Genomic DNA, 144,179 nt, shown 5'->3' with positions numbered 1-144,179 from the left:
AACTAGGTTGCTTGGTGGTGGGACCGAGTAGACGGCCGGGTATCGCTCTGACGAACTTCCTTCCTGCGATAAAGGAATGGGTGGATTGCCCCCATGTTCGTCGGAGTCTGTGTTGATGAAAAGAATCTGGATGGTGTCATCCTTATCCTCTTCAGTGACTGTATCATTCGAAGATAAATCCTGTGAAGGCAAGACCGGGTCAACTGCCGCCTCGACCTTTTGACTTTCGTTGGGTATGGATTTAGCTGGTTCATCTTCAATGACCGGCGCTTCAGCTGACCACTTGAGCGAGCCAGCTGGATTTTCAACTAACGAAGGACTCGGCAAGAGTTTTTTATATCCAGGAGGAAGTCGTAACGGTGAAACCGGACAATCATCCAAAACTCTTTTCGCTTCGTCTAAGAAGGGACAACGGTGGATGGCATGGTTGCCTTCGCACAGTCTACAGGGAGATCTAGCTCTCCCTTTTTGTCCTGGGACTTCACTTTCGCTAGTTGACGGTGTGCTTTCAACATGGCTATCAGAGGTTGACGCCACTGAATTGTGCAAACAGGGAGACCAGTCCCTTAGTATCCAAGGGATGCAGGGACAATCTCTGTGAAAGTGGTCTCCCTTGCATATGACACATGGCGAATTAGGCCTAGTCAGTGCTGTGTGTGGATTTTTGTTAGACGACACTCGTTTGCCCCCAGTCACTTTTGGCTCCTTCTTCTTCTTCTCTTTCTTCTTCTTTTCCTTCTTCTCCTTAGGAACTTGGTTTTTAGTTTTACCAGTTCTGTCAAGCGAAGAGGAAGGGAGAGAGGAAGAATTAGAGGAAGTAGAAGGCTGGTGGGTAACTCTGGATTGGTCTAATTGCTGATTCGACTGTTCAGGAATAGTGGTGTTCTGAACGACATTGGTTGAGAAGAGCTGACGCAAGCCTGGAGCTTGCCATACCCAGGATCATTAAACATCTGTTGTTTTATCTTCAAACTCAAATCCTTAATACTTGGCAACTCACACTTTGCCATTATCATGTGGAAACTATTTTCATTTTATGTTTTAACATCAGGACCCAACAATCGTTACACAAAGAAAACTTATCATCATTCAAACCACATCAAACATTCAATGCTTCTATAAGCAATCTTAATACTTCTCATTCACATATGGCTTGATTCAAGAATGCGCCCTTGCATTTCTACAAAACCAGAATTCAAATGCCAAATAACAAAATATTGTCATTCATATGGCAAATCGATCTATGCTCACGTAATTTACTTATTTTCCCTATGGCAATCTGGTCCATACAACCTGCATTCATTTATCCCAATTTAACCTCGATTCTTTGTAGCGGCTTATACAAAAGTTCAACCATTCAACTACAAAGTCAAATGTTTACAAACACCATTTTAAAATCAGACTTCATCATCAAATGCGCCTTTAGGTTTATCACCAATTCTTTATGACTAATCATTCAAAAGCAAACAACTCAATAACTCTCGTTATAGATTGTGCCTTACTTTATATTCAATCAGGAAATCATATATCTCTTCCACTCATTATAACTTATGCAACTCTAACATATCTTACCCGTTCTGGACCGCCTTTAGATTCTGGACTGTGTCTTTTTGAAAACACGAGTTTTCTCTTCGGCAACAGCTTCTATCTACCTTACAACTTCATGCATCACATCAACAATACGATTGCAAGCATCTTGAGGTGCTATCAACCTTCTCTGGTGTAGCTACAGTTCTCATTTGCGCTATAGAAATGCAGTCAGATATCTGTTTCATCAAAAGCAGTTATAAAGTCAAACCTGTTTACGCGCCTGTTTGACCTGTCGACTACCTCTTATCAGCGTCGAATTACGTGAGTCGGCCAAAGTTTCTCCAGATGCTCAAAACATATATTTGCCACTATGGACCACTTCCTCGTGGTCAGACGCTGTGCACATGCAGAATCGCAATTTCACCACTGATTTCGGATGAAAGGCACCAGGATTCAGCATTGTACTTGTCGCATCATCCCAAATAAAGAATAACAATAGTATTTGACCGCTCCTCGCTGCAACTAACTGTACTAATAGAAGCCACTACAGTTTATATTTCAAATTAAAATAACCAACGTTCCAGGCATTCATTCAATTCATCGATTAACATAAAGACTTCAACAACATGAATTCAGAACCGATTACTGTTGCTCCTGCGTCCAGATTAAAAAAAACCGTTCCATTGCTTCTCCATTGCGCTGTTACGCAACCTAAACAACGTGTGAGAGCATCATTCACAAATAATGCCACAGCAGAGATTTAATCGATCTTGATAACCATAGATTTATCCACAGCAACCATTTATTACGCCTTTCATTCAGCGCCCTTCAATTGCTGTCGAACCCAATTTATTCAATCTCTAAACCAGATACGATTCAACACATTTGCTTCTCTCAGCGTTCTATCACAATAACTGCAGTTCCAATGTGTTATCAACCATTCATTTAAATATTGCTTATGGGACATTGATATATCATCAAAGAGCCAGGTATAAAATCAAGCATCGATACACCCAACTATATAACAGTTTGCCATTCCAATATGGTTATATAAAAGCGTTCACCACAACACACGAACCATCATCCTTATAGATCATTCAACGCTTTTGGTTTATAAACACAACTCATACAAGTGCGCCTCACTAAAACCATTTCAGAAATCAACACGCAATTTCTAAAAACCACACTTATCATATTAATAAACACATACTTACAAACTTCCTTCGTGGCCAGATATTCAACATTTGGCCCTTACAATTGCTGAAGGCTTACAGCCTTGCTGATCAAGCCTGTTCTCAATCAACCTCTCTCACAATCTCTAATGTCTTTTCCCTCAAAAAGCCCTCCTATTTATACAATTTAAAAAAATCATTTAATTAAATGCTCAATCCCTTCAATTCCTCAACAAACCCCTAAATCTCTCAACATCCCTAAAGGATAGATCTTTATCCCTAAAATCCTTCAACTAATTAAATTTCCTCATATCCTTTTATTAATAAAAAGATATTTACATAAATCCTCACCTTCTCCTATCTAATTCAAATTAATTAATAAAATATTAAAAATCATCACACCCCATATTTACAAATTAATATTATCACACCCCATATTTACAAATGGAGAAAAAGGTCTTGATGCTCCTGCATCAGACTCCCCATGTAAGAAAATTCATGACCACCTGGTCATAAGTCTGGATATCTCCTCCTGGATCCCAAATTTTATTTTGTAATCCTTCCGTGCTTGTTGATTGCTTCACTGTTGTTGTCATCTGCTGTTGTCTTCCAGGTTTCCATATTTTGTGTTGTAGTGCTCCACCTGCTCTGCTCTTGCAATCCTTCACTGTCATTCTCTTGTTGTCGTTCCTTTTCTTTCTTTCGGCTGTCTTTCTCTGGGATGTTTTTACCATTAACCTCCTTATCAACTCAATTTCTCTGTCCAGTATGTCCTCTGTCTGCTGATTGTTTCCATCCCTTGATTGCTGAGCTCTCATTCTTGCTTGCTCTTCACTTGTTTTGATCACCTTTCCTGCTGCTGCTACTATAAATGTCGCCTCACATGTTGCTCTAGCTGTCAATATGAATGTTGCGGCCTCCCAAACTTCCTTTCCCTCTGCAACATTCCTTTGCTCGTCACCTGCAATTTCATCTTGATTATCATTTATGACAACTGCTTTGTCATCCTTCATCAGCAATCTATCCTGGACATTCATCCTCTGTTCTTCCAATTTCCTCCTTTGAAAGTCCATTTCTCTATATAACTCAATGATTTTACTTGGAGTGGACTTTGGAAATTTTACACGATCTTCCATTTCCTCACATGGTCTTTCTTCTGCTAAATCTTCCTTAACATCCTTCAGTAGATGTTCTTCCAAACCTGCAATCATACACAAATCGTTAGTTTTAAAATTACAAGACCTTACGGTCTTATTTGATGCTTCAGTCATCAAGTCTTCGGGCTGCTTCGAATCATTCATATGATTCAACTCCTCTAGCTCTTCATCACTTTCAAAAAGTAATGGTCCATTCTCTGGGTAACATAACGAAACTTCAACATCTTCTTCAGCATCTTCATTTTGCTGTAGCTCAACTCTTTCGAGCTTCTCTATCCTCTGCCTGGCATCTATAACCTGTTCAAGTTCCCTTAGTTCCTTTATCAACTGCAAATTCACCTGATGATTCCACTTCTCTTGTAGTCTCTGCCATCTCAACTTCTTTCTCATGACATAACCATGCTTCTGGTTTTCCTCATTTCTTTGCAACATCTCCATTAACACCTCAAGCTGAACTGCTATCTCAGCCTTCTCCCTCTCATATTCCTCTTTGCTTAACTTTCTCTGTATGCCAATGGCCTTGGCATCCTTCTCCTTTTGTCCTCTGCTGTGGTTGATTTCAGAACCTCTATTATGACTCTCACTAGTCATCTTCCTTTCCATCTCTATGAGTCCCTCACTCACTTTACTATGAGTTGCACTAAAGCCTCTTCAGCAGTAAGTCCTGTCCTGCCGCCACTTACCTCACCAAGCTCTTCTCACTCAGTCTTTTGGCAAGCAATTGGTTCTATCTCTGGAACCTCCTTTGAGCACTTCTCTTTGCTCTTCCTGGCTTCAACTCATATGTATGTTCACAACTGTCTTCCTTATCCAATCTCTATTGGATTTCCTCAAGGTTCTGCCACCTCTATGTTTTCACATAGAAACTTTCACTAGCTTCCTTTATCTATTAGCAATTCTAATCACGTTGCCTTTTGGGAGTTGCAATATTATTTAAATGCAAAGACTACAATACTCTATTCTTCAAAAACATATCATCTTACCGCCAAGATCTCGTCTGATCTTGTCCTTCCATTTGCCTGCACTTCATTTACCTTCAAAATCTCACCACTTCTGCAAATTTGTTCCAGCAAATTTTTATGCTTCCTCTGCAAAATTTAAAATCTGATTCTCTCTTCCAATCTTCTGGCAACTTCAGCTGCCAGCAACAATTCCCTCTTTGCTAAGTTTCTTCTTTGCTGCACCCATCAATTCTCATTCCATTTCTTATCAGTAAAATTCAAATCAAAATTAACCAAACACAATACCTGCATGATCTTTCATTCCTTCAGATGTATTCTGGTTGCTTGACTTTCAATTAGAATCTGATCTTCTTTACCTGCATTCTGTTTACTTGCAATTGTATATGCTGCATATCAGATTTAAAATCTGATCATTCATCACACATTCAGAAATATATTCCAGTTCAACAAACCTTCTGACTTCAAACAAACATTCCTCATTTCAACAGAGCCAAGCTCTGATACCAAAAATTGACGCAAGCCTGGAGCTTGCCATACCCAGGATCATTAAACATCTGCTGTTTTATCTTCAAACTCAAATCCTTAATACTTGGCAACTCACACTTTGCCATTATCATGTGGAAACTATTTTCATTTTATGTTTTAACATCAGGACCCAACAATCGTTACACAAAGAAAACTTATCATCATTCAAACCACATCAAACATTCAATGCTTCTATAAGCAATCTTAATACTTCTCATTCACATATGGCTTGATTCAAGAATGCGCCCTTGCATTTCTACAAACCCAGAATTCAAATGCCAAATAACAAAATATGGTCATTCATATGGCAAATCGATCTATGCTCACGTAATTTACTTATTTTCCCTATGGCAATCTGGTCCATACAACCTGCATTCATTTATCCCAATTTAACCTCGATTCTTTGTAGCGGCTTTATACAAAAGTTCAACCATTCAACTACAAAGTCAAATGTTTACAAACACCATTTTAAAATCGGACTTCATCATCAAATGCGCCTTTAGGTTTATCACCAATTCTTTATGACTAATCATTCAAAAGCAAACAACTCAATAACTCTCGTTATAGATTGTGCCTTACTTTATATTCAATCAGGCAATCATATATCTCTTCCACTCATTATAACTTATGCAACTCTAACATATCTTACCCGTTCTGGACCGCCTTTAGATTCTGGACTGTGTCTTTTTGAAAACACGAGTTTTCTCTTCGGCAACAGCTTCTATCTTCCTTACAACTTCATGCATCACATCAACAATACGATTGCAAGCATCTTGAGGTGCTATCAACCTTCTCTGGTGTAGCTACAGTTCTCATTTGCGCTATAGCAATGCAGTCAGATATCTGTTTCATCAAAAGCAGTTATAAAGTCAAACCTATTTACGCGCCTGTTTGACCTGTCGACTACCTCTTATCAGCGTCGAATTACGTGAGTCGGCCAAAGTTTCTCCAGATGCTCAAAACATATATTTTCCACTATGGACCACTTCCTCGTGGTCAGATGCTGTGCACATGCAGAATCACAATTTCACCACTGATTTTGGATGAAAGGCACCAGGATTCAGCGCTGTACTTGTCGCATCATCCCAAATAAAGAATAACAATAGTATTTGACCGCTCCTCGCTGCAATTAACTGTACTAATAGAAGCCACTACAGTTTATATTTCAAATTAAAATAACCAACGTTCCAGGCATTCATTCAATTCATCGATTAACATAAAGACTTCAACAACATGAATTCAGAACCGATTATTGTTGCTCCTGCGTCCAGATTAAAAAAAACCGTTCCATTGCTTCTCCATTACACTGTTACGCAACCTAAACAACGTGTGAGAGCATCATTCACAAATAATGCCACAACAGAGATTTAATCGATCTTAATAACCATAGATTTATCCACAGCAACCATTTATTACGCCTTTCATTCAGCGCCCTTCAATTGCTGTCGAACCCAATTTATTCAATCTTTAACCCAGATAGGATTCAACGCATTTGCTTCTCTCGGCGTTCTATCACAATAACTGCAGTTCCAATGTGTTATCAACCATTCATTTAAATATTTCTTATGGGACATTGATATATCATCAAAGAGCCAGGTATAAAATCAAGCATCGATACAACCAACTATATAACAGTTTGCCATTCCAATATGGTTATATAAAAGCGTTCACCACAACACACGAACCATCATCCTTATAGATCATTCAACGCTTTTGGTTTATAAACACAACTCATACAAGTGCGCCTCACTAAAACCATTTCAGAAATCAACACGCAATTTCTAAAAACCACACTTATCATATCAATAAACACATACTTACAAACTTCCTTCGTGGCCAAATATTCAACATTTGGTGCTTACAATTGCTGAAGGCTTACAACCTTTCTGATCAAGCCTATTCTCAATCAACCTCTCTCACAATCTCTAATGTCTTTTCCCTCAAAAAGCCCTCCTATTTATACAATTTAAAAAAAATCATTTAATTAAATGCTCAATCCCTTCAATTCCTCAACAAACCCCTAAATCTCTCAACATCCCTAAAGGATAGATCTTTATACCTAAAATCCTTCAACTAATTAAATTTCCTCATATCCTTTTATTAATAAAAAGATATTTACATAAATCCTCACCTTCTCCTATCTAATTCAAATTAATTAATAAAATATTAAAAATCATCACACCCCATATTTACAAATTAATATTATCACACCCCATATTTACAAATGGAGAAAAAGGTCTTGATGCTCCTGCATCAAGAGCCAGACTGGAAAGCCAATTGTCAGTCCTGGAAGCGACAATGTGGCCTTATGGGGCGCACCAACATCTCCCCAAGAGGAGAAGGGACTAGGATTTCCACCAAGGGGAATTCCTTGGTTGGTGGGCTCCATTTTCTCAACCTAAAGATCAATGCAGGAAAAAGGGTATGAATTTTCTGTTTAAAATAAATTTTAACGACGCTTGGACACAACTTGCTTTTTCAATTTTAAAGAGTCGAGAAAAAGCAAAAGATGACTCTAGTCTCCTTCAATGTTTTAATGAGCCCGAAGTGACAAATGCTCGGATGGACTTTTTCCGTTATAGAGTCTGAAAAAGGTCAAAAGGAACTGCTCTGGAGTTCTAGGTAGAGGGTGTGCCAAACTTTTCGCAAAACCGCAGAATACTTTTTAAGGTACGGGCGGTCAATCTTCCCGAATGCTGTGTTCAGTGCATTGCGATCAGTAGGGCGGCCGACACGGCTTCTTATGGATAAAGGTTTTATGCCTATAGGGGTCTCCCAATATATACTCGACGGCACGTGGGAGCACAATTCGTACTGGCGCTTATCGTCTCTCAGGAGGAATCACCCAACCATCAGCGAGATCGACAGTCACCAGGTTTTACGACGCCGGAACACGTCTCTAGCCTAGACCTCTATGTTGTGCGTTAAGTTACAAAGCGTTGTTAAGTTCATTCAATTTATTTTAGGTTGATCTTTCTTAGAAGTTTGCCTTTTTGGATCACCACGAGATGTATGATACAATTCCTAAATGCAGTCTAAAGATGATAAGCAAGCTTTTATATCTTTTCAACAATGAAAATCCTAGCTACAAGGGGAAAAGAAAGACACCATCTTTTCTCAAAGAGCATAGAGCACACTGTAAATGCACTTTTCCTAAATCAACATACAAACTGCCAAAATGCAAATGCACATATGCATGTATTTGTTTTCACTTTCTTAATATTGATGCCTAAAAAGAAAGCTGTTGTACAAATTTGAATTCGATTTCAAGTGAAAAACACAAACAAGTTTCCTTTTCGAAATCAAAAAGATGATTATGACACTTTATGATTTACTTGTTTCGACACTAGAAATACATAAATTCAAACCAAAAGACAAAAGTAAAAGCATAATCAACTGTGAACAGCAAACAAACTCACTCCTAAGATCAAAACGACACTTACGACAGGTCTAGATCTAAGGGCGACAGTATGACTAGTTTACTTTTGTGATGGGAAACTGCAAATGATGTAACAAATACACAAAGAACAAATACAGTTTCTTTATACAACTGAGGCGGAATTGAGGCAAAGAAAATGGGTTTCAGATAGGTACACACACTGATAACAGTCTGCAAAAAACATAGATAAAACTAAGCAAAAGGAAGCAGGGAACCACAGCTGCACAAGGCAAAGGCTGATCAGCGCACCCCCAGCACAGAGAAACTGAACTTCAGGGCAGGTAGCCTTCATGGGACCTGCATTGAAATGCAGAACCTCTTCACAAAGTCTGCGCTGAAGCAAAAACGAGAGTTGTTTCTGGGTTCTGGGTCACGGTTTGCAGTTTAATCTATAGTTTTCGGCCGGATAAAAGCTATCAATTAGGTACAATTAGAGGGATGATTTAAAGGAGGACTAAGATCTATCACAAAGGGCTGTTAGAACACTTGTGGATCAGCTGTTTAGATCATAAACAGGCCCAGCAAATGGACTAGAGTAGCAGATCTCTACTTTGCATTTGAAAATGGCAAATGCAGTTCGATTCGGCACTCCTGAGTTTATGAGAAGAACAACAATAGAAACACAAATAAACTAACAAGATACGATCCCCAGTGGAGTCGCCAATTTTTTGTTGGGAAAAGTATCCAATTCGGAATGCCCCTATCCCACTCTAAGGTGTGATAGTGCCTTAGCAACAAACAAGGAAAACTATCTTCGTATTCTTCTTTATGAAATGTAAATGGAGAAGAAGGATGTAACTAACGGCTGTCTTCCGCTAGTTTGTTGATCCAATCGCTCTCTCCTTTTTTCGCTTCCCGCTGCTTGCTCCTTCACTGGTCTATCTTACACCAAGTTCCTGCAAGATCACAAGAGAGGAAAACTACACAAAAGACATAGATTTACATTCATAACTAGTTTAGGATCAGATATAAACTAAATATGCAAATATAACAAAGCATCATTGATATACAAGCACATAGGAGAAACTCAAATAGTTTTATTGATATGATAAGAAAGTCCAAGAGGAGATACAACCAAGTGAGTCCCGATCCAACATCTACCTCCCAGCAAAGGAATCCCTTCCTCTCCTCCAACAAAGCATAAATCACCCAATGTACTAATCTCAATCTCAAACCAAAAGCAATTCTCTGCAAAGTACAAAATTCCAGCCCCCTGGACCTCTGGGTGAGAGATCCATATATAGATGTAAGCAGAGAGGATGAGTCAGCTTATGTTTTGACTTGTGGCTTCTCTCTGTCAGTTCTTGCTTCCACTTGGAGGTTGAGAGCCTCTTACTCATCACTAGTCGAATTCATTGAGGCAAGTGTCATTGAGGAAGATTCTAGAAGCTTCCAGTGTCTGTACACCTTGCAGAATGACATTGCCATTTGGCATTTCTCGCTCAGCGCACCTTGGTAGTGCTTTTAGGTGCGTTGCAACACACCTAGCTAGTTTACTGGGGTGCATTGCAACGCAGGCAGCTAGAAGAGCTTCTGAATTGATCCTGAATTGACTGTTTCTGAGTGGTTTTTGGTGGAGAACTTCTGGGAGAAGCTGTCATTGGTTGACCTTGTTCCTTTAGGGGCAGGAACAACTCTTTTAGGGACTTTGGATCCCTTGGATTATGGACATTTCATGCTCAATGTTGTAAGGCACAAAAATGTCTATAACAATAAGCATCAGTTGTTTCTAGCCAAGGCCTTCCCAGTATTAAGGTATGTCCATCTAGCCGATTGTTTAGTCAATTCAGTTTCCCAAATTGCTTGCATGAATTATCAACCGAAGCTTGTAAGCTGATGAAGTGTAGTGCACTATATGTGCTTAGTTAACCCTCTTACTTCGTTGTTTTGTGTTTTTTTTTTTTTTTTGCGGGGGGGGGGGGGGGGGGGGGGTTCCGTTTTGATTCCTAATGATGTACAATCTAAACTATAGGGACTGAGCCTAAATTTCCTAATGGTGTACAAAGAGCTTGAAATTAATCAAAACCTAAGTTAAAAGAAGAAAAGAAATGGAGCATCTATCTCATTTTTTCATTGTTCCTAAGTCAAGAATTAAAAGGTGAAGTTGTAAGGCAAGTTGAAATAATTACAAAGAGTGAAACTAACTGAAGTACCTTTAGTTTGCCCAAGCCTTCAATTTTGAAAGATAGCTTTATTGAGATGGAATACAAGCAACTTTCTGTACTTCATTATCTAATGAACTAAATAAAACATACAGGAAGTAATTAATTGATTTCAATTCCTTGTGTAAAATGAATGTTTACCATTTAGTTTAGGATGGATATCAGCTTGAAATGGTGGTCAAAACATTTATTCACATAGTGCATTGGTAATCTGAACTAGGAAATAAATAACCAAAAGAAAAAAATGAAACAATGGGTAAACTAGTCAACAATGTATCCTCTTTTTCTTTCAACCATACCCTGTTAAAACAAAACAAGTTTCATTTATGAAATAGATAGAAGAAACAGGACTGCATCATTGAATTATAACATTATGCTACTGAACAGAATTAAAAGAAACCAAACTACAGGCAATCAACCTAATCTTACAAATACTACTAAAAGTAAATAATAAAGTGAAACTGAACATTAAACAATTAAAAAGGAAACAAAACCTCCTTCAGTGTAGGGGCCCTTTGCAACTGATTGAGTGAGCTGCTAACTAGCTGAAGATACCCTTTCAAATAATCACTTGGTAAAAACACAGCTTCATATCATTTACAGGAAAAGTTCAAAATTACAGAGATGAAATTCTGAGCTTAATACATCTAAAAATTCAAACCCTTCTTAGTTCTGTACAACAGGTATTTAAAGAAAAACATTCATAACTATCTTTTGAGAGAATCTAGCTACAGGTAGTCTCCACGTATTACAACAGATCTGCGTAAATGGTTGATCAGCTATAGGTGACTTTAATTCAAGCAAGATGGTTGCATGAAACCATTAACACTGATGGCTAATATGAGTTAATGTTGCAACAAAACTTTTGGATTGATTAATTAGCCACAAAGAGTGGACATAGAGTCCTATTTCTCCCAAGTTTCTCCGTTTGACTTTATCTTTGGCTATGGTCTTGAGTCGGTTTTTTCCTTGATATGGGTTAGGTGACTAGGATAGGATCCATGTCGAGATAATTCCAAATATGCCCATGTAGCCAGTTTCCTCGTTTGACACCTGGAACCTGCCGAACCACGGAAGTAGCTACGGAATAGATGGTTAGTTGCAGAATAGGCTACGTTATGTGGCTAGTTTGCAAAAACTTATTCAAAATAGAAAAAACATAAAATCATAACATGTTAATCATTTAATTTCCCTTTTAAGACAAAATCTATCATATACCATTGATGAGGATATGTATGCTTAAGGAAAAGCAAGGGAAAGAAGTGAGAAGAGTTGTCAAGGTGAGGATAATTCTAAGGTTCAACATCGATTTCTAGGGTTAATAATCAAAAAATCTGCCAGATATTCCCAAGGGTCCACAGAAACCATCACATATTGTAATGTTCCTTCTGTCTTAATGACTGAACGGTAGGAAAGTTCTAGCAAGGTAGTGGTTGGTTCTACGGCTGTGATGCCAAGCAGTTCGCAAGTTTCTATTGTAAGAATGTTAATGGCTGCCCCTAAGTCAACTAAAACATTGGGAAAAGAGCAGCCATTTATTTGGACTGTGATAATAGGAATTCCCCAGGTCTTTGTATTTTACAGGTGGCTCTTTGCCTAGTAATAAATCAGACAAAGTTCCGACTACATGGATAGTTGGTATTATTTTTGTTTTCGTCACAGACTTCTTTGCACACAACTCTTTAATGGTTTTAGCATATATCGGAATATCTTGAATGGCCTAGAGGAGGGGTATTTTTAAACAAATATTTTTGAGTTCAGCTAGAAGATCAAAGTCAAGATACTCAATTGGTCGAGGTATTATCAATCTTTCTGGGAACGAGGGAGAAGTCATTATTATTTGTTCAGGATCTTTCTACCTAACTGTATCTTCTTCCTGTCTTATTTCCTGGTTATCTACAGTCGAAGGCTTATCCATATATGTTTCTTTAATTTATGGTTGCAAATTTTTCTCCTCATCTGGAGCAATTACGTGTCCAGATCTTAACTTAGGTTCATTACATTCTCTCGACTCAACTTCAGGTTCTAAACTCTCAATGATTTGTACTAACTGGATCGGTTTGTTGTTAGGATTTGGATTTGGTTGAGCTGGAAGTTATGACCATATATTAGGTTGAGGATTTTGCTGCAATGTGTAAGGTGCTGGTAAGGTTGGTTGAGACGTAGGAACTGTTCCCCTAGGCTGGTTTGTGGATCATTGCCAATTTGGTTTCTAGTTCTGATTTTGTGAGGTCGAAGGGGACGATTGAGAGGAATAGGGGTGTTCTGCCAAAATGGTGGAGGGTAAGAGGAATTTGGCCAATTATTGTTTGGATTTGATTGGTTGGGCCATGGTGGCATAGAAAATGATTGAGATGGCCAATTAGAGAAAGGTGGTTGGTTCTGCCATGCTTCCCCTAAATATTGCTGAGAATTAAATTACGAAGAAGGGAAGAACAAAGATGGTTCTGTAGGCATACCTGTCGGACGTGCTTGCCATTGACAACGTTGGTTCAGCAGATATATTGGTTACACTTCCTCTTCTACTTCCTTGAAAACTGCTTTTAATCTAGGAAGCGATGGAGAACTTTCCATAACATGATCCTTAGTGAAAATGGTGCATGTTTGTATCATATCTAATGGACATTCAATATGATTGTGTTTCTTTCTGCAATTTGGAAAAAATAGCCCAATTTTGTTCTTCTTCAGCCTACTTTTTTTGGCTTGCATGATATCCAGTTGTGTCATCAGGGTCCCTAAGGTATCAGTCTTAAAATGTTCTAGCAGATTATTGATTTCAACTCATGTAATTCTTCCTTCTAAGGCTTTGTTGTCTTTGGTGATTGCATCATGCCCAGTTGGTTTCAGCCTTGTACTACCTCTGGAACACCTTATGCACAATTGTATAATATTGTCATAACCCTCTTGATAAATATCACCCTTCCCCATTAAATTTATTGTTTCTACCCATTGGTCTTTCATACCTTTGATCATCATAGCTTTAAGAAATTCAAGAGGAAAATTTGCATAAGGAGATATTTGCAGATTACAGTGAAAATGTTCTACATGTTCTTCAAGAGTCTCGTTAGTCTTAGCTACCATTTGAAAGATTTCATCCTTCAGTTCTCTAGTTCGGCAATAATCTTGGTATTTTTTTAGAAAGGTTGTTTTCATTTGGTCCCAGTCATTAATGGTACTCCACCAAGCCCCATAAACCAACGCATTACTGCTCCCCTCAGAGTAGAGGGGAACAGTTTCAGCTTCTAGGGGTTGGTAGTGTAGTCATATCCCCTACATAAAACATCAAGTTTGAAAAGGAATGCATCAGGATCCTCTGAAGTTAGCCCATGAAAGGTAGGAATATTTTGTAGGGGAATAGATTTCATGGGAGCATTGACAGCTGTATCAACAATAGGATATTTTAATGTAGAGGTCTAAAGCTGTCGCGGATTATTGGCCATTTGGTCAAAAATATGCCAATATTCTTTATGGATATCCAGAATCGGAGATTTGTACCTAGGGGGGTTAGAAGATACTTTTAGAATGATTTTAATAGCACTACCTTGGTCCAGAATATTGTGTGTCCTCTATTCAACCACTATTTCAGGAGATTTGGGTTCTGATGATTTAATCTTTTCAGCACTACCTGTTTCTCCTACTCCTTCATGGAGATTGCAAGAATTGCATTCTTGTAAAGGGCTAGACTGTAAATTTTTAGTGTTCTGAAAACTCTGTTTAGACCCTTTAGTCTTGCTGTGAATCTCAGCATCAGCTGCATATGGTGATCCTGCGGCCTGAAGGGTTACAGTAGGATTTCTTGTGGAAATGATTTGGGGTCCTACTAATGACTGAGACTCAGCTTTTCTTATGATTTCGTCAACGAAGGTTGATCATCCAAGGGTCGCCGATCCCTTATATTTTTCATATTTGGGTAGGGGAATTATATCTTTTTCTACTCTTTTCTTCTTAGTCATTCATACAAAAATACAAACATTCATTTCTATTATAATTCCTACGCAATTTTGTTGAAAAACGGGCAAGTGAGAAAGAAATTTACTTACTCCTACGCAAGTTCTTACCTTCCGTTTTTAATACCCAATTCTTTCACAACAAATGAACATCAAACTTTTATTTCTAATTCAATTCCTACACAATTGTGCTGAAAAAGCAGGCAAGGCTGCAAGCACTTTACTTACTCGTACGCAGGTTCTTACCTTCCATTTTTAATACCCAATTCTTTCACAGTAGACAATATCAAACATACATCACCTTCTGTGAAATAACAACACTCTCCCCGGCAATGGCGCCAAAATTTTGGACGCATAGAAGGTGTCTTTTAAAACCCCTGAATGCCTCACATTAATTTTCAACTTGGTTAAGTCTTTTTGTTCCAAGAGTGTACACAATATGTGCAAGTGATGGAAATTGTTGTATCTACTAAGAGTAATGCTTTAAGACAACTTATTGATTTCAATACAAGAGTAAACTGATCAAATCATAAACTACCAAGCTTGCATTTTCCAAGAAATTAATCTATTCAAGCACCAAAACTCAATCTTAATCAGAAAGCTCTACTTGCAATTACAAATCATAAGCACATCAACTGACTGCACTATAGTGATAACAGATCCCTTTCAGCTGAAATAGAAACTTTCGTATAACAGTAATACGCCTGATCTAACCAATAATAATCTGACTCTCAATGAACAGGAAATAACTCTTAAATAATTAAATCAATCTTTGACATAAATAAATGAAGCCAATCAATCAAAAATAATAATTAACATGTAGAATACACAAACTCAACACCAATGATTTATATATAAAACAGATCAATCATAAAACTATAAAACAAAGTAATTAAACTTGCAGTAAAAAGGTAAAAGTATATTATAGGGAACAACAATGAAATCCACCAATGACCGAGCCCAAGCCGGCAGTGATCACTGCCTAGTTACCCAGAATATATCGATCAAAAGGAAACACGAATTATATGTTATTCATTAAATCAGAATGTCATTACAGAATAACACTCTGTCTCTTACAATTATAGCTAAAGTAAATATGCAACAGTTAAAGTTCTAAAGTTTAAATTTGTTTTCTTCTATTCGTTTTTGCCCTCTTATAGCCAAACAAAAAAAGAGATAACTGTGATTCCTCGGGATCAAGAGATCCTGAGGAATTTGCAACCAAAAACTATTATCAGAATAATCCTCCATCCTACGATGATCCTTTTGTTTTACTTCTCAACTGACCGCACAAGATGTGCTCTTTTCTCCTTGTTTAGCCTTTGATGCTCAATAGTTTGAAAAACAATTTGTCCCATTCGCTAATCTCTGCATAAAAAACAATGAAAGTTAGTTTTGACAGCCAAATCATATCAAAAGTAGTTTCGTTCACTTTCTATCGAAATTCTATCAAAACCTTATTATATCATAGCACAAATGCATAAAAAGGAGGAAAAATATAATATAATCAAGGGTAAATTTATCCCTGTTGCATGGACCAACAGGAGCATGCTAACCAAAATCCTAGCAAGGCAAATTAGCCATCAACAAGTACAGTTGCAAAAGAGAAATACAATAAGAAAAATGATAGTGTAACGAAGGAGCAAACAGATAAGAGGGACATCGTTGTCAAAGAGGTAGAAAAAGTCACATCTTTTAATTTAGAAAGTGAAATTTCTAAATTGAAAGTGTCCGTTCTTTTGACTGAGCTTGTTAATAATAGCCATTACAAATACCATGTGTCTAGAATACTGCAAATTGATCCTTTGTCTGACATGATGAATATTGAGGATGACCATCCTGAGCTTATTTTCGGTCCAGCTATAGATGGTTAGCTAGAAGATAGTGAGGTCCCACCCTTTTATTTGAGACGTAGACTGCATGAGTATATTCTTCATAATGCTATGCTTGATTTCGGAGCCTCTCACAATTTTATGCCCAAGGCTATCATGGAAAAGTTGGGCCTAGATATCGCCCAACAGTATCATGATTTGTATTCATTTGACTCTGGTAGAGTTCACTACATTGGTCTCATCAAACATTTAGTGGTTTCCTTAGATCAAATCCCAACCAAGAATGTTTTGATGGACGTGGTAGTAGATGATATACTACCTCGATTTGGTATGTTGTTGTCTAGATCATGGGGAGCCAAACTCAAAGGCACTTTACAACTTGACTTCTCTTATGATACAATCCCTATTTTCAGTCAATTGAGGAAGGTTGTACTGGGAAAAGAAGATGAAATATATTATCACTAATAAAGAGAAGCCCATAAATCATCTGATAAAAGTTGTACATACAAATTTAGAGTCTTTTATTTTGTACAATGATAATGGATTGAATGATGTAGATATTCATCTCATAGAAGTAGATGATGTACTAGAAATTTTTGAGTGTTTTAGAGAAGTTCTTAATCAAGAAAAGGAAAAAGTGGCAATTCCTTCTGAGCAGCCTCCACAAGAGCAAAGAGTTAGTGAAGAACAAAAAAATGAAGCAACCGATGAAGGTAATATTGAACCAATAGTTGAATTCCGACATCTGGAAGAAGAAGATGACCTTTGGCGCATGGAATTCGATGGTGCTTTGGGTAAGGATGGTGCAGGTATTGGAATTTGGATTCGAAGTCCTGTTTTTCAGCCAAGCAAAGTTCCAAGTAATGTTAGAGAGTGTTCCTACAAATTAGCTTTTTATTGCTCTAACAATGAAGCAGAGTATGAGGCATTGATTACAAGTCTCAAGATTTTGAAGAAGCTTAGTGCGAAAAGGAATTTTGTTTATGGTGATTCAGAGTTAGTGATTAGACAAGTCAAAGGAGAATATCAAGTGAAGCATCCGCGGATGAGAACTTATAGGAATACATCCCTGGATATCTTGAATATGTTTCTAGAATACACATTGACAGAAGTGCCGAGAAGTTGAAAAATCATCGCTGATTCACTTGTTACAACAGTGAGAAATCTGAAACTTCTAATGAATTCTAGCAATAAATTTGAAATTCATGTCAAACATAGGCCTATTGTTCCTGATAATTTGAGGTATTGGTAGGTTTTTTGGGATGACAATGAAATTAATTCCTTCTTGCAGAATGAAGGAAAGTTTAAGGATGCTTTCATTGATGATGTTTGTGATCCCGATGAACAAGACATTGAGGCAAATCAGATGGATGTTTTATAGTTGATGTATAATGTTATTCCTAGAGGTCTTATACCTTTAGAGGAGTTTTTTGATCAATATGATGTGGCGAGAAAACCAACCTTGGTTCCTACCGACAAAGGAGTTGAAGATGTAAACATTGGGATAGCGGACAAGCCCAAGCTTGTTAAGTTATCAAAAACATTATCTCCCAAGTCAAAGGCTAAGTATGATAAGTTTCTTTTTGAATTTTCTGATGTTTTTGTGTGGGATTACTTAGATTTGAAAGTGTATGACAAGAACATCATTCAGCACACCATTCCTATCGATCTGAATCAAAAACCCTTTAGACAAAAGTTGAGGAGGATCAACCCAAAGTTGTTGTCATCCATCGAGAAAGAGGTAAATAAATTGTTTAAAGTTGGTATCATTGTTCCAATTAGATTTTCTGATTGGGTTTCAAATTTGGTCTCGCTACAAAAAATTACCAGAGAGATAAGGTTGTGTATTGATTTCTATAACCTAAATAATGTGTCCCTAAAAGATAATTATCCTCTTCCCAAGATGGACCACATTCTACAAAGAGTAGTTGGAGCATCACGGATGTCACTACTAGATGGCTACTCAGATTACAATCAGATCTTGGTGCATGAAAAATACCAAGACAAAACTGCCTTCCCAACACCATGGGGGACTTTTTAGTATGCCAAGATGCCATTTTGGCTGAAGAATGTTGGGGCCACTTTTCATCGGGCCATGGATATAGCTTTCGCTAACGAGAAGGATGTTTTCTTAGTGGTTTACTGATATGACTTGATGGTATTTTCTGGTTCTGATGATGAGCATTTACACCACCTGAGGATTGTTTTTTAGAAATGCAGGGAGTTCGAGATTTCTTTAAATCCAAAGAAGAGTCTTTTCGCCATGGATGAAGGTAAGCTCCTCGGTCATATAATTTCCAAAGATGGTATTGATATTGATCCTTCTAGGGTGGAGGAAATTCAGAAAATAGATTTTCCGTGCAACAAAAAAGAGATCCAAGCCTTCAATGGAAAGATGAACTTCTTACGAAAATTTATACCAAATTTTTCTAAGAATTTGTGTGAGTTAACTAATATGTTGAAGAAGGAAAACACTATGAAATGGACCGAGGATGATATGAGATCTCTCAACTTGGTAAAGATTGCTTTAACCACAGCCCCTGTTTTGGTCAATCCCGATTATACTTGTGATTTTATTATATTTTCATTTGCATCTGGGCATGCTTTGAATGCGGTGTTGATGCAAACTAAGGATCAGTTGGAGCATCCCATTGCATTTTTTAGTCAGGCTATCAGAGATGCTTCTCTTTGCTATAACATCATTGAGAAACAAGCTTTGGCTCTTATAAAGGCATTGAAGGATTTCCGAGTTTACATTCTACATTCTCATACCATAGCATATGTTCCCAACGTGGCTGTCAAAGATGTCCTTGTTGGGCCTCAAAATGGTCCCTATTTTCACTCCATTATTCACCAATATTTTCACATTTTACCTTCATGTCACCTCCATTCACCTCCATATCATTACATTTACCTCATTATTGGGTTCTAACAATACTTTTCCAAAGTTTATTAATTCTTAACATTTCTAAGTGAATTTATGGCTAAAACTTAGAAAATAAAATGCTTAAACTTATACCTAACAATTAGCATGAGTTTGTTGACATGTGTAGGCACAAAGGAAGCTTCCAGGGCATCTTTATGTGGCCTTGAATGATCAAATTCGAATTTGATAAGATAAGCTTCATGGAGAAGATCATGGACCTCATGGAGGAGATCATGGAGGATAGGGTTATGTGTCATCATTGGTTGAGAAATATGTGGGTCAAAGGAGAGAATAGTGGGTCTACATTTATGAGGTTGTTATCATGAGTTTTTGTATAAATAGGAGTACCTCCTCCATTCCAAAGGGGAGGACTCTTAGAGCATTGTATCCAATTGATGATGGAATAGAATAAGGCTTCATTTTTCATATATTTCCATTATGTAGTTTTAGATATAAATTGTGTGAATGTAGGATATGAATTTATGTAGTTTTAGATATAAGTTTTCTTAATGTAGTATATGGAATAATTTGTCTTGTTCTTAAGAGAATTGAGCTCACTCTAAAAGGATGAGAGAAACATTTTATTTCATATTAGATCTTATTTCATTTATTTGTCTAGATGTTTGAGGATTTGTTTGTGATTGATGAATGAGTTTTAAATTAGAATGTAATCAGCATATGAGAGGACAACTAAGGGTCTAAGTTAGGCTCTCTCTCTCTATTTGATTTGCATGATAATTAAAATTCATTCTTTTGCTTTTATGTTTCAAGTATCATATGAGGAGATACCAAGAGTCTAAGTTAGGCTCTCTCTCCAATGATTTATATGGTAATTGAAATTCATTCTTTTGTTTTTATGTTTTAAGTCATTTCATTTCTTATGCCCATGAATGACTCTTAGTTTAGTTTGGATTAGTACATGAGAGGACAATCAAGAGACTAAGTTAGTCTCTCTCTCTACTTGAATCTAAACAATAACTAAGTTCATTCTCTTGTCTTTATTTCAAGTTTTTTTAGTTTTATGTAATTAATGATTTCTCTATGATACTGTAGGGAAGGACAACCAGGACCTCCTTAGTTAGGAGCCTCTTCCCTTGCATATTGTATTGAATCATAAATCAATTAGTTAGACATAGGGTTAGTTGCCTACTCCTGCATATATTGTGCTGGCATCATCACAAGCTTACGAGTTTCCCTAGTCGATAATTTATGCAGCAATTTAAGTCCAATAAATTGCCCAACATTTTGGCGCCGTTGCCGGGGAATGGTGCTAAGGGAGTAGGCATTAGAATTTAATTCAGTATTTATTTTTCTTTAGACAGAATAATTTGTGAACCCTGGTGACAGCAGGATCTTCACAAAGGAGTTTAAGTTTTTTTTATGTTTTAGCGTTTAGCTAGCTTTAAATTTCGTCTTTCAAACAAACCCCCCTGCATAAATAAAAAAACAAAAAAACAAAAAAACAAAAAAAAAAACAAATCAAGTGATTAGTATGCTCTCTTCCTGCGCTTCGTGCGATCAGGAAGATCAGAAAGTCTATTGATTTTGTTCAAATAAATATACTCTTGCTGAAGAACTAATTTGCAAAAAAAAAAAAAAAACAATAACGAATTTTGTGAATGAAAAAAGAAACATCTTTAAATTTTTTTTTTGAAATTTAGTTTTAATTTTAGTTTTTTTTAGATTTTAGATTTTAAAAAAAAAAAAAAAAAAATAGTTTTTAATTTTCGATTTAAAAAAAAAATATATGTCTCATAACACATATATATATGAAGAGAAAAAAAGGTATGAGATGTGGGACTTTTGAATCAACATTTTGTAAAGATTTTATATTTTAAATAGAAGAGCGCGGGCATTTTGAATTATCTTAGCTCCAGTATACGTAACTACTCCAGCCATTTCCATTGAATACCATCTAGCCCCCTTGCGCATCACATAGCCATAAAAGGAATTAAGGATACACTTGTGTGCCAGTTGGAGAGAATCATAAACCACCACCATATCCTGCGCTTCCTGAACCTTTATTGGGTTTCCACTGCCCTTTGCTTCTGCCAACTTGCCTTTCCAGACCTTATTGCGACCTTTATACTCGTATCTTCTGTCACGAAAACTGCGCACAGTGTCAGAATAGAAAGGGTTTTCACGCATGCATATTCCTGCAACTCGTCGTTCAGTGACTGGCTCTTCAAGGACCCGTTTATAAACCTTTTGGCAGTATTTCTTCAAGCGATCTTTAAGTTTTGTTTGCTGCTCTTCCTTAGGGAGATCACGGAAAAAGCGTGGCAGTTGACCTTCTGGAGTGGGAGTTTGCTCTGATTCAATTTGGTTTTTCAAGTGATAGTATTCACTTCTAGTAGCCATGTAGGATTCTCCTCGCCAAACCCATTCAAGTTGTCTAAGGCATGTTTTACCAGGACGACTGAAATCACATGCTGCACAAACATCATCTGTGACTATTGAAGGGGGCTAAAGTCGATTGGTAGGGATAATGTTAGGATACATCGCTGCAACATCTAAATGATATATAAGAGGACACTCATCACGGTTCGGAACATCCCGCAGAGACTCCAACTGTCTCTTGATGTCATTTTTAACTTCCTCGTAGTTAATTACAGAATCCAAATCCATCTTTCCCATCAAAACTTACCATTTAATGTCACAACGTTGGTTCACCGATGCTTCTCCTACACTTTTCAATGCTGGGACACCAAGACCACAGTTGAGTAGCTGCTTCCTTGTTTGTATGAAAGACGATAGCATCGTGGAAAATCAACTTTTCGGTTTTGTCATACCATCGCCACAGCCTTAACTGGATGGCATGGTTATAACTTATAACCCAACTGCTGTGGTATTCATGATGGGAGATTGTGGCAGAAATGATGACTGCAATGACCGTGCAAACAGAAGGTGAAGATGACGGTCAATTTGAAATCGGTATGCAACAACCGGATGATGGGCCTAAAGATTATCCTGATGGGGCTACCACCCTGCGTTGCATGGACACATCAAATCCCGCAAATCCCAGCAAATCTTCTGATTAATCCATTTTGTAACAAGATCCTTTGCTTTGACCCACGATTTTCTGTAACAAATATCCTACATTTAAGATCAAAACAAAATGCAATTAATACAGATATGATATTGTTGTTAACAGATTTTGTGGAATCCTGTACAATGCATTCGGACGAGAACGAATTCAAGGAAGAAGTCGGTGTGGAGAGAATGATGATAAGCGAGGGAGAAGAAGGTGCAAATCTTGAGCTGGAAGGACGCACTGCAGCTTCTGGAACATTTACTGTACTCTCTTATAATGTACTTTCAGATCTATATGCAACCAGTGACATGTACAACTATTGTCCTCCTTGGGCTCTCTCATGGCCTTATCGTCGCCAGAACTTGTTGCGTGAAATTGTTGGTTATCAGGCCGATATTCTTTGCCTTCAAGAGGTTCAGAGCGATCATTTTGAGGAGTTCTTTGCACCTGAATTAGAAAAGCATGGGTACACAGTTGTTTACAAGAAAAAACAACAGAGGTTTATACTGGCACAACCTATGCAATTGATGGTTGTGCAACATTTTTCCGTCGTGATCGTTTTGCACTTGTTAAGAAATATGAGGTTGAATTCAATAAAGTTGCACAGTCTTTGACAGAAGCTGTGGTTCCGTCAGCTCAGAAAAAGGCTGCTCAAGGACAATGTTGCATTGATTGTAGTTTTGGAGGCAAAGGACACTAACCATGGGATCAATGCCCTTGCACCGGGAAAACGTCAACTTCTTTGTGTGGCTAATACACACATAAATGCCAATCCGGATCTCAAGGATGTCAAACTCTGGCAGGTTCATACTCTTCTTAAAGGACTAGAAAAAATTGCTGCCAGTGCAGACATACCTATGTTAGTTTGTGGCGATTTCAACTCAATTCCTGCAAGTGCCCCTCATGCTCTTCTTGCAACGGGAAAAGTTGAACCCTCACATCCGGACTTAACAACAGATCCCCTTGGTATATTACGTCCTGCAAGCAAGCTTTGTCACTAGCTACCTCTGGTTAGTGCCTATTCTTCCTTCGCAAGAATGGTGGGAGTAGCACAAGGTTTAGACCATCAACGAAGAAGAATGGACCCTGCAACAAATGAACCTTTATTCACCAACTGTACCAGAGATTTTCTTGGAACTCTTGACTATATTTTCTATACAGCGGATTCACTTATAGTTTCCAAACTATTCTGACAGAAAAGGAATGTTATTGTTCTTTCGGAACTAAAGCAGCTATTGACCCTGAATTGGAGAGGAGATATGGATCGAGGAGATTGCCCGCCATTTCTGGGCTGAGGAGGAATACATTGCCGCCAATTTTGCTTACGGTTTGTTGTTTTTTTTAATTAGTTTTTTTATTTATTATTTACAACTAAAAAAATTCTAAAAATCCACATAAATAATCAATTAAAAACCATGTTTTTAATTTGTTATTTAAATAAAAATAAAAAAATTGTGTGTCGTTTTTTTGATAGTTGAATAAAAATAAAAAAATTTATTTTGTTTAGTGTTGTTTTTTTTAAATAAAAATAAAATATTTTGTGTAACATTTTGGTAAATAAAAAAAATCAAAAACCACACAAAATAATTTTTGTTTTTATTTAAAAAAAAAAAAAAAAAAAAAAAAATTCCTTATTTTTATTTTTAATTACAAAAAAAAAAAAAAAAACAACTAACTTTATTTTAGGTTTTAACAAATAAAATTTTGTTGATTTTCTTTCAAAAATTTTCAACTTAAATAATAAATTAAAAATTTATGTTTTTAATTTATTATTTAAAGAACAATCTAAAAAATAAATAAAAAAATTTATGTTTTCATTAAAAAAAATATATAAAAAAAATTCCACAAAATTCACACAACATTAAAAATAAAAAAATGGAATACTTGGCAACAAATTACATAAATTGCTTTATCAAACATTGGAGGATTCTAAAGATTTCTGATAGCTTTCAGTTGGCATTTAACTCATCACATCTTTTTGTTGTATGCATTATGATGCACTAATATGCAGAACAAAACAGATATTTCTCATGACAATCTTTTTGCCAAACACATTTCAGAAGTTATCTGACAGGGAGTATTATTTTACATGGTTGTTTTTAAGAATGGATTGAAATTGATATCATGAATTGAGTTACTTTCAACGCTTTGATTTTCTTCGCTCTGTTTTATTTGGTACGGAATTTTTGCGTAAGAATCATGAAGGATATGCGCAATTCTTCTTGAGCACACTTATGTTTTCTTTGTACCAAGTTTTTTTTACAGGTTACAGGATAATCAAGTGATCATAAGGAGATTACATTATGTGCACAATTGGTCTTCCAAAGACTAATTCATGAAAAAATTCTCAAGACAAATCCAACTCCACAACCACTACCTTCCACCTCCCTTTCTGAAAAGATTTTGAATCCCACCAATTGTACATCCATAAAGCATGACATTTCCATATCCATTTTTCACAGCAAGAGTTCGTATTCATCCACCATGCATTTTCCTTACATCCATCCATTTTCTTTGTCATTATCATTCCCCTTCATTTCCACCAATAAAACTCTGCTTGAGTCAAAGTCCTAGAGTCTATGTATCATTGAAAAACACCTAGAGGCTTGCATGCCTTAATGGCAAGTACCTTTGCCAATGAACAATGGGAGTACATTAATATCCCTTGTTCGTCGGATCTTGTAGGTGACTCGACTACAACAAATTTATTCGTACCTACAAAGATGTGTTAGGCATCCTGACTCCCATTGGAATCAATGGTGGGAGCTCTTGTGTTGGCTAGGGGCATTCATTAACGGCCACTAAGTCAACAACTTCTTGCTATGTTCGACATCGACACATTTAATCACATAGTAAGATTTGTGCCATCGAGCATTGAAGACTTGAAGACCCATAATTTGTAGCAGATGAAGCCAATTTCCATTCATTGTATTTCCATTCATTGTATACATTGTATTTCACTTGAGGACAAGTGAATAAATAAGGCTGGGAGGAAAATGTAACTTCTATATTTTGTATACCTTCCAAGCCTTATATGTTTTCAACCATATTCAGCAAGACTCATCAGATTCATCATCCAGCAGCAGATACAACTTTCAGCCATGTTCAACAGACTCCTCAGATCTTTCATCCACAGCTTGAAGAAGTAGATTTAGAGCAGAATTGTGGCAGCTGCACATGCATGATTCATGCATGATTTTTCCAACCAAGTAAAGAAGACCATGAACAAAAGTTCTTGCAGCCACACGTGCACAGCTCTCATCCATTTTGGAAGGGTAAGTTAAGGTATGATATTTTCTAACTTTTAACCATTAAATTCCTTGAAAAGTTAGAATAATAATTTTTGGAAAAACTTCACTTCCTTTTTCCTTGCTTTCCCCATTTCACATAATTTCCCAAATCATCCGTTTAAGGGGAAGGATACATCCACATTCATATATCACATTCATATAACATCCACATTCATATATCACATTCTTAACCCCACTTACCTTCAAGCTATATTCACTATTACATGAGCATACAAATAGCTTTGTCAAAAGTATTTAAAAGTTAATTGGATGCTAACAGAATCATGGTTGTTACACAAGAACCAACCATGGTGCATTCCAACAAAATGCCAACACAAGCATGGTTGTTACACAAGAACCAACCATGATGCATTCCAACAAAAATACTCTGCAATAAAAAGGTCATACATTGAATGCAACAAACAAAATATGGTTGAAACACAAGAACCAACCAAGTTGTAATTCATCAAAAATGCTTTGCAAAAAGTTAAGTAAATGATATCATGCAGAGTTCGAGCCAAAGCTCAAGTACCAAAAAGTAATGTAATAGATTGCATGAGGACATGCAATACCATTTACTGCATGAGGACATGCAATATCTTGAGTTTGGGGGAGATGTTGGGCCTCAAAATGGTCCCTATTTTCACTCCATTATTCACCAATATTTTCACATTTTACCTTCATGTCACCTCCATTCCACCTCCATATCATTACATTTACCTCATTATTGGGTTCTAACAATACTTTTCCAAAGTTTATTAATTCTTAACATTTCTAAGTGAATTTATGGCTAAAACTTAGAAAATAAAATGCTTAAACTTATACCTAACAATTAGCATGAGTTTGTTGACATGTGTAGGCACAAAGGAAGCTTCCAGGGCATCTTTATGTGGCCTTGAATGATCAAATTCGAATTTGATAAGATAAGCTTCATGGAGAAGATCATGGACCTCATGGAGGAGATCATGGAGGATAGGGTTATGTGTCATCATTGGTTGAGAAATATGTGGGTCAAAGGAGAGAATAGTGGGTCTACATTTATGAGGTTGTTATCATGAGTTTTTGTATAAATAGGAGTACCTCCTCCATTCCAAAGGGGAGGACTCTTAGAGCATTGTATCCAATTGATGATGGAATAGAATAAGGCTTCATTTTTCATATATTTCCATTATGTAGTTTTAGATATAAATTGTGTGAATGTAGGATATGAATTTATGTAGTTTTAGATATAAGTTTTCTTAATGTAGTATATGGAATAATTTGTCTTGTTCTTAAGAGAATTGAGCTCACTCTAAAAGGATGAGAGAAACATTTTATTTCATATTAGATCTTATTTCATTTATTTGTCTAGATGTTTGAGGATTTGTTTGTGATTGATGAATGAGTTTTAAATTAGAATGTAATCAGCATATGAGAGGACAACTAAGGGTCTAAGTTAGGCTCTCTCTCTCTATTTGATTTGCATGATAATTAAAATTCATTCTTTTGCTTTTATGTTTCAAGTATCATATGAGGAGATACCAAGAGTCTAAGTTAGGCTCTCTCTCCAATGATTTATATGGTAATTGAAATTCATTCTTTTGTTTTTATGTTTTAAGTCATTTCATTTCTTATGCCCATGAATGACTCTTAGTTTAGTTTGGATTAGTACATGAGAGGACAATCAAGAGACTAAGTTAGTCTCTCTCTCTACTTGAATCTAAACAATAACTAAGTTCATTCTCTTGTCTTTATTTCAAGTTTTTTTAGTTTTATGTAATTAATGATTTCTCTAGGATACTGTAGGGAAGGACAACCAGGACCTCCTTAGTTAGGAGCCTCTTCCCTTGCATATTGTATTGAATCATAAATCAATTAGTTAGACATAGGGTTAGTTGCCTACTCCTGCATATATTGTGCTGGCATCATCACAAGCTTACGAGTTTCCCTAGTCGATAATTTATGCAGCAATTTAAGTCCAATAAATTGCCCAATAGTCCTCATGCAAACTGATATGGAAGGAAGAAGAGGTAAGTGGATAGCAGTGATGCTAGAGTATGATCTTGATATTAAGCCCACGAAACTGATCAAAGGTCAAGGCTTGGAAAAACTTATGGCTGAGTCGAATCTTCATGCTCTAGACATAAATGTTATTGCAACAATGTCAGATGAAGAAGATGATGGCACACTCATTCAGGTATTAGAAATGTTTCTCAACTCACCTTGGTATTCCGATATAGTGTGTGTTCTTCATCATCTTTCTTCTCCTCCTCGAATGTCAAAAAGTAAAGGTAGATCACTAAAACTGAAGTCTGCAAGATTCTGCATTTTGGATAGTGCTCTCTATTGGAAAGATCCAGGAGGGGTTCTTCTTAATTGTTTGGTTGAAAATAAATCTAAGCAGGTAATGAATGATTTTCATAGAGGAGATTGTGGGGGTCCCTAGTTTTGGAAAATAACAACTAATAAAATCTTGAGAGCAGGGTATTATTGGCCATATTTATTTTCAGATTTATATAAAACAGTCATGAGCTACCACAAATGTCAATTTTTTCAGGGAAAAAGGAAGCTTCTTCCTCTTCCTTTTAAGCTAATTGTAGTTAATTCACCTTTCTAGTAGTGGGGGATTGATTTCATAGGGGAAATCCATCCTACATCATCAGCACAGCACAGATGGATTTCGACAGCCACCGATTTCTTCACCAAATGAATCGAAGCCATTCTGACAAGGCAAGTTATGAACACGATAATCATTCAGTTTTTAGAGTCCAATATCTTGTCCTGTTTTGGTTTCCCTCACAAGATTATTACAGATAATGCAATAGTGTTTAACTCGAAGAAAATGGTTGAGTTTTGCAACAAGTATAACATCAGAATGGGTCATTCCATGACATACTATCCACAGGGCAATGGACTAGCTGAGTCTTCAAATAAATCCTTGGTAAACATTATTAAGAAAATGTTGGAGGAAAACAAGAAGAATTGGCATCAAAATCTTGTCAATGCTTTGTGGGCCGACATAGTGAGTAGTAAGAAATCAATAAGTATGTCACCTTTTGAATTGGTTTATGGTACTGATATAGTGTTTCCTACGTCACTTATAGTCCCGGTCATGAGATTATTGCAAGAAGCAGGTAGTGAAGAAGATGATATTCAACGTCAAATCAATCAAATGATTCACCTTCAACAAACAAGGGAAGAGGTTTCTCAAAATACTTTCCAGCTGCAAGAGAAGATAAAGAAAATTTATGACCGCAAGACCAAGGCAGAAAAGTTTCAGCTGGAAGATGTAGTGCTGCGATGGGATGCACGAAATGAAGAAAAAGGGAAACATGGTAAGTTTGACAATATGTGGAAAGGACCTTATAAAATCTCAGCCTATCGAGGACAGAATGCATATTTATTGAAGGAAATGGATGGTCAAGAATGCTCAGGAGGACTGGTGAATGGTAGGCTCCTGAAACACTATTATTTTTTATGCAGCTTGCTGAAGTTGTTTCACTGTCATTGTATATACCAATTTACTTTCCTTCCAAGATTTGAAGTACCGTGTCATTTGAGCTTGGGGCCCGAAGTGAAGGCTACAAAGCTTAAATGCTTTGTGATGTTTTTAGTTGGTTTTTGAGTCAGTATAGAGTCGGTTTTGAGTCAGTGTTCAGTTTGTATCGAGTCCTTTTTCAAACATTTCAAAAATTTGTCATTCTTCCATTTGTTTGACTGTATTGTCCCAATCAACTAGGCACTTCGTCTATGGTGTTCTTGACACCTCCAAGGAGCTTCCATCCCCAATAAGGCCAATGTTAGTGTCATCATATGCATACTTCCATCAAGGGTCAAATCTGCTCTTTGCATTTTCATTGTAGGTGTCTCATACTGAAATTTTTTATCACTCCACTAGGTCATGCCAAAAAGGATCCACTGATGGTTGTCTTCTTCTTCTCAAAAAATATAATTTTCCCTCATCAGGTATATTTGCTGACCCATCGTCATGTTTGAGTTATGGTTTTAGTTATATTATTTTTAGAGTCAAGGCAGTCATGTCTCCATTAGGTCTTAGGGTTCATTTCCAAGGTCAAAAGTTTTGTTTTATTGCAAATAAAGGGCAGCAAAGGTATGAGGAAGACCAATAAACAAAGAATGGTTGGTAGTTAGTCATGGTTACTATACAAAATCCTTATTTCACTAATTTAATTTTCATCTCAAAAAACATATTTTTGAGATGAAGATAGAGTATTTTAGTTTGTTCATATTTTTGATATAATTCAGGTCATTTTATGTAATAATTGTTCCCATACGCTGCCCAAGGCACTTCTCCTTGCTGCAAGAGAAGAATTATTGAAGAATCAGCTCAATCAAAGCATCATCCACCTGAAGAGAGAAAAATAAAGAGAAGCATCAAATAGAGATTTGAAGACAAAGTAAAAAGTTCCAAACAAACATTATAAAGTGGGTTTTTCTAAGGAAAAATTGAACTCATCCTCTATATAAGATTTTAAAAGCATCTTTCAAAATTCATTAGCTCTTTCGCACCCTAAGATCTCCTTGGCAAAGACAAAATTGAGTGAAAATTCGAAAATCAGGAAGGCATTGCGCGTTTCAGTTGGGTGTTGCACATAGAATTTAGGCGCTGCGCGTTTCAGCTGGGTGCCGCGCGTTGAGTTTGAGCGCTGCGCATCGGGCCAAAAACCATCAAAACTATCCTAAAAAGCATCCAAATCACTCCTTTTTCTACATAGAGACTCAAAAAAGTAAGTATACTCCCTAAGTTATCCTCCTAGCACTCATTTCAAGATTTTTGAGTTTGTTCGCTATTAAAATTTTCAAACCCTAGGTTGTCTAAAAACCCTCCCTGCTTATAATTTTCATATTCATTCCCATATATTATTGTCATATCCCTAAATATCATCCCTATTCCCTATTCCATACTGTCAAATACACTTAAGTCCCCAAACAAAATCCATAAACCCCTACTTACAAAATAGTCGCTACTAAAAAATGCCTCCCTTTCTCACTCTCACATCATGCATATCTCATTTCTACATCACACAAACTCCTCTCCCCTTCCCCTATCCCTACTCACCATAACTACCACTTCCTGGTTACCTTCTCTAGGGTTTCTAAAGCTTCAAACTCAAAAAACATGGATAAAGAGGATAAAGATTATGAGTAGGACGAAAACAGTGGTAGTGAAAGCATGGAAGATGAACCTCAACATCATAGAAAACCACGTAAGGGAGGCAGAATTATTAGAGAGAAACCATCAAACATCAAAGAGTTAGAGGTTTCCCCTATGACTGTTTCTTGTTTCAGGTATCTGGGATGTTATGAGTTTTGTGAGCAAGTACAAAGAGTTCAACATCATCTTGAGCTGACCAGGCTTTTTGTAGCAAATCTCCACGATAACAGGGTAACTCTTACCAGGGTGACATTTGTAGTTTCCACCTCCATCATTGTTGATGCTACAAGGATTCCAAATGTGGAGGAAAAATGGTATAAAGCATAACATTTGGATGAGCACTACTATAAGCGATACATCAAATCCAGGTACAGGAATGAAAAGAAGAGGACCTTTCCTTTCAAGTTCCTTAACAAAAAGTATGTCTCTATGATGAGAATCATTGTGAGGTATTTTACATGTCAGGGAAAATTTTCCAGACTATAAACCTATAATATTAGGCTTCTCATGCACTTCACAAGAGTGAAAATGTTGAACATCCTGTACTTCGTATTCAGGAACATTGAGAAGATGGCCTACATTGTACAGAAAAGGTCATACCCTCAATAGATGAATAGTATTTATCACTATTCCTTGATTAATTCTATTGTGCTACATCATCTCAACCTCCTCAACATCTCCTCGGATACATTTGTTTCCAATGACACCTTCAATGGTCCTCAGATTCCTCCAACAGTGCCTTAAGAAGTAGAAAGGCCTTCCAATGCTACTAAAGTAAAGAAAAGTAAGAAGGCTAAAAAGACTAAAGTTGTTGAGAAGACAGAAACCTACAAAACATATTAGAGAGGGGATAGAAGTTTGTTTGCAGTGGATAGGAAAGTGTTTACTCCACCTAATGTGGAAGGGGCTTTTCCTTCCTCATCAGGTCATAGGAAAATGCTTTCTCCACAAACTGTGGAAGGGGCTTTTCCTTCTTCATCAACACAACAGGTACAACAGGTGCAGCATATGCAAATAGTGAAGGAGAAGATGTTGGAGGAAAGCCTCAATGATGAAGAGGAAAGGGAATTTGATTTGATCGAACATGATGAACTAGAACAACCACACATTCATCATGGCATTGAGATAGTCAACTTGGAGGCTTAAGATGAGGCAACAAATGAAAATATAATCATAAAGGAAAAATATGCACAGATCCAAGCACTGATGGACAACCTGGCGAGAGCTAACTATGTCATTTCATACCTTTAGCAAGAGAACAAGTAGCTAAGTGACAAATAGGTCCTCATGGAGCTAGAGCTTCTCAAGGCAAAGAGGCAAGATGACAAAGGAAAATCAGTAATGCAAGAGGAAAAGACCCCAGCCACCTTGACTACAGAATAGAGGCTTGAAAAGGAGATTGAGGAGGATAGAGAAACATGGCTTGACAGGGTCAATTTGCATTTGGAGAAGCTACTAAAAAGGGCCAACATGGAAAATCAAATCATCAAGCATGTGGCTCACCATTACAGGACCCGAAACAAGATTTGTAACATAGGAGTCAAGCAAATGAAGACAAGGCTAAAACAAACCCTCGAAAGAAGAAAGGAGGGTGATAGGCTTAGGTCACTTTTTGAAGCTTCCTTGGCTGATCTAGACACTTGGTGGTGGTGGTCTCCCACAAAGTTTGAGCAATTTTGAGAAATTTTTGAGAATTTTTGCATTTTTGAAGAATTTAGTAGTTTCTGACACAAAATTTTTGGTTCTGCTGCGCTTTTCCTAGGGGCATCCAATGGCCAAAATAAGACCACCATTGGATTCATAATGATGTGAGAATGCTCCCTGTTCATTTTCTAAGCTTTTGGAGAAAAATTGTCAGCCAAAAGGTAAAAAAACACCTAAAAAATCATGTTTTTACCCCTATTTTTACCATGGCGCTGCGCATAGAAGCTATATTGGGAGAATCATATTTTGATGGGTCCAACAACTCCAAATGGGAAAATAAATGCAGATTTGGAAATTAAATAGGACAGGATTTCAAATGAGCTATCATAAGCTCAATTTGGACAACGGGAAGGCCTCTAGATTGGCCCTGCAAAAAGTGTTGCACATAGCCTTCTGGCGATGCGCATAGGAGAATTTTCTGCCAAATTTTCACTTTATTGTTCGATGACTGTAATTTTTGGGTTTTTTCTCATGGATGATGTTTTTACTGATGTAAATGGTGACTATGCATGTAAATAAGATGAATATTATTTACTGGAGGGTAGATTCATTGGATCAAAAGTTCTCTTGAAGTCAAAAGAATCAGTTTCCTCCCTTTTAGAGGCAAATTGTTAGGGTTGCTTAGATTCCAGTTTCTTGTTCAGCTTTTGATGGATTAGTTCATCATATTAGGGATTCAACTCTCTAATCTTAGGATGAGTTGTTTGGGGTATATATGATGTTTTTTCTCATTCATTGTAAGGGTTGGACTCAGTGGGAGGCTTATGCTTTGATTAGATATCATTTTGTATCAGTTACATCAAGAGATTAATGAAAAATTGCTGTTATTTCTTTGGGATCCATGTGGTATGATTCCCAGTTCAGTTTTTCTTTTGTATTCATGTGTTAGAATGTATTGTTGACTCCACTGCATCATTTCGCTGCCTTTATGCGAATGTATACAAGTTTGAGAGGAAGAATCCATATCTTTTATGCTCTGTTTTGGGTAGACATTTCACAGTCTCTGTTTTCTTCAGTTTAGGAAGAATCCATGTGGCTTACATGATATTTTTAGCTCCTCACATGTCTTTTGACCTCATCCATCAAACCCTAAGGTCTTGATCATTGTGCCTACCTTGCCCCATTGAACACCCTGCAGTTTTGACCTAATTTCCTTGCCCTAACTATTTGGCTCTTTCTGATCCAGCAAAACCCTTCAAAAATCAAATCAAAACCTTGTGCTAGTATACCTAGCCTAATATCAGTTTCTTGATCCAATCATCCTGGCTGAGATCCTTACAGAGAAAGCCCTCTCTTGGCCTAGTAGGGCTAGCTACTTGGCTAAGCATGGTTTGTGTTTACCCCAGAATTGCCTTATTTAGCCTGAGGTTCAATCTAGGTGCTAACACATGGGATTGTATAAATAGAGCTAAGCTCTAAGTAGTTAGAGTAGGAGATTATTGAATTATGGAATAAGATATGATGTATGAGAGATATCTCTAAGTAGAAGTCTAATTTTTGGGTCATAGCGTAGGTAGAGGCTTTGCAGTTGAGTGCGCAGAGACCTAGAAGTCTGTAGTTGAGTGTGCGGACCCCTGCAGCAGAGTGCGCAGGGTGGGTCAAGTCTATAGTCATTCAGAATTATCAATAAAGAGAAGTTTTCTACAATTTTTGCATCTTCATTTGCTATTTATGCATCTGTTATATTGTATATAAATTTCACTTATAACAGTTATATGATGCGCAAATGTATGTAATTATGTTGGATACGTGACTGCAAGTAAGAACATTTGTTTACACAAAGCTAACTAAGATCTGATAATAAAACACTTAGCCTACTTAGCAAGATATTGTAGTTCGCTACCATAGCAGCGTGAAAGGACTTCACCCCCTTGTTAGGGCTATGCAGAAGATGATTATACCCTTTCGTGAAGGTACTGAAGGGTGGAGTAGAGGGTTAAGCAACCTGTGAACAACATCACATCCATCTCAAGGGTGCGGAAACTTGGTTCAAGCATACCCCCATACTGCTTCGAGTGAGACTTCAGTCCACGTTCCATGCGTTGATGCCGAAAGGGCCAGTGGTGTAGGGATTTGTTTGGCTAACTAACGCTAGAAATGGGCTAGGCCCCCACAAGCCAAAAAATGGTTCCGTTGCTAGGATTGATGAAGAAGAAGTTCAAGTTGGAGAAGAAGAAGTGAGGATATGCCATCTCCAGCATTAACAACCATGTAGTCAAGGTTGCGACGCAAATACTAGCAGGGAAAGTGATGTGGAAGTGCCACGCGGATGAGGTGCCCGTGCTTGTGATTGCACTAGTGGCCCAATGTGCGGAAGGCATCCAGTTCAATTGGGCAAACTATCTATGCGTCGAGTTCCTTGTGAACTGTCACAAGGCACAGGAGTAGGGAAAAATGTTTCACTATGCGGGGCTCCTATTGTCAGTCGTACCGGTGGCATGGGAGTTACCAAAAGATAGCCAATTCCCTTCGGTCCCACTAGACCTTGCAGAGGCAGTGAAGTACACTTTTCTGTGGGTGACCAAAGATGCACAGCGAATAAAAGAAAGAAAAATATTTTGGGTATTAATGGAGATGAATATCTAGATGGGGATCAATTGCAACCTACGGTTGTCATGCATAGTATATGCCAGTCTATAGAGATTTGCAGAGTTCAAAGCAGATTTCCACCATATATTTATCACGGCATAGAAGGACCCTATAAAGAAATGGAATAACCTCCCATATCTAGTGACAGATGATGTGATCTTTGTAGTCCTCGAGTCTTGGCCTCCGAAGTGGCATGCTCCAGCAGGCTCCGCGATGGAAACAGATAAGTCTACCACATAGCGCAAGAAGGAAGAGACGAAGCTCTGAATGTCACAGCTAGCGAAGAAGCGCAGAAAGGAGGAAGTAGTGGCTAAGGCCCAGGAAGCGTGTGATGCCGCGAAATTGGTGAAGAAGCAGAAAATAATAGGAGAAGAGCGTGAAGGATAGAAGTCACCTTCACCCACCGTTGAGGCAGAAATAGAGATAGAACAAGGTGGCGTGGACTTGTAGATGACATCCACCCAACTAAAGCGTCTGTGACCACAAGAGCAGGCAGTGCCACGAAAGAAAACAAAGGCATCAAAGACATCTTTCGACCCAATCACCCTCACTAAGGGGGATTTGCATGATATCAGACAAACGATGAGGGATGTCACTGCGAAGGCCCTCAAAGAGTTCGAAGAGTAGCAGTAGTTAGGATTGGGGGCTCTCCGGACAGAGTTGCAAGAGTTGCAGGTATGCACTCCACAGGCTGGCACAGTGTCCACTAGCCTCACAATCAGCACTTCAGCTTCTAAGGAGATGTTGTGCACAAGGGTGACTAGCACAATAGTGCTACTAGATGGGGCACTTACTATAGAGATGGAGGCCAACAGGTCCACAGTTAGCAGTTTGAAAGGGGTGCGATTGAACATGGCTATGCTCCCTTGGGAGATGCTCTACATCTTACAGGATGGAGTCACCACGGAACTCAGGGCCCGAGAGAGTCACGCTCTATAGGTGATGAGCGAAAAATGCATTAACATTGAGCAGTTGGGCTTGTAGCGCAATGAGGCAGTGGAGCAGAATAGGTAGATTATGTTGGTAGTAGAGGAAGCCTGCGAGATGGTTCGGGAATTAGACATTAAGGTAGAAGAACAGGTGGAGGCATGCATCTTCAAGTTGGCCACAGGGGTGCATGAGGCTCAAGCAAATATGGCCAGGGTTCAGTTGCAGCTGAACCTGCAAATCACAGAATTGCAATTGAAGGCTCAGCCTTCAACTCCACGGGAATTCAGGAAACAATGTACCACCATTGTTATAGTAGCAACAGCGGTGGTTGACAGTGCAGTGGGACACTGCATGCAGTTGTTTGAACAATCATTTGAGGTCCTAACCATCTAGTAGGAGGACCCGAATGTAGAGCGCCTGGAGACAAAGGCACGCGAGCTACAATAGAGGTATGACAAGGTAAAAGTGGATACACAGACGATTGCCCTTACGAAGAGGCTTGCACGGATGCAGGAGGCAAAGGCGCTCAAGGAACAGGTGGATGTTGCTTAGCATAAAGAAGCAGTCTTAAAAATGTGCCTACAACCATGGATAGACGAGGCTTACAAGATCACAACATCCATTGAAGGGAAGCTCACGAAACTATAGGAAACTCATCATAAGATTCAGAGCAGTAGTTCAGCAGCAGTCACCAAACAACGAGTGGAAGAAATCCAAAAGGCGGCCGCTCAGTGCGTTGTTGACGTTGCGTGATCCAAATAGAGCTGGGAGGTATTTGTACTAAGATCTCCACGCCTGCAGAGTGACTCGAGGGGGAGTCATGATGTTTGTGTTGGGGGCCTGTTGGGTGCGGGATTCCCCAAGGGTAGTTTTGAGGCTTAAATCCTATATTTTGGTCCAATTTTGTAATCCAAATGTAAAGACTCCGCATTTTGTGGTCGTGGAGCGCATAGATGTTAAAGAGTCATAGGGTTTTCTGCCCTTAGTTTGGAAATGTAATGTCGGCTATAGAAGATCTACCCATGGTCTACGGACCATGGGATTGTATAAATAGAGCTAAGCTCTAAGTAGTTAGAGCAAAAGATTATTGAGTTATGGAATAAGATATGATGTATGAGAGACATCTCTGAGTAGAAGTCTAAGTTTTGGGTCATGGTGTAGGTAGAGGCTCTGTAGCTGAGTGCGCAAGGCGGGTCAAGTCTGTAATCTTTCAGAATTATCAATAAAGAGAAGTATCCTACAATTTTTGTGTCTTTATTTCCTATTGATGCATCTGTTATATTGGGTATACATTTCACTTATAATACTCATATGATGCGCGAATGTATGTAATTGTGGTGCATAAGTGACCACAAGTAGGAACATATGTTTACACAAAGCTAACTAAGATCTGATAATAAAACACTTAGCCTAGTTAGGAAGGTATCGCAGTTCACTGCCATAGCAGCGCGAAAGGACTTTAGCCCCTAGTTAGGGCTACGCAGAAGATGATTGTACCCTTTCACAAAGGTACTGAAGGGTGGAGCAGAGGGTTAAGAAACCTGCATGAAGGCAGGTATAACTAGAATAAAATGACATCACATCCATCTCAATGGTGTAGAAACTTGGTTCCAGCATCCCCCCATATTGCTTCGGGTGAGACTTTAGTCCAGTGGTGTATGGATTTGTTTGGCTAACTAATGTTGAACCTAGGTCAGGCCCCCACAAGCCAACAACAAGCCCTGAATATAGCCCATTGATTGGACCTCCTCTGAGTGACGATGAGGAAGCAACATAGGATTCTCTACAGAGCTATATTCAAATCATAAGACAAGCATTCTCGTGAATACCCCATCCACCCACACCACCTCCATCTTCACCTCCACCACATACGCCTTCACCCAGACCACCTCCACCTCTGCCACCATCCAATATGGCGAATTCAGTAAAATTGCATGTATTCAAGGGATCAAGAACTGAGGACCCAAACCAATTTTGGTTCATTAGAAAGGATATATGGGAAGCTTAGGGTATTATAGATGATCAGATGAAGAAAGCAACATTGGTTACCTCTTTGCAGGAATGTGTGCTAATGTGGTACATTAAATACTGCACTAATAATCTGACAGTTGCATTAGCATATATTCAGACCACGCTGAATAAGGAATTTAGGAGGCCCAAACTTGAAGCTCAGTCAATTGTGGGATTCAAGGAGATCATGATGAATCCTGGTGAGAGACATTGGGATTTGGATCAGAGGTTGAAGTGCAAAATCTGTGAAGCCAATATGAATCATAGCAAAATATTGAAACCTAGGAAGAAGCCCTGGAGATTGCAATGAGATTGCACAACACATCGATGCAATATACTAATTATGGGGTCAGCAGATTCATGTGCAGTTGCAGAACCTGTGCCTAGAATTTCAGAGCCTGAAGAAAGATATAACAACTCGGCGAAAGGTGTGCGAAGAAGTTTGGTGCCTGAAGTGCAAAAGTCAAGGGCATGAAAAAGATCATTGTCCAGTCTTCGCAAATTATGTTGTGGAAGGGGGACTAATTCCTCTGAGTCCGGAAGATCTAGCATGGGCCAAGTACAGGTCCCGCACTATGGTGTGCTATCTATCATGTAGCTGGAAAACATGCGAAAACCAATTGGCATTTGCTATAGAAATTTGTACAAACACCGCAAAAACTCTTCTACAACTTCTTGAAATTGATAGGTCATGATGAGAAAAATTGTTGTAGTTATGAGTTGATGATGGATAGAATGCCCGCTTATAGGGTGCAAGTAGAAACCTGGCCTCTGGACCAAGGTGCTAGGGGAGCGCGAGGTGAATATCAGGGGCGCGGACGAGGCCGAGGTGGAGGAGGACCTGGTAGAGGTCGGGAACATGTCATTGGTTATAACTATGGAGGACCGGGACACTACGCATGAGACTGCCCAAATTCGACACTTCTATCATGCCAATATTGTACTCTGTTTGACCATGCGACAAAGGATTTACCTGTACTATTAGCTAAGATACACGAAAAGGGAGCATAGGCTCAGCAACCCACTCAGAACCTGCAGATGATGAGGGCTAAGCCTCGCGAGGAGGATCCTAAGGTAAATGTTGTGCTGCGGAGTGCAATGACGACTGGTGAAGATAAGGGAAAGCAACCTAAAGAAGGTGAGTGGGTCTGTAAAGCACTAGAAAAGGAGATCAGGTTTGATCTAGAACATGCAAGGGAAACATTTATGGAAGCAAATAAAAGCTTTGCAGAGGCCTCTACCTAAATAAGTCAAGATAAGCCAATCAAAGAAATGGACCCTTCCATGCTTACTACTTTCTTAGAGATTTGTATGAAGATGTTGCGTGATAAAAAGGCTATGAAAGTACTACAGGAGCTGATCAATAAGTCCACTAGAAAAGAAAAATCTACTGATGGACTGCACATAGCCATGGAGATTGGTAGGCATAAGGCGAGGATAAGACAAGAGATGAAGCTCACTGCGTAGATAGGAGAATATGAGATGGATCAAGTTATTCTAGATCTCGGGTCATACAGAAATGTCTTGCCTAAATAGATGTGGGAGAAGATGGGGAGACCTGTGCTACAGTGGTCTCCGATTCAATTAAGAATGGGAAATCAACAGAAAATCATCCCCATGGGAAGATTGCAGGGAGTGACAGTTGATATTGAGGGCGTGAGCACATTCGCTGATTTCGAAGTGATATAGATTATGGACAACAATAATCCCTACCCGGCAATCCTTGGGATCGATTGGGCTACTGACATGAGTGGGGTAATCAATTTGAAGAAGCAAAAGATGACATTTGAGAAGAAAGATCTCTGCGTAGTAGTGCCCCTAGACCCTGCAAAAGGACTGTGCAATACTGAACTGGTCTGCGATTATGAAAGTGATGATAATTTGGACCAGATTTATAAGATAACGGTGCAAGCACAAGAGTGTTGAATCCGACAGTGGATGGATGCATTGCCTGGGACTGTTAAAGTTCCTGCACATCAGATTCAGATGCGAAGTTGGAGCACTGGCAGAGTTGATAGCATGAAGTATCTACGCTACACTATAATATGATGACCAAGTCATTACATTGTGTATCATCGGAGGTAAGGAGTATTCCCTATTATGATGGTTTAACTGATGTTGATAAATTTTTGGATGCATTCGAAAGGGATGTGCTAGAAAAGCATCGCTTCCAGGCCTTGGATTGGGCGATGTGCGCTACACATGTGAGATGGTGTGGTATGCACAAAGACAATTTTGACGATTGGCATGTGTATAGAAAGATGATGAGATTGTGGTTTGGTCACCCACGAGTGCTACTAACAAAGAAATATGATAGAAGGAAGGACCCACACGATCACCTGGCCAAATGGACTAAGGTTTATGGAGCATAGCCTCAGCCTGAATGGGTGCATCTGTTTTGTCATACCTTGGATGTAATACTGATGAAATGGGAAGTTTTGAAATAGGGATTCTTGATGACGTCTAGCTTTGAGGATGGGTTTGAACGTATTAACGAAGAATTTCAGGAAGTTAAGGCAACAATCTTCAGAATACCGCAAGATCCCTTGGATTTAGTACAACCGAATTGGACCACCCAACTAAGCCATGCACTGGAGTGTTACAATGTGAGTGTCGAAGAAGAGGACGAGGACCTGAGGAACATTAATATCCCAGAGACTAAAGGTCACCGCGAAGTTGAAGGACCGCAAATTGAAAAACCAGATATCACCACGCCACTAAAAACAAGACAAGCAAACATTGGGATAGAAGCAAAGCTAAAGTTTGCAAATATTGGGGACTACTAGGTTGATGCAATAGTAGATAAGGTCATTGAATTGCTCCGTGAATACTAGGACTTTTTCCCTACAAAGTTCTCAGAGCTAAAGGGGATAATAGGGGACCTGGGAGTTATGAAAATTACGTTGAAACCAGACGCGAAGCCGATCAAGTAGAGGCCTTACCACCTCAATCCGAAGTATAAAGAAAGGGTCCGCTTAGAGTTGGATAAAATGCTTGCAGCGGGTATTATTGAACCAGTAGAAGAGTCTAATTGGGTGAGCCCAATAGTAGTTTAGGAAAATAAACAGAAGGATGAAATAAGGATATGTGTAGATCTCAGAAAGTTGAATGATTCCTGCGCACATGATCCCTTTCCAACTCCGCTCACTGATGAAGTGTTGGATAACGTAGGAGGACAGGAGGCATATTCGTTCAAGGATGCCTACATACATGATCCCTTTCAGACTCTGCTCACTGACGAAGTGATAGATAATATAGGAGGACAGGAGGCATATTCATTCACGGATGGGTTCTCGGGGTACCATTAGATCAAGATCCGTAAGATGACCTTCGCCATGAAGTGGGGTTGATTCTAGTATACCGCAATGCCCTTTGGGTTGAAGAATGCGCTGATGATCTTTTCGTGCGTGGTCATCGCGGCATTTAAGGACTTCATTCATAAGTTTCTAGAGGTAAATTTTGATAATTGTATGGTGTTTGGGCTTGTGAAATGCCATGTAGCCATCCTACTATTGATTCTGGATACATGTTGGAGGTATCAGATCGTGCTTAATTTGAAGAAATTTTTATTCTATTTTCCCTTCGGAATCTTTCTGGGCCATGTGGTGTGCAGAAAAGGATTAATGGTAGAACCAGCTACGATAGCAGTTATAATTAATTTAGAAGCGCCAAGAAGTTTGAAATAGGTATGCGCAACGCAGGGGGATATAGGATACTATGGGAAATTCATTAAGAGTGATGCCCAGATTACCACGTCGATGGAGAAGTGTTAAAGGAAAATATGGTCACCGCGATGATCCTAGTCTTCCTGGACTAGCAAAAGGAATTTCATGTGCATGTGGATGCGCCATGTATTGTGCTCAGGGAAATACTAACACGGGTCATTAAGGGAGAGTTAGATCACCCTATAGTGTTTGCGAGTAGGAAGTTGTCTAAAGCTGAGAAAATTTATTCAACGACAGATCACAAAGTTATGGCTATGGTGTACGCACTCTAGAAGTTCAAACACTACTTGCTAGGTAGACATTTTAAGATGAATACAAACCATTCTACATTGAAGTACTTCGTTAAAAATCCTGTGTTGGGGGGGAAGGTATGCATGTGGCTATTGTTGTTTCAGGAATATGATTTCGAAGTTATTGTGAAGCCAGGATGATTAAATACCAGACCAGATCATATGTCACGCATTGAAGCACGAGAGGAGCCTACTAATCTATAGGAATAACTGCCTGATGCACAACTCTTTGTAGTGCGTGTCACGGATAATCACTTTGTAGATATCATACACTTCTTGATGACGGGGATGCAGACGGAGGGGTATACTAGTCAACAAAAGAAGGAGTTGGTGGTGCACAAGGCAGACTTCTTTGTCATTGTAGGGCACTTATATAAAATGGGGTCGGATGAAATACTGTGACGTTATGTGCATGAGTTTGAATGAAGCAGCATCCTTGTTGAAGCTCATGGAGGAGCTGCGAGAGGACATTATGCAAGAAAAGCAACAACGCAAAATATTTTATGCGTTGGGTTATGGTGGCTAACGCTTCTTAAGGATTCCAAGTCTTATTGTAAGGCATGTGATGCATGTTAGAGGATGGGCAAGCCATCGCAGAGGGATGAGCTACCTCTGAATCCGCAACTATCATTACAACCATTTGAAAAGTGGGTGATTGATTTTGTGGGACAAATTCAGCCTCTAGGAAGGAAGATAGGTGCAAAATACATCATCACCATGACAGAGTATTTGACCAGATTGGTGGAGGTACAGCCTGTGAAGGACTGTACTGGGGAAACAATAGCAAAGTTAATATTTCAGTATGCACTGACTAGGTTTGGTTGCCAAAAGATTTTTATGAGTGATCACGGTACGTATTTCCTTAATGAGACGATCAGTGCGTTGACAAAGGAATTCCAAGTTTATCACCAAAAGAGCACACCATATCACCTGCAGGCTAATGGGATGGTTGAAGATTTCAATAAGATATTGGAGAACCCAGTGAAGAAGGTTTGAAATGCACAAAGCAATAACTATGATGTGCACGTACCCGTGGTGCTATGGGCTTACAGGACGACTTGCAAAAAGCTGACTAGAAAAATGCCTTTTAGGCTAATTTATGGCATAGAAGTTGTGATGCCAATGGAGTACATTGTACCTAGTCTATGCATAGTGGAATTTATAGGAATGGTGGATCACGGAGCTATTGGATGCAGGATCCCCGAAGGGAAGTTTTGAGTCTTAAAGCCCATATTTTGACTAAATCTGATGTAAAGACTCCACATTTTGTGGGTGCGAAGCGTGAAGTTGTAAATGAGTCATAAGGTTGTCTGCCCTCATTTTTTTAATTTAATGTCATCTTTGGAGATCTACGGACCATGGGATTGTATAAATAGAGTGACGCTCTAAGTTGTAAAAGAATCGAAATCAGAGAAGGAAGGATGAAGAATTGAGTCTTATTTAAGTGTAAAGTCAAGTATTTGGGTTGTAGAGTAGGAAAACGCTTTGCATCTGAGTGCAAAGAGGCCTAGTAGTCCACAGCTAAGTGCACAGGGTGAGTCGAGTTTGTAACCATTAGAGAAGTAATACAGATAATTTTCATATCATTTATGTGTATCTTTTTCCTATTTTGTGCATTGAATGTGTTGGGCATAAATTGCATTTTCACTGTTTGTATGGTGTGCGAACTTATATGATTGTGTTGATTAAGAAAATATAAGATAAAGTATCTGTTTATGCAAGGTTAACTAATTGTTATAAGAAGATAAGTAAGATCTGCAGTGTAAAATGGGGAAATAGCACAGATTGCTACAATAGCATCATGAAAGCACCTCAGTCCCTTGTTGGGGCTGTGCGAAGGCGATTATAACATATCATGAAGGCCTATTAGGTTAGGACAGTGTGCGAAGTGACCTGCACGAAGCCATTCATAGTTGGACTAAATTGACCCCTTAGACATCTCCAGGGTGTGGAAACTTGGTTCCAGCATCCCCCCATACTGCTTCGGGTGAGACCTTTGTCCGTGCTCCGCGAGCTATTGCTGAAAGGGCCAGTAGTGTAGGGATTTGTTTAGCTAATTAACTTTGAACCTGGTGTGGAGTACTGAAGAAGGTATGTTTTGTTGATTATTTTGTCATCTTTTCTTTAAAGACTTATAATCCCTTTGTATCATGAACTAGGTAATTAATAAGAAATTATGGAAAAATCTATGAGGATTGTATGTAACGCAAGATAGCTAATAATCGCCATTTTCTTATGCAGAAAAAGGGAAAAACGAAAGATTGTCGTCCCAAGGAAAAAGACAGAGCAGAGTTAACTGTTGTCCCTGTGGCAGGAAACCATATGCAGACATGGAAATCCAAACTGAAGCATATCAGCCAAGGAAAGGAAAAGGAGATATTGAATCAGTGTAAGAAAACAAAGGGATAACTGGAATTAACAGTTTGGTGAATCCCTCAGGATCCTCTAATCCTGAGGGATCGCAATCTTAACTATTTTTGCATCATTGATATCTCCGCCCGGTTGTTATAAAAAGGGGCAGCACTACTAGCCCAAAGAGGGGTTATTGTTACTTTTATGTAATTTCTCGTTGTATTCAAAACTTTGATCATCGAATTTCGTTGAGAATTGATCCACTGTAACTCTGTTTTAATGCTTTAATATAAATTTCTTTGCTGTTCCATCTTTGATCCTGGAATAATTTCAAGCGGTGTGTCCCTGGAGGCTAAAGGCCCAGCCCTGGTGGAACACTTGCTCCTGTACCATTACCTCTAGTTCGTGTGTGGTTTCCATTATCAGCTTTGATCGGTAATCTGGTGTGCTTTTTTATTTTATCACAACTCTGTTATATTTACAATATCGTCTCTATAACAGGAAGGTTGTATTGTTCATTCTGACTTTATAATGTATTGATATTCCTTTAAGTCATTAATGTAACATTACTGTTCTTTACAAAATGTTATCGCTATTCAATTACAAAGTAACCGAGCTGTAATATTCTTAAGTTGGTATTACTGTATTCATCTATGGTTTATCCTTCATTACGATTGATGTTCAATTGACATTGTTGTTCCATTATGAATTGCGATCGTTATCCTTTATAACTGAGATCAATATTTGTGGTATCAGAGTCAGATTACAGTTTCTCTTAATATCTATGTGTGTTGTGTGTGTTATTTATTTCGGTACTATATATTCACAATTAGCTCTAAGAGTTGTTCTATATTCCATTGCTAATTGGTTGTCGTTCCATTTCTATTTGCTGTCCGATTTATTCTTAGAATAAGGATTGTTCTTTGATTCCTGTAGGTTACAATTGCTACCTTCATTTTCTTAGAGTAAGGTTTCACTGTGTATCAAGACTAATTGTAGTTTCATTTCCTAGTTGTTGTTCAATTCCAGTTGCTGTTCCATTTCCTGTTATTTGCATTGCCATCGTATTGAATGATCTAAAGCTGTAGCGAGCATTGACATTTGTTGTCTACTTCCCAGATTGATGATTTGTTCCTTGATTGTTTTCAGTTACATCAGTTTACAGAGGGATGAGTTATTGTTACTATACCCTTGACTGGTAATTTACTTAGTCTTCTGAATACATGATTTAGGCTTAAAAGTGTTTTGATGTAAGTAGATTTTCCTTTAAGCATCCATTTACTCTTGTATTTTCTTGAGCACTATACTACTAGCATTACTCTGACAAATGACCACCTCAAACTGAGTACACTCTTTGAGATAACAAATCGTTCCTAGATTGACAAGATAAAGTGAGGTAATTAGAGCTGAAAAAGATCATTTTTACAGCTCGACATTTTAGCACCGTTGTCGGGGAAGAGTGTAGCCATTTGTTTCTTTTTTAGAGTAGTGTAAGAACTTGTTAGGAAAGAACTAGGTTTCAAAAACGGAAGGTAAGAACCTACGTGTGGAGTATGTAATAGCCCTGCTCCCCTACCCACTTTCTTATAGATTTGTTGCTATTTTGTTTGGGTAGAACCTAGCAGTTGATTTGTATGCATGACTAAGCAGAAAAAGCCAGAAAATAATTCCAAACCTCTACCCAAGCCTGATAAAGCTAAGGGGCCAGTGACCCTTGTCCAATCGACCTTTATAGACGAAATCCTTAAGAAAGTAGAATCTCAACCTTTAGTAGGACCTAGAAAAGTTACTTCTAGACAACCTACTAGTTCCCTTCAGGCCACAGGACCACTATCTGTAGCCTTTGCTGAGGTGCATAGTCAAACTGAAGAGGAAGATTTTCAAGAAATTGAAAATTCTAGCCTAAAATCATTGCAAGAAGGGAACCTTAGCAATCTCTGTGAAGGAAGAGGAGAAACAGGAGAAGCTAAAGAACATAGATCTCCTCTTGGGATAATTCAGCCATTAAGCAGCCTAGATAAGGGAAGTGCTGCAAAAATAATTTATAACGAAGTTGAAGAACTTGAATCCCCCCAGACCTTAGGCACTCTCATCATCCCAGATAAAGGAAGTGTTGTCAAGGCCATTCCCATTAGAGCTATTCCCCCTCGACAACCTAGGAATACCCTCCTAGATATCCCAGAAGGCTATTGGCATATATTTGACCAAATGGCCTAGAACCAGCCAAACAGCCAAACCTCTACACTGCAATACCCCATTGTGGATACTGCAGCTAATGCACCTATGAAAGCAATTCCTCTTCAACACATCCCAAAATTCCATGGCCTTACATCAGAAGATCCAGATGCATTTCTGTTTGAATTCGATGTGCTGTGTAGAGGATATGACTATACCATCGATGCCAAGAAACTGAAATTATTTCCCTCTACATTAAAAGGGGCTGCTTTAAGATGGTTTATGGGATTAGGTGGTGGTGTTATAAATAATTGGGATCAAATGAAAGAGTCTTTTCTAAAAAAATATCAGGACTATTGTAGGTCTCGAGAGTTAAAATAAGAAATATTTTAGATGATAGCTAAACCAAATGAAACATTAGAAGAGTATGTTGAACGTTTCTAGTATAATCTTCAAAGATCTCCTTATGCATCATTACCCTTACCTGATAATGTATTAAAAACAACATTAATTAGGGGAATGAAGGAACAATGGATTGAGACATTAAATATTATGGGGAAAGGAGATATTTATCAGGAAAATTTTGCTGACATTATTGATTTATGTATCAGGAGCTTGAAAGGTAGCACAAGGCTAAAACCAGCAAAACATGATCGGTTTGTAAGAGATAATAGAATTTCGGCAGAAGGAGTAACTCGTGTAGAAATTGGAAATTTATTAGAAAATTTTAAAACTGACATATTGGGGACGCTGACAACACAAATTGATATTATGCAAGCCAAACAAAAACAAGTAGAAGCAGAACAGAATTTGGCAATCTTCTGTCCTAGATGCAGAAAGAAACACAGCCATAAGGAGTGTCCATTAGATGCAATCCAAGTTTGCGCCATTTGTACAAAAGACCACTCCACAGAGAGCTGCCCCTCACTTCCTGGATTGAAAGTAGTATATAAGGAAGCAAAAGAAGAGCCAGAATCGGTGTAACTACTTAATCAGCGCCATCAGTGGCAACTGCGACAAACAGGTATGTTTTCAAACCCAGCTTCTTCTTTCCAGCCTCTGCAATATCATGCTCAACAATATAATTCAATGTGGCAAAATCAACCTCCCTTCCCGAATTGGTCACAACAATCATTCCCTTCATCATCTCCATGGCCGAATCAAGCAAGCCAACCCAATTGGCCAAATTTTCCCTATACCCCACCATATTGGCAAAACAATGTTTATCCACCGCAATGGACCCCTCCTACTTCATAGAGTCAAACTTGGTAGACAAACTGGCAAAGACCGATGAATCAGCCAGTAGGAACTATCCTGCTCCCTCAACCTACACTGCCAGCCCTACAACAAAACCCCCAGTCTAACTTAAGGCCGCAACTCCTAGCCCAACCCAACCCCAATCCAAATACCAGACCGGTCCAGTCCATTTAAATAATTGAAACACCAGAGATAGGAACCGATCTAAAGGAGTGTGATGAACTTCAATTAAGATCAGGGCGTATCTTTGAAATAGAGGGAGATAAAACAGTTCAAGTTGAAAATCAGTTACCTATAGAACAACCATTACAAGAAGAGGACGTGACTAGACAGCAAATTCATGATCCAGTAACCACATCCTCTCCTCCATTCCCAGAATGCTTAATTATACCTCGACCTATACAATATCCAGATTTTGACATTCTGGGAGAATTACGCAACCTGTATGTAAAAACTCCATTCCTCCAAGCCATTCAAGACATCCCGATATATGCAAAGACTATCAAAGAATTATGTATAAAGAAACCTAGGAGGAAAATAACAAATACCCCAAAATTCCAAGTGGTTGGCAATTTATCTGACCTATTATCAGGAAAAGAAACACTCGTTAAATACGAAGACCCAGGAAATCCAATAGTAACCGTACAAATCTATGGTCAAACCTTCTCAAATGCCTTAGTTGATCTAGGAGCTGCAATTAACATCTTAACAACCACTACTTGCCAAAAACTGGGCATTACATCAGTGGAACCGACCTCCACTTTATTAGAACTAGCTGACCAATCTGTAGTTAGGCCAGAGGGCACCCTACAAGATGTTATGGTATCCGTTGACTCCTGGGTGTATCCAGTCGGTTTCCTAATAATAAACCCCAAAAACTAACTTGATGGACATCCATTGATCTTAGGCAGACCTTGGCTTGCAACTGCCAATGCTTATATTGGCTGCCAACAAGGCAATATGACCATTACTAGGGGGGCAAATATTAAGAATCTAGCTTTATACCCCCCAGCGCAGCCAAGTGTCACAATAATAAAAACTAACAAGCATCCTGTATCATACCTCACCAAAAATATTAGATCTCCATTAACCATACAAGAGGCCCTTGATTTCAAAGACCAAATAGAAGATGATGCCATTAATAATTTCATTAGCCAAGTTGAACCCAGATCCCACATACAATGTCACATGATAGAAGCAGCATTTGATAATGAATTAGAAGAGGACCCTCTTAAAGATACACACGATCAAACAATACCTACTACTTCTGTTTCACATAGAAAAATTGTAGAAATTGAGCCAGGAAAGACTTTAAACATTAATGCCAACCTCACTTCTGGACAAGAAAAGAAGCTCATCCAACTATTAAGGAAATATAAAGAAGCATTTGCATGGGACTACCTTGATGTGAAAGGAATTGATCCCCAATTCTAAAAGACATTGTAAAAGCTAAACTTCAAAAAAAATTAGATGTTAACTTCATCTACCCTATCTCTGATAGTAAATGGGTCTCTCCACTTGTTGTGGTACCAAAGAAGGATGGAAAGTGGAGTATTTGTGTAGACTATAGAGAGTTAAACAAAGCAACAAAAAAAGACCACTTTCGCCTTCCATTCATCGATTAAGTACTAGACACTCTAGTAGGAAAGAAATTCTTTTCTTTCTTAGATGGCTTCAGTGGATACAATCAGATTCAGATTGCCCTTGAAGACCAAGACAAAACCATTTTTACTTGTCCTTGGGGAACATTTGCCTACAAAGTTCTACCTTTTGGCTTATGCAATGCTCCTGCCACATTTCAAAGAACTATCCTCAACATTTTTTTAGATATAATAAATGAGGGGCTCAAAGTCTACATGGATGATTTTACACCATACAGAGATGATTTTGACCCAGCATTGGACACACTAGAAAAAATCCTGCAGCGCTGCATTGCCACCAAGCTTTGCTTAAGCCATGAAAAATGCTATATGATGATGATTGAAGGACTTATTCTAGGCCATTATATCTCAGCAGTTGGCATACAAATAGATCCAGCCAAAATTCAAATAATTTTGCTAATTCCCACTCCTACCACTCAAACAGAGGTATGTAGTTTTCTTGGATTCTCTAGTTATTATAGAAGATTTATAGAACATTTTTCACATATTGCTACACCTCTATATGCACTGACAGGTAATGTTGACTTTCTTTGGACAGAAAAATGTGACTGTGCTTTTCAGGATCTGAAGAAGCTTGTGTCCATAGCTCCAGTCCTTGGAGGACCAAATTGGGACTTGACATTCCAAATATCATCAGATGCCTCAAATACAGCTATTCGAGCAGTCCTTGGGCAGGAAGAAGATAAAAAACCATATGCAATTTATTATATTAGCAAGAATTTATCCCCTGCTGAATTGAATTATATTGTTACGGAAAAAGAATTCCTAGCAGTAATACATGCTGTCAATAAGTTCATGCATTACATTACGGGATATCATGTTATCTTGTATACAGATCACATTGCCATAAAATATTTAGCAAATAAACCAATCACAAATGGTAGAATAACTAGATGGCTAATTTTATTGCAGGAATTTGATATTACAATCAAGGACAGACCTGGAAAAGAAAATCCTGTTAGAAAATTATATATTATGGAGCAATGGAACACACAAAATATTGCAGAAATATAAACATAGAAAACGCACAAAACAAGACAGACACAGATATACGTGGTTCACCCAGTTTGGGCTACGTCCACCCTGAACAGCTAGTCCTTCCTTTCTATTATCCAGCGAAAAATGAAGAGACACAACCTACAACAAATCTGCTGTAATATCCTCTATTTTCTCTCACAGTCTCACCTCCCTGTTTCTCACTCACAGAATACACATCTATATCTCAGCCTCAAATACAATACCCTCATACAAAGAGAGGGGTTGCCTTCTAGGGCAAAAAACCCTAAACTAAACATAAGTTCTACCGTAAGATCATCCGCCTAATGAACGGCCCAGATTGACTAGAAATTACTATACTTTTACAAGGCAATTTTACATTTGTTTTTAGCTTCGGGGGCACTGCCCCCGAGTCCCCCCCGCACCCCCCCCGCGTGGAGGGGTGTACAAACTTCCTGGGGTATACATCCAGCTGAAACAAAGACATCTAAACAATCATGCTCCACACACAACAAATCTTGTAGCTAAGTTTCTCTCACGAATGCCAAAACCAGTGGACGCAGCAGCAGTTGAAGATCAATTTCCAGATGAGCATTTGTTTGCTATCACTGTTAAAACACTCTGGTATACTGATGTCGCGAATTACTTATCAGTAGGTAAATTACCAAAACACCTGACCCCCAATGAACAAAAACAGATTGTCCACCGAAGTGCTCGATTTCCCTGGATTGGGGGCTACCTGTTTCATACAAGAGCAGATATGCACTTCAGGAAATGTGTCCGGGAGGATGAAATTTTTGATATTTTGAAAGCTTGTCATGACGGACCATGTGGCAAACACTTTTCCGATTGAAGAACTGGACACAAAGTGTTGCAAACAGGGTATTATTGGCCTACAATCTTCAAAGATGCAAAGACGTTCGTTCAAGCTTGTGACAGTTATCAAAGGGCAGGATGCCCTGGCCAGTCTGAAGAAATTCCCATGAAACCACAACTGGTTATTGAACCATTCAAGCGATGGGAAATTGATTTTGTTGGTCCAATCAACCGATCCTCGAACTAGAAAACATATATTCTGGTGGCAACATAATATATCACCAAATGGGTTGAAGCAGAAGCATTATCGAGAGCTACAGAGGATTCTGTCATAGAGTTCATGTTTCATATATTTGTGCAATATGGGCTTCCAAGAGACATAATTATAGACGGTGGACCACAGTTTGTTGGTAACAATATTGCTGCAACACTTAAAAACTATCATATCCAACATAAAATTACTACTCCATACCACCCACATGCAAATAATCAAGTAGAAAGCAGAAACAAAATAATAGAAGCAATCTTGAAAAAAACCATTGCGTCACATAGACGCGATTGGGCTGCAAGACTACTAGAAGCCTTGTGGGCCTACATAACAACATGGAGAAGCACTACTAGCTATTCACCATAGCAATCAGTGTTTGGAAAGAAACCTATTTTCCCCATAGAATTCGAAATCCATGTTGTGTGTGGAGCATGATTGTTCAGAGGTCTTTTTTTCAGCCGGATGTATACCCCAGGAAGTTTGTACACCCCTCCAGGCGGGGGGGTGCAGGGGGGGCCACTGGGCCATTCATTAGGCAGATGATCTGACTGTAGAACTTATGTTTAGCTTAGGGTTTTTTTCCCTAGAAGGCAAACCCCTCTCTTTGTATGATGGCATTGTATTTGAGGCTGTGTAATAGATGTGTATTGTGTGAGTGAGAAACAGAGAGGTGAGACTGTGAGAGAAAACAGAGGATATTACAGTGGATCTGTTGTAGGTTGTGTCTCTTCATTTTTGCTGGATAATAGAAAGGAAAGACTGGCTGTTCGGGGTGCACGTAGCCCAAACTGAGTGAACCACATATATTTGTGTCTCTCTTGTTTTATGCATTTTCTATGTTTATATTTCTGCAATATTTTATGTGTTCCATAGATCTGTAATATATAATTTTCTAACAACTGGTATCGGAGCCAAAGGTCTATTTGGCTGATAAACTCATAGGAAAGAAGGGTTCCTTGTTCGAGTGGGAGCAATGGAGGAAGATGGTAAGTTTAGGGTCGAGAAATTTAACGGCCAAAACTTCTCACTATGGAAGATGCAGATGGAAGTTTATCTGTATCAGAAAGATCTATACCTACCATTGGGTGGAAAAGCAAAGATGCCGACGGGTATGAAAGGTGAAGAATGGAACCTTCTCGATAGAAAGGCACTCAAAACAATACGGTTGTGCCTTGCAGCATCGGTCGCCTTCAACATTTGGAAGGAAACAACGACAGAGGGTTTGATTAAGGTGTTGGAGAAACTATATGAAAAACCCTCGGCCTCAAACAAGGTATTTCTTATGAAACAGTTATTTAATATGAAGATATCGGAAGGTGGATCTGTTGCAGATCATTTAAATGATTTTAATCCTGTTACAAGTCAGGTATGTTCTGTAGGGGTAAGCTTTGATGATGAAGTTAGAGCTCTGTTATTCTTATGCTCATTGCCAGAAAGTTGGAATGGATTAGTAATGGCCATTAGTAACTCTATGTCTGGATCTAGTACTTTAAAGTTTGATGATGTTGTCGGTGCTATCCTTAGCGAGGAAATGCGATGGAAAATCTCTGGTGAGACAACGGAAAATGCTTTGAGTGTAGAGTCTAGGGGAAGAAAAATGGAAAGAGGAAAGAGCTCAGGATATCGTAGTAAATCAAGGAAAGGCAGATCCATGTCCAGATCGGGGATATGGTGCTGGAAATGCGGAAGGAAAGGAAACCTAAAGAAATACTATAGATCTCGGAAGGGAAAAGAAGGGGATTCACAGCAAGAAAACAATCATGAAGCAAATGTGACAGGTGAGGTGTTAAAAGATGCCTTGATTCTTTCTTTCGAAAATATTACTGATTCATGGGTGGCAGATTCAGGGGCCTCATTACATGCCACAGTTGATAAGAAATACTTTCATGACTATGTTCAAGGAGATTTTAGACAAGTTCGTTTGGGTGATGATAAACCCTATAAAATTGTTGTAATGGGTAAGGTTCTTGTAAAACAGCAGAATGGAAACGAATGGCTACTAAAGGAGGTAAGGCATGTTCCAGATCTAAAGAAAAATCTGATTTCAACAGGGTAGTTAGATGGTGAAGGTTGTGTGACAACTTTCACGGATAAAGCTTGGAAGGTCACCAAAGGAGCCCTGGTAATAGCAAAAGGTGAAAATGTTGGTACATTGTATTTATGAAATGGTATTTCTAACTCTGTTAATGCCTTAACTTCCAAAGGAGCAGTTGTAGCATTATGGCATCACAAGCTCAGACAAATGAGTGAAAATCGGATGAAGATTCTTCACTCAAGTAATTTGTTGTTGGGTTTGAAGAATGTTGATTTTGACTTCTGTGAGAATTGCATTTATGGAAAACAGAAGAGAGTCAGATTTCTCAGAGTTGGGAAAGAAAAGAAGAATGAAAAATTAGAGCTTGTGCATACAGTTGTATGGGGACCTGCTCAGGTATCATCTCTCGGTGGCTGTCATTATTATGTTACTTTTATTGATGATACAACTAGAAAAACTTGGATTTATTGTATTAAGAATAAATATGATGTATTTGATACTTTCAAGAAATGGAAAGCTTTGGTTGAGATTGAGACATGAAAGAATTTGAAGTGTCTTAGATCAGACAATGGAGGTGAATATTGCAGCAAAGAGTTTGATAGGTACTGTTCAGAGCATGGAATTCGCAGAGAGAAGACAGTTCCAAGAACACCACAAGAAAATGGTGTGTCAAAAAGGATGAACAGAACAATCATGCAGCGTGCAAGGTGCATGAGATTGCATGCAAGATTGCCTTTACAATTTTGGGCAGATGCTGTAGATACTGTTGTTTATCTAATAAATAGAGGGCCTTCAAGTTCCTTGGATGGTGGTGTTCCGGAGGAAGCATGGACAAGTAAAAATGTAAACTACTCATTTTTAAAGCCTTTTGGTTGTGAGGCCTTTGTCCATATTGACAAAGAAAATAGAACAAATCTTGAGACAAAGTCAAAGAAATGTACCTTTATTGGATATGGTGTTAATGATTTTGGTTATTGCTTATATGATTATGAAAATCACAAAATCATTAGGAGCAGAGATGTAATATTCAATGAAAAGGTCTTGTATAAGAATCAGTTGCAGGAAAAGAAATAGGAAAAAGAAAACAAGGAATATGCAGTTCTTGATGAAATCACTGAAAAAGTAAAGGTGCCTGAAAATAATAATAATCAACAACCACAAAAATAGCAACCACCACAACAGCAACAGGCACCCCAAACACCTGAAAGTGGTGTTAGAAGATCTACCAGGATAAGTAGACCCCCTAAATGATACTCTCCTTCATTATATTATTTATTGTTGACTGATTTCGGTGAACTCAAATGTTATGAAGAAGCAATGTAGGTTGAAAGCAGGAAGAAGTGGGAGGTAGCCATGGAAGAAGAGATGGACTCCTTAATGCATAACCAGAGTTGGGACTTAGTCAGGTTGCCTGCAGGTAAAACTACATTGTAGAATAAATGGGTTTACAGGATGAAGGAAGAAGATGGAGGAAAGTAGAGGTACAAAGCTAGACTTGTGGTGAAGGGGTTTCCACAGAAGAAAGGTATTGATTTTGATGAAATATTTTCTCCTGTTGTTAAAATGACTTCAATCAGAACTATTTTAAGTCTAGTGGCAGTTGAAGATTTGCATTTTGAGTAGTTAGATGTAAAGACAACCTTTCTCCATGGGGATTTGGAGGAAGAGATATATATGTAGCAGCCACAAGGATATGAAGTGAAAGGGAAGCAGAAACTAGTGTGCAGGTTGAAGAAGAGCTTGTATGGCTAAAAACAGGCTCCAAGGCAGTGGTATCTAAAATTTGACAAGTTTATGTCTGAACAAGGTTATACTAGATGTCACTCTGATCATTGTGTTTATCTAAAAAAGCAAAATGATGGAAGCTATATTATATTGTTATTGTATGTAGATGACATGCTTGTTGCGGGATCTAACATGCACGAAATAAATGTGCTCAAAAGAAAATTGGCAAATTCATTTGCAATGAAGGATTTGGGAGCTGCAAAACAAATCCTTGGTATGAGAATAACTAGAGATAGGAAAAATCGCAAATTAACATTGTCTCAGAATTAAATACAAAAGGTGTTGAAAAGATTTAACATGCACAATGCAAAACCAATTAGTACACCTTTTGCTAGCCATTTCAAACTTAGTAAGGAAATGTGCCCAAAGACCCAAGAAGACATGGATTATATGTCTAAAGTTCCATATGCATCAGTAGTTGGAAGCTTAATGTATGTAATGGTCTGCACAAGGCCTGATCTTGCACATGCAGTGGGAGTTGTAAGCAGGTACATGAAAAATCCAAGAAAGGAACATTGGATGGCAGTGAAATGGATTCTCAAATATTTGAAAGGTACCACAAATCAAGCATTATGCTTTGGTGGTTCAAACATTTCCCTATAGGGATATGTTGATGTAGATATGGTAGGTGACAGAGATAACAGGAGGAGCACTAAAAGATATGTATTTACTGATGGTGGAACAGCTGTCAATTGGGATTCAAAAATCCAAAGTGTTGTTGCACTTTCAACAATAGAAGCAGAGTATGTTGCTGCTATAGAGGGTAGTAAAGAAATGATTTGGTTACAAAGGCTTATGGGTGAATTGGGTAAGGAGCATGATATGGGCATGTTATATAGTGATAGCCAAAGTGCCATTCATCTTGCAAAGAACTCAGCATTTCATTCCAGGACTAAACACATACAGCTCAGGTACCATTTCATACAATCAGTGTTGGAAGATGGCGAGTTGAAGCTGGAAGAGATACACACTAGCTAGAATCCTGCAGATATGCTAACAAAAGCTATAACCAGGGAGAAACTGAGAACATACTCAGTTTCAATTGGTCTTCAAGGATGATGATGAAGATGAGAAACAGCTAGGTACAAAGAGGAGTCATTGTCCAACAAGTGAAGCAGCGGTGGATTTGCTACAATCATTCTCCAAGTGGAAGATTGTTCAGAGATCTTTGTTTCAGCTGAATGTATGCCCCAGGAAGTTTGCACACCCCTCCACACAGGGGGTGCGGGGGGGACTTGCCCTCCCCCGCGGGGGTTCGGGGGGGCCGATCCCCCTGGCTAGGGGGTCCGGGGGCCAGTGGTCCCCCTGCCCCCAAAGCTAAAAACAGATGTAAAATTGCCTTGTAAAAGTATAGTAATTTCTAGTCAATCTGGGCCATTCATTAGGCAGATGATCTAACGGTAGAACTTATGTTTAGCTTAGGGTTTTTTTCCTAGAAGGCAAACCCCTCTCTTTGTATGAGGGCATTGTATTTGAGGCTGTGCAATAGATGTGTATTGTGTGAGCGAGAAATAGAGAGGTGAGACTGTGAGAGAAAACAAAGGATATTACAGCGTATCTGCTGTAGGTTGTGTCTCTTCATTTTTGCTAGATAATAGAAAGGAAGGACTGGTTGTTCGGGGTGGACGTAGCCCAAACTAGGTGAACCACATATATCTGTGTCTCTCTTGTTTTATGCATTTTCTATGTTTATATTTCTGCGATATTTTATGTGTTTCATTGCTCCGTAATATATAATTTTCTAACAATCCAAACACTCCGAACAACACAACAAGTCAGCCTAGATCTAAATGAGGCATAGATTAATAGATTAGAGCAGATCAATGAGCTAGATGAAATCAAGCTCTCTGCCCTTCAACACGCTTCATTAATCCAACAGCAGTGAGCTAAATGGCATGACGCTCTCATTAAAAAGAATGTCTTCCGTGAAGAAGATTGGGCGCTCTTATATATTTCCAGGTTTCAGGATTTTCCCGGGAAACTTCAGACTCCCTGGTTGGGGCCATATGAAATCCAGAAGGTACATGATAATGGCACCCTTACTCTAGTCACTATTGATGGATCTGGACATACCTTTAAAGTAAATGGCCACCGAGTTTGATTATACCACAAACCACTTACTCGGGAATCCTTCTACCAGTAACTACGGGAAGACTCCAATATGAAAATTTTACAACAGGAATATAAATCTTCCTCACCTATGATTCATTAAATGATTCACCTGTTTTTACACTCTGTACATAATTTCTTTGTTTTGTTAAATCAGTTTCTGTATATATTTTTGTATTTGCATTTATTTTCTGTTGTTCCTTTTTCAGAAAAAACAACACTGTCGTTTTTGCTATTCCTTTTCCAAAGGGACAACATTTTTGTTTGTTGTTCCTTTTTCACAATAACAACACCTTTTGTTTTAGCCGTTCCTTTTTCATTTTCATGTTGTTGTTCCTTTTCCAAAGGAACAACATTTGAGTTTTCTGCTGTTCCTTTTCCAAAGGAACAAAAAAGGAACAGCATTTGAGTTTTCTGTTGTTCCTTTTCCAAAGGAACAACACTTTTGATTTTTGTTGTCCCTTTTCCAAAGGAACAACACTTTTGATTTTTTTTGTTCCTTTTCCAAAGGAACAACGCTTTTGATTTTTGTTGTTCCTTTTCCAAAGGAACAACACTTTTGATTTTTGATGTTCCTTTTGCAAAGGAACGACATTTTCATTTTTGTTTTTCCTTTTCCAAAGGAACATCACTTTTTAGCACTTGCATTTCTGCTGTTCCTTTTCCAAAGGAACGGCACTTGTGGTTTTTTGCTGTTCCTTTTTCAAAGGAATGGCATGTTCGGTTTTTTTTGTTCCTTTTTCCAAAGGAACGGTGCCTTCAGTTTTTGTTGTTCCTTTTTCAAAGGAACAACACTTGTATTCTTTCACCCTTCCTTTTTCGAACGACAACATTCTCGTATTCCTTTTACTTATGCTTAAAGATACCTGTTGTTCCTCTTGTTTCAGGTCTTTTGGAGCACAGCTATACACTCATGCAATGGATACAAAGCTAGAGCATACTGAAATCAACAAATTATATAAAATCACTACTTTTACAAGAAATTGCTGTGAATTGATAAAGAGGAAAGAAGAAAGGACACAATTATTCATCACTTTTGTTGTCATTACCCTACTAATACTGACATGATTGGTCATCTTTATCATGCTGGTTCTTTTTAAATTCCAATAATATTCTTTGATCATTATTAAGGAATAATAACAAAGGGTTTATATTTTTCTATTGAGATGTTAAGACTTCTTCCACCATTCCTACTCTTAAGGAGGGCTGAACCACCCTTTGTGTATTGATAGGAAAGAATTTTAGAAAAAAAAAAAAGGAAAAAAAGAAGAATGTTTTGAATTGTCAAATGCAGGATAGGGGGTCTCATTAAGAGCCAGCCTACAATGATCATAAGGAAGAGAATGAAGTGGCATTCCCACTATGGCCACCACACCAGGGATATGATCCAAGAGGCATATCAGAAAAATAAAAGAGTCCTTGGAATAGGAGGTCTCATCATGAGCCAACCTACCCACCTTTCACTCCTTCTGGGTGAATTGCATTATGATTTAACTAGTTACCAAGCCAGCATAATGGCCTCCATTGTGACATTGTATAGCACCTCCTAACCATACACAAAGGATCATGGTTCCATGGGTGAAATAAACAACTATGCCAAGGTTATGGACACCTGTCGGCAGCAGAGCTCTGTTAATGGTATTGAAGTCACATTCTTTATACACCAATAGCAATCATTAACACCCTTATCTGTCTTATACCTTTGTAATTCGTCAAATAAGATTATGTATATCACTTCCCAAAACCATTAAACGGATGAAAAATCTATCATAATGAATCATGACAGAAAAGTCAATAATGACCGCATTAGACTGGTTGTACACATCAACTATCCTATCCTCCCAGCCTCACATCATATCACATCATTCTCTTATTTGTTAAGCGATCCTATTATACGCCTCGATTTCGGTAACCTGCTCCTTTTGTAAACATGGCATTTCCACATACGGTGTTCCTTTATGACTCTGTACCAAGCAAGTTCGGCACGCTGCTCTCTCATTTGACGGCCGAGGATGGCCTATCACATTGCAAGGGGGAGGCTGACCTCATAATTTGCTGGCATATGTGTCAAGCTATTATTCGGAAAACCTTCACTTTGGAATAGCAAGGCTTAACGGTATCTCATTTTTCAATTTGCATTCTTTGCTATCCCGAAGCTATTTCCACATTATACTCTGCAGCAAATAGTAAGATTTGAACAAGCCTTGCTGTTTCATTATTTTCTCAGTGTTTTTAACAGTGTGAATAGCCTGTTGTTCCATTACCGTCTCTGCGTTTTTACAGTGAGCTAAAAGCATGGGAGGAAGGTCAATTCGAAGAGAACCACATGTATTGACAGTTTCTAATGCTACATGGGAAATCCTAGCAAGGGTAGGATGGTAGTCTATCTTAACCGTTTACAGGAATCCAACGAGACCGTGGCAATAGGATTCTTGCAGAACTTGAAAGAATATCACTCCACAGTAAGGGGAAAACACATAGAAGTCACCGATGACGTAATTGTAGAGGTCTTGGGACTGCCAGCCACTGGACTTATGTGGACTCTAAAGAAGGAGAGACTGCAAAAGATCATGAAGATCTTCCAAGATGAAGGCTAGAACCTGACAGTCAGAGGAAAGGGAGTCCTACCAGTAGAATTAGGAGAGTCGTGGGTAGAATTGGCAAAGATCATCTAGAGCTACATCACCTGTGAAGGCCGGAAAGATGTGGTAAGACCACGAAACCTGAAACTCTTAACTGTATTAAAAGAAGAATGCTCTGTTAACCTACCTGAATTTTTAAATTCATTACTTCAAGATGTTGCGCAAAGCATGAAAAAGTTGCAACATGTAGAATTGGTAGTAAGTCACCATGGACTGATACAGTTGATAGTTAGCCACAATCTGGCTCAGCAACAGAGCAGCTGGGAAAAGCTAATTGCTATGATAGATGGGGCACCGACTCCACCGGCCCCAAAATGCAAACATACTACTAGTACACCGAATGGACCATCAAAACGGAGAAAATCAGTTAGATTGGCACAAATTAGAGGGAGTTTGGAAAATCCCCAAGGGAATACCAGCCAACCTGTGGAGATAGAGAACTCAGGGGACGAGCAACCCCCACAATTAGAAGGAGAAGAGAATGAGGAAGAATTGGGAGGAAATGAGGAAGGAGAAACAGAGGAAGAGACCGAGCAACCTGAGCAGGTGGAGGCGGAGACAGAGCAACGTGAAGAGAGTCCATTGCAAAATCCATTGTAGGAGGATGAATTGGCCAAAATTCTGGCCAATATGGGCGAATATGCCCAACCTCTTAGCCTGCTAGGCCTCCAAATTGAGGAAGAACCAAAAGAGCATTCTGCTTAGGATAAAAATGCACCTGAGGAATTGTGCGACAAGGAAGAAAACGAAGAGAATCATTCTGTTCATGATGTAATTATGATAGGGAAAGAAAATGATGAAGATATAGAAGGGGAACAATCTGCTCCCAGCCAGACTACACCGAAAGAATTGCATGAAGAAGAAGGGGTGGACAAAGAAGTTACCGAGGAAATAACAGAGCCAGCTAGGGTTTCTACTCCTGAGAAACCTGAGCAAAACAGCGAAGGATCACCCCAAGAAGAAAACCAGGGAATTGGCCAAGATAATAGTCTAGGCCCGAGTAAACAGATAGTTGTTCCTTCTAAGGAAAAAGAAGAAATTAAACAATTACGAAAAGAACAACAAAGATTACTAAATGTGATAGCTCGACTTCGACAGCAAATCAGGGTTTTGAGAATGAGAAAGAGAGAAAAAAGGACTTCAGGGGTAATACATGCAACTACTCCGGTGAGACCCCCCAAGAAAAAGGTTCGGAGGACCGATGTTCAGCCTCCTGTTCAAAACCCTATCAAAGAATAGTCTGTAGTTCAAACTCCTATTGAAGAATAGTCTGTTGTTCAAACTCTTTTTGAAGTGTAGACTGCCGTTCAAAAGCAAAAGGAACAGCATTCCACTGTTGCCCATGTTAAAGTGCAGACAGACGATATATCGGCATGTGACAAGGAAGTTCAGATAGAGGCACAGTCCTCTGAAGGAATGCAGACTATAAACACAAGGTGACACAATAAGAAGATCCAAGTAAATCTTCCACTTGCCACTACTACATGGGACAATGATCCGAGGATAGTAACCCTACGAGAGGGTTTGATGCAAGCTCAGCAAGCAGTAGAAAAACTCATGGAACAAATGGTTTCTCGAGAAAAGTATGAATAATTACAACAACAGCAAAGGAATGTCAATTTATTCGAAAGTCGGGCCTTTGAAGGATGGCGAAAGGAATAAGAAAAAGTTGCAAAGGTAACTCATAGATTAAATGTAGTTATCAAACAGATGGATACCTTATGCTCTTTGTACACTGATTTCCTAGCATGTAGAGCCCCTGCCAAGAATTATGCCTTGTTTTTAATGGAATGATATTTGCAATTGAAAATTAAGGCCGTCAAAGCAGGAGCCCCTATAAAAATTAATACCATTGATGATTTTATAAATTGTTGTAAGCACTATGGAGTAAAGGTTCAAAGACTACTGTGTGAATTCATTCTGCATAACCTCGTACTAGATCAGGAGACAGAGCAGAACCCTGGCCCTTTCGTTAGGGATATCCAACTATAGGCATTTGTTTCATTTGGAGTTAATCAAATCAAATGGCTTAAAACTTATAATTCCTTCCAAAGACAAGAAAACATATTAGACTTATGGGTAAGAGCTGAGCCTAGAGATCCATTACAGTTATGGAACAAACACATGAGCCTCATGAGGACTCCGGGTGTGATTGATGCATTAGGACCCATTCATACAGCAATCGATCGGCAAGGGATATAATACTTCTTTACCATTAAGGACCTTGCCATTGCAGCTGCTAAATTTCGATATCAGACCTCTAATCCGAACATCCAACTCAGGGAACCATTTAATTACGAGAACTTTAAGTTAGTTGCTGATCGTTTGAGCCTCTATGGTGAACTTATTTTGAGGGCAGGGCCATCTTGGTTAGGATATAGGTTTCAGAGTCCGATTATTTAGCACCCTGCACCTGGATACCAAGCCCTATATGAGATGCCTGAGGGCCAGACAGGCCATCTTTTTGAACACCTAGTTAGGCATCATGGCTGTAGACCACCACATGAGATTTCATCTCCAGCTTACTCTCTCACTGCCTTACATGTCAACTACAATGTTTTCATGAGGGCATGAAAAAGTGTAAGCAGGGGTTTGTGTGGAGTACTGGATAAGGTATGTTTTATTGATTATTTTTTCATCTTTTCTTTAAAGACTTTTAATCCCTTTGTATCATGAACTAGGTAATTAATAAGAAAATATGGCAAAATCTATGAGGATTGTATGTAACGCAAGATAACTAATAATCGCCATTTTATTATGTAGAAAAAGGGAAAAATGAAAGATTTCCGTCCCAAGGAAAAAGATAGAGCAGAGTTAAATGTTGTCCCTGTGGCAGGAAACCATATGCAAACACGGCGATCCAAACTGAAGCATATTAGCCAAGGAAAGGAAAAGGAGATATCGAATCGGCACAAGAAAACAAAGGGATAACTAGAATTAATAGTTTCACGAATCCCTCAGGATCCTCTGATCCTGAGAGATTGCAATCTTAACTATTTTTGCATCATTGATATCTCCGCCCGGCTGTTATAAAAATGGGTAGCACTGCTAGCCCAAAGGGGGGTTGTTGTTAATTTTATGTAATTTCTCATTATATTCAAAACTTTGATCATCGACTCTCGTTGAGAAGTGATCCACTGTAACTCTGTTTTAATGCTTTAATATAAATTTGGTTGTTGTTCCATCTTTGATCCTAGAATAATTTCAAGCGGTGTGTCCCTGGAGGCTAAGGGCCCAGCCCTGGTGGAACACTTGCTCCTGTACCATTATCTTTAGTTCGTGTGTGGTTTCCATTATCAGCTTTGATCGGTAATCTGGTGTGTTTTTTTATTTTATCACAACTCTGTTATATTTACAATATCGTCTCTGTAACAGGAAGGTCGTATTGTTCATTCTAACTTTATAACATATTGTTGTTCCTTTAAGTCATTAATGTAACATTATTGTTCTTTATAGAATGCTATCGTTGTTCAATTACAGAGTAACCGAGCTGTAATATTCTTAAGTTGGTATTACTGTATTCGTCTATGGTTTATACTTCATTATGATTGTTGTTCAATTGACATTGTTGTTCCATTATGAATTGCGATCGTTATCCTTTATAACTGAGATCAATATTTGTGGTATCAGAGTCAGATTACTGTTTCTCTTAATATCTATGTGTGTTGTGTGTGTTATTTATTTCGGTACTGTATATTCACAATTGGCTCTAAGCAATGTTCTATATTCGATTGCTAATTGGTTGTCGTTCCATTTCTATTTGTTGTCTGATTTATTCTTAGAATAAGGATTGTTCTTTGATTCCTGTAGGGTACGGTTGTTGCCTTCATTTTCTTAGAGTAAGGTTTCGCTGTGTATCAAGACTAGTTGCAGTTTCATTTCCTAGTTGATGTTCAATTCTAGTTGTTGTTCCATTTCCTGTTATTTGCATTGCCATCATATTGAACGATCTGAAGCTGTAGCGAGCATTGACATTTGTTGTCTAGTTCCTAGATTGATGATCTGTTCCTTGATTGCCTTCAGTTACATCAGTTTATAGAGGGATGAGCTATTGTTATTGTACCCTTGACTGATAATTTACTTAGTCTTCTAAATACATGATTTAGGCTTTAAAGTGTTTTGCTGTAAGAATATTTTCTTTTAAGCATCTGTTTACTCTTGTATTTTCTTGAGCACTATACTACTAGCATTACTCTGATAAATGATTGCCTCAAACTGAGTACACTCTTTGAGATATCAAATCGTTCCTGGATTGACAAGTTAATGTGAGGTGGTGAAAAACACCCTTTTTATGGCTCGACACCTGGGTCAGACCCCATCAAGCCAACAAATGGTTCCATTGCCAGGACCGAAATCTGCATAGAGATGTTTGATGTCATATCATTGGAATCCAACTAAGAAGGAAATTGAAGGTTGGTTGGACAAGAGAATTCACGAATTCACGGCACAAGAGAACATGGATCCGCAACTATCAAAGGAAGAGTGGTTAGACTACTACCTGTACATAGAGATCCACGAAATCTTCTTCGCATCTTTCCCTACTGAGTTGTATGAGTGGATCGCGAAGCTAGGAGATATACAAGGAAGGTGGAAGCTCAACGGTCCTATTGTGTGGACCTCAAAATTAGTGCATGAATTGGAAGCATAGGAGGATAAGATGCACATGCTATTGACCACTGGCTCAATCGAATTATAAGAGGATTCATCACTGAGTTCATGGTAGATACTTCAGTCAGTTATAGCGAGGTAGAGCAATGCTTTCTCAAAGGATTGTGAGGTAAGTACGTAAAATCTATGAATACTTGGATTAAAATGTTATTGTACAAATAGTGGATTATGCAGTTACATTAATGTTCTCGGCTACACGAAGTGGAAAAACTTACAGAAACGAAGGGAGTAAGGGACCACAGAATATCCCATTGATCTCACTTCCGCGATGGGGTGAGGAAAAGCTCGTGAAGTTCTCTCCACAAAGTGCGGTCCATTTGATAAGGCAGAGAATTCCACACATACCACCCCCACCCACACCACCATCACCTCCATCTTCACTTGTACCACCTCCACTGCCACCGTGATTCAATATGGAAAGCACTATAAAGTTTCCAGTATTCAATGGATTTGGAAATGAAGACCCGGACCAATTTTGGTTTGTTGTAAAAGTTGTATGGGAAGGGCAGGGAGTTACAGATGATAATATCAGGAAAGTGATGCTAGTTAGCGCTCTATAGGACCACACACTGACCTAGTACATTAAGCACTCAAATGATAATCCGAATGCGGGAATTGCGGAGATCCAAACTGCACTAAATAAGGAATTTAGCTGGTTGAAGTTAGAAGCATAGTCGATCATTGGATTCAAATAAATAACAATGATAATAGGTGAGACTCCTTAGGAGCCGGATCAGAGGCTGAAGTGTAGGATTCGCAAAGCTAATATGAATCTAACGGATGGACAACACCATGAATGGTTTGTAGCGTTGCTAATGCCACATTTGAGGAGCGTGTTGTCACAGTAGAAGTTAACGACTCAGGAAGAGGCTTTAGAGATTGCGGTGAGGCTGCATGAGACCGCAATGCAGGATCCTAAATTGGGATTTCAACAGATCCACACATAGTTGGAAAACTTATGCCTTGAGATGCAGAGTCTGAAACAGGATAGGACAGCTCGACCAGAAGTGCGTGAAGAGGTGTGGTGCGTAAAATGTAAGGGTCAGGGTCATGACAACGACCACTGCCCAGTGTTCGCAAATTACCTCGTGAGAAGAGGATCGATGCCATTAAGGCTAGAAGCGCAAGTAGGATTGAGCACAGCACCTACTTTCTAGTGCGTGATTTGTCAAATAGGTGGAAATCATGCTACAGACAACTATCATTTGTTATAGAAGTACACACAGAATTCGCAACAGTTGCCTTGTAATTTTTTTATATCGGTGGGACATGATGAGCACACTTGTAGAAGCTATGAGCTGATGATGGATAGAACTCCCATCTACAGAGTTCCGACCGAAATGCAACCCCTAAACTAGAATGCAGTGATGGCACAAACAAGATTTCACGGGCACAAACGAGGTCGAGGTGGAGGAGGACCTGGAAGAGGTCACGAACATTATGCTCACGATTGTATGAATCCAACATATCCATCATGTATATATTGTACCTTGTTTGATCATGATACGGAATATTGTCCTACGCTAATAGCTAGGATACACGACAAGGGAGGGCTACCACCTCCCCTGACTCAGAACTTGTAGATGATGAGGTTTGAGCCGCATGAGGAAGATCCAAATGTGAACATTGTGCTCCAAAGTGGAACTGAAACGGGAGACGATAAGGGAAAACAACCAGATGGGTTTGCAAAGTTCCAGCAAAAGAAGCGGAGTTTGATTTGGAGCACGCTCGAGAAACCTGTATGGAAGCTAAGAAGATCTTTGTTGATGCCTCCACTTCAGGAAGCAAGGATAGACTAGAGCCGAAGATGGACCCATCTATGCTTACGACGTTCTTGAAAACATGCATGAAATTACTGCACAATAGTAAAGCTGTAAAAGGACTACAGGAACTCATTAACAGATGTTATGGGACCGCACCAGGAGAACCACGCGTAGTCTGGAAGATTGGAAAGCATAAGACTAGGACAACAAGAAAAATGAGGTTAACCGTGCAGATTGGAGAATATGAGATGGACCAAGTAATTTTGGATTTAGGATCAAACACAAACGTTCTTCTGAAGTAGACATGGGACTGCATGGAGTGACCTATGCTGCAATGGTCTCCTATTTAGTTGCGAATGGTGAAACAATGGAAGATAATACCCCTGGGGCGATTACAGGTAATCACTGTGGATATTGAGGGAGCGAGCACACTAGGAGACTTCAAGGTGATAGAGATTGTTGATGACATCAATCCCTACCCCGTGCTCTTAGAAATTGATTAGGCCACTAACATCAATGGGGTGATTAATCTGAAGAAGCCCAAGATGATTTTTGAGAAGAAGTCTATGCGCATAGTTATACCCTTGGACCCTACTGAAGGATCGCGCTATACAGAGCCGGTGCGCGGTTATGAAAGTGACAACGATTTGGGCTATATCTACAAGATAACCATGCAAGAGCAAGACTGGGTAATTCCCACCACAGATGGGTGCATTTCATGGTAGTGTGAGGGCTCTTGTACTTCCAATTCCAATGAGGAGATAGAGTGATGGTAGAACCGGTTAAACGAGGTAATCACACTGAACTACAATATGATGACAAGATCATTATGTTGTGTATCGATGGAAGTGAGAGATCTGCCTACTTATGATGGATGAGGTGAGGTAGATGTCTTCTTGGACAGATTTGAAAGGGAGGTGTCGAAAAAACAACATTTCCAGGCCTTGAATTGAGTACTATGTGCTACGCCTGCGAGGTGGTGGGGTCCACACAAAGGGAGCTTTGAAGACTAGCGCGCATGTAGGAGGATGATACGCACATGGTTTGGAAAGCATAGAGTGCGATTGACAAATAAATACAATGGGTAGGATGATCAGCGCACACATCTGCCCAAGTGAATGCAGGCCTATGGGGAAAATCCACAACTTGAGTGGCTGCACCTGTTCTGCCACACCCTGGATGTTATACCAATGAACTGGTATATAGAAACAGCGTTCCACCAAGGGACAAGTGAATGGGATGTCCTACGTGAAGGGTTTGTGATGACCTTCAACTTTGAGGATGGATGGGATAGTATTGATGAAGCACTACAAGAAGTAAAAGAAACCATATTTAGGATGTTGCAGGAGCCAGTAGAGATGATTTAGCCTGAATGGGCTACTCAATTAAGTTGTGCGCTAGAGTGTTATAATGTAACTTCTTAGGAAGAGGGTGAAGATCTGAGGAACATTGATATTCCCAAGACAGAAGGCTAGCGCGAGGTTCAAGGACCACAAATCAAGAGCCCTGACATAACCGCGCCGGTAAAAACTATGTAAATATTGGTACAGAGGCAGAACCTAAATTTGCAAAGATTGGGGAATACTGAGATGACATGATGGTGGATAAGGTCACTAAACTACTCCACGAATATCAGGACTTATTCCCAACCAAGTTTACGGATCTAAAGGGAATAATCCAAGATTTAGGGGTAATGAAGATTACGCTAAAACCCGACGCAAAGTCAGTTAAGCAGAGATTGTATCGCTTAAACCTGAAATATAAGGAGAGGGTCCGCGTAGAGTTAGACAAGATGCTTGTGGTAGGCATTATTGAGCCTATAGAGGAATTTGATTGGGTAAGTCCAATGGTGGTACAAGAAAAGAATTAGAAGGATGAAATAAGAATATGTGTGGATCCTAGAAAGTTTAACGACGTGTGTGTACATGATCCATTCCCAACTCCGTTCATAGATGAGGCATTGGACAACGTAGGCAGTCAGGAAGCATATTCTTTTACTAATGGGTTCTCAAGGTACCATCAGATCAGGATTGCACCAGAGGATAGGAGCAAGACAAACTTCGCGATGGAGTGGGGTTTCTTTCAATACATTGTCATGCCGTTTGGATTGAAGAACGCACCAGCCATCTTTTCGCACGTAGTTGTTGCGGCGTTCAGGGAATATATTCATAAATTCTTGTAGGTCTATTTTGATTATTGGACTGTATTTGGGTTGGTTAGGTGCCATGTAGCAAACCTGCACTTGATGCTGGATACATGCCAAACATACCAAATCGCACTTAACCTCAAGAAGTGTATGTTCCTCATTCATTTTAGGAACCTATTGGGACATGTGGTTTGTAAACAAGGGCTAATGGTAGACCCCATGAAAATCATGGTGATTCTAAATTTGGAAGCACCACGCAGTGTGAAACAGTTGCGCACTACCTTGGGACATACGGGGTACTATAGAAAGTTTATCAAAAGTTACGCCCAAATCACTGCGCTGATGGAAAAACTATTGAAGAAGGATATCACATTTTGTTGGGATGATGGCTATAAAAGAATCCTGGATATCTCGAAGGAGAAGATGGTGACTATGTCGATTCTTGTCTTCCCAAACTAGAAGAAGAATTCCATGTTCATGTTGACGTGTCGTCTATAGCGCTGGGGGCATTTCTCACACAGGATGGCGGAGAGGGCTTGGATCACCCTATCACGTTTGCAAGTCACAGACTATCTAAAGAAGAAAAGAACTATTCCACCACTGAACACGAAGGACTAGCTATAGTGTATGTGCTCCAGAAATATGGACAGTATTTGTTGGGGGGACACTTCAAGATGTATACAAATCATTCTGCACTAAAATACTTGGTCAATAAGCTTGTGTTGGGGGGGCACATATGCAAGTAGCTTTTATTGTTCCAATAATATGATTTTGAGGTTGTTGTGAAGCCTAGACGACTGAAGGCGGGACCTGATCACCTGTCGCGCATTGAGCCACGGGAGGAACCTACTAGCTTGGAGGAAGGACTACCCAACACGTAGCTTTTTGCTGTGCGCTTAGTGGATGGACATTTTGAAGATATAGTTCACTTTCTATCAACTAGAACTGCATCAGAAGGTTACTCTATCCAGTAGAAGGAACTAGTGGTGCACACGGCAGATTTTTCTGTCATTGTGGGGCACCTATACAAGATGGGGAGTGATGAGATACTGCAAAGGTATGTACCAGAGTTTGAACAAAGTAGCATCCTCACGGATGCTCATGGGGGCCCCGCAGGAGGTCATTATGCAAGGAGAGCAACCACATAGAAGGTTCTCCATGCAAGGTTGTGGTGGCTGACCCTTCATCGGGATTCAAGAGCACATTGTAAGGCATGTGATGTATGTCAAAGAACGGGTAAGCCATCGTGGAGGGACAAAATTCCTTTGAATCCACAAATGACATCACAACCCTTTGAAAAGTGGGCAATCGACTATGTAGGACCTATCAAACTGCAAGGAAATACAGGCGTGAGATATTTTATTATTGTGATAGAATACCTAACGCGTTGGACAGAAGTGCAGCCAGTAAAAGATTGCATGACCGCGATGGCCGCAAAGTTCCTGTTTGAGCACGTACTGACACAATTCAGTTGTCCAAAGATCTTCATGCGCGATCGTAGTACACATTGCCTGAATGAAACAATCAACACACCGACGAAATAGTTTCAAGTGTATCATCAACAAAGCACAACATATCACCCATAGGCTAACGGGACCGTAGAAGCATTTAACAAAGTATTGGAGACTGTGTTGACCAAAGTATGCAATGCGTAGCAAAGTGATTGAGACCTGCACGTACCTGCAGTATTATGGGCTTATAGGACAAGACGAAAGAAACTGACGGGATAGATGCCTTATAGGCTGGTCTATGGAGTGGAAGACATAATGCCGATGGAGTATATTGTGCCTATTCTGTGCATAGAAGTTCTCACAGGTATGATGGACTGTGGAGCCCTAGAGGAGAGGCTCGCGCAGTTGGAGGAACTCGAAGAAGAATAGTTTTTGGTAGGATTCCATCAACAGGTACAAAATAAGTGCGAAAAGGCCTGGAACGATCAACATATCAAGTTGCACACTTTTAAGTTGAATGATTTGGTGCTATTATACGACAACAATTTTGATAAATTCCTGGGGAAGCTCCAAATGCATTGGATGGGGCCATATGTTATTAAGGAAATAACAGATAGTGGCGTGGTGTAGTTGGTAAAAATAAATGGCGAACCCTTCCCAGGAAAAGTTAATGGTAGTTGGTTGAAGCCATACACAAGTGGCCCAACCATCTAACTAGTGCGTCTAAGAAGTACAACAGGCAATTTCTTAGTGCGTTGTCGATCTTGCAGCGGCCCAGGAAGAATTGGGAGGTCTTCGCGCAAAGATCTCTGCACCGACAGAGTGACTTGAGGGTGAGTCACGATGTTTTTGTTGGGGGCCTATTAGGCGTGGGATCCCCCAAGGGAAGTTTTGGGGCTTAAAGCTTAGATTTTTACTAAATCTGATGTAAAGACTCTGCATTTTGTGGGTGCAGAGCGTGAAGTTGTAAATGAGTCATAGGGTTGTCCGCCCTCATTTTTGCAATGTAATGTCAGATTTAGAGATCTACCCATGGTCCGCGGACCATGGGATTGTATAAATAGAGTGAGCCTCTAAGTTGTAAAAGAATCAAAGTCAGAGAAGGAAGGATGAAGAATTGAGTCTTATCTAAGTGTAGAGTCGAGTCTTTGGGTCGTAGAGTAGGAGAACGCTCTGCAGCTGAGTGCACAAAGGCGTAGTAGTCTACAGCTAAGTGCATAGGGTGAATCGAGTCTGTAACTGTTCAAGAAGTAATAAAGAGAAGTTTCATATCATTCCTTTGTATCTTTTTCCTGTTTTGTGCATTGAATTTGTTAGGTATAAATTGCATTCTCACTGTTTACATGGTGTGTGAACTTATATGATTGTGTTGATTAAGAAAATATAAGATAAAGTATCGGATTACATGAAGATAACTAATTGTTATAAGAAGATAAGTAAGATCCATGGTGTAACTTGGGGAAATAGCGCAGATCGTTGCATTAGCAGCGCGAAAGAACCTCAGTCCCTGGTTGGGGCTACACAAAGGTGACTATAATAGATCGTGAAGGCCTCAGAGGTCAGGATAGTATGCGAAGTGACTTGTGCAAAGCCATTCACAATTGGACTAAATCAATCCCTCAGACATCTCCAGGGTGTGGAAACTTGATTCCAACATCCCCCCATACTGCTTCCAGTGATACCTATGTCCACGCTCCGTGGGCTGTTGCCGAAAGCGCCGGTAGTGTAGGGATTTGTTTGGATAATTAACTCTGAACCCGGGTCAGGCCCCATCAAGCTAACAAGAGCCCTGGAAGAAAGGCTTGCGCAGCTAATAGAGCTGGAACATGATATATTTTTGGCTGGATTCCATCAGCAAGTTCAAAAGGAGCGCAAAAAGGCATGGCACAATCAACACATCAAACTGCGCACCTTCAAGGTAAATGATTTAGTGTTATTATATGATAGCAATTTTGATAAATTTCCAGGAAAATTTTTGATGCATTGGTTGGGGCCCTATGTCATCAAGGAGATTACCGATGGTGGAACAATTCAATTCGTGAAGTTGAATGGAGAGCCATTTTTAGGAAGGTGAATGGCAGTCGATTGAAGCCATACACCGAGGATCTGACCAGATGAATATATGGTGGAGGCACAGTCTTAGCACTCCAGGCAACCAAAAGGAGGTATTGGACTATAAACTACACTTCCCATGTTATAGATCTGTGCGACTGGGGGATTGCGCAGAAGGGAGGAATGTCACAGTATCGACAGAAGAGCGACAGGATTTGCACTATACGAGGACAAACGGTGCAGGGAAGCCAGAAAGTGACTGTTATGGCCACTGTTCATGAGTTGATAGTGGGAAAATGACTAAGTGGAGTGGGGGGCGGCATTTAAGTTAGAATTTAAGAGTGATATTTTTGAAAATCTGCCACCAATCTAGCATTTATGAGCCAATTTTGGGGGAACGGTCGGGTTCAAATTCGAAATTACCTATAAATTACAAATGGTCACCCAATGAAAAACACTTTTTATTCTAAGAATTGAGGTGTTGAGCTACTAGGCATGCATGAACCTTGAGAATTTAGAGGCTTTGGTGGCTAGTTCAGTATTTGACAAGTTTCCTAAAGCAACCCAGGAGCTTCTTACTAGACTCATGTTAGCACCCATGGAAACTGCAAGTGCTGGAGGATCAATGGAATTTGAGGGAGCTGCCCTGGAGGTTGTGAGTGTGGAAATTCCCACAGAAGTGTTGAAGTCACCAAGGTCACCCAGGCCGAGGCCTACACCGACTAGAGAGGGTCCTAAGACAAAGAAGGACAAGCAAAAAGTGACACATCCGGTGCGCGAGTTACCCAGGAAACACCAGAAGAAAGAGAAGCCCACCGCACAGGAGAAGGGCAAGGTCATAGACCTAGAACTTGATGAGGACATAGAAGAAATTGATATGGGCACATAAGACATTGATGTTGAGGGCATAAACCCTATCTCAAAGCTACCAGAATACATTCCTCCGCACTGAGGCAAGGTGAAGGTCCCGAAGGACCTAGATGAGGGCAAATTTTTACTCAACACACCGTTGCTACCAAACAAGATCACATTCGAAGGACCGCGCCTGGCACGCATCCCCCACTTAAAACTTGAGGATTGGGACCTAGTGGATACTGAGCAGTTCCCCCACTTGGCGACTGATACATTTATGCACTACGTCTTCTATAAAGACTCTGGTGTGACTGTGCTGGAGCCGAGACAGTGGATAAAATGGGTGGAAAAGGTCGGTCTGTTGAACCTGCTATGGGTGCTGCATTACAACTGTATGCCCATAACTTTGATAATGATCAAACATATGTTATTCCTAGTGCACGATGGGTGCCTATGGTTAGTAGAATTGATACCGATCACCGACATGCTAATCCATAGGATCACACTGCTAGCACACTCAAGGCTAAATCTAGACAAAGAGTTTGGCGGAAAGGTGGGCGAGTGCAAGCTCACTGAAAGAATGAAGGAAAAGTTCAAGCTTGCTAAGAAGTTGCGCAGCTACTCAATTTCCAGCATAACCGACCCCGCGGTTAAGGTAGCCACCCAGATCCTGGCTGGGAAAATAATGAGGAAGTGTCACATAGATGAAGTGTGGACATCGGTTGTTTCATTAGCAGCCGAGTGTACAGAGGGCATACAATTCAACTTGATGCACTACCTCTGTAGTAAGTTCCTCACGAACTGTAGAGAAGCACAAGACCAGAGTAAAACGTTCCATTATGCATGGCTTCTGTTGTTAATTGTACTGGTCGCATAGGAATTACAAGAGGATAGTCAGTTTCCTCCGATCGCATCAGATCTTCCAAAAGCAGTGAAGTTCGCTTTGCTTTGGGTCACAAAGGACCCCAAAAGGGTCAAGGACAATAATATATTTTGGGTAGTAATGGAATTTAGCATCCTGGCCATAATAAACTGCAAGCTGTGGTTATCACCAATTGTCTTTGAGGAGTTGGCATAATATGTGGTGTTCAGGGTGGACTTCCACTGTGTCTCCATGTAGGCATGAAAGGACCCCGAATAGAAATGGTATGGTCTTCCATACCTAGTGAGAGACGATGCAATCATAGCAATCCTTGATCGTTTACCATCAGAGTGGTTCATAGTCTCATATTTATCTGCAGGATCTAGCAAGTCCAAAGGAAAGCAGAAGAAGGAAGAGGCCAGATTGAAGATGCAACAGCTAGCCGACAGGAGGAAAAAGGAGGTTGAGGAAAAAGCCAAAGTAAAGCGCGCTGCTAAGGGGCAGGTAGAAGAGAAGAAAGATAAGGAAGAACTCGACTTTGACAGGAGTCAGAAGTCTCCTTCACCGCAGATGGAGGACGAAGAGTAGCAATCAAGACAGGGTGGTGCAGAACCGGAGACTACTCCATTCTGAGTTAAGCACACTACGGAGCAGGAAAAATAAGGACCGCAAAAGAAATCCAAGGCCAGTAAATCATCACTCAACCTGATCACTTCAACAGAAGGTGATCTCAATGACACCGGGGACACAGTGAGGGATGCGACTGCAGAAATGCTGTAGCAATTTGAGTAGCAGCAGAAACAAGCCTGGTCACCATTTAGACGGGTCTGCGGGAGCTGTAGATCCAGGCTACTCAGACCATTGTAGGGTGGTGAAGCACAACATCGACTAGTTTGGCATTGGGAACCTCAGAAGAAACACGATGGTTCGCTCCATGGACCCCTAGGTCGTCGCACTGCTGGATGAAGCGTTGACTACCTAAGTAGAAGCTGATAGGGCCATCATCATTACTCTCAAGAACGTTGGGTTGAACTTGCCCATGCTTCCCAATGAAGCCCTTTGCACCCTGCAAGATGGTGTGATCGCGGAACTTTAGGCCCGAGAACAGCATGCATTGAATGTGATCAGCAAAAAAAAAGTGAACAATGCCTAGATGTTTGTGGAGAAGACTTCCATGATTGATCTCCTCAAGAAGATTATGGAGAAGAATGAGCACAGAACAGTAGTGGTAACTGAAGAATGTAGAACCATTCCGGAGCTGCGTATCCTAGAAGATGCACTGATTGATGCCAAGATTCGGAAGCACGCTGCAGGTGTACGCGATGCCAGGACAAAGCTAGCTAAGGTTAATTTTGAGATGAACCTTAAGATCGCAGATCTTGAGTTGAGGGCCCAACCTTTGACTCCATTAGAGGTTAAAGATTAGTGCAAGGCAGCTATCAAAGATGCAGTTGCAATAGTGGATGTCACAGTGAAGGATTGCACTGTGCTCTTCAAGCAGTCGCTCGAAGTAGTTAGCAGTCTGCAGCAAGATCCCAACCTGTAGAGATTAGAGACTAAGGTGAGGGGATTGCAGCAAATATGATGAGATCAAAGTGACAGTGAACACCGTCACCCTTACACAGAGGTTGGAAAAGCTGTAGGAAGCAAAGGCACTGAAGGAACAAGTGGACGCAGCACAGTGAAGGGAGGTTGTACTAAAGGGAAGATTAGGGCCTTGGCTAGATGAAGCCTACGTGCTCACAACCACCATTCAAGAAAATTTGGGGAACCTGTAGACAACACAGCAACAAATCAATGCGGATAGTGCAGGACCAACAACAGAGCAGCTAGTGGAACAGGTTAAGTAGGTAGCAACACAATGTGTTGCCGAAGTTGTAGTGGTACAAGTAGAGCTGGGAGGTCTTTGCAACAAGATATCTGTGCCAGTAGAGTGACTCAGGGGCGAGTCACCATATTTTTGTTGGGGGCCTATTGGGAATGGGTTCCCTAGGGTAATTTTTGGGGTGAAAAGCCCAAGTTTTGTGGTAGAAAGCTTAAGTCTTGCATAAGAAATGTAAAGTCTCTACATTTTGTGGTCAGGGAGCATGAAGATGTAAAGAGTCAATAACGGTTTCTGCCCTTATTTTATGTAACTTGTGTCGACATCAAGAGATCCACCCATGGTTCATGGACCATGGGATTGTATAAAAAGGGAAGTCTTGGAAGAGTCTAAGGCAGTAGTTGGAAGTTCAAGAGTCTTGGTATGTTTATGTAATGGGTCTATGAGAACTAAGAGCGAAGAGTCTTAGCGTAGGAAAGAGGCTTTGTAGTTGCATGCACAAAGGCCTAGCGTAGAAGTCCACAGCTAAGTACGCAGACCCCTGCAGCTGTGTGCGCAGGGTAGTTGGAGTCTATAAAGAGGATCTAAACATCAATAAAGAGAATTATTATGGAATTATCTGTGTCTAATCTATTTTACTTTTGCATATGATTATGTTATGGGGAATATTGGGTTTATGTTTTAATGTTGTATTGATGCATGAATCCATATGTTTTTCTTTGTTATATGAATGCAAGTAAGAATAGTTGTTTACGTGAAGATCATCTTAGCACATGTGAAATTCTTCAATACTAAAGCTAATCTGGGTCAAAACAGAAGTAAAGAGTAATTATAAAGGTGTGTATGTGCCTGATCTGCCTATCTAGTGTACGTGAAGGATGATCATAGACCTTCGCAGAGGTCTGAAGGATGAATAAGAGAAGTATATCAATAAGCCCTAGAATTCTTATCAACCTACGCGAAGGAAGGTTTTGGGTATAAAATGACATCTCTATCGTCTATGGGTGTGGAAACTTGGTTCCTGCATCCCCCCATACTGCTTCAGGTGAGACTTCAATCTGCGCTCTACGGGTTGATGCTGAAAGGGCAAGTAGTGTAGTGATTTGTTTGGCTAATTAACGTTGAACTTGGGTTAGGGCCCATCAAGCTAATAGACCATTCAAACGACATGAAAAGATGATGAATATTTGGTAGGCCTTTCTGAGTGACTTAGTCTTGTAAACATGATTGGGTGTCAATCTCAACTTCGATGAATCTTTTACCCAACGCTTCATGATGCCTCTAGTGTTCACAATTTTCATGTGGGTATAGAAAAGTGCACCCATGCAGTTCACCAACTATGGTAAGTGATACACCTGATGATAGTTTTCCATCCTAAAGGTAGCAAGTTCTGTTACATTGGAGCTCCTTAATGGCATCATCTCAGGATCAGTATGTCAGACAATTCAGGGAATGATGTCCGCACATGGGAAGGTGGGTTACCTTCAAGCAAACATATAAAAGAATGTCTTGTGGATGTTGGCATAGACCTGTTGATCTTACAGATCTTTCTTGAAGCTGCTTGTGAAGATATCCTTAATTTCCTGCCATGTTATCTTCATGTCCTTCTATATGAAAAGTTGTGTTCCTGCATATATTGGCAAGTTCATTGACACTTTCTCAACTACATCTCTAGTGGTTCTCTCAACAGTATCCTTCTATGCACCTCTCTTGGAAGCCATGTTACTTGTACTACTGAAAATCTACTCAAAAACTGTTGTACTTGGAGATAGAGAATACACTCATGGAATGCAAATGTGAGATTGAAATCAAAATCACTTTAGGGATAGACCAAGCAACAAATTGGGAAACTGCTGGGCACGATTACATGATTTTGGGTTTCAGAGGTGAGGGAATTTTAGCTGGATCTGTACATTGTGCAGTCCCAATTGCCAGTGAGGAGGTGATTCTAACTAGAATTGCACAATGCATAGTTTAGTCTGGCTATTGCTGGCTGGGACTGTGCATTACGTAATCCTAGTGGCCAAGGCTCCGAGACTAGATCTTGGAACTATGTAATGTGTAGTTGGAGCCATTAATTAGCAGCCTCTGTGCAATTCCTAGAGCCAAGGAAGAGCCTTGAGATCCCGAAAGTGTAGTGCATGCGAGGATCAACTAGATCCGGGCCAAGGAAACAATGATCTACCCAAGCAAAACATGAAAATGAGAAGATATAAATGTGTGAGCAATGGTTGGTGTAGATCTGAGTGAATGATGGTGCATGCAATAAGAACAAGTGCAGGAATCTATCAAACAAAAGAAAAATGAAGCTCATGGAGAGAGTCACTGTAATGACAACTGTCAGTGCAAAAACTGTGTAATGCATGCGACCCTTAGGAAAGACAATGAAAAAACTTAAAACATCGCTTATATAAGCTAAAAAAATCAAAACATGAGTGGTCATTAAAAAAAGCGAGTAAAAAAACACTCTCACAAGCCAATGAAGCAAAAGTGACAGAAAAAGCAACAAAATACTAGAAAAGAAAGACTTACGCAAAAACGTTGTGCTGAATGTGCCGAAGGTTCCTATATCTCCTCAGGAATGCCAAAGATCCAAGATAGAATGTCAAAATGAGCTATGGCACTGCCCATTAAATATATTTTATCGATTTAGGGTTAATGACGCAAAGGTCAAAAATCTAGCAAAAATCGATACATGGCGGCAGTTTCCAAAAATAGCTCAAGGGTAACTCTACCTGCTAAAATTAGATCCCTATTTTTTAGATATGATAGACTACGACATTCTAAACTACACTCATGGGAAGTGGAATATTGTGGGTCCATTAATAGGTGTGAAACATGTGAATGATTCATCATCACCGTTGGGTGATAGGGACATCTCAGAAAAAACAATCAGAGCCAGTCATATGAAACTTGACCTCTCATACATAATTACACATTTCTCGACCTTTCATACACAATTACATAGTGCTGGCACACAGTTGTTTCTTGTTGTGTTGCTAGCATTGGGATTTTTAACCCTAATGCAATGACACAACAAACTACTGCCAACGTAAACCATCTTGTGAAAATAAAATCTACTTTAACGTTTAAGGTACTTAAAAATATGAATGTTTTTGTTTTATGTACAATTCAAAATAATATCATGTCGATCTTATATGTCACATAGTGACATAACAAGATAATATGACAAGGCCAAAAAAGAAATCGAGTTCCTTTAAATATGAATGTTTTTGTTTTATGTATAGTTGAAAATAATATCATGTCGGTCATATATGTCACATAGTGAAATAACAAGATAAGATGAAAAGGCCAAAAAAGAAATCGCGTTCCTCTAAAGAATGGAAAGTGGAGGTTAACTAACAATTATTAGAGTTGTTCTCTTTTTCCCCACTGGGGAAGCTAATGGTCTTGTAGTGAAAACTATTTTTATTTTAAATAATTTAAATGATTTATATGTTAAAATTTATTTGTTTAATTTTTAAGAATTACCTTTTATTTTTTTATTTTTTATTTTAACTGTGTTTCTCTAGTTCAGTATGGAAAAAGAAATATCACCAATATCTTTTGTTAGATGGTCTCAACCTACCCAGTGCAAAACTAGGTATTTTTTTCCATGTATTAATTGAAAAATGAGTACAAAATTATAATAATAACAACATTTGCAACATCACTAAAGAGTCTAAAGAAACATAAAACTAGAATATGTTAGAAAAAAAATTTAAACAACTATGAGTCAAAAGAGTTCACTAGAGCCAGATCTCTTACACCATATGTTGGAGGCACTAATGAAGCATAAATGCAGTGGATATTGCACTCAACTTGAGCTAGCGGGTTGTCCATATGTTCTGTATAAAACTTCATATTTCATTGCCCCTCTTAACATATGCTAGGTTCAAAAATATATTATAATGATCCACCTGTAACTACATAAGAATTATGTGCATGAGAGTCTTAATTTTCCAAGAAATAAAGAGGGATTCATGGTACTTCTTTCTTTGTCCACTGGTATAGCCAAGGTTCGAAACTAGTTGCCCAAACAACTCTAGTATCTTTGAGTCTGACATAACATGTTGGTCTCTAGCAACCACATTCTCCAAATTCTCTAGCTCACTTCTAACAATAGCATGAGTGGTCTCTTGAAAGGCTTCTGCAACCTCTCAAGGTTGTAGGTGATCTCGGTTGCACCCCTGGGGGCCATGGCCACCTACCTCACCTCTTCGACTTCTCATCCTCGGTTATTGTGTGGTAATAGTCTAATAAACACTAAGCCAATCCTTGATGGGATATAATATACAGATAAAGGAATGCTGGTTCTCAACCCTCCACAATTCATTTAAAACCACAAGCCCAAAAGAAATCATGAAATTCCCACCACACTTGATGTAGAGGTTGATGACTATTATCAAACAGATATTTAAGACACTAATTACAACAACTTGGATACATCCTTATACATACCCAACATAGGTCACGCGTTGGATATAATCTTCATGACAAGAGGTAAAACACAGAGAGTTACACCCAACCCATAGCACGACACTTAGTACTAACACCAAAGGTGGACCAACTATATAGAAACCTCGGGATAAACTGAAACCTGTACTAGTAACACCCCCTTCCTCCCCAACTCCATAAACTAAAAATAGATATCATTCCCTAAAATTAAACTAAAAATTAAAATTTATCCAGATGTGATGATAGCACCAAAACACACATGAAATAATCTGATTGATAGTTTCATCACTAGGGATATGAATCCATCTCATAAAATGAACTTTAAACCATAGAAAAATTGCAGAGGAAATAATGTTGGGCAAGAAAAGAGTTACCTAGAATAGAGCATGAACCAACTATGCATGCAAAGAATGTAAACTAGCCTTTTGGAAACTACAATGAAGATGGAACACAACTCCAGAGTTCCTGCAAAATTGCTAAGCCATGGTTCTCCATTCCTCTGAATGTGATCACTCATAAGAATGTTGGACCAACTAAAACACAATTTCCTTTTCTAAGAGAAAATAATAATCAACCTCAACTCATGATTATAAACAATGACAGGGGTTACCAGTTCCACCATGTAGAGTTGGTGCCAAAATCCTCACAACCTAACCCATATCAAAACATTCTCTGCTCATACATTGCAAGTTAAGGCTTCACATGTGGATGCATGCATGGGGGTGGCCATGCCACCACCACAATTTAATGACCTTTATTCAATTGAATGTGGGATGGTGGGCATGGTAGGAATAGTGTTCCAAGATCTCAGTTTCCTTTAATCTCTCCCCCATCGGGGAAAAAATAAAATTATTAATTATAATTATAAATTAAAACATTTTGATTTGGAGAAATTACATAAAAATAAAATTAAAAATTGAACAAAATAAAATAATAAGTATAATTTTTAGTTATTAATAACTAAACCAACTTAGGTCCATCTTAGCTATGGATTAACTAAGGGCTGAGACGGATCAAATCTCTTGAGGTGAAAACCTATTTTAAAGTGAAAAGAGATTTGATCCTTCTCAATGCTTGGTACATCAAGAATTAATATATATCTAGGATGTTATTAAATTATTTAGAAAAGGAAAATTAATGTTTATTTGCACTACTTGTTAAATAAAAACATAACATACATCATTTACCTCGTGATTCATACAATATTTCATGATGCAGCTCTACTAATATAAGTTGAGCTTCACAAATTTGTGTCCTATTTTTTAATATAGTTAAATTTATAGACTCATTAGAATATTCTTTCAAGCAAAGGAAGATAGGAAAAAATATTTATACTCTATTTGTAATAATGCACCATATGTTTTGTTGGTCTTCCAAGGATAATAATAAAAAATTGGTTTCATTTCATTTGCTAGTTTATCATTTGTTTATAAGTTTTGTAAGTTAATATTGTAATTTCAATGTTCTAAAACAATGAAATAAATTATTTAGGAATAAGGTTTGTGCAAATTTGTTTCTATCTCAATGTAAATCTAGAAGAAAAGAAGAGACATGGAATTTGCGTTCTACTTGCTTTAAAATGAGTGATCATACTTTTTATATATTTTCGTTAGACATTAATTCATGCACTATATCAATTTTTGGATTATAGTTTACTAAAAATTACTTCTTTATTTCAATTTAGTGGTCATCAAGTTCAGTGAATAATCAACTACCAGACAACTAGTAAGTGGTCAACTAGTGGGAAAACTTAATGAGTGGTTGGAGGAATCCACTGAAAAATCAATTTGACTCGACCAGTCAACACTTGAAAATAAATGAGTTGACTAGAGGAGTCAACTAGCTAAAACAATAGTATGGACTTAATAGAAATGGTTGGAGCTGGAAACACTTATTTGTGGACCGAATCTTCCACAATTCACGGAAGTCGGTTGCATATGCACACTATAAATAAAGGACCCTATGGGTTTAATATGAGTAGGGAAGAATGAAACTTATAATTATTCCATTATCATGCATTTTGATGTTTTGGTCACAATGCATTGCCCTTAAGTACTACAACAATGTCTTTAGACACGAATCATCATGTTGGATCATAATTACTCTTTTTTCTATTTATTTATATTTTATTTTTTTCTCTATGTTCTCATGTTAAATCGCAAACATTGAGATCTTCCTCCTTTGTGGGTGCTTACTTCATGCCTTTTTTCTTCAGTTTTTCCTCTAATATCCACTATGAAAATAGATATTTTATAACTATTATCATATACATTTATTTCTCCACAAAAAATTCAACTCCAAAATGTAATCATTATAAAAAATAATTTTACATTTATGAAGAAATAATTATCTTTATGTTTGTGATGTGCCTTATAAATATGCCACGAGCAATCATCTATCCTTTGACACACTCTTATGATTCCAACCATATGAATTCATGTCGTGTGCCCTATTTTCCATACTCACCCTTTAACCCTAGGTATCCCCTTCTTTGTATTGTTGTCACTCGAGTGATCCATCATTTGCAAAGGTGTTCCACTTCCAGAAGAGCAGAAATTTATTACCATAATTCCACTGGTAATCATTACATAGCATTCCATGGAAACTAGAGTGTCTAGTGTCTTCACTATGGCCTTCTTCCTAAGATTTCTTTATTTTAGCCATTTTTTATTTTATATTGTTGTCCTCATGCTAGACATTCCATGTAGTCCTTTCACAATGACCGCTCCAACTTTGTTACAATTATACAATAGCTCCAAAAATATACTCATACACATGATTTAGTAACTAATTTACCATTTTAGTTGTTAGGATAAACATTTTGGTAAAATATAGCATGTTAATGCATTCACCATATGAATTAATAATTATTTTAGGCATATCCACAAACATATTATCATGATTGCACACATATTTAACATTTTCAAACCTTATCATTACCCATACATACCTAATCAATTCATCCCTACATTGCTTTCATATTACCAACATCTTCCTATGCATTATAGAATGGTAAATTAGAGGGTCTAGTTGGAAATTTGACACATTTTCCATCGGCTTCCATGCCACTTCCCTATTATTTCATAATCTTTTGTATGACTTCCTTTTTATCCCAAAAAATACACCAAGGACTAGAAGCCTTTGGTTTTCTTCAATGTTGGACGAAAATGTTGTAGGCCAAATTATCAATTAAAAGTAGGGATACCATTGGATATCTATTTCATTTCATAACCTTTCCATGTCCATTCACATTATGGATTCACACATGGCTATCTTTACTAGCATTCATTTCTATATTGGGTATATATCTCCTGTCATGGCTTGGTTATTACCCATAACAAAAATAACACTACATGCCATTTAAATCAATATAAATTCATTCAAGAATTAACCCATCTACAATTAGTAGAGCCTTGTTCCTTAACCACGCCAAGTGGTGTAGTATTCTATTAACGCATTCCATTCATATAATAATATCACTCCATATGATAAATTTATTTAGGGTATTATTGCCTAAATTCCCTTCAACATTCATGCATCATAAACATATCCAAAATCATACCTTCCTAGATGATATTAATTATTTTGTTGTTGCTTTATTTGTTTCCCCTTGAAAATTCTCATTGTATCCCTTAATCATAATTCTTCTCACGATTTATCATGACCATACTTGTCATATGTATTAGTAGCATCACACTTTTAGCCATGCAATTTATTTCTTTTTTTAAGTAGAAAAAGACAACATTGGAAACCTTCTATCATATCAACAACATAATTTATACATAACGGTCACACCATATGCTTCGTTTATAACATGCCATATGTTTTCTCAGCATAGGAGCATATTCTCATGCTATAATGCATATCTATATGCAACAAAAATGAACTTGTTATATGCATCATAATGCATCTTCAGTACATCTATTGTGCTATCTATGGCTTTCCATATATTTTGTTAAATCCCTGAAGCTTTCGCATTAACTTATTGTTCCTCTATTCTTGGTAATTTTTACTTGCCTATGTTCACTTTTGGCCTATATATTTCACTAGTGATACGATCTTACAATTAGTTCCTTTATGTGGACAACCTTTTCCAAGTTTTGTTAAGGATACACCTTTAATGCTTGTACTCTACTCATTATGCATAATTCTTCTACTTCAGATAATTTCTCACATAAATTACCCTTGGCCATCATACACATGCCTAATCCACATATTATGTTGATGTGGATTCCCTAGTTTTCACTCCCTTGCCCAATTAGGCCTCAAACTTAACTTCCCTAATCAATACCTTAACATATTGTATTTCTACATATATTTATTATTTTCTTGGGTTGCTATCTCATTTTATATTAGGGACACATTTAACACCCCTAGAATACCCTCAACATTATTTATATGCACCAATAATGTTTATTCATTATTGTCATTATACTTTTGATGCTCTAATATGCTCAGATAGCTTGGAATATATGTTGTAGTACCCCTTGTCACTAATTATGATTGTCTTTAAACTTTCATCAATCCCATAGTTCATGTCAATAAATGAAACACCTATAATTGAAGGTTGATTGCATTATTTTCAATTAACTTTTTGTATCATACGTGAATTATGTCTCTAGTGGCATCCTTTAAAGTGAATGGACATTCAATATTTTAGTTGATGGATTTCTTGCTCATACCTAGGATTCCACTATGAACTATGATGAAACAATTGGATCTCTTTATTTGAAGTAATTTAGTGCATATTATTGTTCAAAAATGCAGCAAGAAATTCTCACTTTGATTTTTCCTTGATTAAATTGAGAAAAATCGAATTTCCACATCAACAAACAACTTGGATGATGTTAACTTGTGTGAAATGGCTTGTGTCACCTTGTTTACTTAGTAAATTTGAGTTGGAGGAGTTAGATTCCAGTTATTCATGTGTGATTGCTAATTTGTAGAAATCAAGGTCAGTTATCTCAGGTTTCTTTCATTTAAATGAGTTCCAACTTTTGGAAGAACTAGTGGAAGTTCAGTTAAGTGGTGGGGTATTATTCAAACTCAATGATCATCCAATTAACTAATAAATCACCCCAAAATAGCAAGTGCATGTAGAGAATTTGTGTTACCCAGTTAAGGTGGAGATTCAAAGGAAGTGTAACATTAGTTGTAGACTACTCTTAAGTGTACAAGTGTTTAATGTAGTTAGATGATCAGCATAAGGAATTGTGAAATTCAATTAGAGGAATTTCCTAAATAATAGGGAGCTAATTCCTCAAGGAACAACGCAAGGAAATAGGAGCTCAAGCCAAGGAAAAATTTGACTAAGTCTAGGTCAGATGCCTTTAGTAAGGAGAGAAATAGTTTGTGCACTTGCAAGGTGAGCTTAGTTGAGCAAGGAAATAGGAGCTCAATCCAAGGAAAAATTTGACTAAGTCTAGGTCAGAGGCCTTTAGTGAGGAGATAAATAGTTTTTGCACTTGCAAGGTGAGCTTAGTTGAGCAAGGAAATTGTAAAACATATCTATTAATTTAAGTAATGAAAGAAGACATTAGGGTTTTATCAAATTACCATCCCCAGAGAAAATACTTGTTGCATGTGTGTTATTCATTCTTACATGTGTGGAATTTTTGTTCTAAATTGTGAATTAATGTCCCCAAAGCAGTAGTGTACATTTTTGTCTTATGATTTTGATTAAAACTTCATGATAAATTACCAATCTACATCCTAATTTCTACATGGTATCAGAGCTGGATTCACATTAGAGAAGGAAATTTGAAGTTATTTCTAAGAGGTTTTAATTTAAAGATCTGTGTAGCAGGATTTCATCAAAGCTGAGAATATGGCCTTCAATGGACTAAGGCTAGAGTATGCCTTGGATGGGACCTCAAATTTTATTGCATGGAAGGACCGCATGGAGGAAATATTGGATGAAAATGGATTGTTAAAATACATCAAGACATGTCTTGCAAAACCTCAAGCATCTGATGCCCATAACCTTTCTCAGTGGAAGAAAGATGTAGCTAAGGTGAAGAGAATAATATTGGTGAGAGTACAAGATCATATTGTCTCTAACATCCATAGAAAAGCAACTATGTTCACAATGTGGAAAAAGCACTGATAGAATTGTTTGAGAATAGTAGCGACCACAGGAAGATTTCAATCAAGGATAAACTTTGAAGTATCATGATGCAAAAGAATGACACAATTCTACAGTATCTAAGCAAGTTTACAGAGTGTCATGATGAACTTGGTGGAGTTAGCGTTAATGTCCCTAAAGAAGACTTGGTACCCCTAGCCCTTATGGGCATTCCCAAGAGCTGGCATAGCTATCAACATTGAGTGAATGGAGGGAAAAATTACCAAGTTTATAGTGCTTATGTTCTGATTTGGCACTAGAGGAAATAAGGCATAATACCAGAGAGGGGACTTCATCCAAGGGTGAGGATGAAGAAAAAATTGCATTGGATAGAAAGGAAAAGAAGGGAAAAGGGAAGAAATCCCAATCCAAACTAGAATCCAATCAAGTGGACAAGAATAAATATTTGTCAATGCTTTCATTCTCACAAATTCAAGCACCATGCCATGAAGATTCCACACAAGAAGGCAAGAAATAACACCTCAGGAGGAGCAGCAGGTGAAGCTTGGGCTTCACAGTTCAAGCTCGACTTTACCCTCATTGCATGGATGGCAAGCACAGTGATGGGGAGCATGTGGTACTTGGACTCAGGTGCATCATTTCACATATCGGGAAATAGATATTTTTTGAATGACCTGGAGGATAAATATTAGCAGATGCACATTGAAATGGGGGATGTTGGAAGGTATAGCATGACTGGGATTGGTATAGTCACGTTTTAGAGTGAGTCAGGCTTTGTCCTCAGGCTCAAGGAAGACATGTTCATTCCAGGCCTAAATAAAAATATCATCTATGTTGCATTTATGGAAGACAGTAGTTATGATGTGATCTTTCGCAAAGGAAAGGAATTCCTAATACACATAGCCATGGGTTAGGAGAAGCAGATCGGGGTTCGTGTGAAGAACCTATACAAGTTAGATGTGGAGGATAGTGTTGCATTGAGCATCAAGGTGGAGAAGGTGCAGACTCATGATGTCAATGAAATTTGGCATATAAGACTTGGCCATTTACATAATAGCATTTTAAGGCCATGTAGTGGATAACCACAGGCCTCCCCAAAGGAGCACTTGAGTATTAGGATGTATGAAAGGGATGTAACTTGGGGAAGTACACAAAAACCATATTTTATGGTTGGGATAGCAAAGCACATGCAGTCCTTGAAAGGATCCACTATGATGTCTATGGACCTTTCTCGATAGCCTACCCTGCTAAGCACAAATATTTTGTCACTTTTATTGATGGCTTCTCACGAAAGTGTTGGATATTCTTCATGTTGAAGAAGGATGAGACATTCTCCAAGTTCTTATAATTTAAGGAACTGGTTGAGAAATAAATGGGAAAGAAGGTGAAGGATCTTAGGAGCAATAATGGAGGTGAGTAAATGTCGAATGAATTTAAAAATTTATGTGCAAAAGAATGAATTTGACGAGACTTGATAGCACCCCACAACCCGCAATAGAATGGGGTGGCTGAGAGGAATAAAAGTAGCAATGTGGGAGCAACGAGGGAGATGTTGCATCATCAAGGCCTACCTCTGCATTTTTGGGTCAAGGCATGCAACACAATAGTCTATTTGTAGAACCAGAGTCCTCATCAGATTCTTGGCATGATTACACCAAAGGAGGCTTCAACGGGGAGAAAGTTGGATGTGTTTCACTTGATGATTTTTTGAGGCTCTGTTTACTGCCATGTCTCCAAAGAATCAAGGAATAATCTAGAGTTGACAAAAATATTGGGGGTATTTTTGGATTACACAGAAACTCCCCAAAACTACCATGTGTACTTGACATCCCTCAGAATGTCAGTTGTGCAAAATGATGTAAAATTTGATGAATATAAAGACATGTAGTGCTCTCTTGAGGGGGAGCTTTAGATCCCACTAGAAGAGGGTTTTTAGCTCCAAAGGAGGAACCTCAAGAAGTTTTGGAGCAACCACAAGTTGAGGAGCAGAGAGTGGAGACAACCACTCAAACAGAAGCATCTGGAGAAGGCAGGAAAAGGACCAGGGAAGCTAAGAGACTTGTTCATGATATGAGGGAGAATGTGGGTGCTCCTTCAAATCATCTCTAGAAGAGAAGGTCACCATATCGGTACACTAGGTACATGGCTCTAATGGATAAGCTTGTAGAGGTTGAGACATCCTATTTTGAGGAAGCAGTAGAGAAATCTATATGGGTTGATGTAATGGTGGAGGAATATTAATCCATTATAAAAAATAGTGTTTGGGAAGTGGTCCCAAGACCAGTAGATAAATCATTTATGGGTTCGATATGGATCTTCAAGGTAAAGCATGTAGTAGATGGAAGAATAGAAAAGTACAAGGCCATATTTATGGCCAAGGGGTACTCTCATGTTGAGGGTATTGACTATGAGGAGACCTTTTCTCTTGTATCAAGGTACTTATCCATTAGATCAATTCTTTCTCTTGCTACACAGATGGGATGGAAGATCCAATAGATGAATGTAAAAACAACATTCCTTAGTGGATTTAATGAGGAGGAGGTGTACATCGAGCAACCATAAGGCTTTGAGACTTTTGATCGAGAGTCTCATGTGTGAAAAATCAAGTGAGCATTGTACAGTCTCAGGAAATCACCCCATGCTTGGTACACCAAGATCGATAGTTATCTCACCGATTTGGGATTCATCAAAAGTGAAGCGGATGCAAACCTCTATAATATCTTGGTAGAAGGTAAATTGTTGATCATTTTCTTATATGTTTATGACCTGACTTTAACTAGCGATGAGAAGCTAATCAGATCATGTAAGTAGGACCTTGCAAGAGAGTTTGAAATAAAGGATATGGGTCTAATGCACTACTTCCTTGGATTAGAAGTATGGAAAAGTAATGGGGAATTGTTTGTCTCTCAACGCAAGTATGCCAACAAGATACTTCAGAGGTTCTACATGGACACTTGAAAACCCATGGAGACACCTATAGCGATCAATTAAAGGAAAGAGAATACCACTTCAGGTGAGGAAGTGGATGCTACTGTTTACTGGAAGTTGGTTAGATCACTAATATATCTTGTGAACACACTACCAAAGATGTGCTATGTAGTCAACCAGTTGAGCTAAGTTATGGTAAGGCCAACCAAATTATTTGAAGGGCACCTAAGCATGTTCTACGCTACCTCAAAGGCACTAGCCAGTTTGGACTATGGTACAGATCAAAAGAGGGAGTGAAGATGTGTGGCTTCATAAATGAATATTGGGTGGGGATTCCATCAGACCGAAAAAGTACATTAGGTGGAATTTTCAGTGTTTGGTCCATAGCGGTTTCTTGGTACAGCCAAAAGAAAACTTCTATGGCACTCAGATCAGTACAAGCATAATATATGGTTGCTAGTCAAGCAACATGTGAGGTAATATGGATAAGCAATATGCTTGTTGCATTGTTTGGTTAGATGATGGATCCAACTGTGATCTACTGTGATAATCAGAGTTGCATCAAACTCTCTAAAAAATCCTATTTTTTACAATCATTCCAAGCATATAGATATCTGGTATCACCATTTACAGGATTGTGTGCAGAGGCGGATAATGTTGTTGCAGTACATTCTGACAGAGGAACAAGATGTTGATATTTTGGAAAAGGCCTTCTCAAGAGTGTAGTTCAAGTTCCATATGTGCAGGGTAGGTGTGGTCTATAATCTCATTCTTGTTGAGAGGGAGTGTTCAAAAATGCAACAATAAATTCTCAATTTGATTTTGCCTTCATCAAATTGAGAAAAAATGAATTTCCACATCAACAGACAACTTGGATGATGTTAACTTGTGTTACATGGCTTGTGTCACCCATTTTATGAGTAAATTCGAGTTGGAGGAGTTAGAGTTCAGTTATGCATGTGTGACAGCTAATTTGTAGTGATCAAGGTCAGTGATCAAATGTTGTTTTCAATTAAAATAGTTCCAACTTTTGGAGAAACTAGTGGAAGGTCAGTTAAGAAGTGGGACTTCATTCAGATTCTATGATCATCTAGTTAGTCGATTAATCAACCTGAAATAGCTAGTGCATGCATAGAATTCGAGTTGCCCAGTTGAGGGGAGATTCCAACGAAGTGTAACATCACTTGTAGGCTAGTCTTGAGTGTACAGGTGTTGCATCTAGTTAGATGGCCAGCCTAACGAATTACACAATTCAATTAAAGGAATTCCATAGGGGATAATTCCTCAAGGAATAGGGAAAGGAAATAGGAGCTCAGGCGGAGGAAAATTTTGAGTAAGTCTGAGTCAGAGTCCTTCAGTGAGCAGAGATATGCGTTGTTCACTTGTAGGGTGAGCTCAGTTGAGCAAATCAATTATAAAACATCTCTACTCATTTCATTAATGCAAAAAGGAATTGGGGTTTTTAGCAGATTTCTTTCCCCAAATAAAACTACTTATTTCATGTGTGTTATTTCTTCTTGCATGTTTGAGTGTTTTGTTGTAAATTGTGAATTAATGCCCACAAAGCAATAGTGTAGGTTTGTGTCTTGTGATTTTTATTGAAACTTCATTACAAGTTGCAAATCTTAAACCTAATTTCTACACTTTTTAGTCCTTGGCTTCCAACTACTCAAGCCCTCGTGTATTTATCAATAGAGATGATGCACCCATCCCATGATAACACATCCTTCATCTTTTCAATCCATGTGTTCATCCTTAGTTAAATTTAATTTAAATTCAAATTAAAAGGACTTTCTCTAATTGATTAGGAACAATTATAAAATGATTCTCCTGTTTCCCAATATCTAGAATTAACACTTATGACCTATTATAGTCTTGCATTATTCTGTATGGTATTTTTTGATTGGTTGGGAAAATTCCAATTGTTGTGAAGATAGTTACAACTTAAATGATGTTACAAAAGTGGTCAATGACAAACATACAATATGAACACAAGTTTTTGAACTCAATCATGAATGAATTAGCATATAAGAGAACAAACACATAATAATCACAAAATATAGTCAGAAACAAAACTCTTTAAATAATGGCTTGCAATATGAGACACTAAGAGGGATAATGTTAGGCAAGGTGATATTTCTCCAATCATCTAAAGGAAGGTCTTGTTATATCCTCTGGTTGATTCCCTCTCTCCCTCTCATTAAGTATACAAACTCTTTCAATGGTGAAGGCTTTCCAGTGGGTAGTGGGAATGAGTTTCAAGGAACTCTAACAAACGTTAGGAAGCATAACACTACTTAGACTCTTATTTGTTTAAAATGGTCATCCAAGGATAATATTTATAGGATTTATTCAAGATTTTTTAGGAATGGTTGATTTAATGGAGCTCAATTCCACTTTCAACTTCTTGTGCTTGAGAGGAACATCATGGAATCCTTGGAGTGTCCAAGTACTCATCCTTAAAATTTCAAGAGCCAAAAATTGTCATGTTCAAACTTAATACTTTTACATTGATATTATCTACTTGATTTGCTACATTATTTTTCAAGGAGATGTTACTTTCTATAGAATTGTGCAATTGTCAAAGGGACGGTCTAGTAGATCATGAAAATATTGAACTGTGATTTTGTGCAAATGGAAAAATACCCATTTTATAAAGTTTTATCAATTGCTTCTGGGATGTTTATTCACTTCCTTAGGTAAGCTTTGTCATAATTAATTAATGAATTTTTCTAGTGATCCTCTGTACAAACATGTAAGAAAATTTTAGGTGATAATTATTACTATTTACTTATGTGATAACTATTCATAACAAGTAAATCATCCTCAATAATTCTATTATGACTTGATTCGCACTTAGATATTACTTTTAGTTTCTATAGGCATTCTCTCCCTTTAGACAATTTTGTTTTTTTGAATTCATTTTCCTTTGCATTAGAATTTGAAATCATACCCATCATTGTTCTTAACACTTTTCATCCACATCCTTTGACCACTATGACTAGGCTTCTCGATAATACCTTGCCATGTGTTAATTTTGGGATTAATATTGTATTATGACTAGTTACTCTACGCTTTTCATTATCATACTTTCACTCATTTGAATGGACATCTATAGACCTATGTATGTACCATTATGCAATATTTGCAGCTTTTTTTGTCTAATAATTACCTATAGGTGTACCTTTCACATACGGAAATACTTAACCAAAAGTAATATTGTTTAGCAATTTCCTACATGGTCGAATGAGTCCAACTATTATATACATGTGCCTCGGCATAATTCTATTTAATATACCTACATATTAATTCTGCCATGGCATATAATAGTTCTATCATATATAGTAGAAATCGACTTTAAAAGAAACTGTAGTTTTTGTCATGCTCATTTTCTACTCTTATAGGCCACAAAAATCCTTCTTTTGGTTTCCTCTGAAAACATATTTCTCAATTCAAAATTATGGGCTGAAAAGTGGATTCCCCTCCTTAGTTTCCTTCTATTAGCTACTCGTTCTCTTAAATCTAATTTCTAGGTTGGAAGTTATATCCTATATAAGTTTATTCTATTTTTCCAATTTTTCCATGTAATGTTATACACGCCTTTCTGCTATCTCCTAGAGTATTTGGATCCTAGATTGTATATTTAACTCCATGGATTCATTCTACCACCAAGGATATCTCCATGGAGAATGAGCATGATTCCAATGCTCCAAATTTGTTTCAAACATAAAGGTGCTTAATGGACAATCCACTAACTCCACACTAAAGTATTTGACAATGGATGTTGATCATGATATAATGACATATTTATTTTTTTTGGCTTAAAGATAATTATCAATAATGATCCTCACTTCTCAAAGATCTAGTTATATAAATTTTTCGAATCCAATGGCTTAGATTAAATTTAGGCTTGGATGAAATTGACTAATAATAAGATTTGTTCAACCCAAATTAATCCCTTTCAAAACACATGTCACCACCTATAAAATAAATTACCACTTTGTGTCCTCACACCATTTACTAATATGATGGTATGAAAATTTATGTTTTTTTGCAAATTTCCTATTTTCCTCAAATTTTCTTAATGTTAACACACATCGAGAAGACAATAGATATTATATATAATCATGAGATACATTTCTTATCTATAAGATATACATTTATAATACATTACTATGACTCTTGGATTCATCTTCCAAGGTCTCTTGGACTCCCTTTGACTGTTCAACTTCCACACCATAACCCTTAGCATATTAGGTGTTCAACATCCCCCCCCTTAATCTGAAGAGGTATATACGAGTCCAAGAAGAGAGATATAATACAAAATACAATAATGCATCAGAAAAATAGGTTGAATGAGATCTCTGAAATGAAGGTATAAGGTGGGAGAACTTGAGGTCTTAGCCTGCAATGGTTTAAGGATGACCACCAACACTGGAACGCTTAGTGAAGTTCCTAGAACTCTTTAAAATCTAGAAAGAAGTTGAAGTCTTCTACTAGAGGAAGTGATCCTTAATGGTTTGAAGAGGAATACCTTCAACCTAAAAAAGGGAGGTCTTCAACCTGTGGTGTTTTAAGGAAGGCCACCAACCAAGGGAACTCTTAGTGCGAGTCATAGAACTCGTCCAAATCTAGCAAGAATTTGAAGTTTTCTCCTAGAGGAACTGCTTCTTAATGCTTTGAAGAAGGAGACCTTTGACCTGGAAAAAGGGAGGTTTATAACCTGCGATGGTTTAAGGAAGGCCACCAACCAAAGGCATGCTTAGGGGATTTTGTGTCTCTGCCTACAACTTTGAATATGGGTATGGTTTTCTTTGGTTGTAGGCTTAGGCAGTAGGTTCAATTCATGGCTCAGACTCACTTGATGTGGATTTGAAACTTTTATATGACCATCATTCCCCCCCCATGTTAGATACAAGATGAGAAGATAAAGGAAAATCAACTACAATACTTTTTAGTACTCGTGAACAAATTATGTTGCATGAGTGAAGTATCTTCTTGGTTGTTGAAGCCCATTGTCAAGAAGCAATCCATCCAAGGTGAATCTTTGTTCTTGCATGAGGCTTGTTTTTGAAGTATGTTTTTAAAGTATATTTTTGAAGAATGAGTGTGTTGAACACAATTCTTACATGGGTGAAGATCAAAACAATGATATTTCACATGGCCAACTTTGTCACAATGTTGGCATTTCACAATCTGTTGTTGTGGAGGAGGAGCAGGAACAAGTGAAGATGAACTACCATAAAGAATGATCCAGATCTTGGGGGAGGCCCCCAATATCTAAAAGATTGAAATGGATTTTGGGGGAGAGGCCACCAAGATCTGAAAAATTGCAATGCCAGAAGAAAAAGAGGAGAATGCCCAATAAACAAAACCACAAAGAATTTTTTATTAAAACAAAGAATAATTGTGAAAGATACATTGTGGCTAACCAAATGTCATTTTACAAAATGCGACTTGTTACTTATAGTATTTTTCAGTTACAATACCACGGGTCAATTCCATGGGTGAATGAATACCATGGGTGGATGTCACAATACCATGGGCAAATTCCATGGGTGAATGAATACCATGGGTGGATGTCACTTACAATACCTTGGGCAGATAAATACCATGTGTGGATTCCACTTACAATACCATGGGTAAATTCCATGGGTGGATGAATACCATGGATTAATGCAATTTTCCATTCGAATCATTCCTTCCTCGTTAAGAAGCAATGGTTCCCATTGCATGAAGTTCCCTCCTCCGAAGCCTCTGTTGAATATGAAGAGCCACTGAAAAGAAGGATTTTATCTGGTTAACCCATAACCATGATGAACGAAGATCCGAGGATAGAGATACCCTGTAATGCTTGTGACCAATTGTGATATTGACAGTTTGCGGCCTAGCAAATGAAATTCAATGAAGTGTGGGTTTGTGGATGACCCATAACCATGATGAACAAAGATCCCGGGATAGAGATACCTTGTAATGCTTGTGACCAACTGTGATGCTAACAGTGTGCGGCCTAGCAAATCGAATTCGATGAAGTGTGGGTTTGTGGATGACCCATAACCATGACAAAAGAAGATCCAAGGATAGAGATACCCTGTAATTCTTGTGACCAACTGTGATACTAACAGTATGTAGCCTAGCAAATGGACTTCGATGACAAGGATTTTGTGTGGTTGAGCCATAACCATGATGTTGGTTGTTGATGAAGTAGCAGGTGCCTACATAGCCTGAGGTGGGAGGGCATGTCTCCAAATAACCCAAGATGAATGTTGCTATGTTGAAACTGATGACTTTGAAGTAGCTACCTACTAAAGCGAGGTGGGAGGACATGTCTCCAATGGGAACCAGCTCTAAATGCTGCTCTAGAATTAAAATGGACATAACTCAGTCAATATAACCAAGAATATTTATTATAACATGTTTTTGGAAGCAGAATGACCATTTTTCATCTTCCCATGTGTTGGATATCCTTATCTGAACACTCTAGAATCTCATATTTGCACTGCAATTTTTCCGTTGTCACAAAAGTTCTGAAAAAATAGTTGATTTTAAATCAGCGATATCTCCCACATCCAAACTCCAATTCGACCCATTTTGTTTTTTAAATTGGGTGATTTTTCAATAGGAGATTAGATATACAGTCGTTTTTCTGAAATTCTACACAAAAGCTTCAAAAAATGATAGGAGAGTCATCGTCCACCAATTTTCATCAGAAAACAATTCTACAACATAGCTAATTTTAAATCAGCAATATCTCCCTCATCTAGAGTCCGATTCGGCCGATTTTTTTTATTTATTTTGGTATATTTTCTCAAGGAATCCAGATGTGTTATTTCTTTTTTTTAATATTGCACAAAATGTTTCAGATCTGATCTGAAAACTTGTGCTCAAAAAAGCAATTCCTGCAAAAAAATGAAAAAGAGAAAAATTTGTCCTGCTTGGCCCAAGAATGTGCTCTGTGGAGGTCAAAGTGCGTGCTTGAACTTTTTTTAATATGGCTGCAAAAATTTGTACCTTAAATATGCATGAAACACTCATTTCCATGGAATCATAACCTACTATAATACCACTAATCCAGATCTTGTGGGGAGGCCCCCAAGATCTAAAAGATTAAAATGGATTTTGGGGGAGAGGCCCCCAAGATCTGAAAATTTGCAATGCCAAAATAAAAAAAGGAGAATTCCCAATAAACAAAACCAAAAAGAATTTTTTTTATTAAAACAGAGAATAACTGTAAAAGCTACATTATGGTGGAGCAATTATCCTTTTACAAAATGCAACTTGTTACTTACAGTATTTTTTAGTTACAATACCACAGGTCAATTCCATGGGTGAATGAATACCATGCGTGGATGTCATAATACCATTGGAAAATACCATGGGTGAATGAATACCATGGGTGGATGTCACTTACAATAACTTGGGTGGATAAATACCATGGGTGGATGTCACTTACAATATTATGGGTCAATTCCATGGGTGTGTGGGTTTTAACCCCGTACAGAAATTACCTGCATACGAATTCTAAAACACAGAAAATAAACAATGCAAGAGCATAACACATAAAACACATATACATAGATATTTTCCCCTAGATCCCAAAACCAGGACTACCAACTTGATTTTCCATTATGTTCCTTTCAATGTTACAATACATATTTATACATCCCAAAGCATCCAATACCATGGACTGAAAACCATCACATCCAAAACCATGGACCGAAAACCATCGCGTCCAAAACCATGTACGAAGACCATGCACATAACCATAGGTAGGGCCGCCCAACCTAATATTGGGTCCAAAAACAAAATTTTTCGGGGTGCTGCCCCGACCCCATAGAGGGGGGTTACCTGCACCCCTCAAACGCCCTATGACCCCCCCACTACAAAATCGACACAATGAAGTGGGGGGCTTGCCACTCCCCCCCCCCCCACCCCCTCCCCCTCCCTTCTAACCCCCCATTTAACTACATGGGCTAGTCGTGGAAAGAATATAACACAACCCAAAATTCTCCCACATGTTGTTTTCTTTCCACAGGGGGCCACAAGAGAGCTTAGTCATTTATCCAGCCCTGCAACGCCCATTGTTTCTCTACACCAAGATAATTTCTCAGAGATCACATATTTTGTCAATGCATTTGCAGTATTCTTCAAAGTGTCCACCTTTACTAGGAACACCTTTTTGTATTCTATCATATCCCTCACAAAGTGATACTGAACATCAATGTTCTTTGTCTTTAAATGATATGCAGGGTTCTTTGCCAAGAAAATTACACTTTGGCTATCACAGTCTATTCTTATAGCTCCTTGTACTAACCCCATACTTGAACACAATCTCTGCAACCAAACTACTTCCTTGCTTGCATTAGTGGTTGCCATGTATTCTGCCTTTGTAGTTGATAGTGTCACTACAGATTGTTTCTTACTCATCCAACTGACTACACCTCCAAATAGGTTAAACACATACCCACTTGTAGATCTTCTCTGATCCAGATCTCCAGCCCACTGCATAAACAAAGCCATGAATAGCCAACACTTTGTCCAATCCTGGTCTTCCTTGGTAGCACAAACCATAATCACTAGTTCCACGCAAATACCTAAAAACCCACTTCACTGTTGTCCAGTGCTCCTTCCCTGGTTTTGACATAAACCTACTCAATACTCCCACTACATGTGCAATTTTTGGTCTAGTACAGACCATTGCATACATCAAGCTACCGACTACACTTGCATATGGAACATGAGACATGTCCTCTTCCTCTTCTTGTGTCTTGGGACACTGTAAATAGATAACCTCACACCTACAGGAATAGGAACCTTCACTGGTTTACTATCCTGAATATTAAACCTCTACAGTATTTCCTTGACATACTTCCTCTGGTTTAACCAGAGCTTCCTCTTTCCCCAGTCTCTTTTAATTTCCATGCCCAAAATATAGTTTGCAGCAGCAAGATATTTCATGTTGAATTTGAAGGACAATTGGGTCTTCAAATCCTAGATAATTTCTTTGTCATTTCCAACCAGCAACATATCATCCACATACAAGACCAGATAAATAACACGGTTTCCAATTAATTTAAAATACACATAGTTATCTTCTTTTCTTCTAGTGAAGCCAAGTCCCCATATAAATGTATCAAATTTCTGATACCACAACCTTGGTGACTGTTTTAACCCATACAAAGACTTATTTAATTTTCATACCACTTCTTTCTTACCCTTCACCACAAAACCTTCAAGTTGCTTCATGTAGATCTCCTCTTCCAGATCCCCGTGAAGAAATGTTGTCTTCACATCCATCTGTTCTACCTCAAAATCAAAAGCAACAACAACAGATAAAAGTAATCTAATAGAAGCTACCTTGGCAATAGGAGAAAAAATATCACCAAAATCAATTTCCGACACTTGGGAATAACCTTTTGCTACCAACCGAGATTTGTATTTCTCCACCTTTCCTTCAGAATTTGTCTTCTTTTTGAACACCCATTTTCTGCCAATGGGTTTCCTTCTAGCCGGCAGCTCTACCAGATCCCAAGCCTCATTTTTGTGTAACCATGGCCTCTTTCCAGAGTTTTTCGTCCTTTGAATCTACTGCTTCCTTCATAGTTTTGGGATCATCATTAGTAAGAGATAAAGAAAAATTTGAACAAAAAGAAGATGGACTATACCTTTCTGGTTGCCTTCTTTCTCGAACTCATCATTTCACACCTGGATTTTGTGGCTCTTGATCTTTTGATTCCTCCTCTGCTTTAGAGTCTGATTCTTCCTCCTTAAGCTAAAACTCTATCTTGTCAAGTTCCTTTGGTTGGACTTCATGTTTAATAACATCTTTCCCCTCTCTGAACACCACATCTCGGCTATACACAACCTTCCTTGTTACTAGGTTCCAAAGTTTATAACCCTTTAAACCATCCTTATACCCAATAAAGATGCACTTTTCAGATTTACTATCCAACTTGGTTCTTTTCTCCTTTGGAACATGTACATATGCATCACATCCAAATACCCTCAGATGTGAAAGAGAGGGTTTCTTACCAGTCCATACCTCTTGTGGAGTCTTATCCTCCAATGCTGATGTGGGTGATATGTTGACCAGGTAACATGTTGTCTCCACCACCTCTGCCCAATATTCTTGTCCTAACCCGACACCACTGAGCATGCTTCTTGCCCTTTCCATCAATTTCTTGTTCATTTTTTTTGCAACTCCATTTTTCTCAGGTGTGTATGAAGTAGTCTTCTACCGTGCTATACCACACTTCTTACAGAATTCTTCAAATTCCTTGCTGCAAAACTCTCCACCATTATCTGTCCTCAACACCTTTATCTTCTTCTCTTTTTGGTTTTCCACTAGAGCGTTAAATTCTTTAAACCTGTCAAAGACTTCAGATTTCATCTTAAGGAAATATTTTCATGTATCCCTTGAGAAGTCATCTATAAATGATACATAGTACATAGACTTGCCTAGTGATGGAACCTTCACAGGTCCAAGCACATCACTGTACACAACTTATAAAATATGTTTTGCCCTCTTACCACTAGAGGGGAAACTCGCCTAATTTTGCTTCCCATATACACAATTTTCACAGAAATCAAAATCCAGAGAACTATTACTCATACCTTCTACCATACCTTTACCATGAAGTATTCAAAGGCCCTTCTCTCCAATATGTCCAAGCCTTTGATGCCAGAACATGGTCTTCTCTCCAGAGACCACTAGATTTTCTGCTCCACTTTCAGGAACTACAAAACTGTTGCACCCATCAATAGCAATGCTACCTTGCAGCTTGTACAGAGTTCCAATCCGAACTCCCCGCATCAATACCAATGCTCCCTGAGCCATTTTGCAGGTATCCTTCTCGAACACTATTTTTACACCTGCATCATCCAGCTTGCTTACAGAAATCAGATTTTTAGCCAATGCAAGAATATACAGAACACCTGGAAGTGTTCTAACCCTTCCACCTTGCAACTTGAACTTTAATTTTTCATGACCAATGATTCTAGCCTTTCTGTCATCCCCCAGGAAGACATCACCACCATCATATTTCTCATACTCGCAGAACCACTCTCTATGGGGAGTGAAGTGAAAGGATGCACCTGAGTCAATCAACCATGCCTCATGATCTACATGTGTACTTGAAGAAGCCAAGTACACATCCCCACCTTCATCTGAGGTGGTTTTCGCCACTATAGAAGGACCATCATCAGATCCCTTTCCATTTTCAGGAGCTTTAGATTTACAATCCCTTTTGTAGTGGCCTTCCTTTCCACATTTCCAGCACACCACCTTAACATGATTTCCTAGAGATTTAGATCTCCCTCTAGATTTAGATCTCCCACTCGATGACTTATTTTTGTTTCTGTTCTAGGACCATCCTCGTACAGACAAGGCATCACCATTCTGGCACTCCATATTTTTCTGTCTCATCTCCTCCGTCAGTAAAGATGAGACTATTTCATCAAACTACATGGTAGTTGCATTGCTACCTATTGCAATAACCAGACTATCCCACGAATCTGGTAGAGAACAAAACAAATTGATGCACTTATCTTCATCTAAAATTTTACTATCAACAGATAATAACTGACTTACCATAGTACTAAATGCATTCATATGTTATGTCACTAAGTCTCCATCTTTCATCCTTAATTTATACAACTTTTTCCGTAGGAATAGTTTATTCACTAGAGACTGAGGTTAGTACAAAGTCCCTAACTTGTCTGACAAAGCCTTCACCGTAGCTTCCCTTGATACATTCAACAATACTGAATCTGAGACACACAATTGTATTGTGCTCTTAGCGTTCCGATCCAACTTCTTCCATTATTCATCGAACACTCCCGTTGGTTTAGTAGCTAGATCTACCACGACCCACTGATCTTTATCCACCAACAAATCCTCCATATTGAGTTTCCATAAGTCAAAACTCTGACTATTAAATTTCTCGATCTCTATCTTTGCATTTCTCGCCATCTTCTTTCACCACCAGAATCGATCCCGCAGATCTCCCACTGAACAGGGTCTACCACAGGCCCAAGTGAAACCCCTCAGCAAAAAAGGTGTCCTATTGAAGCCAAACAGCTCGGATACCAAATGTAGGTTTTAACCCCATATAGAAATTACCTGCATACAAATTCTAAAACACAAAAAATAAACAATGCGAGAGCATAACACATAAAACACAAATACACAGAGATTTTCCCCTGGATCCCAAAACCAGGACTACCAGCTTGATTTTTCATTATGTTCCTTTCAATGTTACAATACATATTTATACATGCCGAAGCATCCAATGCAATGGACCGAAAACCATCACATCCAAAACCATGTGAAAAAATCATGCAGAAAACCATAGGTAGGTCCACCCAACCTAATATAGGGTCCAAAAACAAAATTTTCCAGGGCACGGCCCCAGACACCATAGAGGGGGGCTACCTGCAGCCCTCAACAACCCCCCCCCCCCGCTATGCAATTGGTACAATGAAGGGGGGGGCTCTACGCCCCCTCTAACCCCCAGGTTAACTATGTGGACTAGTTGTTGAAAGAATATAACACAACCCAACAGGGTGGATGAATAACATGGGTGGATGAATACCATGGGTTGATGCAATTTTCCATTCGGATCAAAGGAACCCGACACTCCGAAATCCAATTGGATTGGTGTAGTCTGAAATATGAAAGGACACATCCTTGTTATATCCAATACTAGTTTTGTGCTTGCTGTTGCCCAACTCTTCCCAAGGTATGATGATGGACTTGGGAAGTGCAGGTTGAATTTCTACTTCTACATTCAACTCTTCTCTTTCACTCAGATCAATGATCTGAACAATTTCTCGTTGCTGATTAGGGTCAACTTTAGACTAAAAAATGGGATTATTTTGAATAAAAATAAATTCATAATGTTGTCTTTTCTGTTGTAACTCATCTTGTTGAACCTGAGATTCAAGATGCAAAAAGTTAATTTTCTCTTGTGCATTTTGTAGACAAATTATAATGTTGAAAATAATGTCTTTACTCATGTTTATATTACAAAAATAGAAGAGAGCTAAGAGAAATTATACACACAACAAATCACATACTCTGTTTTATTGATCACATAAAGCAGTTACATATATAAGAATTAGATCACCGACTTCTAGATGATAAGATCTGAAGAAGGTAGACCTATGACTCATAGAAAACTCAAACACGAGGAAATAACAACTTCTATATTGACTCCTTGGGATTCATAATTACAACTCATAGACATGGGAAACAACCACATTTAGAATACCGGCTTGGAATACTCATTGACAACTTGTAATACACATGGAACACATGACATGGAAGCATTACTTCCAACACCCTCCCTTAATGCTTACATGGAAAAAATTGAAAACACATTACAAAAAAAAGGATAATCTATGTATGATTGGTCTTCATCAACACTCACATCCACTCTGGGATCTCACAAACACCGTTCTTTCGCCACCACATCTTCGAGTTGTCACTTGACCTCCATTTAAAATGTAACCGCCCTGACCATTGTTGACGAACATTAGAAGATAAATAATATTGACACCTCACCTTGTTGGGGTTTCCATGATAAGAGTCATAAAGTAATGAACCATCCTACGGACCAACCACTATCTGTCATATATTTCTCTTTCAACTATCTATCAGTTGCTAAGATGAGGGTCTAGATATTGAATGTGCTCAAAAGTTGATCAAACAACTTGACCTTACAAGAATTGATGTTTCAGAGACCGACACTTCCAGTTTAGGAACCACCAACCCTTTTTATAACCATAATTGAAACATTTCACATCTACAAACTTAATAATCATCAAACTATCAGTTATTATTCAGGCATAGACAAGTCACCATGTCCCTCCTTAGCATAGTTCAAAGGTTGTTCATTTGGTTCAATCTTTATCTTGGATTTTTCTCGTCTTCACAAAGAAACATTTGTTAGAGTGGTCAATTCCAACAAACTTACACTCACATATTGAGATGACCAAACTCAATATGTTTAAAATGAAAACTCCAAAATTTGAGATCAGAACAAGATTGCAACATAAACATTTGGAGCTGAGAGATCTTCCCTGCAAAAACAAAAATTTGAGATTTTACTCCAATTTTAACACTTTTGACATATATAATTGGCCACTTGAAACTCATCCACACCATATCTTAGATGTAGATCTGAAGTCCAGATCCATGCAACACAATGTACAGTTCAAGGGCATGATTTTGTAGGGTTATAATATGATAGTGCACACAACTTTGATAAAACCATCCAGGCATGAATTTAACTCCTTTGTAGGTTTTGGGAAAATAAGCACAAGAAAAACATTATAGAGAGAAACATAACAGACATGATGATGCTTGAAGAAGCTACAAATAAACAAATAGAACTACACACACAGGATCACAAAAAAATTCACACACTAAAAATAAACTCTCAGACATCTATACTAATATGTACATAAATAATAATGCTCATGACCCCTTACATATTCCTTGCCCTGCCTTGAGGGATGTTAGAATTAATGTAGAAAGTTACAGTTAGTTGTTTAAGGATAGGATTGAGACTCTAAGATTAGGTCTCAGATCCTACTATCTAGGGAGTGGTTGAAACCACCCTATTAGTGTGAAAGCCTATAAGTACTAGGTTGTTTTCCTGATCTAGTATAGAGGCGTGTATGAGTGTTTGTACACTCTCCAGGTATCTCACTTGGAGAGCCAGTTAATATATAGTTTATATATTCTATTTTTATCATGGCATCAACGCTTCAGGGTTGTTGACCATGTAAGCTAAGTGAAGGGTGCGACTGAGCCGAAATCATCACAAGTTTTAGGTGGATAATAGCGTCGATCGCACTATTACCCTTCCACGCGTTTTTATTTTATCGATAGTCGCATATATGTGGTGTATAGTCACGATGACCTTCGTGAATTTGTGGTGGTATATCACGCCGACCCCGTCGGAAGAAAAAATTCAGCTTGGAATATCTATTTGGATCGCTGCAAGATCGCCAAGGTGCGATTGAGATCTACTTCTGGTGCGTGGTAAGAGGGAGTAGAAAACCATGGGAGGTTGAACAGTTGTGGAGAAACTGGTTCATGGCTGCAGAGAAGCTATCAGGCATGGAGAAGTGAGCTGAAGCGCTGTTGAAAGACTCCCTATAGAGAATATCGTTAGGATCGCTTGAGGCCAGGCTCTTAAGGGAGAGAGGCTACCACAGTAGAAGAAGACGGGATTGCAGGTGCATGGACGCTACGAGGAGTTGGACAGCCATTCCACCTGTAGAATCGTCGGACTTCCAAATCGCGTGAAATCAGAAAAGGAGAGATTAACATACCCAGATCTGCATGTCGATTTGCTGATCAGTTGAGAACTACAGGTGCGTGTATTGATTTTCTGGGTTGTTGTCTGAGAAGGTCACGTGGATTGCAGATGTCTGCTTACAATTGTAGCTGCGTAGAGGAGGACACATTGGAGGAGGAGGTTTCCTAGCATCGAGATCATGGATCTTCTTACATTTTGAAGGCTAATTGGTGGCCCCGTGTGGAGAATAGAAGGTTGCCTCCAGGTGTGTCAGATCTATTGGTGAATGCAGATATTGGATTATTGTCTCCTGAGATTGCTAGAACTAATGATGTGCTTCAGGATGGAGTCATTGAAGTAACTGGTTGTTTCTGAAATGAGTGGATGCAAATATTTTAATCATCGCCTTCAAGATTCAAGCCAACCTTGAAATCGTTGAATAACAATATTTCCACTGGAGGAGGCTTTACAACATGTGGATTTGTGCAACTCTAGAAGAACAAAAAACCCAAGGAGGTGATTCTGTATAGTTCAATATCGTTGGTCTGTGTATAGTTGAAGTACTTCAATGCTTTGGAGAGGATGAACTCTGTTGAGAAACCCTCATGGAGCATAAAATGTTCCCCATGACATTGTTGTCGTAGAGACAGATCTATATCTCCGTGGGTAAGCTTAGTGAGGATTGTGTTCAAGCAAAAGAGGTCGTGATGCTAATTCTGCATGTTTAATTTAGTTAGAGGTTGTGGCTGTGGAGCACAACAAGGTTGGCTGCTAGATTGAGCACAACCCGTGAGGAAGTGAATCCCATGGTCGCAACAACAAAGGCAGATTTGTTTTAAGCCTGCTTGATAGGTACCTTTGACCACCAACCTGTGAGGTTTCTGTGTTAGAGGCTAAATCATTGCTAAACTGGGATGAGGAAGAGGAGATCGAGGAATTGAACGAAGGGCGACTCGTCTTGAAAATCTGCCTGAGTAATTTGTGGCTCTGTTTGACGTGTTTTTAGTTGTGGTGATTCTTCTTGGTGATTCTGCTACTCCTCAACATATCAGGGTTTCCTAAATCAACAATCATGGTGGATGCATGTATTGAGGCTACGTGAACCTGTGGCTTGGAGGAATTGGCAGCTCTCTCGGTGGCGCAGTGTGTGGAGGTGGAGCTGTCACTAATCAGGATTGGTGACATTTGTTGTGGCATTGATCAACGAGGAAAAGAGCTGACCTATGCTTAGAGATCGCAGTGTTGTTGCTTGAAATCAACCTGTTGTTGCTATGAGAGTCCCGTCCCCACGAATTTTTACGAAGCCCTGCGCATTCTCCATGGGAGATTCATTTAACGAGCTCATTTGGTGAGCGCATGATGGTTTCGTCATCAAGCTGGCTGCATTGGATGAACATTTGTCAATTCCGAGCTCTCTTGATAGAACTTTGCATCTTTGGGACTTGAGAAGAAGCCGACCTACCCAATTTCAAGTCTTCGCTCTCCATACCTGTTGGGTCCCTATAATACTAGTGATTACCCCATTACTATTGTAGTTATACCCCTTATTTATATTTTTGTGCCCCTATTACCCCCATATTGTTATTTCTGTGCCCCATAGAATCCCTCTATTGTTATTTTTGTGGCTTTATATTATTATTGTTAGGTCGGCTGGATTATATTGTGACTCCTTAGACTCCTATATATAGAAAGGAGGTTTTTTCATTTGAATCATCCAAGAATTTTTCATTTATGCAATTTAAAGGAGGTTTCCCCCTCAAAGAGGCTGAATTCTAAGGCGTTGATGTATCTTTTCTATCTTTTCTTGAGTTGGTTTCATAACATTTGGTATCAGAGCTTTGGATTCTAGGGTTTCGCTGTTCCAAACAGGTCATCGTGGAATTTTCGCCATAAATTTTTTTCTGTGATGTTTCAGAAGTCACAAAAAAAAACCATTTGATAAGAAATCGCGTTGAACCTTGGGTCTAAATTTCAGAGTTTTTTGTGCGATATTTACGGAGATATGATCTGAGAAAGTTGGTCTTTTTGTAGACTCCTGAATTACATTCAAAACAGGTGACTTGGGGAAAATCATCATAACTTTCTCTCTGGGGATCAGATTGAAATTTCATAAGAAGGTACAGAAAGAGGACGGACTGTAGTTTCTTGCATGCATTTTTCAGATCCATAGGTTGAAACAGTGACTCGTGGCATGTCGTACAAGTTTGCTCCATTGAACTAGTCTATAATCAAGTCACTGTGGGAGATTTCGCATAACTCTTCCTTGGAGAAACCAATTTGGGTCAGACTTGTGGCATTTGAAAGAGGACGTAGAAGGATACTACAGTTTGCAATTTCAGAACTGGATGATCCGAAATTACAAAGATACATTAGATTCAATATCAGGCTTCTACAAAGTGAAAAAAGGTGTGTAATTTTTTTTTAATTTTTGCGTAAGCTTGGTTTGAAGGAATTCAAAGGGCATAGTAAAGCATTATTATCGGTAACTGATGCCTCAAGGAAAGAAAATGCAAACACCTAGTAAGGAACCTGAAAGCTCTAGCATGACTCATGAAGAAGAGAAAGAAATACTACATGATATATCAAAATTACAAGAACAAGTGCAACAAATGTCACTCTCACAAAAGCTAACAGAAGCTAAGATAAATGGCGTCGAATCTAAGATAAAGGGCATGGAAGCTAAGATGGACGATTTGAAGACAGACATGGCATATTTGAAAACAGATTTGACAAATTTTCTACAAGAAATACATACTAATGGTGAAAAGATTGTAAAGGAAACTCATGATGTGAACCAAAGAAATGTTAATCATGATTCCATAGACTCTAATGTTGGATCAAAGACCCACCATATTCCAAAAATCGATATGAGGAAGATTGATGGCAAGGATCCCGCCACATGGATATTACAGATGGAGCAGTTCTTCGATCTCAATAATGTGCAAAACACACAAAAGGTACGTATGGCAACTGTATATTTGGAACCAAATCAGTTTGTATGGTATCAATGGCTTTGCTCTCGTAAACAATTTATCACTTGGGCAGTTTTTACGGAAGAATTGATAGCACATTATGAGGATACAAAAATCAACACTTTTTTTAGCCAATTGATAAGTCTCAAACAAAAGGGTTCAATAATGGAGCACATTGAGGAGTTCCAAAAATTGAACAGAAAGGTAAAAGATATTCCAGAGGAGCATAGGATTGATGTGTTCATAGGGTCTTTAAAGGATAATATCCAACATGATGTTCGCCTTTGGGAACCTGATTCATTAGAGAATGCATTCAGGTTAGCAAGAAAAATGGAAAGCAAAATTATGGCAACCAGGAAGCATACCACTCACAACTATAAAGATGGAAGTGTCGTTGCCCCTAGTCTTCCACAACCTATAAGGTTGACACCACAACAATTGGAAGAAAAAAGAGAAAAAGAGCTTTGTTACAGTTGTGATAGCAAATACACTAAAGGTCATAAGTGTGCTAAGAAGAAATTATTCTACATAGATTGTGAAAAGGAAGAAGAAAAGGAGCAAGAAAGGTCAAAAGAAGAGGATATACTCCAGGAACAAAGCCTAGATGAAGAACAAATAAATCCGACCATATCTTGTAATGCATTGGCGGGAATTACCACTCCTCAAACCATCAAGATAGAAGGACAAATCAAGAAGAAAAAGGTAATAGTGTTGATTGATTCAGGAAGCACGCACAATTTTATTCATTGTAGGGTAGCAAAAGAATTGAATTGCTTTCTATATCCAGCACCAGAGTGTCAAGTGATGATTGCAAATGGAGGAACAATAAATTGCTCTGGAAAGTGCCATAATATCAAGCTATCCATGGGAGAATATGTATTGACTAGCCCAATGCTTTCCATTCCAATGGGAGGTGCTGATGTTGTACTAGGAGTCCAATGGATACAATCCTTGGGTACAATAGCTTTTAATTTTCAAGAACTTTTCATCAAATTTTCTACGGAAGGAAAGGAAGTTGAATTAAGGGGTATTGCAAGGAAACCAGGAAAGATAATCAGCTCTAACGGTATGACAAAGCTTATAAAAAAGGAGCAAAGATGTGTAATTGCACAATTATGTTCACTAGTGTAAGGACTCTGGACACCACATATCTCCACAATGATATGATATTGTCCACTCTGGGCCTAAGCCCTCATGGATTTGTTTTTGGGATTTACCCCAAAAGGCCTCATACCAATGGAGATATTTGTCCATCCTTATATACCCATGATCCTTCCCACTTCTAGTCAATGTGGGACTTTGGTCGTATACCCAACAATCCTCCCCTCGAACAAAGGACCATCGAGCCTCCCCTCGAACGATTATCCATCCGTCCACTCTCTACCAACTAGGATTCTCTGCTCCAATGTGTTGGAAGCACACGCCTTACATGGAATCACCACCTGCCTCGAGAGCTTGCTTTATCCCAGGTCAACTCCTCTTCACCGTGTTGGGACCAGGACACGTCCATGAAGAATCCGGAGCACACCGCCTATATTGCTGGGGCTCACCACCTTCGTGCGGCATTCCGAGGATTCATCCACTTGGCTAACTTAGAACTTGGCTCTGATACCACTTGTAAGGACTCTAGACACCACATATCTCCACAATGATATGATATTGTCCACTCTGGGCCTAAGCCCTCATGGATTTGTTTTTTTTCATTACCCCAAAAGGCCTCATACAAATGGAGATATTTGTCCATCCTTATATACCCATGATCCTTCCCACTTCTAGTCAATGTGGGACTTTGGTCGTATACCCAACAGCTACATGTTTCCACATCGGAATCATCTATTTCTGGAGATCTCCAAAAAGTCCTGGACAATCATTCCAATGTATTTGAGACTCCCAAAGGTCTCCCACCTATGTGTGATCATGATCATGCTATTCATCTGATTCCAGGAAGTGTTCCCGCAAACATCAGGCTGTACAGATATCCCTATGTCCAAAAAAGTGAAATTGAATGTATGGTTGCAGAAATGCTAGAGGCTGGTATAATTCAACTGAGTCAAAGTTCTTTCTCTGGTCCAGTAGTATTGGTGCACAAGAAGGATGGATCATGGCACATGTGTCCGGATTATAGGGAGCTCAACAAGCTCACTATTAAAGATAAGTTCCCCATTCCTGTCATTGATGAATTATTGGATGAATTGCATGGATCAATTTACTTCACCAAGTTGGATCTTCGTTTGGGATATCATCAAATTAGAATGAAGATTGAACACATTCCGAAAACGGCATTTAGAACTCATGAGGGTCATTATGAATTTTTGGTCATGCCTTTTGGCCTTACCAATGCACCTTCAACATTCCAAGGTTTGATGAATTCAATTTTCAAACCATTCTTTAGAAAATTTGTGTTAGTATTTTTTGATGATATACTAATCTACAGCAAGTCTTGGAAGGATCATGTTGAACATGTTGACATGGTGCTACAACTATTGGAGGAGAAACAATTATATGCAAAAAGATCCAAATGTTTCTTTGGAGTCCAGGAGGTGGAATATTTGGGTCATATTGTATCTCATGAAGGAGTTAAGGTAGACCCTAGCAAAATTAAATCCATTAAGGAATGGAAAATCCCCACATCCATAAAGCATCTGCGAGGATTTCTTGGGTTGACAGGGTATTATCGCAAGTTTGTTAAGAATTATGGGAGAATAGCAGCACCTCTAACAACATTATTGAAGAAAGATGCATTTTCATGGACTCCAGAAGCAACAAAGGCCTTTGAACATCTTAAAGAGGCAATGTGCCAAGCACCGGTCTTAGCTACACCGGACTTCACAAAAACCTTTATTGTGGAATGTGATGCTTCAGGAAATGGAATTGGTGTTGTTCTGATGCAAGATGAAAGACCCATTGCTTTTGAAAGTCGTCCAATCAAGGGAAAGTTTTTAAGCAAAGCTATTTATGAGAAGGAAATGTTGGCAATACTCCATGCACTTAAGAAATGGTGACCCTACCTAATGGGAAGACACTTCAAGGTAAAAAAGGATCATGATAGCCTTAAATACTTTTTAGAACAAAGATTATCCTCTGAAGAGAAACAAAAGTGGGTCACAAAGATGTTGGGTTATGACTTTGAAATCATCTACAAAAAAGGGAAGCAAAATGTGGTGGCAGATGCACTCTCAAGAAAGGATGAGGATGTGGAAGCATTATTGTGTGCCATTTCTATTATCCAACCAGATTGGATAAACGAAGCAAGGGAGGAATGGAAGAATGACGAAGAAGTGTGGGCACTTATTCGAAAGCTACAACAAGATTCCAGTACGTCTGATACATGTAGCTGGAAAAATGATTTGTTATGGTATAAAGATCGCTTATACCTCTATAAGAATTCCTAGCTAAAACAAAAGATTCTTATGGAATTTCACACTTCTCCCTTAGGAGGGCACTCAGGATTTTTAAAAACTTACCACAGGGTTAAGAAGAAATTTTTTTGGGATGACCTTAAATCAAATATTCAAAAGTATGTGGTGGAATGTTTGGTTTGCCAACAAAATAAAGTTGAAACAATTAAGACACCCGGTCTATTACAACGTTTATCTATTCCAAGCCAACGTTGGGAGGAGGTTTCAATGGATTTTATCATAGGTTTACCCAAGTCTGAGGGAAAGAGTGTCATCATGGTGGTAGTTGACATACTTACCAAGTATGCACACTTTTGTGCATTATCACATCCATTTAAAGCCAGTACATTTTCTACTGCATTTATGGAAACAATTCAAAAGCTACATGGAAACCCAAAGATTATTGTAAGTGACAGAGATCCCATTTTCACTGGAAATTTTTGCACAGAATTATTTTCTTGTCTTGGTACTCAGTTAGCTCATAGCTCATCTTATCATCCTCAATCTGATGGGCAAACTGAGATAGTAAACAAATGTTTGGAAGGATATCTTCGTTGCTTTGTATCTGATAAACAAACACAATGGGTCAAATGGTTGCCTCTGGCTGAATGGTGGTATAACACTTCCTTCCATACAACAACAAAAATGACCCCATTTATGGCACTTTATGGGTATCAACCACCATCCATCACATCATATTTAAGAGAAAATTCTAAGGTTCAGGCAATGGAACATCACATCGAACATCAACAACAAGTCCTCCAACTCTTAAAGGATAACCTCGTGTTGGCACAAAATAGAATGAAACAACAGGCAGATCAACATCGCAGTGAAAGAAGTTTTGATGTAGGTGATTGGGTATTCCTACGGCTACAACAATATAAGGAAATGTCCCTAAAGCAAGCTAAGAAGAATAATAAATTATCACCAAAGTATTATGGTCTGTACAAGGTGTTGCAAAAGATTGGTACTATGGCATACAAATTGGAGTTTCCTGCAGCGTCTCGATTGCACCCAGTTTTCCATGTTTCATGTTTAAAGAAGGTTATAGGTGACAAGCTCCGAGTTCAAACAATATTGCCAGAACTTGACGAGGAAGGAAAAATTATATTGGAACCAGAAGCAGTCATAGAAACAAGAACTCAACAGCTACGAAATCGATCAATTTCAGAGTATCTTATCAAGTGGAAGAACTTATCCACTGAAGATTCCACATGGGAGGATGAGAATTTTATGCAGAAGTATCCAGAACTACTCAAGCGTTGAGGACAACACTTTTTTGAAGGAGAGGGGCATGTTGGGTCCCTATAATACTAGTGATTACCCCATTACTATTGTAGTTATACCCCTTATTTATATTGTTGTGCCTTTATTGCCCCCATATTGTTATTTCTGTGCCCCATAGAATCCCTCTATTGTTATTTTTGTGGCTTTATATTATTATTGTTAGTTCGACTAAATTATATTGTGACTCCTTAGACTCCTATATATAGAAAGGAGGTTTTGTCATTTGAATCATCCAAGAATTGTTCATTTATGTAATGTAAAGGAGGTTGCCCCCTCGAAGAGGCTGAATTCTAAGGCGTTGATCTATCTTTTCTATCTTTTCTTGAGCTGGTTTCATAACAATACCATATGATCGGGTTTATTGATATTAATGTTGGTCCCCAACTTAATCTATGGTGATGTGAGCCTTTGGAGTATTCATTTTCTTCTTTAATTTCTACTATTTGTTGTTCTGGGCATCGAGATAAACTTGAAATCAAGAAAGAATTATCCATCTCTACTTGGATAGCTGCCGGTTTCAGTTCAAGGCATTGTAGATTAATTGATCTGAGTGGAACCATTATTGTGCACTCGATGCAACGGAGGAAATAGAAGGAAAAATGGGTCAACAAAGGAGACTAAAAGAGTCTTGTAGAAAACTAAGGAGAAATAATCAAAGGAGAAATGCAAAATATTGTTTTGCTAAATTTAGTGATGTGTTTCAGGTTGACGGTGATGGACCAGTAGCTGATCAAGATGCAGATTTGGAATTTGGTGAGATTATTAAATGGTTAATGCTAGATTTACCGTCTTTTTCAGGTATGAATTATGAAATATGGGCAAATGAAATGAAAACAATGTTATGGAAGGTAAATTTATTGGATTATGTTGAAGATGTTATTAATGATAGTGGAGATGCATCATCATTAAGTCTTATAACATCTGCATTAGATGACAACATCATACTCAGCATAATATATGAATATGGAGAGATTCTTAGTACAAAATTCTTATGGGATGTTTTAGAAATGAAATATTGTTTGAATGAGGGCAATGATGTTGAAGATATTGCTCTTGAAAATGATCCCATATTTGATTGTGAAACTGAAGATGCAATGATGGGTAATGAATGTGTGTCTGTAACTGAAACTTGTGATGATGAAAACACATCCATTATTGTAGAACATGAAATTTTTCCAAATGCAGAAATCAAGTTTGATGAGACTTATATACCTCATGATGAGTGGATCAATTTAATGATTTAAAAACATCTTATTGATGAATTACTATTTGGTGAAAAGGAATGCCTATCTTCACATACATATCAAACGCAGAACATGCCTGTAGCAAAAGAACTCAGTGAAGAGGCTGAAGGCATAACTATGACAGCAGAAAGGGATGGAGTAGGGAGAGATGGAGAAATGAAAGCTCTCCTGAAAGAGCAAGAAGACAAAAAAAAATGTTGTCCTCTTTATAAATCTAACATTGTTTATTGCGTAGATATTGGGAGACAAGAAGAAGCAATTGAATAATCCCAAGAACCTGCAACATCAAATACAAAGAATGTTAGTATATACTCAAAGAGGAGGATAAGAGTTCATGTATTCCTCGAGAGGGGGAGAAAACATAAAAAGGAGGCGAAGCTTCATCATTTTCTTATGGAAAAGAAAGTGAAGATGAAGCTTCATCCACAAATGAACAAGTATGAGCTGTGCTGCAAGAAGACTAAAATGAAAACTTTGTTACCAACCTTTTCATGTTTTAATTATAAGCCTAGCTAGACCAGCAGGCGTATGTTATTTCAATACCCTTTCTCCATTAAGAGGGAGTGTTAGAATTAATGGAGAAAGTTACAGTTAGTTGTTTAAGGATAGGATTGAGATTCTGAGATTAGGTCTCAGATCCTACTATCTACGGAGTGGTTGAAACCAGCCTGTTAGTGTGAAAGCTTATAAGTACTAGGTTGTTCTCCTGATCTAGTATAGAGGCGTGTATGAGTGTTTGTACACTCTGTAGGTATCTCACCTGGAGAACCAATTAATATATAGTTTATATATTCTATTTTTATGAAAAGAGTCAATGTAGAATAGGCTCTTATGCCATATTAGAAAAAAAAGAAGAGATCTAAGAGAGGTTATACACACAACAAATCACATAATCTGTTTTATTGATCACATAAAGTGGTTACATATAAAAGAATTAGATCACCGACTTCTAGATGATAAGGTCTAAAGAAGGTAGATCTATGGCTTATAGACAACTCACACAGAAGGAAATAACAACTTGAAGATTCACTGCTTTGGATTCACAATTACAACTCCTACACATGGGAAACAACCACATCTAGAATAACACCTCAGAATTCAATTGACAACTTGTAATACACATGGAACACATGACATGGACGCATTACTTCCAACAATTTATCATCTTATCTACAGTGGAATGTATTAAAGTATTCAACAATTCTAATACATCATCAAGTTTGTCCATTTTTGCAATAATACAAACTAACAAATGAGATGTAAATGAGATGTCGTTTTCTGTTGAAGTTTTTCTTTTCCCAATATAAAATAGCTCATGGAGAGAGAAAGAACTTTTATCATTTCTTAATAAGTTTCTTGGGAGGTTTAATTACAATATCATAACCTCACAAAGTAAATGATAATGCATGAATTAACTTCTTACAGTTAGAACCACACTATCCGCTTGTAGGCAGACCGTTATAATGGATTGTCTGGAACCTCCAACAATTTATCGACTTTGCTACATTTTCTGTGATAGAGGTATATTATTTGGCATCCATCGAAAATCTAGTCCAATTGACAAATCTAGGAATAAAACATCGATGAACAGATAAGAGTGATGTCGCTGGAGTTTATGAAATATTAATACGAATGGTGCAAATTCGATTACCCATAGCCAAAGACACAATCGACTAGATTTTTGCATAATTCAAAGGTTGTTGTTCCTTTGATCTAACATTACAACGACCAATGTGCAAAAATATTGTTCCTTTGTTAAGGTCGGCCCAATATTACAACGTGCAACAATTGGTATTATGAGTTAAATTATAGACACGGTGGCGTCATTTCTAATCAAATCCTATGAAATGAACAGAAATCTCCACGAAACAACGATAATTATCTCTCTCTGAATTGCAATTTTCTTTTTCTTTTGTTTTACGTATAGACTATACAGAAGCTTCCCTCATCAATTTTGTTTTATTTTGAGAGTCTCATGGTCATGTGACGAACATGCACGCGCAACAATAAGAGAATTTTGGACATGCACATAAGAGACCAATGGAGGGGAGATACAAAGTCTAATACAGGTTGGTGAGCGTGAGGATTTTCTTATGAATTTGGTGGCATGCTCAAGCTCGGAATTTCACTAAAAAGTCCAAATGAATTTGAGGGATCATACCACAATTTTAAGTGTCGACCGAACACTTCTAAGCTCTCACATTCAGGAGCAGTTACTTCCAGACTCTCATTTAAAGCCTATTAGAGGCAATCAAATATCTAGTAATACAAATTCAGATGGATACCATGGCCTACATTCAGATGACAGATGACACAAGTACTATGGAAGTGGCTCGGTTCCCTCAAGAGCGGAAATGGCAGACGGAAGTGGATCGGTTCCCTCGAGGGAAGTATTTGCAATGGCTTCCAACCATCACAACTTTCGATCGTCTGGTCGTCACAACCCTGTACCGCGCAAACGCAAGAGCTTCCTTCATCCAATTCCATACTTTAGCCTCTGCCTGGTGCGCCAACAAATATTGAAAGAAGAGAATGTGAATGTGCTCTGCCAAGAATTTCAACAACAGATCATTCCTGATCTCAGACAAGTTTTGGTAGGGTGCATCTTAATCGTTGGGTAATGCCATCTAGGAGATGGCGAAATAGTTCAACCCACAATGAAACTGAGGAGGAAGTTAGGTAGTCAAGTAACACAATTTGACAGAGTAAAAAATGAGCAGGAATAGAGAAACGCTCAATTTTGAGAAAATTGATAGAGCTGACAAGTCGAAATACAGAACTGGTTAGGAACCAGAAGAGGGATAAGTTTGGATGTGGGTAATGTGTGCTGGAATAGGAGACATGTTTGGGAATCACGTAGATGGGCATAACGCACCCAACTCGTAGAGTCAGAAGAATGAGTATTACTGACAACCACAAAGAGGTTTGCTGCCACATATAGGGAAGAGTAGAATAAACTCTTAGGTCTGAAAAACGTAAGACTACACAAGGAACATAGTTTTCACGGTCTCAAACTGAATGTTTTTGGTAGACCTGTGTTTTGTTAGCATGTTAAACACATAGGGAGAAGATAACAGATAGGATAAATAAGTATGAGATACATTTATTATTTATAATAGGACATATATTTATGATACATCGGTGTGACTTTTGGATTCATCTTTCATCTCTTGGACTCCCTTTGACTATTCAACTTCCACACCATAACCCTTAGTAGATTAAGTGTCCAACAGTTAATAAAACACATTTCTGAAAATTCTCTCAACATGAAATTTGTTGCTCCTCTCTAATTAACCCATTATTTTTATTGAATCCAAGCCCGAAATTATCAATTTGGTTGTTATACCTATCAACTTGTTATTCCGAGTGAAATTCTCCTTTGAATTCTCACGTAGACATTGAGAATTTCACCCAAATTTGAAACTTTCCTTTATGGTCAACTCTACAATTCAATAGACTATAGATTAGCTCAGTAACACCAATTTTGAGGTTGTAAATTTAAAACTCATGCCTTTTGTGTCTCGTTTTATATTTAGAATTGATATTTTTCCATATATGGTTGAATTTCATATTTTTCCCATTTTCACATGCACACCCAAATCCACTTAGGATCCATATGGTAATTGTACCACAAACTCAAACCTTTCTAAGGAAACTACCACTATTTTCATAGTGGTACAACCAAATTAATATGATGGAAGGAATGATGTGAATTACACTAAACTCCCTCTTTTTATACGCATGCTCCCTTTTTAACAAGTGGTAGCCCAAAAACTCAGTTACCCACCCTTTTGGAAACATAGGATAAAAGGTATATGCATAATGGATTTATGCAATTGTTAATATTTAATTTATATGCATTTCTTAAGTCCCCATCACTTAGCTCATAGCCCCCTTTCTCACTCATGGATTCCAAGCCCCTCAACTCTCTTATTTGACATGGTCTACAATTGTGCAATGTTTTTATTAACATGTGTACAATTGCATATTACATACCTAGGTTCATTGACCTTTAGCACATATTCTCTCTATCCTAAACCACGTAGGAACTCTAGCCGCCCAAGACATATATACCCATACACATGAGCAAGTAAACCTCATATATCATAGCTCACCAACCTAGTGACAATATGTACAATTACATGGAGGGTCACACTAGAGGTGTTACACTCTTGATGTATCTATGCCTTGGTGGAGGTGATATGTTTGAAATCTCTCTATCTACATTGTTAAATTGATGGGCTACCTTTCTTTGTGGCCACCTACCATGGGCCATTGAGTTTGAAACAACTTTTAGGTTGTTTACAACTATATTTTTTTCTAGATATGGAAAGAACAAAATGTTGATTTATTTAATGATGATGTTTCACATCATTTCTCTTGGTTTGATATTGCAATAGTGTTGATTTATTTAATGATGATGTTTTACGTCATTTATCTTCGTTTGATATTGCACTAGTGTGTACTAGCTTGCTCTTGGTATATTACTATCCAAACATGCCCAAGTATGGCCAAAGATGGGGCATATCCAACAACTTCTTTAATACTTGCATGGGCCTCTCTGTACAATGTGTAGAGTGGCTATCAACCATCCTAGCCCATTTTGGCCACTTGGATTGCATGTCTCTTTTTCTTCACCTTGGTCGCTCAGATCTAACCAAAAAAGCTAGTTATGTTAGTAGTAGGATAGGTCACAAAGTTGGTCATTTGAGAGTGTTAAGAGTATGCACATGCTTTACTTGTTAGTCCCTCACACAATGAAAAATGTTTTTCCACCTTTGTACTTATTATTTTGTAGTTCCCAAGCTCTTAAATACCACTTACCAATGAATGATACCTAATAACTATTGACATCAATCCACCTAGGGTAAGTGAGATGAAGCCACCAATAATTGTAAGAAACTTCCAGTGTTGATGTGCACATGGTTATTGAGCTTATTTTAGACATTAACTACTTTTTTTAATGCTTTCATTATTTGTTTGAGTATAACTTATGAATTCATGATTTGAGTTGATTTAACTTCAATCCATTGAGAGTTTTGATTTTATAAACATGGAAATGAAGACTATGAGATAATAACCTCTTTTTTTTTTCAAGGAAACATGTCAATATTTTACCTTTTTAATAAAATTTAAAATAAACTTTACTTAAAAATATTATAAAATATAAATTCTAGTAATTGTAATATAAATATGTATGACTATAGTATACATATATTACATTCTTAAATAAATATTTATGTTAATGTGATGCAATCAATCTTCTCAAAATGGTGTATGGTATTGTTAATGGCGGAGGGGGGATTCACATATTTAAAAATTAAACAAGATTACCAAGTCATTAATAAAAGATACATAGTAACCATAAACATTTCATGTTAATAATAGCTAATATTCTTGCATGCAAAGCAGTCTAGATTTAGAGTGTCAGTTAATTGAGTCAAGTTTTTGTCAGTTTGAGTTTAGTCTTATATTTAGAAAGGTTAAATTTAGTGTGTATTTGCATGTTGAAGTGAGATTTACTTGAGTGGCGAGTTAAAAAGTATAAATATCTCACATTGGATTCATTGTAATCAAGTCAAATTTGTGTGATCAATAGAGAAGAGCAACGGCTCGTGTGTTTTTGTGTATATGAATTTTGTGTTAATCTATAGCTTTCTTCCTATGTTTTTCCAACAAATTGATACGAGAACTGAAAAAATAAAAAAAATAAAAAAAATAAAAAAAAATTATAAGATCTGAGGAGCCTATAAAACTAGCCAAAAGAAAGCCAAGAGAAAAAGACTTGCAATTTTTTCAAAAATCAAGAAGGCAGAATGATCACATGTTTCAAGGCTTATAGGTGACATTCTAGTGGCCCATTGTAGGTTTAAAGTTTAAAAGATCCAGCAATTTTATTTAAACTTATGAGATTCCATATTTCATGTTTTTTCTGTGGGTGTTCTCTATTGAAAGGTGTGATAACCCATTCAAAAATTTAAAGCATGCGAAAAGTAAACCAAAGGGTTGATACTAAGTTATGATAAAGTGCCAAGGTCCATGGAAAATTTTAGGGGCTAATATTCGCAGATGGGCTAATTTTCTATGCATTTTCCAAAAAAAAGATTCGCCAATTCCCATTTTTTCCTAATAATTATTCACCCAAATTTTATAAGAAAACATTATTTTACCTTAAGAATTGCCAAAATTTTATAGAGTCTATATAAAATCATTAGAAGTTTTAATATTTTTACTAAATATCACCAAATATTTTTACTAATATCACCAAATGTTTTATTGTTTGCATATTATGGATTAGTAAGATTCGCCAAGGTTTCTAATCTTTAAGATAAATTTTCATCCTTAAAATTTTCATTGCCAAGGTCGTATATTCAAAGGTCATGTTAATTTTTTGAGTTGTCTTATTGATAGTAATTTTTATTACATGGAAGATTCATATAATGGGTTATAAGTTTATTATAAAGGGCTTATTATAAAGAGATTTATAAAGGTTTTAAAAGTACATTTGAAAATAATTTTTTTTTAAATGGCTTTGCAAAGTTTATAAAAAAGTTTGTTTTTATAAAAAGGTTTATTAAAAAAGAGTAATTTAAAGATTTTGTAAAAAAAAGGGGTTTTAATTGAAGAAGAGATATGGCTTCATCAAGTTTCTAGTAATAACTACCACAATTTGGGAAGAACTATTATATGTGGGTCATTAAGATGGAGACAAAGTTAAAGGCTTGTGATGTTTGGGACTACGTCATGTTTGGATTTCCAGAACCTGAGGATGAAGAAGTAGAACAAGGCTTCACTAATGCACAAAGCGAGCAATTGAGGATAAACAAAAAGAAGAATGCACAAGCATTGAAAATTATCTAACAAGGAGTGGACCAACCAATATTTTAGAAGATTATGACCACATCTTCAACAAAGACAACATGGAAAACTTTGGCAATGAGCTATAAAGGTATGGCCAAAGCCAATATTGTTAAGTTGCAAAATACTAGGAGAGATTTTGAAGGTTTGCAGATGAAGGAAACAAAGGATATAGATTCATTCATGAATCTATTTTTGACTATTATAAACTATTGAAATATTTATGGTGATGACATTCAACATATAACTGTTGTTGAGAAAGTCCTCATTTATTTATCTACCAAGTTTGATGTTGTAGTAGTAGCTATTGAAGAAGAAAAGGATTTGACAATATTAAACAATTGATGAATTGATGGGATCACTTCTATCCCAGTAGGCGAGAATAGAAAGAAATAAGTACTCCTCTGTAGAAATTGTTTTTAAAATATAGGTTTCTATCTCAAGGACAAAGGTCGAGGTAGAGTTAGATCAAGAGGTAGACAAAAAGGCAAAAGAAATGGTGGTTAGAGAGATGGAAAAGAAGAACAAGAACAGCAAATTCTAAGAAACAAAAGAATATTCAAAAACAATCAAAGAGTCAACAAATCAAAGGTGAGATGTTATTATTTCAATACATTTGGTCACTATGAACTTCATTGTAAAAAGAGGATAGTTGATCAAGGAAAGCAAAGAGCTAATGGAACTCCAGAAAATAATGACTCCATGTTTCGTGGCTTCCCATACCATGCATGAAACTTCTAATAATGTTTGGCTATTAGATAATGGTTGTAGTAACCACATGACTGGCAACAAGAATCTAGTTGCAAATCTGGATCAATCTATCAAGATAAAGGTAAAAATGGGGGATGACAAGACTGTGGATGTAGATGGAAAAGGAGTAGTTAACATTTTGACAAAACAGGGTGAGTCGAAGACAATTTCAGAGGTATATTATGTTCCTAGTCTCAAACACAATATGATAGGTGTTAGTCCATTAATGAAGAAACTTGGATATAGAGTTTTTTTTAGGAACAAGATTGTGTTATATATGACAAGCCTCCAAGAAAGCAGGTGATAGAAAAGGTGCAAATGAAGAGGAACAAACTCTCCCCTCTGATCATGAATTATAGAAATCAGGTGAGTTACTTTATAGTTGCATGCTTTGATGATTATTAGTCATGACACTTCCTATTTGAACATTTGCATTTCTCTAGTTTTAGATTGTTGTAACAAAAAGAAATGGTTAAAGGATTACCTCCCATCGAAGAATGTTCTAGTACTTGTGAGTGTTATATGTTGGCAAAGAAAATTTGTGAAATTTTTCTGAAATGATTTGTGTAAAGAGAAAAGTAACCACTAGAGTTATTTCATACAAACCTTTGTGAACCAATGTAAACATAGTCGATTGGTGGAAGTTCTTAATTCCTAAATTTTTTTGATGATTTTAGCAGAAAGACTTAGATTTATTTTTTGAAGTAGAAGTCTGAAACTTTTGAGAAGTTCAAAGAATTCAAAGCCATAGCATAGAACTAGAGTGAATGTTAGATCAAATTATTGATATTGGATCGTGGTGAAGAATATGATTCGAAGGCATTTCATGCTTACTACAAACATGATGGAATCAGAAGGAAATTTACAACTAGATACACTTTGCAACAAAATGGTCTAGAAGAGAGAAAGAATAAAATAATTATGAACATGGTAAGAAGCATGTTGAAAGGAAGAAACTTGTCTAATGAGTATTGCACAGAAGTGGTTGCATGTGATGTTTACGTGATAAAAATATATCCTATTGATGAGCCTCATAAATGGGTAATTATATGGACTCATTTTATCTCCTAACCTATTCAAATCAACCATTCTCTTAGCTTATTGTATGATTTTCTGATTAAATTTATGCTTATAGAGTGAGTTGAGTTAGTTATGATGCCATGTGGTCTAACATGTATTTAATGCAGATTATTGATGGATTTCGAGGTCAAAGTCAAGGATCCAATGGTCAAATGGCAGCAATAACTCGAAGTAGACAAAGAAGAGGACTTATAGGAGGGAATCTCCCTCATTTATTACTCCTCACTTTGAATTCCGCTTCATTAATCTCATAGTACAAATAGCCGAATCATGCACTAGAAGGCAGCTGAGCAAGTGGAGGATGAATGACAGTTATCTCGAGTTTTGGGAGCCAAGCCTTCCTGATTTTAAGGAAGTTGTTCGTAGCTTCAGATGTATAAGTAGAAAGGCCTAGGGCCTCACTAGGGTTGGATTTTTTCTTATGTAAACTCTGCTCAAATTTCAAGCTTATTATTTTGTGACATTTTTATGTAATCTTGCTATTGTTTTGATAATGAAGATGGAATCCTTTTTGAGCTAGTACTGACTTACCTCAGAGAGATGAAGCTCTTGGGTTAGGGCCCAATCCAAGCATCCAAGCTCCTCTTTACTTGTATTTGTATTCTTTTCTTCAGTTGTAGATTAGTTTGTTGTTAGATGTATTTCTTTGGTTAAGAATAGGTTGCTTTTGATGATTTAGTAGTTTGATTCCATTTTTGCTTTCTATAGCAGGTTAAGCAGTGATCAAGAGAAGATTCAAAAGGCTAGCAATAGTGCCTTGGCCTCTCTTCCTCCCTCTAGGACCATGATTTGAGGCAAAGACTCTCTTGCTACCCCCAAAACATAGATTTTCCTCATTCCTAGGACTTCTAGTGTTTGCAGCTGTCTAGTAGGTTGATAGTCCAGTTTTGCTTTGCTTTAAATACCCTTCATCATGTTCACATCCTGATTTACAATAGTCTTTTTTCATGCTTTCCTTTCTTGCAGCATTTCCCAGCATTCCCTTCTATGCATCATAGTTTAGGCCATCTTTATGCAAAACTCTGTTTTTCCTAGAATGCATTCATTTCAATAGTTGCTTGATTTTCTTAGTTTCTATGTAGCAGATCTCTTCCAACATTAGGCCAGATTACCAGCAATCACACCCTCCATCTGATCCATGTCCTATACCTCTCCCAAGCCTCACCTCAATTCTGCCCTAGTTTCCTGCATTTTTCATAGAACTTCTTCCTCTCTCCTTGAGCAAACCTATTCATCTTTCTCTCTCCTGGTGATTCATGGTAGACCTTAGGCGCCCTAACACCTCATTCCAACCTTCATCCACCTTTTCCAGCCACTCTCACACCCTCAAAACAATAGAAATTTCTCTTGGCCTCCTCCTGTAGGCCTCTTGTAGTTACCCTATTTTCCTCCTGTAGTTTTCTTGTGTCCTCCTATAGTTTTTTCTGTAGGCTTTCTTTTGAAGGCCGAGTTTGGGAAAAGCCTCTATAAGGCCACCAAATACCTCCTAGGACCCATCCACACCATCTTACACACAATAAATTAGATGTATGTTAAATTCACATAAAAACACATAAAAATCCAAAAATATGTTTTTTGCTTATTTACTTCCAGAAATAGTATGGTTAGATGTTGTTTACTTTCTTGAGTAGGTAATGGCATTTATTTCATGGTTTTCATAGTGTTTTTGGCAAAAGTAGAATTAACTTGTTAATTAGGGTTTACTAGGTTTTGCTTTACATTCCAGTCTTTCTCCTTTTTGCAATTAGAATAACATCTATAGAGTAATCTTTCTTTTCTTTCATCATGCATAGAGCTTCTTCTGAAATCTATAGAAGTTGGCTTGAGCTCCTAGTGATCTTGTGTCGGCTGACCAAGTGACAACCTGCAATGAGAACTAGTACTTGTGCATACAGCTCCGACGCTTCCAAGTTTGTTACGAACTTGCAGGTTGATAAAAGTAAAGTTCACAGCCCAGGAGTTGTAGCATTCTTGCTACAATACTCGTGCTCACCACCTACAAAGAGAGTGATGGACAAAGTTCCACAAGAAATATGGTCAAGGATGCCTTGTAGTGTATCTCATCTTGGAGTGTTTGGATGTGTATTATATGCACATGTAGCTAAAGTGCTAAGAGGAAAGTTAGATGATAAAAGTGAAAACTGCATATTTACTGGTTATAGTGAGCATTCAAAATCATATAAATTTTACAACCCTATCACCAATAAGACTATAATCAACAACGATGTTGTGTTCAAAGAACGAGAGTCATGGAATGGGAGTGTAGAAAAAATAGTTGATGTAAGAGTACCACTCATGGAAGAAGAGGATGTAACAAAAAATGAGTAGCAAGGATCATAGGAGAAGACACCAAACAGAGTCATGCCAGCAAGGACTCCAAGATTTTTTGAACAACATGGATCTTCAAGTAGATCAATAGATCGAAATACTCAAAACTATCATTCAAGTGATGAATCAAGCAATGGTAAGAGAAAAACAAGAAGTATGATGACTTGGAAGTTACTTCAAATTTTTAATTATCATCATTTCAACCTTCACTATTTGAAGAAACTATCAAAGATGAGAATTGGGTGCAAGCTATTGATGAAGAAATAGAATCTATTGAGAAAAATGATACTTGGGATTTAGTTGATTTATCAAAATATACAAATTTCACTGGTGCAAAATGGGTGTACAAGATAAAGTTGAATGAAAAAGGAGAGACTGACATATTTAAGGCAAGACTTGTAGAAAAATAGTTTTTAGAGCAACTAAGAATAGACTTTGGAGACACATTTTCTCTAGTATCCAAATTGGATATTGTAAGATAAGTATTGGAAAAAAAAGCTCAGAATAAGTGGAAAGTGTATCATATGGATCTGAAATCAAATTTATTGAATGAAATTATAGAAGAAGAAATATATGTGCAGCAACCTCTAGGTTATGAAGTTGAAGGGCAAGAATATAAAGTTTAGAGATTAAAGAAATAATTTGATGGACTCAAACAAGCTCCTAGAGACTAGTACATAAAAATTGACAGTTATATGATCAAGAATGGGTTTTGTAGAAACAAAATTGAAACCAGCTTGTACACAAAGGTAAATGAGCATGGTCAGATTTTGATTATTTTCTTGTATGTGGATGATATGATTTATACTGGTGATATTGAATTAAATGAATTTAAAATAGCAATGAAGAAAGACTTTGAAATGACATATCTTGGTCTTATAAAATATTTTCTTGGCATAGAAGTCGAGAAATCAGAGAAAGGGATTTTTTTGTCAAAATAAATAAGCAAAAGAATTGTTGAAAAGATTCAAGATGGAAAGTTGTAAACCTACTCCTACACCAGTAGCAATAAGTACAAAGTTAAGTAAGGATGATGAAGGATCAAATATCAATATAACTCTTTCAAAATACTTGTCGATAGACTTATGTATATCACAGCTACTAGACCAAATATTATGCAAGGGGTTAGTTTCATTTATAGATTTATGGAGTCTCCAAAACACTCACATTAGAGAGTTAGGAAAAGAATTTTGAGACACATAGCAAGAACTACAAAATATGGCATATTGTATGAAAGTACATAAAATAAGGATTTGGTTTGATATACTGAGAGTGACTTTGCAGGAAATTTGGATGATAGGAAAAACACTTCTAGTTATGTGTTATGAAACCAGCTCACAAAAAGATAGAAAAGATAGATCAACACCTTAGAATTCAGCTTCTTCGAGGGGGCAACCTCCTTTACATTACATAAATGAACAATTCTTGTATGATTCAAATGACAAAACCTCCTTTCTATATATAGGAGTCTAAGGGATCACAATATAACCAAGCCGACCTAACAATAATAATATAAGGGCACAAAAATAACAATATAGGGATTCTATGGGGCACAGTAATAACAATATGGGGACAATAGGGGCACAACAATATTAATAAGGGATACAACTACAATATTAATGGGGGCATCACTAGTATTATAGGGACTAACATGCCCCTCTCCTTCAAAAAAGTGTTGTCCTCAACACTTGAGTAGTTCTGGATGCTTCTGTATAAAATTCTCATCCTCCCATGTGGAATCTTCAGCAGATAAGTTCTTCCACTTGATGAGATACTCTGAAATGGATCAGTTTCGTAGCTGTCGAGTTCTTGTTTCTATGACTGCTTCGAGTTCCAATATAATTTTTCCTTCCTCGTCAAGTTCTGGCAATATTGTTTGAACTGGGAGCTTGTCACCTATAACATTCTTTAAACATGAAACATGGAAAACTAGGTGCACTCGAGAAGCTGCAGGAAGCTCCAATTTGTAGGCCATAGTACCAATCTTTTGCAACACCTTGACGGACCATAATACTTTGGTGACAATTTGTTATCCTTCTTAGCTTGCTTGAGGGACATTTGTTTATATGGTTGTAGTCGTAGGAATACCCAATCACAAACATCAAAACTTCTTTCACTGTGATGTTGATCTGCCTGTTGTTTCATTCTATTCTGCGCCAACACGAGGTTATCTTTTAAGAGTTGGAGAACTTGTTGTTGATGCTCAATGTGATGTTCCACTACTTGAACCTTAGAATTTTCTCTTAAATATGATGTGATGGATGGTGGCTGATATCCATAAAGTGCCATAGAGGGGGTCATTTTTGTTGCAGTATGGAAGGAAGTGTTATACCACCATTCAGCCAGAGGCAACCATTTGACCCATTGTGTCTGTTTATCAGATACAAAGCAATGAAGAGGTCCTTCCAAACATTTGTTTACTATCTTTGTTTGCCCATTAGATTGAGGATGATAAGATGAGCTATGAGCTAACTGAGTACCAAGAAAAGAAAATAATTCTGTCCAAAAATTTCCTGTAAAAATGGGATCTCTGTCACTTACAATAATTTTTGGGTTTCCATGTAGCTTTTCAATTGTTTCCATAAATGCCGTAGAAACTGCACTGGCTTTAAATGGATGTGATAATGCACAAAAGTGTGCATACTTGGTAAGTCTGTCAACTACCACCATGATGACGATCTTTCCCTCAGACTTGGGTAAACCTGTGATAAAATCCATTGAAACCTCCTTCCAATGTTGGCTTGGAATGGATAAAGGTTGTAATAGACCTGGTGTCTTAATTGCTTTAGCTTCATTTTGTTGGCATACAAAACATTCTGCCACAAACTTTTGAATATCCGATTTAAGGCCATCCCAAAAAAATTCCTTCTTAACCCTGTGGTAAGTTTTTAAAAATCTTGAGTGCCCTCCTAAGGGAGAAGCGTGCAATTCTAGAAGAATCTTTTGTTTGAGTTGGGAATTCTTACAAAGGTATAAGTGATCTTTGTACCATAACGAATCATTTTTCCAGCTAAATGTATCAGATGCACTAGAATCTTGTTGTAACTTTCGAATAAGTTCCAACACTTCTTCATCATTCTTCCATTCCTCCCTTGCTTCATTTATCCAATCTGGTTGGATAATAGAAATGGTGCACAACAATGCTTCCACATCCTCATCGTTTCTTGAGAGTGCATCTGCCACAACATTTTGCTTCCCTTTTTTGTATATGATTTCAAAATCATAACCCAACATCTTTGTGACCCATTTTTGTTGTTCTTCAGAGGATAACCTTTGTTCTAAAAAGTATTTAAGGCTATCATGATCATTTTTACCTTGAAGTGACTTCCCATTAGGTAGGATCGCCATTTCTTAAGTGCATGTAGTATTGCCAACATTCCCTTCTCATAAATAGCTTTGTGTAAATATTTTCCCTTGATTGGATGACTTTAGAAAGCAATGGGTCTTTCATCTTGCATTAAAACATCACCAATTCCATTTCCAGAAGAATCACATTCCACAATAAAGGTTTTTGTGAAGTCTGGTGTAGCTAAGACCGGTGCTTGGCACATTGCCTCTTTAAGATCTTCGAAGGCCTTTGTTACTTCTCGAGTCCATGAAAATGCATCTTTCTTCAATAATGTTGTTAGAGGTGCTGCTATTTTCCCATAATTCTTAACAAACTTGCGATAATACCCTGTCAACCCGAGAAATCCTCACAAATGCTTTATGGATGTGGGGATTTCCCATTCCTTAATGGCTTTAATTTTGCTAGGGTCTACCTTAACTCCTTCATGAGATACAATATGACCCAGATATTCCACCTCTTGTACTCCAAAGAAACATTTGGATCTTTTTGCATATAATTGTTTCTCCTCCAATAGTTGTAGCACCCTGTCAACGTGTTCAACATGATCCTTCCAAGACTTGTTGTAGATTAGTATATCATCAAACAATACTAACACAAATTTTCTATGGAAGGGTTTGAAAATAGAATTCATCAAACCTTGAAATGTAGAAGGTGCATTGGTAAGCCCAAAAGGCATGACCAAAACTCATAGTGACCCTCATGAGTTCTAAATGTTGTTTTTGGAATGTCTTGAGTCTTCATTCTGATTTGATGATATCCTAAACGAACATCTAACTTGGTGAAGTAAATTGATCTATGCAATTCATCCAATAATTCATCAATGACATGAATGGGAAACTTATCTTTAATAGTGAGCTTGTTGAGCCCCCTATAATCCAGACACATGCACCATGATCCATCCTTCTTGAGCACCAATACTACTGGAGCAGAGAAAGAACTTTGGCTAGGTTGAATTATACCAGCCTCAAGCATTTCTGCAACCATACGTTCAATTTCACTCTTTTGGGCATAGGGATATCTGTACAGCCTAATGTTTGGAGGAACACTTCTTGGAATCAAATGAATAGCATGATCATGATCATGAATAGGTGAGAGACCTTTGGGAGTCTCAAATACCTTGGAATGATTGTCTAAGACTTTTTGGAGATTTGAAGCAATAGATGAATTCGATGTGGAAAGATCTAGTGAACATAATTGTGCAATTACACCTCGTTGTTCCTTTTTTAGAAGCTTTGTCATACCGTTAGAGCTTATTATCTTTCCCAGTTTCCCTGCAATACCCCTTAATTCAACTTCCTTTCCTTCCACATAAAATATCATGAAAAGTTCTTGAAAGTTAAAAGCTATTGTACCCAAGGATTGTAGCCATTGGACTCCTAGTATAACATCAGCACCTCCCATTGGAATGGAAAGCATTGGGCTTTTCAATACATATTCTCCCATGGATAACTTGATATTATGTCACTTTCCAGAGCAATTTATCGTTCCTCCATTTGCAACCATCACTTGACACTCTGGTGCTGGACATAGGAAGCAATTCAATTCTTTTGCTACCTTACAATGAATAAAATTGTGGGTACTTCCTAAATCAATCAACACTATTACCTTTTTCTTCTTGATTTGTCCTTCTATCTTGATAGTTTGAGGAGTGGTAATTCTAGCCAATGCATTACAAGATATGGTCGGATTCATTTCTTCTTTATCTAGGCTTTGTTCCTGGAGTATATCCTCTTCTTTTGACCTTTCTTTCTCCTTTTCTTCTTCCTCTTCACAATCTATGTATAATAATTTCTTCTCGGCACACTTATGACCTTTAGTGTATTTGTTATCACAACTGTAACAAAGTCCTTTTGCTCTTTTTTCTTCCAATTGTTGTGGTATCAACCTTATAGGTTTTGGAAGGCTAGGGGCAACAACACTTCCATCTTTATAGTTGTGAGTGGTATGCTTCCTGGTTGCCATAATTTTTCTTTCCGTTTTCCTTGCTAACCTGAATGCCTTCTCTAATGAATCAAGTTCCCAAAGGCGAACGTCATGTTGGATATTATCCTTTAAAGTCCCTATGAAAACATCAATCCTATGCTCCTCTGGAATATCTTTTACCCTTATGTTCAATTTTTGGAACTCCTCAATGTGCTCCATTATTGAACCCTTTTGTTTGAGACTTATCAATTGGCTAGAAAAAGTGTTGCCTTTTGTATCCTCATAATGTGCTGTCAATTCTTCCGTAAAAATTGCCCAAGTGATAATTTGTTTACGAGAGAAAATCCATTGATACCATACAAACTGATTTGGTTCCAAATATAAAGTTGCAATATGTACCTTTTCTGTGTTTTGCACATTATTAAGATCGAAAAATTGCTCCATCTGTAATATCCATGTTGCGGTATCCTTGCCATCAAACTTCCTCATATAAATTTTTGGAATATGGTGGGTCTTCGATCCAACGTTAGAGTCTATGGAATCATGATTAACATTTCTTTTGTTTTCATCATGAGTTTCCTTTACTACCCTTTCACCATTAGTGACCATTTCTTGTAGAAACTTATTCATATTTATCTTCAATTCTTCCATCTTATCATTCATGCCATCTATTTTAGCATCCATGCCATTCATCTTAGCTTCCATGCCATCCATCTTAGCTTCTACACCTTTATTTAAACAATCTAGATCTCAGCTTCTACACCTTTCTTTAAACCATCCATCTTAGCTTCTACATCTTTATTTAAACCATCCATCTTAGATTCTGTTACTTTTTGTGCAAGTGACACTTGTTGCACTTGGTCTCGTAATTTTGATACATCATGTTGCATTTCTTCCTCTTCTTCATGAGTCATGCTAGAGATTTCAGGTTGCTTACTAGGTGTTTGCATTTTCTTTCCTCGGGGCATCAATTATCGATAATAATGTTTTACTATGCCCTTTGAATTCATTCAAACTAATTTTTCAAACCAAGCTTATGAAAAAATTTAAAAAGAAAACTACACACCTTTTTTCACTTTGTAGGAGGTTGATATTGAATCTGATGTATCTCTGTAATTTCGGATCATCCAGATCTGAAATTGCAATCTGTAGTAGCCCTCTGTGTCCTCTTTGCAACGCCACTAGTCTGATCCAAATTGGATTCTCCAAGGAAGCGTTATTCACAATCTTCCAAGATGACCTGATTATAGACCTTTCCAGAAAAGCAAACTTGTATGAAGTGCCACGTGTCATTTTTTTGACCTTTGGCTCTGAAAAATATATACAAGAAACTATAGTCCGTCCTCTTTCTGTACCTTCTTACAAAATTTCAATCTGATGCTCAGAGAGAAAGTTATGACGATTTCCCTAGGTTACCTGTTTGGAATGTAATTCAGGAGTCTGCAAAAAGACCAACTTCCTCAGATCATATCTCCACAAATATAGCGTGAAAAGCTATGAAATTTGGACCAGAGGTTCAATACGATTTCATCTCAAATGGGTTTTTTTTTTTCTCTTATGAAACGTCACAGAAAAAAAGTTATAGCGAAAATGCCATGAGACCTCTTTGGAGCAGTGAAACCCTAGAATCCAAAGCTTTGATACCAAATGTTATGAAACCAGCTCACAAAAAGATAGAAAAGATAGATCAATGCCTTAGAATTCATCCTCTTCGAGGGGAAACCTCCTTTACATTACATAAATGAACAATTCTTGGATGATTCAAATGACAAAACCTCCTTTCTATATATAGGAGTCTAAGGGTCACAATATAACCAAGCCGACCTAACAATAATAATATAAGGGCACAAAAATAACAATAGAGGGATTCTATGGGGCACAGTAATAACAATATGGGGACAATAGGGGCACAACAATATTAATAAGGGATACAACTACAATATTAATGGGGGCATCACTAGTATTATAGGGACCTAACATTATGTGTTTTATCTTGGTTCAAGTTTGATATCATGGGCATCTAGAAAGAAACCTATTATGAAACTTTCATTAGTAGAAGTAGAATATATAGAAACAACATTAACTGTATCCCAAGTAGTATGGTTACGAAGAGTTTTGGATGGAATTTAGCATAAACAAAAAGGATCAACAAAAATCTATTGTGACAACACCTCAACCATTGCATTATCCAAGCATAGTGTGTTTCATCAAACGAGAAAACATATTGATACAAGATATTATTTTATTAGAGAACTTGTGAAGAATGGAGAAGTTAATTTAAAGCCATGTAAATCAAGTGATCAATTGATTGACATATTCACTAAGCCATTCGAAAAAGATGTACTTGATTTTCATAGAGGAAATTTAGGTGTTGTAAGCCTAGTTGAGACTTAGAATAGTGGGCATATTTGAGTTTCCATGAGTCATGTCTTAGTTTAAAGGTCGTAATTAAGGGGGGTGTCAAAAATAGGTAATTATTGCAGCATGCAGATAAGTCTAGATTTAGAGTGTGAGTTAATTGAGTGTGTGTCATTTCAAGTTCAGTATTATATTTAGAAAGGTTAAATTTAGTGTGTGTTTACTTGTTGAAGTGAGCTTTAGTTAAATGGTGAGTTAAGAAATATAAATACCCCACATTGAGTTCATTGTAATCAAGTTTGTGTAATCAATAAAGAGGAGCAATAAGTCATGTATTTTGGTGTGTGTGAATTTTGTGTTAAATTATGTCTTTCCTCCTACATTTCAAAAATATCATTCTCTGTTTCTTCTTACTTTATATATAATCATTGAATTCATGATGACCATAGAAATATTCGTCTAAGAAATATACAATAATCATAGAAATATCATTATGAGAAATACAAATAATTTTTAACAAATTTTGGGAAGATGTAATAGTTTGTGAGGTTCTTTGAGATATGACACTGCTCATATTTCTGATCTAACTTGTTCGGTGCACGTTATCCCAATATAATCGACCAAACTTTGTAGGTTAATCCAAGAGGATCCTCCTTCACTTGTTTCTTGCCTTATCATTTCTCTAACTTATTTATTGTTCCGCTTCATCTCTTCCTCTTCTTTGCTTCCCACCATAAATGTGAAAACTCTTGCAATTTCTCCCTACTATGTAACTACATGGTCCCTACACGTCTCTAACCTTATTCAAATCTTCCACTAGTTAACAACAAGCATTCTATTGGTGTATTGATCAATCCCCTGTAGAAAAACTAGCATGGGAACCCCCAAACTTAGGCTCTCCATTGTTGAACTTTAATGCCTGTAGGTGAAGAAACCCCCAATAGAAGGATGAGATAAAATTGATAATTGAGTACACTACGTAACCACCAAGAAATTCTTCCTACTTTCCAATAATCCCATCACTATCTCTTCCACTTGAGTTTTGGACATGCGAGTTATGCAGCTAAAGGAAACATAGAGAACATACAATCTCACCTTTGAATCCAGCCACATAGAACAATCCATTTCCCCACAGGCTTAATGATGTGGGATTCATTGCACCTTACTTATTAATTGGAATGTGATAGTTGGAAGCATTTAGGGAGAGACATTTATAGATGATATAAACACTCACAGACTACAAATAGGAGGAGATGAAAGGAAGTTCCAATTTGTTGGTGACAAGACACACCCATGTAAGAAAGAAGTTTTTGATTACAAGGGAGAACATGGGCTTACCAACTTCTGTATGGAGGTGATTTTGTATGAGATTATCCACATAATCTCTCATTTCATTCATTACAAATGGGTAATATTCCCAAAAAATAGTTGCTCAGTTAAAATTCAATGGTAGATCGTCTCAAACCTATGCGATGCAAAAGTTTGAATTCAGACCAACTGAAATCCCATCGTGAGAAATGTGGGATTTCATCATTTTGGAATGATTAGATTACGTTTTGATGAAGGTGACAAGAATTCCTTTGGAAGAAAGCATCTTAGAGACTCGTAAGATTGGAGTTATGTGGCCCTGAGTTGGGAACGATATAACCAAAACATGGGGAGCCATAGTTAGTACTAGATCACAATTATATCTCTATGATGAAGTTTTAATAGAATGCCTATGTTTGAATAGTAAGTAGAAATATCTCTGAAAAAAGTAGATCACAATTATATCTCTATGATGAAGTCTAATAGAATGCTTATGTTTGAATAGTAAGTAGAAATATCTCTGAAAAATGCTTGACCCAATTGTAAGTGTAGGAATCTTGTCCTGCATATGTAATGCAGGGTACAATATTCATCGTTTATGATGTCATTGCACGTCTTCATTGCACTCCATTTATTTTCTCTTTTGAGAAGGATATGATATCACATGTGAATAGCATTGGTGCAAAGTGCATCTCTATGATTAGCCTCTACAATGTAGTTCCATGATTTGTTTTTCGAGTTTTTTCTTTTCAACTAGAGAAATCATGTTTGGAATAGTTCTGAGGTGTGTACATAGTTTTGTCTGGTATTGGACCACAAAACTTGTGGGGACCAAACCTCCACACCTAACAATTGGATCATATCCTCATAAATAAATATAACTAAATTATAAACTTTGATAGTGAATAGATTATGGACTTGACAATTGACCGATTGAAAAAAATAACATGAGATGGAAGTTGTTAGGCCTTATTTAAAAACGCTCCCAATTGTCCTTTTCCTATAGAAAATTTGTAACTCACCTTTAATCATAAATTTGTAAGACAATTCAATGTACTTTCAATTGTGTAGTATTTAATATAGATCCTCTCGAAGAGTTTGTCTTATTTAGTTTCATTTTACATATGTTTATTGAAAATTAATATAATTTAATTGCTTTAAAGTACCACAACTTCATACAAAATTATATGTACAACAAGGTAACAAGCTTACCATTTCATTACATTCACAAAATTTTCTATTTTATAATGTCATTATCAGATTTTCAGAATACAATGAATATCTATATCTATATACCTAAATTAGTTTATTCTTTTTTTTGCTAAGGCAAATGTCGGACCTTCTCTTGCTTTAAAAAACCAAAACTTTACAATATGTACAAAAGTCTCCTCGATGCTGAGAAGACAAGAATGTTTAGGACAAGCCCAAGGGCAAACCATAAATTTGAACAAAGAACCACTCAAAAAACTAGCAGAAGAGCCCATCAATCTGTGCCATGCATTCCACAATCAAACCAATGTCCTAGGAAGAGAGCACCACAACTTGACCTCCTAAAAATAGCTGGACCAAACCTCCAAGCTGCTCGGAGAAACAAGACTGTTGATGAACCTATGTTGCAACCAACGGTGGAGATTAAAATCACACCAGCCAAAAAGACCCCGCAATAGTGAGCGGGGAAGGGCGGTTTCCCAACCACCGTCCTGCCACTTGGCGAAAGCTAATTGTGATCACTCCAAAAGATAATATACCGCTTCCCGAGTGAAAACGGTGCGATTGGATGAAAACCGCCAGTGAAGCGGTTTTTCCCTTCAAACCCCAAGAAACAAAGAATCTATGCTACTAGGAGACCCTGGACTCCTCCCGCACTAACTGCATTTTCCCGCCTGAACTTGGAAGCTATTGCAAACAAGGAGAACTCCATTAAAGAAGGAAAAGTGTTGACTAGTACACTCACTTTGAATAGCAGAGAAAACCGTCGTTCGAACCTCTATTACTCATTCTCTCTTCTGCGAGCCCAGAAGTCATAAATTTCCATGTCCTCAGCGGCTTGAGCCTCACAAATATCCTTTAGCCTATTAGGAGGCATCTCCTGCCATTTCATGTCTATTCTGCACTCGGAATTAATCACTCCTTAGTTGGCTAGTAGATATGCGAGTTTGTTGACCTTTCTTTGAACATGATAGAAGCTAACGGTTCGAATTTCTTGGAGATGTTTATGGATTCTCTGGTACACTTGTATAAGTGTCCATTGTTTAGAGACCCTTTCAGGTGTTGTTCCATAGCTGATTTTCTTACCTGCATTTATGGAAATCTCGGAGTCTGCTTCTATGAGAAGATTAGAGCTGTGATTGAGTTTAAGCAATTCCAGACAATGTTCCAATGCCATTAATTCAGCCATATTGTTGGTGGCCTTGCCTAAATGGTAGTGGAAAGTGAAAATAATTTTTCCTTCTTCGTTTCTTAACACACCTCCATAACATGTTGTCCCTGGGTTGCTTTTTGAAGCCTCGTCAATGTTGCATTTCAGATACCCTTTTGGTGGAGGATGCCAGAAATCCTTTTCCCTTTCCAACACTCTTCCTTTTTTGCTGAGACCCTGGAGTATGATCTCATGAATTCCCAGTTGCTTGAGAGTTCTAAATTCACTCGCCATGGGGGGATTTGAGGGGAGGCTATTCACAGTGGTAGAGACAGACTCTTTAATCTGCTTTAAGATTAAATCCATTAGGAAGATGGTAGTAGTTTTTTCATCCTTGAAAATTCTTTTATTCCTTTCTTTCCAAACGTTGCAGATGATGAAGATTGGTGTCAAGGTCCAGGCCGAATTGAGGATTTCATTCTCTGAAAAGTTTTTCTCCACTTGTTCATGGTATTACTGATGCTATCTTTATCTCTGTCTATCTGATAAAAAATGATGATGAAAGAATCCCACAGCCAGTTGATATAGGTACAATTGTTGAGAATATGTTTTGTTGTTTCCTCTTGAGCTTCACATAATGGGCATCTAGAGGGCCCTATAATTCCCCTCTTTTGAATGTTATCCCAAGCTAAAAAAAAAATTGTGATGAACTAACCACATAAACAGCTTGATCTTCATCCATCCTTGATAGCACCAGAGTTTTTGCCAAGACTTTGCCAAAATGTTGGGATCTAGGTTAAGGGAAATTCTTTTAGCTTCATGGATGTTAAAGATGCCTTCTTTGTTTTGTCCCCATCTTAACTGATCCTGCCCTTCTATGACCCAGACCTTTCTCTGTTCTAAAATTTTCATAAGTTCTTTTGTCTTTGTCTTTGTGGTGCCGACCTCTCTACATTCTATTTTCCTCCAGCTTCTCCATTTCTCAGTTTCATGAGGAGGATTCCAAAAATCCCTCACTTTCATCAATCCTTGAGAATCAATATCCTGCTTGATGCTCATAAATTCCTCCCTTAACAACATTGGTTCTTGTTGCCAATTGTCTTCCCAGAAGAGAGCTTGTTCACCCGCTCTGATTTCCCAGAAGTTGTTGTTCTAAACAAGGCTTTTTTTATCCCAGGCTTTGTTCCAAATATGATAGCCTTTTATGTTCCCTGTCATTCTAATGAGATCCCCTGTTTGCCAGGAGCTGGCATACTTTTCTTTCTAGGTTTTAGCCCATTGCGCCTCAGGTTCTTTAACCCATCTCCACCAGAGTTTAGCTCCAAGAAGATTACTTAGAATCTCCTGATTGTCTAAGCCTAGACCTCCATGACTTTTGGGTCTACATATTTTATCCCAAGAAACAAGGGCCCATTTCTTTTTTGTTTCCTCCTTGCCCTAGAGGAGGTCTTTCTGAATGTTCTTGAGTTGCTATAGAACACCTTTGGGGGCTGGCAAGGTTGAAAGAGAGAAAATGGGGATGGATTGGAGAACTACCTTTGTCAAAACTAACCTTCCAGCCAGGTTCAGCTTTCTATAAGTCCATTTTTTGATCTTGTCTTGCAACGTGTTGAGCACTAGTTCTCAGATGCTTTTATGCATAGGTTTATCTATAAGAGGGATTCCCAAATACTTTGACAGGAGGACCTCCCTTTGGAAGCCTAGAATTCTAGAGATGTTCCTTTGAATAGCAATGTTAGTGTTGAAGAAAAAAAATTTAGACTTGGAGAGATTGACTTCCATACCTGAAGCCAAGGCGAAGTCATTTAAGATTTTTTTGTACGTTGTGGCTTCCTTGACTGTGAAGATACCCTGTAGCATGGTGTCACCCACAAATTGCTGATGGGTCAGGGCTTGGCCGTTCTCCACTAATTGAAGGCCCTTAATCTTACCTAAAACTTTAGCCATTTTAATGGTTCAGCCTAATCCTTCCATCATGAGGATGAAAAGGAAGGGAGAGAGTGGATCTCCCTATCTGAGGCCTCTGGAAGGAGTGAAGATCTCCGAGGGCACTCCATTCACCAGGATTGAAAAGCTGGATGAAATAACCAAAGCCATAACCCATATGATCCAGTCATGATCAAACCCAAATGCGAAAAGGACCTTTCTAATGTAAATCCAGTTCACCTTGTCATACGCTTTTGCTATGTCTAATTGCATGATCATACCTGCCTTCTTTTTGCTGGTGAGAGAGTGAACCACCTCGTGGGCTTGAATAATATTATCCAGGATTTGTGTTCCTTCCACATAACCAGACTGTTCCCCAGAAATCAAAGAGGGAAAAAGAGGTTTGAGTCTGTTGGCCAGGATCTTAGAAATGATTTTGTATACAACATTGCATAATGCTATTGGTCTGAACTTATCAGGAGATAGGGCAGATTCCTGTTTGGGAATCAGGGAGATAAAAGAGGTGTTGAGGGCTTTCAAAATAGATTTTCTTCTTCTGGATTCCTCAACCACATCCAAAATGTCCTGGTTGACAACATTCCAGCAGACTTTGAAAAAGTCCACATTAAAACCATCTCGACCTAGAGCTTTACCATTCTGCATCTCTTTGATCACCGTACTAACCTCTTCTTCAGTAACTGGTTTGTTCAGGTTATAATTATCTTCTCTAGACACCATTCTAGGAATATTCTTTATAATTTCCTTGATATTATGGTATTTGTCTATATTATTTTCCTTTGTGATGCCTTTGAAATGCTGAGCCATCATAGCTTCGATATTCTCGTGAGTGGTCTGAAGGTCCCCATCTTCATTCAATATTGAGGAGATTCTATTGTGCGTTCTATTGGATAAGGTGGAACGATGAAAAAGCCTAGTGTTTCATTCACCTTCTTTGAGCCATTAAACTCTGGACTTTTGCCTCCAAAAAATTTCCTCCTGTTTGCACAAATTCTCCTAGTCTAGATTAAGTTTTTTATCTTGCTCACTTTTGGATTTATCAAAGCCTTCTATGATCATAGCCTGGTTTAGTTCTTGCATTTTGACCTCTACTAATTTTTTGTTTGCAAAAATGTTACCAAAATTCTTCTTGTTCCATTCTTTGAGTTTGATTTTTATGTGATTTAGCCTTTTGTGGAGGTGGAACATTTTGGAGCCTTGAATTTTCAGATCTTCGGACCACCATTCCTCAATATTGCTGATAAAATCTGGGTGGGAGAGCTAGATATTTTCAAATCTGAAGGGTCTGTTCTTGGGAGCATCAATTCCTTTGATATCTAATTGAATCGGCTAGTGGTCAAAGCCTCCAAATGGGAGGACACTTGCTGATATTTCTGAATTTGAGACTATCAATTTTTCAAAGATCAAAAATCTGTCTAACTTAGAGGCAACCTGGGCATTACCTCCTCTTTTTTTATTCCTAGTAAAAAGACCATTATGCATTTTAGAGTCAAACATCTTCATGTCTTCTGTGAAAGAATTGAATTTTATTGAATCTCTACTGAGGATTCTGGTGCCTCCTTTTTTTTCCGAAAGAGATTTAATCATATTAAAATCTCCTCCAATGACCCAAGGGATTTCTTTATGTCTGCTTCTGAGATCTACTAGGGAGTTCAGAAATCTAATCTTCTCATCTATTTTCTGTGGACCATAGACATTCATAACCAGGAAGGTGTCCAACATTCCCATTGGTTGAATGATAGCTGATAAGTAATTTCTCGTTGCCTCCGCATCTATAATGATTACTTTTTGGGGGTTCCAGAGAGTAAGAATGCCCCCCGCTGCATTTTCTACTTTAACTTCTAGAAACTCAAATTTACTGAGCCATTTGTTATGGATTTTTTTTATCTTTTGAATGGAGCATTTTGTTTCCTAAATGAAGATGATGTCCGACATTGCTAGTTTCATTCTATTACTTAGCATTCTCTGTTTTCTTTTACTACCTAGACCTCTGATATTCCATGAGATGAACTTCATAGTTAAAGATTTGCAAAAGAGTAACTGGTTAGATCTTTCATCTTACCTCAGTCTATCATTAGCTTTCCAAACTCCATCAGGAGCTCATTTTGCTTTTTTCTACCTCTCTTTTTTCCTAGATTTCTGGTGGCTAATCTTAGAATTAATTTAATTATTTTCACCCCTCTATGCTCCTGCTTGTGGATGTTCTTGCCTTTCTCCTATTCCTGTTCCTGAGTTTTCCATAAAAAAAATTGTTTTATTCTGTTGCATTCATCTTAGGGCAAAGAATCTATTCCTCCTTTGGTACCTTGCATAAGGAATCCTTCCAAATCCAAGTTTTCCTTGTCAAGTATTTCTTGTAGTTCATGCTCTTCCAGATCTGTTTCATTTTGTATCATTTCCTGGTCCATTTCCATTTCTGTTTCACATCTCATCGCTTCTTTTAGTGAGTCTATGGTCGGGGAGAGATTTAAGTCCTCTTGCTTTTCTTTTTCTTTATCATCTTCCTCTAGATCTTGATTCTCTCTTGTGATTTCTTCAGTCTCTTCTAGCACTTTAAACTTATTTTTACTACCTTTTTGCCCCTCTGTGTGTTGTTGTTTTGATCCCTTTTTTCCTCCCCTTCCTTTACTGGCCACTTTCTGAAAGCTTTCGGAGTCCTTCGTTGTTTTGAGTTTTTCTTTGTTATCTTCTTTGCTGATAGAGCAGTCTCTTAATAAATGCCCATGTTCATGGCATTTCCAACATTTCAAGGGTATATGCTCATAGTCAACCACTTGGACCCACTCCTCATCCAGGACTTCTAGTATAACTTCACCCGGAAGTGCTCTTGATAGATCCATTTCCACACAAATTCTAGCAAAGGAGGTATATTTACGCCTTTTTGTGGCTTCAGAAGCTTTGATATAGCATCCTAGTTTATTACCAATGGCAGTCAATGATTCAGTTTGCCAATAATCAAGAGGAAGAGAGTAGAGCCTTACCCACACAGGAACCGACATGAAAGTCTCCCTCTCTAGAACAAAGTTCATTTTCCAAGGTCTCATATAGAGACCTCCTGCAGAAAAAAAATAGGGTCCTCCTTCGAATATTCTATCTTTGTCTTTCATATTGGAGAACACAACTGTGAAGAATCCTTTTGACCCCAGATGTAGGTCAATGCTTCCTTTGGGCTTCCAATGATACCTGATCCATGTCTGTAAAGCCTTTTCAGTGGGCCATAGTCCCATGAATTTGCAGATTATGGCGTAGGCTCCCATATCTTCTCTGTGTTCCTGTAGAGCAGGATCATTTAGTATTACTCGGGGAGTGATTTCAGCTTTTGGTTTGTAGGGTCCTTCTAGTTTTTTGTCTTTTGAACCCAGACTTTTTTCTTCTTCCTCTTTGTCCTTTGTGTTGTTGTTTTCTTTTGTTCTGGTCCCATCTATTTCCTTTTCATTATCTTTGATTCTGTAATTCCTCTCGCTTTTACTGTTTCCAGTGGGTCCCTTGCTTCCATTGGCCACTGCATCCTTATAGGAGGGAGCCACGCTCCATCCCCTGCCACTCTCCATACAAATCGAACACTGCCTGCAGATGAACCCTAGCTGCCGCATTTCAACCAAGGCTCCGCTCTCCCTCCGCCTTTCACCTAAATTAGTTTATTCAGTTCACAAAGTATTATTTAATAAATTACATAAAAATCATTTAAATGAAGGTGACAATTACAGTAATGATATAATTATGCAATAACATTTATGAAATTTACAATATCTAATTATAGCAGAAGATTACTCCATCCATCATAATTATCATGATAGGGCTTTGCTTTGTTATTTGGTTTTTTGGATGGATATGAGTATTATAAGGATAAGAATTGCTAGAAAGTTTTTAATAAAATTAAGAGTTTGAGTATTATTTAATTAATATTTTTTAAAATATATTTATTTAAAAAAAATTATTAATTTATAAATGATTAATATTAATCTTAAAATTATATCAATAATTATTTAGATTTAAATTTATTTAAATAATATTAATTATGTTAGAACACTGGAAGAAAAGAAATGAATTGAATTAACTAGCAACTTACACGTGAGCAAGTTACACTTGGAGGCTGCACAAACTCTATTCAATTAACCAAAGTTAATTCAATAAATACATCGCAAAGGAATAGGGATGTGAGAACAAACTCCTACAACCTAGGAACTAATCCTAACTTAAGGAGTTAGATTACAACCATGTAACCATTTCTCCATTAATACAATATAATATTAATTATTTTCAACTCTCCCCCTTAATGGAGAAAGGATTATCCTAAAGTCCTAACATCCCCCTAAACAATTCAAACTTCACTTTTCCAAGAGGATTTGTAAAAATATCAACCACATTGTCAAATTTTTTATAGTATTCAATGAAAATATCTTTTGATTGGACTTTTTCTCTAACAAAGTGAAACTGAGTATCTATGTGTTTCGTGTTCTTATGAAACACTAGCTTGTTCGCAAGCTTAATGGAACTCTGGTTGTCACATTTGATGATGGATGCTTCTTTCTGCTCTTCTCGTGCATCAAGGAGAAGCCTCTTCAACCAGATAGCTTCACATGTCATTGCGCATACTACTTGGTACTCGGCTTCAGCTCAAGATAAAGACATAGTGCTCTGCTTTCTACTGCTCCATGTTATGACCCTAGATCCAATACTAAATGAATAACAAGTGATATATCGTTGATCATCCAGGTTACCTGCCTAATTAGAGTCTGAAAAACTTGCTAAAGTAACATTAGATGTATCATTGTATAAAATACCGTAATCATAAATACCATGAAGATACCTCAGTACACTCTTTGCTGCTACACAATGACTTTCAAGAGGTATAGACATAAACTGGATCAACACACTAACAAAGTATGTTAAGTCTGGTCTAGTTGTAGTGAGATATATTAGACTACCAACTAGACACATGTAGAAATTAGCATCCACCTCCTTAGAGCCATTGTCTCTGTCACATGGAATGAGTCGTTCTTGCGGACAAGATCGACCTCCCTAGTATCTAATGATATCTAGTGACAAACACACCAACAAAACCCTATCTTTCACTAAATATGTGTATGTTAAGTCTGGTCTAGTTGTAGTGAGATATATTAGACTACCAACTAGCCACATGTAGAAATTAGCATCCACCTCCTTAGAGCCATCGTCTCTGTCACATGGAATGAGTCGTTCTTGCGGACAAGATCGACCTCCCTAGTATCTAATGATATCTAGTGACAAACACACCAACCAAACCCTGTCTTTCACTAAATATGTAATTTATAAATAGAGGCAAACAAGTGTTTAGGCCTACCTTGGGTCCAGTGCAAGTTTGTAGAAGCCAAGCTCCTTTGATCCAAATGAGCTCCTTGATGTAGAATCTGCAGACACAAACAAGCACACACATTAAATAGCACCTGAAAAGCCAATATAATAAAGCATATCCATCATAATGATCAAGGAATTTATGAAACAAATCACATAAGACAATTTGTTGAGAAAAATGAGTTTGATTGTATTAACTTAAATCAAAGAATAACTTTACAACCTGTGCCTTGATGCTGTACAAGCTTCTCCCAAGGTCCAACAAGAAGTTTCCTCTACTTTGACAAGTTCACTCACTTCCCAATGAAGCCAAAAGGTATGTAATCTCTCCTCTCAAGCTTAACTAGGGAGTCTCAATTTCACCAGCATTTACCCTTAGAAATGTTCAGCTTCTAACCTCCCCAGCAACCAGCCCAATGCCTTAATTTATAGTGCAATGGAGGGAAGTTACTAGGTCCACCTTCAAAGGGATAAGCTCCTTCTTCAAAGGGATAACTCCTCTCATCAAGGGATTAGCTCCTTTAATATTGGGATGCATGAACCACCTAGGAGCGAACCATCCACGTCAAGAAACCTTCTAGAATCATCCAGAATCAACCACAAGTAAGTTTTTTGAAGTTAAACTTGCGCCTTTTGACTTTTACAGGGGTCCGCACCCACCCCTTTAGATACAGAGCGGGCAGGTCCACAGGTAACATGAACATGGGGTGCGGGACCGCAGGCAATAGTAGGAGAAAGTGCAGAACCAGAGATTTATTGTTTTTAAAGGACTTTCTCTCTTTTTTAAAGCTTGACATGAGGAGCTGAGGTATGAGAC

The 144,179-nt window shown here is 38.0% G+C and overlaps 1 pseudogene; it reads left to right on the top strand.

The window, feature by feature from the left end:
• Positions 1-22,531: 22,531 nt before the first annotated feature.
• LOC149197683 (carbon catabolite repressor protein 4 homolog 1 pseudogene) lies at positions 22,532-23,879 on the top strand (annotated as a pseudogene).
• Positions 23,880-144,179: the final 120,300 nt, after the last annotated feature.

This window comes from Pinus tabuliformis, chromosome 2_2 (genome assembly GCF_031772625.1).
Source record: "Pinus tabuliformis cultivar Carrire ecotype Pingquan chromosome 2_2, CPIR1, whole genome shotgun sequence".
NCBI lineage: Eukaryota > Viridiplantae > Streptophyta > Pinopsida > Pinales > Pinaceae > Pinus > Pinus tabuliformis.
This window is presented reverse-complemented; position numbering and strand designations above follow the sequence as displayed.